Genomic DNA, 144,179 nt, shown 5'->3' with positions numbered 1-144,179 from the left:
GAAATGGTCCAACCAGCTGGGAATAAAACTGGATACTTGCTGCCATGGGCATTTGCACCCATGTGGTAGTCTTTTTGAGTATATTAAAATCTATTCATTTTGTCATATTTTGTCCAAAACTATATTGCTCTTATCAAATGACAACCTTTTTCCATTTTTCATTTTGCCAACTGCTCTCCTCATGATTTTTAAATCAAACACCATTGTTGAAACTATTTTTTGATATCATTAAAGCAATTCAAAGGCATTCGCTGTAATTTCCTCTCCACGTTGAAGGTTTGACTGTTAGTGGCAGAGTGCGCCTCTCCTGTGCGGGACTGGAACTACATCTTCACACACGAGATTCTCGGGGAGTGACGTGTGTACATACTGAAGGTGATGTAGAGTTTAGCGGAGTACCAGTTCTTTTTGGGTTTGGGCTGTTTTGGGCTCTGGTCAGATTTGGTTGTGGTTATTTTCAAAATGAATTTATTAAGAAGTGACTATCTTTTTCTCTCTCTCTCTCTCTCTCTGTCTCTCTGTCCCATTGTCTGTATTCATGTGTACCTTGTGTTGCAGGTAGATAAGCAATGTCCACTAGAAAGAGGGAAGACAGACAGATTATATGTGTTGCACAGCTCTCAGACACAAAACTTTTCCTTTTGTGTCTCTTTGTGGTGGTTTTACAGCTCACCTTTTTGTGGTTGTCTAACATTTCTTTCTTGTTATTGTGAGTCTCTTCGTGGTTGTTTGAAGTCATTTTACGTGACTTTGCAGTTTCCATTTTTTCGTATTTGTTTATAATTCTCATAGTCAAAGTCTGTTTTTAGTCATTTTGAGTCTCCATCCAGTCATTTTGAGTCTCCATCCAGTCATTTGGAATCTCAAGTCAATTGACTTGCCAACAAGAAATGTTAAATGTATTTTTATACAGAGGCTCTGGCCTAGGGACCTCCTGACCCTTTTGGCTCATGGGCCTGCACCTGGTAGGCCCATCTAGGTTAAGAACCTTAGTGTTTAATAGACTCTGACCTAAGTTTGAACAGTTCTGTAAAAGAAACAACAAAAACAGCATGAGCATGTGACTCAGAGGTCGGTGGTTCCATCCCCGGCTCCTATGGGTCAGCATGTCGAAGTGTCCTTGGGCAAGACACTGAACACCAACAAGAACCGTCTCCTCCAACATAGAGTCCTCCTGTATGAATGATGTGTGAGTGGGTGAATGAGGATGTGATGTAAATTGCTTTGAGTAGTTGAAATTACTAGAAAGGAGCTGTATAAATACAGATACAGAACTTATTCATGGTTCATTCATCTCCATCAAAACTGATTATTGTAATGGATTCCTGACAAGACTTCATGAAAAGACCATCAGGAGCCTACAACTTATTCAAATTCTGCCAAAAGAGTTCTATCCAAAACCATGTCTCACATGACTCCAAGTCTCCATTATAGTGCTATAGTCTCATAGTTGGCTGCAATTTGCATGGTGATGTTGCTAGTAAGCATGTTAGAGGAATGACTTATTGGCCAATACAAGCCACTTCCGTCCCAATATACATTGTCATTGCCAAGTAAGTTATTTTTTTAATACAAGCTTTTGATATGCAAGTACACTAAAAGTAAAACCCAGTCATAGTTACTACCAGTAACTGCAGATGTTGTCAAATCAGCCAGGACTGAAATCTTATATAACAGCAAAGATTGCCTCCAGACATATTTTGAGACACTTAAAAATAGTCTGCTTGTTTTTTTTTATTGCCTCATTGCAAATACTTCGGATTATATCTACTCATTCTCCCCTGATGAAAACTCCCAAATCTATGAGTATGAAATCAAATTGTGTAATTTAAACCGTTCGAGCACTCGACCATGTCACTAAGCACTGGGGGCTTCCAATATTAACATCAAAATTTTTTTGTATATTGAACCATGATTGGCTCCAATCCACTTGTGATGTCACAAAACATTGTGACATCAGCACATGTTAAACTGAGATTTCATTTTCAGCAGATGAATATGAAAGTTTTTAATGATTTTATATGTCCTTAGCGTATTCAAAAACATGACACAAAGAAAAAAAAACAATAAAGTGACCAAAGTGATGTTTCAAGGTTGTCATGTTGTTACTGCTGTTGTTTTACATGGCATGCAGTGATACGATCTTTCAGGTTTCATAATTCAAAGATCTGTATTCCTGTTTGGCACCTGTTTGTTTATGTGTCTGTTAGTTTAAATATTTGTGAATAAATATTTGCATGCATGTGTGTGTGTGTGTGTGCGTGTGTGTGTGTGCGGCACGCTTGTGCTCATGCGCGCATGTGTGCGTGCACATGTGCAGGCATGTCTCTTCCTTGCTAGGTCAACAGTAGATTGCATAACAGCTGCTGGTGGCTGTGGTTTGCACTACAATGTGTTACATAAGACAATTTGATGTTCAGAGTTATAATCCGGGCTGTGCTGCCTGAACACTCCCCATCTGGGATTTCCAGCCTGTTCTTGTCCTGAGCTCTGCGCTCGCCTCCCCTCAGAGCCGTTTCACTCAAACACTACTCCACACATAAAGGTCAGAATGTCCCCTTTGAGCAGCACTTTGATCCGTGACAGGGTGTCTCAGAAACTGATGGCTGGCTAGTTTGGTTTAATCCAAATGAAAAAAGAAAAAATTATGAAATAAATGAATCATGAGCTGTTGGCTTGTTGTTGGTCCATGATTTTGGTCCAGACTAAAATACCTCAACTGTTACATAGATTGCTGTGAATTGATTGCTAGTTTCGTGCAGACACTCAAACCCCTTTGACCTTGCCCATAGCCCTATCAGCTGGTCAAATTCTATCCCGCGAACATCTGCTGAATGCATTGGGACAGACTTTTGTGCAGACTTGTATGATGCCCACATGATACATTCTCACGATCAGTATCATTATCCTTTATCCAAATGTCAACGTCATTATGGTGCTATATGAAAAATATAGTGCCATAATGACGTTGACATTTGCAGTTCAGAGTGAAATGTGTCTTCTTAGATCAGATATTTTGTGACAGTTAAAACTGACGTTCATGTCAATTGTAAACCTATGACATTTTTTCTAACACTATTATCAGGTCCAAATTACAATGTGTCCAATACTGTGGATAAAAACGAATCAACCTCTGTTGCACTTTGTATTCAGTGGTAATTAGCAAATGTTAGTATGTTAGCATTAGCAAAAGAATGATCAGAATATATATATATACTAAACATCAGCACATTCAAAGCCTGCTTTTAAGGCCTGCTTAAAAAGATGACAATAATTCTGAGGGCTATACATACACATACAGCTCTGTATTGTCATGGATACTATCTGTTTGCCTTGTGTGCATAAATACAGTGATAGTGCATCTGGCATCTCAGTGTGAAATATGTTATATATATACATATATATATATATATATATATTATATTATTATTTTTTGTTTAGATTTTTGGAGAGAGATTAATTATCCCACTAAGCAATTTTCTACATTCCCCGTACCACCACCACTGGTGGTACTGATGTTTCCTTCACCTTGTTGGCAGATACTGTGTTTGTTGTGTTGGAGAATATAGCTTGGTACTTCCATTTTAAGAAGAACAACATGATCCTCCATCAGCTCTGACAATTGTGACAGTTCATTCAGAATGGGAATGTGTTAGCATCATCCTGTGTGAGTGTAGTGCAGTGTTGGAATGGCAAACCCAGAAGTCCCAACAGGTAAAATGAGGCAAATAAAAATAAACTCAAAATATACTACAGGTATCTTTTGAGAGGATGTCACAGTGAATATCTACCAACAACATTCTGACAATCACCCAGCCTGCTGCTGCACACTGTGGGAGGTGGTGTGTGTGTGTGCGTGTGTGTGTTTGTGTGTGTGTGTGTGTGTGCAAGTCACCTGCTGCCAGGTGAACTCATTAGGATTTTTAGGTCACTGACAGAGAGGATGATCGTATTTTGGCCCTCATCCGCAGTGCGGTTCTGTATGCGGAGTGGAGGATACATCACTTGACATAAACAAAGCGCCCACTTGTGTGAAAGTCCACATCCATCTCCTTGGTCTTGGAGATGTTCAGTAGGAGGCCGTTCTACTCATTCCAGTCACAAAAGGCTCTCACTAGGTCCCTGTACTCCCCTTCCTGTCCCTTTGCCACAATAGCTGTGTTGTCAGAATATTTCTGGAGGACTCTGCAGGACTCAGAGTAACATGTCATAAACATATTGATGTGTATCAGGTGAACAGGAACGAAGCCGGGCCTCCTAAGGTCAGTCACATGACTGACAATGGTGACAGTCTGAGTGAGGTTGAAATAGATCAGTTGAAGACGATGGCTGTTTTTGGAATGGCATACTAACAAAACATTCATATGTGAAGTCAAATTGAATATGGAGTGTTTCAATGTGACGACAACCTGCCTGTGTTCAAACCTCTGGTACACGGGCAACCAGCATTCTCCTGCACATTGAAGAGATGGTCTGATGAGTTTTAACACAGCTGTGTGGCAGGACTTTGTGATCGTCATGGGAAGGACATCGACAGTGTTTTTGTACAGTGTTTTTCCAACAACAAGCCATGGATTAATCCTGACATAAAGCCTCTCCTTAAGGAGAAAAAGAGGACCTTTAGGTCAGGAAATAAGGAGGGGCTAAAGGCTGTGCAGAAGGGGCTGAGGAGGAAGATCAAGGAGGGAAAACATCTACATCTACAGAAGGAAGAAGATGGAGGATCAGCTGCAGGAAGAAGATGGAGGATTGGCTGCAGCAGAATAACATGAGTGGAGTTTGGAGAGGCCTGAAAACCATCTCTGGCCACAAGAAACCAATCGCTCAGGCTGCAAAAAAACAAAATTGAGCAAATGACCTGAATTCATTATTCATCAGATTCGATCGGTCATCTGCTCTTTACCTGACCCAGTCAGCCCTGATGCAGCCCCCCTTGTCTGCACCTCCAATACAATGCTCCACACCCTCCCCCGCATTCACCCACTTTCCTCAGATGCATGGCTTACAGCCACCACCTATATACTCCAGCTCACAGCCCCCCTGCTCCAACATGTTCCTCACAACAAGTGACAAACCAGCTCAGGAAGATGAAGATGAGGAAGGCTGCTGCCACCTTTGTTTGGTTGCCCCCTCGACCCAGTGGAGGTGGTGGGAGAGAGGAGGATGATGGCAAAGCTAAGATCCATGGTCCGGAATGACACTCTGACAGCACTGGAGAGCTCCTTCAGTGACAGATTGCTCCACCCTAAGTGTGCGAAGGAGCGATATCACAGGTCCTTCCTTCCGGCAGATGTCAGTCTCTACAACCAGCATTGCTCCGAGCAGTCCACATATGCACCAAAACTGTACATTTTTTTTATATCTCCTCTCGTTAATATTGCTGTCCAGTAGTTTGTTTTTCATTGTTTATTCTACTTTGCTACCCAATTTTGCTGCTGTAACGCTGTGAATTTCCCCACTAAGGGACTAATAAAGGAGTATCTTGTCTTGTTTTGTGTACATGAGAAATTCCTTGATCGGGGGGGTCGCTGCAGGTATTTGTCTTTCTCATTATTGATGTGTTCACTCACCACAACAAACCCCCCTATCCATGGATGCAGACCCACAGATATAATAGCAATGCGTGCATCACTACTGCAGAGTGAATGTGAAGCAGGAGCTACTCAGGACCTTAAGGTTCAGGTAAGAGGAAAAACTCACAGACATAATGCACTGCAGGAAACATATTTAACACTAAAGTATTTGATAATTAGTCTATAGTTAACAATGGACATTGTGCTGGTAATGGCATACTTAATTGTTAATTAAGTAGGCAGTATGCAGTCCATACTGTTTGAGTAGATAGTAGGCAGTATGTTACTATGCCAATATAAACACAGCCAATTACAGAGGTGGGAAGGCACGCAAAGACAGGAAGTAAAATAATGAGAAACGAGAGTAGTTGAGCCAACTACAAAATGAAAATGAAACATAACTAGGGATGTCAAAATCAAAGAGACGACATTCTTAAATGTCCTTGTTGTGGAATGTCTTAGGAGAGTTTCTATTTGAACCCAACTAAGTAGGAGTAGGTAACAGAAGCAAGTCACCACAGGTACGTGCAAATTAGTCAATTAGTTACTACAGCAAAGTTGTTAGCAGTCAGTTGCTTATTTACACAATCCAAATGATAAATGTACCATTCACTCTGTTTTAGCTGTGTTTTTGATCTCCATCAACTCATGGGGGAAATATCTGCCACTCGAGCTACTAAATGCTCCACTATGTTCACACCAGCTAGTCGTTAACTGTAGCTGTCCAGATTTACAGACCTGGTAGCTCAACAATGAGCTGAATGTCTCTACAAAGCTCTGAAAAGTTAAAAGGGGCTACAGATTCTGGTGATAATTCTTTATGGCGTGACCTTTTTCACACTGTCGTGTTGTTTTCACATTGTCAATTGATAGTGTTAGACGAATATAGCTGCTTTATAGCAATGAAACAAAAACAGTTAAAGGAGTTGATACTCCAGTGCAAGTTGACCTCGCAATGATCCAATGACATAAGTTATTTTTTCAGTATACCTCATGACAATTTAAACACTGTTGGCAGAGAAAATCACTCTCCAACCAACTGAAAGTCAGAGTTTATCCATCATTTTACGATACAAAGTATAATGTAAGCCGAAGTGTTTATCATCTCATCAGAGCTTTTAAACACAGAGTCATATTCCTTTTCCATTCAGATTACAAAGCTCCTTAGTTTGCCATTTTTAGTGCTTACCAGCCTCCTGCTGTGCCGGCTTGGTGCCCTGCATCCTGCATCCATCTTATCACGGATTAAAAAGCCTCTGCTATGGTGTAGTCATCAACAGCTCCAATCAACAGATGTTGAAAGCATAAAGCAAAGGCAAAAGGTCAAGACCAATATATGTTGTGTGTGGTTAGTCGTGTTTGACGTGCATTCACATGTTTCATGTGCACACAGTGTGCGTTGATCAGCACTGGAGTATGAAGGTGGTTTTTTGTAAAAATGTTTAGTTTTATGTTTTATGCAAAAAGGTCACAGATAGTGATACTAGGGAGGGCAGTGTCGAACACTTAGTCCACCACTGTGCTGAGCCATATCAGCAATATAGATTGGTATTGGTATAGAAATTCATTGTCCCTAATGACTTTAGTGATCCTCTGATTCCTCACCAAGGACCAGTGACAGGTCAACATTTTCAATTATTCTGTGAAATATTACATATTACAAATATTACATTACAGTGATTAGCACGAAATTTGGTAGATGTCCAAAATTTTTATCTTTATTCTTGTACATTCTCTTATTTATTTATTTTTTTCTGTACATTTTTACATTACATTTTTGTATATTGGTATTTATTTTTATTTAACTTTCCCTTTTCTTTCACTGTTTTTTCTGAATGGAGCTGGGCTTGTATGTGTGAATTTCTCCTTTGGGGGATAAATAAAGGGCATCTTGAATTTTGAATCTGTTGTGCGGAACTAGACCGGCTGAACCCACAATGCAGATACAGAACAACTGGGTGGTTGGGAGACAGATGGGTTTATTAACACCAATGGATAGGAGCAAGGATGGGGAAAAGGGGCTAGCAGGAAGCAGGACCAGGGTGGGGACCGGGGAAGACAACCAGGTGGAACAGGGAGCAGGACCAGGACGGAGACCGTGGGAGACAGGCTGGAGGAGCAGGGAGCAGGATCTGGACGGAGACCTGGGAGAGCAGACGGGAGAGGGAGACAAAAGGGACAAAAGGAAGGGCAGGGGAGACAGAAACGAACAGGATCCTAACAGAATCTTGAATATTTCCTTCGGGATGAATTATGATAATGTTGGTGATCATCTTACTTTCATCCAGCAGCATCACCAGGTCATACTTTTATTTGTCCAATAGTAGTAGTAACCAAATAAAAACCTTAAGAACTAATGTCATTCCCATCAGTCTCAGCTGTACTTAATTTGTGGCCATTATCAAATGATGTTAACTCTTTAAAGCCTGAACCATGAAATAATTGCCAGAAAATTCTACGTTTTTGAAACTGGAGTGTTTATTGAACGTTCTGACAAATTACAAAAAAAAAAAAAAGAATTTAAAATTTAAAAAGTTTTCATTTGTATCATTTTTGCTACATCCAGCAAAATATCACACTGATGATGCAGAGGTGTATGTATCAAATATGATACACTAGGCGTTAAAGGGTTAACATATGTTAACATACTAAACTAAGATGGTGGACATGATAAACATACCTGCTAAACATCAACATTTTAACATTGCCATCGTTGAGCATTCAGAACAGAGCACTGTATCCTAATGGTAAAATCTGGGACTGCTATTTATTGGGAATGGGAATTGCCTTTGCAGCCAGCCCAGTAGATTAGAAAGAAACAAGGAAAGTTGAGAAAGGCTCAACTTGATACAAAAGCCCTCTGATGCAATGTGTGCAAGGGACAACCACTGGGGTGTTGGATTAGAACAGCTTCAACAACACATAGTGAGAGGTAAATAAATCACTCAATCAATCTTTATTGATATAGCACAAATTCATTGGTCAGTCAGTGCTAACATAACATATGCGATGCTGCTCATGTGGGGATTCTTGAATCCTTAATGTTGAATCCCTGAATCGTTGGGTCTCTCTTTAATTAAAGAGTTTGGTCTAGACCTGCTCTTTATGGAAAGAGTCTTGAGATAACGCTGTTATGAATTGGCGCTTTATAAATAAAGATTGATTGATTGACATAACATAGTACTGACAATAGGAATATGACTAATAATGATCAACATGATAACAATGAAAAACATGACAGGAGCGCAGTGCTCTAGTGGGGTAGTACGGTACTATGAGCTCTTTAAGATATGATGGAGCCTGACCATTAAGAACCTTGCAGGTGAGGAGAAGGATTTTAAACTCTATTCTAGATTTTACTGGAAGCCAAAGAAGAGAAGCCAGTGAGGGGAAGTAAGATCTCTTCTCTTAGTTCTCATCAGAACACCAGTAGCAGCATTATGGACCAGTTGGAGAGTCTTTAAGGACTTATTGGGGCCTGATAGTAAAGAGTTCATAGACAAGATGGGCCTGATTGCTGTTGGACGCTACTCTACTACAATGCAATCCACAAAAGTAAGTGAAGGAGCTTCTTATTAGTATATTAGCATATTGTACTGGGCAGGAATTATACCCTAACCAAATGGCCAGTGTCGTGGATGCCCCGGGGAGTAATGCCCCTTCTAAAATTAACTACATGGCCAACTTGGGAGTTTAAAGGGAGTTGAGTATTTCCTCATTTAAAACTACATGTGATAAACTAACTACATAATAAATAAACAAACCGGTGTCCGTATCATCATGCTGGACATCAACAGTAGTGCGAAATTCCCACTCCACAAATATATGTTTAATGTTAGTGTAAATATTAATAGCTAGTTGGTTAGCTAACAACATTTAATGTTACTGTCTAGTGTAAGTAGTATTATCATCAGGATTTGCTTAGGACTTGGAGAACCTGTTGTGGAAAATCAGAGGAATCAGCCAGACACCAACTTCACAAAGCACTGCAATTTCAATATCAATTCCAAAGTTCTGATCCACTTCAGGGGCTTTTATACTTTAATACTCCATCATTTACTCAGTGTGTGTGTGTATTGCAGTGGGCGTGTTCACTTGGTGTGTGTGTATGGTTATTCTGGTGAGTTGTATGCATGTGACATCCTGTTATTCCAATTTGTGTGTGTAGCATTCCAGTAACAGTGTGTGCATGTCCTTCTGGTGCTGCAGAGTGTTCTGCTCCTAACCCAGGTTATCTTGCCCTGTAGAGTGCAGAGTGTTGCAGTGTCACCCTAAAAACCCACCCAGGTTCTGGCTGCGGTCCGGTTCGGCTCCGTCCTCAGCGCGGTTGTAAAACCCACCGGGAATGGCTGATTGGTTGACTTGTCCAGATTTTGTTGATTAGGTCATTTTCACTTTCATATTGTGTCTATTTAAAGGTGTTTTTACTGCTTCGTTGCAGCTTAAGTCAAAATGAATGGATGTTTTTCACATCCAAGATGAACCCCTCGTTGGACATGGTGTGGTCGGACACAAACCCTTTGACTGATGCTACTGATTGTTAAATAATATTGATGTGATGGTGGAACATAGTATTGAAAGTCTGCAGGGTGGATTCTCTTTGCCGTTTGTTTGCCTGACTTCCTGCCCGCTTCATCTGCTCTGTGCTTCTCATATCATGTCATATAGAACTGATGCGTATCTTTAGTGGAGCGGAGCACTGAGACGCTTCTGGGCCATATAACATCAATAAATGCCTGTTTCTATTATCTTCACTGCCATCTTGAATGTACTTCTTTTACAACTAGAAACAGTTATAGTATACAGCTTGAGTCTATTATCACAAACATACCAGGGAACAAACATTGTATCCTATAATATAAACCAAAAGAAAAAATTAAAACCAAAAGAAGTGTTTCATTATATTTCGATTTCTTTATTATTTCAAAATTGTAATTACATTTTTTTTATTGAGTGTTTCATTGATAATTACCATTTTAATATGTTGTAATCTTGAATAATATATAATGTCTTCCACTTTCAGCTGAATGTTTTTGTAATTATGTTCATATTGTTGAATGTTTTTCAATCCACTGACTCCTATTTGTTGACTGTATTCTGTTTTGCCTTTTATACAATATAATATCACTTATTGTCATTGCACCAATGGTTTTAGCCTTGGTAGCCTACATTTTGAATCGTGATTGCCCAAAAACGACTTAATCCCTGGCGTACACAGGTAGTATGGCTTGTGTCTTATTTGTGTTATTCATGGGTTTTATGGTTGATAGGCTGTGTTGGGAGTGCACACTGATTTCGTTTTTAAATGTAGGTTATTGTTCAGCTTTGGAAAAAGACTCATTTAGTGGTTAGACTTTTCAGTTCATAAGAGGATCAAGACAGTTTTGTTCACTCCAAACAAGGGTTTGGATTGGTTTGGATTAGGAGTAAGTTTTCCTTTCATCCCGCTGTGTAAATGCTTTTGTCATGTTGTCTTCCTGCATAGCAACATGGCTTGAGCACCTACAATTGGTGCTTGCATGCTGTAAATATTATGGAGCCCTGGTTAAAGGTGTTGATGATATATTCACAGAAACTGCAATTAATACTGGTCACCTAAAGCTCCTCATCTAGGCAGCTCATATTTCAATCAATCAATCAATCAATCTTTATTTATATAGCGGCAATTCATAACAACATTATCTCAAGACGCTTTCCATAAAGAGCAGGTCTTTAATTAAGAGACCAATTAAGAGAACAATTCAGGAAGTCAAGAATTCCCACATGAAGGATTTTAAACTCTATTCTAGATTTTACTGGAAGCCAGTGAAGCCAGTACAGGAGAAATATGGTCTCTTCTCTTAGTTCTTGTCAGAACACGAGCAGCAGCGTTCTGGACTAGCTGGAGAGTCTTCAAGGACTTATTGGGACTAATTTTTCTGTATCATCTATAGACAAGATGGGACTGATTTTAGCAATATTACATAGATAGAATCAAGACAGTCTTGGAAATCTGTTTTATGTGAGAGTATCATAACTTTTGTTAGAGCTTGTTTTCTGTAATAATCCAAAATCCAATGGAAACATCCTCCAGGAAAGAAGTACATTACATAACTGTGCAGGTGATTTCAAAATACATCTTTTTAGAATATCTAATACATATTTAAGGATTTCAACATAAATTGAAACCTTTTTGTATTGATCAAAATGTGATCAGCATGCTAAAGTGCCCACAATGACAATGCTGATATTTAGCATATATAATGATTTTAAGCATAAACAGAAGTATTAGACAATCATCTCTGGACAGATTCACAAGACTCCTTAAACACCACCTGTTCACCACAGCCTACAACCGCTGTATAAATTCGCTGTACAAACTCTTCAAACTATTATTATTATCATCATCATCATCATCATTATTATTATCACATTGATAGTTTGACCTGATGATAGTGCAAGGTGAAAAGTTAAAAGATCTCAAAAGTCACCCTGTGTGTCATTGCGCTTATTATTATACACTTCATCATAATGAAATAATGTGTCACCCAGTGGCAACAGTATGGTGTTTCTTAATGTGTTTATTGACTTATTTGGTTCAAAGGTATGAGCTATATCAGCCAATAACAATAATGTCACTGTACTACAGTCTGGGAAATAATTTAACTGTTCATTTTCGTTTCCCTTCCAAATAAGTTTGACTGCTAAAGGTTTCTATCCTTGAAATGATGTGACCACTGACTTGGTGAGCCATCATTATAATATAAGATCCAAGATTTGATAAACCAGAATTATCCTTTAAAGCTAAATTATTTAATATTTGCTGACAAGCAGGTGACAAATAAAAGATAAAGGCACCTCATTTTCCTAAATTCTCTTGAGTCTCTCTCTCTTAGCTGCCTATTTCCACCAGCTAGTCTTTAACTGTGTCTGCTGTTTGGCGCGTCACCAGGTTGCTTTCTAGTTATTTTTCGGCTCTCTTTCATGATGTGGTGTACCTCAGTCAGTGAACTTGCTTTAATGATGACATTGTATTCCACACTACATTTTAACTGTTTCCAACCCACATATATTCTACAGTGGCACTGAATGTACTTTAAATGTATTACACGCTCTCAGGTGTGGACTGTGTGATTGTTTTGTGTCTGCATTATTGCTCGGCTGCTTTGAGACCACAATCTAAATAAACTGCAAACTGGACAAGATCAGCCGTGACGGGTATTAACAGTGACAAGAAGCTGATGCTGTTTTTCTTTTACTACAGCAGCAGCAGGTTTCTGCAGGTCAAACTCCCATCATCCAAAAAGAAAAAGAGAAAGTGCTCACTGCTTACTGACCTCTGTGACCAGTTGTCACAGTCACTGCACATTTGCAAAAATATGAGGGATTTTATTGAAACAGAAACAGAAACACTGTCCTGCAATTGTAGGTGTCAAACCAGCGAAATGTACTTTTTTACTTGCTTGGACAGGTAGAGAACATTTAACAACATTTAACATTCAGTTTGACTTAAATTATCTGAAACAGCAATGACAATCAGTGGCTCCTTGCTATTACTGGTTACTTTTTATACAGTATGTACAGCAGCGCAATGGGAATGATTTACATTATATACAACGTGTGCAGCTTGAATGTATAGTAGTGCAATGTACAAATTACAGACAATTTATATACAGTGGTGATAAATATTTGAGGTATGTATGTATAGACAGTACAGTTCAGTCCAGGGGTGGGTGTGTGTGGGGATGGAGGATGGGGGGTTGCGTGTGTGTGTGTGTATGGGTGGGGGGGCATCTGGAGGCAGAATCCAGCAGGGAGACAGCAGATGGAGAGAAACAGTTCCTAAACCTGGTGGTTTTAGTCCGGAGGCTCCTGTAGCGTCTCCCAGAGGGCAGGAGGGCAAACAGCGTGTGTGCTGGGTGGCAGAAGTCCTTACTGATGTTTTTTGCTCTCTTGATACAACGCTTCCTGTAGATGTCCTCAATAGCTGGAAGCGAGGCGCCTTCCGGTCCGAGACAGAGCAATTCCCATACCAGACTGTGATGCAGTTAGTTAGGATGCTCCCGATGGTGCAGCAGTAGAAGTTCACCAGGATGTCTGAAGAAAGGTGGTCTTCAGAGTCCTCAGGAAAAAGAGGCGCTGGTGAGCCAATCACTGTGGTGTCATCCGCAAACTTAATGGTGGTGTTGCAGGTCTGCAGTCGTGAGTGAAGAGGGGGTAGAGGAACAGACTCATCACACAGCCTTGTGGTACGCCGGTGTTTAGGGTGAGGGTAGAGGAGCGGTGGTGGTCTGACCGGACATGTTGGGGTCTGTTGGTCAGGAAGCCCAGCAACCAGTTGCAGATGGATGCACTGATGCCCAGGTCTGTGAGTTTGGTGATTAACTTGGAGGGGATGACAGTGCTAAATGCTGAACTGAAGTGTATGAACAGCATTCTGGCGTATGTATCGACATTGTCCAGGTGTGAGAGGACAGAGTGGAACACTATGGAGACTGCAGCTTCTGTGCTCCTGTAGTCGTTGAAACAAGTTGGAGTGGAGTGTTTTGGTACTGGCACAATGGAAGTGGTCTTGAAGCAGTTTCCATAACTTTGTAACCTTACTAGTGCTGTGTCTGTGCTATGGTGTGCTCTAAAACCTGACTGAAAATCTTGCCCTTTAACACCCACATAAAACATATTTCTAGAACTGCCTTTTTCCATCTATGTAATATTGCTAAAATCAGGCCCATCTTGTCTATGAATGATGCAGAAAAATTAGTACACGCATTTGTCACTTCCAGGTTGGACTATTGCAACTCCTTATTATCAGGCTGCCCCAATAAGTCCTTAAAGACTCTCCAGCTGGTCCAGAACGCTGCTGCTCCTGTTCTGACGAGAACTAAGAGAAGAGACCATCTTTCTCCTGTACTGGCTTCTCTTCTTTGGCTTCCAGTAAAATCTAGAATAGAGTTTAAAATCCTTCTCCTCACCTACAAGGTTCTTAAGGGTCAGTCTCCATCATATCTTAGAGAGCTCATAGTACCGTACTACCCCACTAGAGCACTGTGCTCCCAGGCTGCAGGCCTACTGGTGGTTCCTAAAGTCCTCTAAAGTAGTGATGGAGCCAGAGCTTTCAGCTATCAGGCTCCTCTCCTGTGGAACCTCCTTCCAGTCTGGGTTTGGGGGGCAGACACCCTCTCTACATTTAAGAGTAGACTAAAAACCTTCCTTAGTGATAAAGCCTATAGTTTAGGGCTGGATCAGGCCTTGGACCAGCCCCTAGTTATGGTGCTATAGGCTCAGACTCCCATGATGCACTGGGCTCCTCTCTCCTCCTCTTCCTCTCCATCCTGATGCTTCATGTCTCTTTAATGTCTGTTACTAACTTGCTATCTTCCCCGGAGCCTTTCTGTGCTTTTCTCATCTCTCAGGTCCCTGTGGATCCTGGTCCTGGTTCTCCTGCTGTGGTCCTCTGGTTCCTGTGGATCCTGGTCCTGGTTCTCCTGCTGTGGTTCTCTGGCTTCATGAGTCACTGCTGAGGATCGTCAGCCACCAACACTTTTTACTGATATTAGTCCTGTTATCATTATTCATATATTAACTATTGTCATGTTTTTCAATATTACCATATTGCTAACATCATATTCCTACAGTCAGTGCTATAGTTGCTGTTTCCACCCAACATGGACCCTGACAGAAAGCCGCCCCCCTCTGAGCCTGGTTCTGTTCCAGGTTTCTTCCTGTTAAAGGGGAGTTCTTCTTGCCACTGTTTCCTAATATAATATCTGATGCTGCTCATGTGGGGATTCTTGAATCCTTAATATTGAATTCCTGAATCATTGGGTCTCTCTCTAATTAAAGAGTTTGGTCAAGACCTGCTCTTTATTCCATAAAGAGCAGGTCTAGACCAAACTCTTTTTAAGAGTCTTGAGATAACACTGTTATGAATTATAAATAAAGATTGATTGATTGATTGATGTGATTTAAGTGTTAGTAAAACATTACAGAAACAGAGATGTTCTGTCAGAGATGTTATGCTAGAAACAGCATTCAGGTCTTCACATTGTTTTCATGAATATTCTATATTCTATATCTCTCTGCACAGCACATGTCTCTGTTCCAGAATTAGCATCTCTCAGCAGACAATCTTTCTGGGTTCATGTGTAGATGATGCTGATGGAGGCTTGTTATAGAAGTGATCCACCATGATGCTATTTATTTGCTTTGTCCTTCTCTTATTGTGCAGGTGTGAGGGTCACAGTGTGAGCCTGCATTGTTCCCATTACTGCAGCTCTGCAAAAAGCAAAAATGGACGTGAAAGCAGGGTGGAGGAGGCTGGTGCTTGATATGAAAATGTTAATGAATTGCAGGTGGATGTAGCGTTCTCTCTTCCTCTCCATCTGTGTGTATGATTGCATGTGACCTGCCAAACAGAATGGTGAAAAAGAATCCAATCTGACCAGCCTACAGTGTGGGAATAAAAGATACTAAATGATATTTGATATAAATCTAAGGTCAGAATGACCCAACCAAACACCTCTTCAAGTGTATAGATTTGGTTTGTAGCATGTAACTGTTGTTTTTCAGGTTTCTTGAAACCTGGCAGCTCCCATGATGCACTGGGCTCCTCTCTCCTCCTCTTCCTCTCCATCCTGATGCTTCATGTCTCTTTAATGTCTGTTACTAACTTGGTATCTTCCCCGGAGCCTTTCTGTGCTTTTCTCATCTCTCTGGTTCCTGTGGATCCTGGTCCTGGTTCTCCTGCTGTGGTTCTGTGGTCCCTGTGGATCCTGGTCCTGGTCCTGCTGATGTGGTTCTCTGGCTTCATGAATCACTGCTGCGGATCGTCGGCCACTCGTCATGTTTTTCACTGTTACCATAATGCTAATTTATTAGTCACACTCCTATTGTCAGTGCTATAGTCGCTGTTAGTATGTTGGTTGCTGTTTGTGCTCTCTGTCTCTCTCTCTCTCTCTCTCTCTCTCTCTGTCTCTCTCTCTCTCTCTCTCTCTCGGTCCAACCTCCACCCAACATGGACCCAGACAGAAAGCCCCCCGCCCCTCTGAGCCTGGTTCTGTTCCAGGTTTCTTCCTGTTAAAGGGGAGTTCTTCCTGCCACTGTTTCCTAATATAATATCTGATGCTGCTCATGTGGGGATTCTCTCTCTAATTAAAGAGTTTGGTCTAGACCTGCTCTTTATGGGAAGAGTCTTGAGATAACGCTGTTATGAATTGGCGCTCTATAAATAAAGATTGATTGGTAGATTGAATCCCCACCCTCCTGCTGCTTCTCCTGCACACTCCCACCAATGTCACCCCTGCATTGTTTATCTACCGATCAGCTGCCAGCCTGCTCATTGCCACCACACACCTGTTGCTGGTTTACTCATTAGTCCTTCAGTATTCATGCCAGTTAGTTTGCTTTAATTCTTTGCCAGATCCTAGTTTGCGCTCCTGCTTGCCTCATATCCTGCTAGTTTGTTTGTATTGTTTGTTAGATATTCGACCTGTGCCTGTTACCTGACTTGTCTCCCTGCCTGACAGTTTTGTACGTCTGTCTGGTTGTCTGGTTGTCTGCCCTGTGATTCTGTGTTTGGGTCTTGTGAATTGTGACAGATGTAGCTAGTTTCATTGATTACAGTGGAAGTGTACACTGTTGGAAATTTTGGCAGCACGGTTGACATTAAGTTACTGTAAAATTAACATTATCATACTGTCAATAAAATATAGTTTTTTACTGTTAATGCAAGATGCAATATGAACTGTTTTTTGAGTACTTTCATAATATTTTACAGTTAACTGACTTGAAATACATCATATAGCTATAGTCTCTTACCGTCCTACACTCTACGGATTGTTTTTGATAAACTATTTAGTTTGAATTTTGTCACACATTTTAATAAACCTATATTATTAAAATGCCTGTTGTTTTACTGAATTAATACACAGGATTGGTCACATTACATACATTTGTGAAGACACTTCTGTTGTGAAAAAGGCTATAATAGACCCTTATTGGTTGTAACCAAAATCTCTGTCCAAAGCTGGCTTAGCCCAGAATGTAAACCATAACAATGGTAAACCATTATTCCCAGGCAAGGGCAGTTAGTGAATGGCTTATAGCTCACATGAAGACACCAGCTCTTGGTAGCCCTGTGAATGTGTGTGAGAGAGAGAGATACGAGTTCCAAAATAACTTTAATTGCAATTTTTCACATACAAAATCAGGTGTCCCTTATTAATTATAAGGTAGATCACGAAACATAAAAATTAAACCCTCAGCCAGCCAGACGTGTGTGTAGTTTCATAAAAGGAACACAAAAACACAGAGAGAATGACAGGACAAATACCAGTTGCGAAAATAAGAGATGCCATGGGTAATAATGTTTTAAAGAATAAAAGATAATATCAGAGTGAGAGGGTGGAGGATATATTCAGACCTTCAACTCTGTAAAGGAGAGAGAAGATGAGAAAAAGAGGCCTAGTTTGAGAGGTAGAAAGAGGAATGGGAAAAGTTAAGAACTTAACAGTGACTATAGAATTTTAGCCAAGCAAGACAATTTGATTATTGTCAAATTGTATTGCCAATAGTTATTTGGATCAATCCTGTCCCCATACATATGCAGGAGGATGACATGAGCAGTTTTGCAGACTACTAGAAAAGCCTTAATAAGTACATTGAAAGTGACAGTATCCAGAATAAATTGAGAGACATGATCTGAAGTAGGTAAATAGAATAGAAATAGAAAGAATATATGGCCAGCTACTGTAAAATGTCTATTAAAGGCAGAACATATCTCATTATACTCAGGTACTAATCATCAGACTTGACATGAGTAGATAGAGAGGCAGCATTATTACTATTATTGGATTTTACTGCTCACAAATTTAGCAGGATTTGAATATGAGCCAGACACCAAGTTCAAATAATAATAGGATTAGCCTTACTCGCAAGGAATGTGCATTTATTTCTAATCTTTCTAAATGAATCCCAGTGAGATGACTCTTTATAGTGCATCTAGCAAGAGAACAAACTTTCTTGCCATAAATAAGGTAGAACACCAAGGGAAAACCATAGACTCTGATCTAAAGTTGCATGCGTGCATGATTCAGGAACATATTTGTCAAAAAGTATACAGCCGATTCAATATCAGGGATTCCAAATATAGGATGAATATCATAGAGATAATTTAGAAAAAACAGTACTTAACATTTCTTACATTTCTCTTCTTCTATAATTCATGATTAGGTTCTCTTCAAGTGTCTGTTCCCAATATGAGCAATAGTGATCACTAATTCTTAAGGAGAAAACAGCACTCCCAAAACCCACTCTGCCAGATAGACATCGCATCAACTTCAGATTACAAAAAAAGTTATTATTAGACCCAATATTCATCTTAAGGGCAATAAATTTGAAACATCTAAGCATTGCAATAGTATGTAAATTAGAAACAGAAAACAATATTTATCATAGATGCACACCCCACCACTCATTCCAATCCTGTCAATTCTAAAACATTCATAGGTCATTCGAGGCCACCTCAGAATCATTAATACTATTTTTAAGTCATGTTTCTGAAAGATCCAAAATATCTGGATCAGGCCTCAAGTGATCAAGTTTTCTGATGCTGGAGTAGACTTTTCATGTTCCAGTGGCTCAATTCTAAGTCTTTCTGGTCTTAAACATATATGAATTATTTAGACAGAATGGAGTAGACTTTGGTAGGCATGTGAACAAAGGAAGCAGAATCACAGGCAGTAACTGCAGAATAGAAGTCGAGAGACGCACGAGGCACAGCGTCAGGTATATGAGGGGGGTCAGAGACAAGACAACAATGTGAAGCTATTTTCAGATGTAGTAGCTGTCAGGCCAAGCAATGCTTATATAATCAATACAGTCTGGAGTCAGCTGCTTTACCACCACTCCATTTGGGTGAATACCATCCTTTTAGTACAGGTTATCTCTGGGCCAGAATGAATCAAGGATTGCAAGAATTTGTGCAATTACTTCAGATAATTTAAATCCAAAGAAATAAAAGGAGATACCTCCAGGAAGTCTGAGAAAGAATCTCAGGCTGACTATTGTGGCATCCCCCATCTTAGATGGCTAGGATTCTGCGTTGATTTCTAGTTACTGTCACTGCATTAGCAGCGGTTGCAGACCTCTTACTGTGGGAGAGGATAATAGGGCAGATGCAGGCTGAGAGGACGGAGGTGCAGAAGGGGTCATGTGCTAGGCTCAGGGGCAGAGCAATCAACCTGAGGACACTTGTAGGAAGGACATTTCAACATTGATGATGTGAATTGGTCGCTAACGCTAGCTGTAAGAGGAGAAGACTTGGCCAGAGGAGCAATGGAGTACTTTATTTATAGAATCACCTACTCAGCTCAACTCAACTACTAATCAGCTACTAGAAAGTCTTCTCTTTGACTCTACCACTGTTGTAAGGCTGCTAGAAAGTTCAGGGCCAACATCTGGTCTCACCAACTCCTGCATTGAGTCAGTTTGCAAGGCATCTAATGTGAAGCACAGCAGGTGCTCTGGTGGCACTGAGATACGCAATACTTGTTTTCATCCAACGTGTTCTTAATTTAGACAGTAGATTTTCATTTGTTTGGTATTGTTTTTCACCATACTTGAGGCAGCACACTTGACAATGGGATGGCAATGTCTGTTATTTTATGCCAAGTCAAGCAGACCATCTAGAGGAGAATGTGTCATTTTACCTATAGATCTAAGTAATGTGGAACTGTGATACCATAATATGATGGTGTCATATAACAAATCACAAAGAAAACAGATTTATGGATATGGTCGATACATCTTACACACGTTTACTTTCTTAGCAAGGCTCTGTGTTAAACAGATCAACCAAAATTTTGACATCAAACAGTATCAAAGTATCTATCAAATATGTATGCGTTCGACCAGGAAGGAGAGTGATGGATCCAAAAGCAAACCGGACTACCCTCTCATTTCTTTTCCTGATTATTTGGACACTACCCTTAATGTTTGTCTTTCCACTTTTCCATAACTGCTGTTTGATGAATCTTATTACTGCAGACCTGAATGTCTGACAGGCATGTTGGTGTATCTGTACTTATTATATAAGAATATTGTTGTCCTTAATTACAATATCGTATTTATACTTATGAATACCATATTTTCACTTATATCGACTTATTTCAGACATTTGTGATTGGAGGTTAGGTATACTCTCTCATCTCTTTCATCTGCAGTAATGGAACTACCTGAGAAAAGAACCTGAAGCTATGGAGATCAGCCTTGTACTGCACGTCAAATTAACACCAGAGGGACTAACACTAACACAGCATGTACCGGACACTAACCACTAATCCACTCCATCTCCCAAATGAAGAGAACACAAGTATTTTTCTGTAAACCTGGTTGGATATTTCTTCCTGCTCTTATTCGTCTTATTCATCACTTTTACAACAGAGCACCTCAATAGGCTGATGCAAAATCATATTGCAAGAATCCATTGCAGGAGACACAGAAATACTCTTTTCTGTCTCAGTCATGAAAAATGCCATGCTGTAGATTGTAGCTTGGCAGATATGTTATGAGTAGAATCCCAAAGCCTCCTACAGAAGCTTTTTAGTAAATGAAAGCCTAACACAAACTGCAGCAAAGCTCTATCTTTACATTAATTTTCTTCCTATTGAAAAAACCTCGCTGCTTTTACTATAGAGCAGAAAGAAACATTTCTCTGTGTGTTGAGAGAAACTTCTTCTTTAACAAAGTAAGGAGGTTGAGCGGCTTTGGATAAAATGACAAAGGAAATTATAGCTCCTCATCACAACTCTTGGGCTTCATTAAACCACACAGACTAATTAGGTCTAACAGAGTGGCCTTTCAGCTTCCACTGAACTCAGCCCAAATATAGAGAGCAAAGTCAGAGAGGTGACCTCTTGCTGTGATATGGGGAGAGGTTTTAGTCATAGCTCTCTGTTTTGGAAGTTAATAAATCCACATGGCTTGGATTCATGTTCAGCTGAGTACTGTTTGGCTGGCTCATGTACCCTCCCCCCAGGCCCCAGGCCTGAACAAAGCTCTCAGAACAGGAGTACTCACTCAGACTACTGAGTAGGTTATTGTCACCACAGGAAACACCAATATGAAATGTAGAAATATAAAAAAAAATCACATTCACACTTGCAATACAAAAGCAAGTTAAGATAAACTGCGTGTTTGGACTATGGAAGGAAATTGGAGCACTCAGAGAAATGTCACACCGACGTGGGGGGAACATGCAAACTGCAAAGGTGACAAATCACTCATAAACCCTTCTGCACAAGGTGTCACCAGAGTTGGCTTCCATAGGTTTAAGCCACCTGCTTCAGATGGTATCAGCCCATTAAATGGTCCATCAGCTGTTGTTATAAAAGGACAATGCTTTAGATGGAGCTAACTGCACATACCTGAAGGCTAGCAGGTGCATGTCATCTTATCATTTGTCATTATTATCAACTCTACTAAACCTTTGTTGTCATGGAAACAATAATAAGCATGTGATTAACTGTGTGCAGTTGTTTTAGGATAAGGCTCCAAAGCTACTTGGTTAGGCTTAAAAAACAACATGGTCTCAGTTCGAATAAGGTTTTGAAAAATGAAGTCAAGTTATGAACGTGACATAACTGAAGTCTGCATTCACTGTTGCCTTCACAGGAGACACAAACCCTGGTCTAGGTGAAAATCCTGTGTTTGGGTGTCCTCTTCAAACCCCTCATGCTATGTTACGTTCTTCCTTTGCTTTCGTCGCGTCACAATTACTACAGTCACTAGGCATCGCCGCATAAATATGAGTTGTCCTAGCTTACCAATATGTGAGGAAAGTCTATTGAGCCAATTAGGAGATAAATAAGTTTCCCCATTTTGTTTGAGTGCATGATATATTTCAGTCGAGACAGGTCTGGTTAACAATTAGCTAAAATTTTCACTGTTTTTCAATGACAACTGGTATCAAACATTTAATGGACTGAAAACACTCAAACTTGCTGGTTCAAGCTGGTTTTCTGCCAGCTGCAGCCCCTGCGGCAACACTGACCTGCACAGTTTATCAAAGTGTCATGGTCACCTAAAGCAATATGCTCTAGGAGTCCTGACAGTCCTGATTAACTGCAACAGAGAGACATCATTACAGCAAAAACACATGGGGCATTTCTGGGGTCTGGCTGCAGGGAGGAGATGCTGTGGGAAAATTAAAAGCATTGAACTTTGAGGTAAGAAATAACCTGTAACACCTGTGATCAATCTGTCTACATCCATCCATTCTTTATAACACTCATCCTTTAGGGTTACGGGGGGGGGGGGGGCTATTTATAATGTGCAAAATAATATTTTCAATATCATAACTAACGCCTCCTACAAAGTGCAGTGTATTTGCAGGCAGCCAACAATGATGTATATTAACCCATAAGACCCCAAAGAAGACACCTTTCTGGAAATTTCCCCATACAGCTTTATCCTTGAATTTAACTCAAGAAGTCCCAAAGTGAGTCTACATTGTAGGAACACTCTGTGGCAATCGCTTGGCTGGTTGTCAGCTTGAAGATGAGAAAAGTCTTATCAAGAGAGGCAGAGGATCTGTTGATGCCAGGGTGGAGAAAGAGGAAAACATGCTCAATGTCAAGTGGTTCAACAACAGATCTGTCACCCTGACCTCATCCCACTGTGCAGTTGAGCCTCAAGACAAAATTTGACACTGAAACAAATCAGACAAAACATTTGTAGAGGTCAGCAGGCCACACATTGTGAGCGAATATTCACATTCATGGGTGGGATAGACCTCCTTGAGGCATGTGTTGCAAGGTATGTATCACATGAGGTCACGGAGGTGGTACATCTACCTGTTCTGGCAAACCATCATGTTAGCTGTTGTTAATGCATGGTTGATCTACCGCTTGGACTGCAAACTACTTGGTGTCCAAAAGCCACTGAAACAAAGGAGCTTCCAGGCAGAGGTTGCCACTAGCCTGATTCTCTTGCACTCACAAAGGGGCTGTAAAACACTTCCCAACAACTCCTCACCTCCACCTCCACCAAAGAGAGTTCGTGTTGGAGTTCCAGATGATGTTCCCACTGACCAGGTTGCGCACTGGCCTGTGAAATGTGACAAACGTGGCCGTTGCAAATTCTGCAAAGTCAACGCAACCACCACCCTCTGCGAGAAGTGCGATGTGCATCTTTGCTTCACCGAGGAATGAAACTCCTTCAAATGTTATCATTGAGCCTAGGTCTAAATGCCAAAAGTCTTCACAGACATAACGAAAGATATCAGTGGTTCAAACTTGTTCTTGATAATACAAATGTTCTCATTCAGTTTCCAATCAGTGTAGACAACTGTTTTGTTGTACTATGTACATGTTTTCTGTAGCTCCGTTTTCTGTAGCTCCTTTAGTAACTTGCTTGGAAGACCTCCAACATGAGACGTTCCTATTTTTATCCTGTTACATTTTTGTTTGTAAAACAAATCTGAAAACAGGTTAAAAATAAATATTAAGTTGTGGTTTTGATATATTTTGCAAATAAAGAGATACATTTCTTTTATTAAGCAAAAAAAGCGTCATGCTGATTTATTTTAAACTAAACACATGATTATACCAGTAATGCCCAATGTGACATATATTTGCCATTTCAGATATTGGACAGCAGGGTTAGTATCTCAAAAATAAGTTTAGAAATGTTCTCCTTGTGGTCCATTTAGTCTATTTTATATCCCCCATAATTCTACTTAATGAAAGGAGTTCTTCTGGGTTAATGCTGTATATCAACGTATAATTTACAATGTGGCTAATTCATTGAAATTTGTATTGATTACACATGAGTTTTAAGTATTATCTAAACTAACAAGAAATGATTTTTGGCCACTTAAGTGCTGCACAACAATTTATGAGTACAACACTGACATTTCATCACCTAAGTTGATATTTTGAATGTTTTAGCAAACAGTTGCTTATTTTCAGAGTGAGGTGAAACTCACTGTGAGCTCCATAAAGTAGGTTCTGTAGGTTCATCACTACAAGGGACTCAGTTAACCTCATGTTCACAATGTTATATTCTAAAATATGAATCATAGCTGAGTTAACTAAAATCAGTTTAAAGGTAACTTAGAGGTAACTAACTTTTTTTTTTTCTAAGACTATATTAACATTGTAAAGCCTGAACCATGAAATAATTGCCAGAAAATTACATTTTTTAAAACTGGAGTGTTTATTGAACCTTTTGACACATTTAAAAAAAAAAAAGAAATATCAATTTGCATATACACCGATCAAGCATAACATTATGGCCACTGACAGTTGAAGTGAATAACACTGATTATCTTTTCATCATGGCACCTGTTAGTGGGTGAGCTATATTAGGCAACAAGGGAACATTTTGTTCTCAAAGTTGATGTGTTCGAAGCAGGAAAAATGGGCAAGCGTAAGGATCTGAGAAAGTTTAACAAGGGCCAAATTGTGATGGCTAGACGACTGGGTCAGAGCATCTCCAAAACTGCAGCTCTTGTGGGGTGTTCCCGGTCTGCAGTGGTCAGTATCTATCAAAAGTGGTCCAAGGAAGGAACAGTGGTGAACCGACGACAGGGTCATGGGCGGCCAATGCACGTGGGGAGCGAAGGCTGGCCCGTTTGGTCCAATCCAACAGACAAGCTGCTGTAGCTCAAATTGCTGAAGAAGTTAATGCTGGTTCTGACAGAAAGGTGTCAGAATACACAGTGCATTGCAGTTTGTTGCGTATGGGGTTGCATAGCCATAGACCAGTCAGGGTGCCCGTGCTGAACCCTGTCCACCGCTGAAAGCGCCAACAATGGGCACGTGAGCATCAGAACTGAACCACGGAGCAATGGAAGAAGGTGGTCTGGTCTGATGAATCACGTATTTTTTTACATTACGTGGATGGCCGAGTGCTTACCTGGGGAACACATGGCACCAGGATGCACTATGGGAAAAAGGCAAGCCGGTGGAGGCAGTGTGCGGCTTTGGCCAATGTTCTGCTGGGAAACCTTGGGTCCTGCTATCCATGTGGATGTTACTTTGACACGTACCACCTACCTAAGCATTGTTGCAGACCATGTACACCCTTTCATGGAAACGGTATTCCCTGATGGCTGTGGCCTCTTTCAGCAGGATAATCCGTCCTTCCACAAAGCTAAAGTGGTTCAGGAATGGTTTAAGGAGCACAACAACGAGTTTAAGGTGTTGACTTGGCCTCCAAATTCCCCAGATCTCAATCCAATGGAGCGTCTGTTTCTGCACCTATTCTATTCCATAGTTTTACTCGACTGATTGATATAGAAAATCTTTTCATTGTTGTTCGAGCTCTGCGAATCTTAAAATTTAGTGCACCCCTAAAATTATACACCCCTCTCTTTCATAAAACATCTCTTGAAAGTTACTTGTTAACAAATTATTCCTAAATTTATACATGAATTGTGTTGTTTGGAATTCCACCATGTCAAAAAATGTGATTATTTTAGACTTAGTGTGTGATGACATTATGAATTATTCTGATGGCTCTATTTTGCAGGATGAATAGTGGTTGCAGTGAACTTTTATATGTACATCCCCACACCTCTGTACAGTAACTTAAATAAGGTAAAGCCAGAGAACAGAACACGATGCGGCATGATTTCTTATCCAGGAAGTGCTTTGCTTTGGCCAGAACTGAAATGCCTCTAGATACTTTAATGTGGATATGTCTAATATGAGATTTCCAGCAAGTCCATCTATCATCTATTATCACACCAAGGAATTTAATTTCATGTACTCTTTCAATGTTTACACCTTCTATCTGTACCTGTGCTTGTTTGTTTGTTTTACTGTTACCAAATACCATAAATTTTGTTTTGCTCAAGTTTAGTGATAACTTATTATTGTCAAACCAATTTTTACCAATTTTGCCAAATTCTGAAGTAATAAAGTCTAAGAGTTGCTGTATATTCTCACCTGAACCAAAAATGTTTGTGCCATCAGCAAATAGGACGAATTTCAATATTTGTGATATTTTACATATGTCATCGATGTAAATAATGAATAGTTTAGGACCCAACACTGACCCCTGGGGGACTCATTTTCTCCCATCTTCACAAATTGTTTCCTGTTCTTTAAATAGCTTCTAATCCACTCTAATGCCAACTCCCTAATCCCATATAATTTCAATTTATTGATTAATATTTCATGATTTATTGTATCGAATGTTTTTTTTTAGATCAATACCCTAACTGCGTATTTCTTTTTATCTATGGAATTTGTGATTTCTTCAATGAGTTCAGTTAAAACTAGTGAACGTAAATTGTGTTTATCTATGAAATTGTTTAATCTGTTATTAAATAGTTTTTCTAGAATTTTTGAGAATTGTGGGAGAAAAGAAACAGGTCTGTAATTTGTGAAGTGGTGTTTGTCTCCAGTTCTATACAACAGAATAACTTTAGCTATTTTCATATTATCAGGAAATTGACCAGTCTGTAATGATAAGTTAAAGATGTGCGTTAGAGTTTTGGAAACCCCATCAATTACCTTTTTTTACTATTTGCATGTCCATTTCATTATAATCAGTGAATGTTTTGTTTTTGCATTTATTAACAATATCTATAATCTCCTTTTCTTCAACAGGTTTAAGAAACATTGGCTTTGAATTCATTTCTATAAGATGGTCATTAGATATCGCTGGTTCTGGGATCTTTTCTGCTAAGTTTGGTCCAATATTTACAAAAATGTATTAAATCTATTAACCACATCATCCATATTATTTATAATCTTATCATTTTTTTCTATGAAATACTGTGGGTAGTTAATCTGTCTAGAGTTATTTCTAATTATGCTGTTTAATATATTCCATATACTCTTAAAGTTATGTTTATTATTTTCCAGTAGTTTATTATAACATTCATTCTTACAATTTCTCATGATATTAGTTAACTCATTTTTATATTTCTTATATTTATTTTCTGCTTCTTTTGTTCTATGTTTTATGAATTCTCTGTATAGTGTATTTTTCTTTTTGCAGGCATTTTGCAATGCCTTCGACATCCACTGAGTATCTTTATGCCCTAGTTTTCTTCTGTATTGTTTAATATTTTAAATATTCTTAAAAATTCATCATATGCTTTATCAATATCATTTTCTTTATATATTAATTCCCAGTCTTGTGTTAATAAATCATGTTTAAGTGCAACCATAGACTCTTCTGATTTAACTCTTCTGTATTGTGGTATGTTGTCCTGCTTGTTTTTCACATAGTTGCTGTTATAAACTATAAAAACCAGAAGGTGGTCACTGATGTAGGTTACTAATAATCCTCCTACTGTATTGTTGTCTGTATCATTTTTAAAAATATTATCAATTAATGTTGCACGATGGGACATAATCCGGCTGGGTCTGGTGATTTGGGGATATAGACTAATACTATAGTGTGTTGATTAATTCCTCTGTCATTTTATGATTACTTGGATTTAGATCAATATTGAAGTCGCCACACGATTTTATGTTTTATTTTTGTGATATGTTCCTCCATCCAGTCTTTAAGTGTGTCTATATTAGACCCTGGTGTTCTATATATACAACTCACAATGACATTTTTCTTTTTACCATACATATTGTAAGACATTCAAGTACATCATCTACCACAGTTAACATTTCTTCCACCACCTTATAATTATAATCCATAGTCCACATACAGAGCTACACCACCACCCTTTTTATTATTTCTATTCATACAAATCAGTTCAAGTTCAAAATCCATGCCCCTTACAACGTTGATTGAAGTTTCAGATATTGCAATTATGCTGAAAGGCTGTGTGAACTGACTTAAGTAATCCTGAATGTAAGCTTCTGCTGTTGAAGTGGATTATAGAAATTTTATTTTCAGTTTTGAAGGTGCCGCTGTACTGTTGGTCCGTATAATAATGGCAGTCATTGCCGATGTTTAAAAAGAAGTTGTTTTTCTGTATCAATGTCATTTTCAGTGTCCTGTGGCTCGTGTTTAGTGTTTTGATAAGTAGATAATTCGAGACGATCTAGTTCAGCGATCCTAGTTAGTAAGTGATTCACTTCAGAATGAGTGTGAATTGTGTTTGTAGTCATATGGGAGTCTTGTGGTTCAGCATACTTGTTGTCGATAAGCTGTCTCATGGATATTTTGGTGTGCTGGTACATGGATAAATAATCAGTTTGTCGTGTCATAGATATCCCTCTCGCAGCTCTCAGTTCCGGCATCAGTTCTTTCCTCTTTCGCCTGACAGCGTCTGTGAAATCCTCATTGATGTGTATTTTTGATCCTTCGAGAGACTTGGTGTGTTGAAGTATGGCTTCTCTGTCCTTGTACCTCAGAAGTTTCACCACTATCCTCTGTCTCGTCCCAGGTTTCTCCCGGTGACTCGACTATCCCGTCGACTACCAGGTTGTTGCGCCTGGTCTGCCCCTCCAGATACTCCATCTTGTCTGTGATAGTAAGCAAACTGTCACAGACTTTGAAAATATCCGATTGCATTGTGTTGCAGCGTTCACCTTGTTTGATGTTTTCGGCTTTCAAATCGTCCACTTCCTTTTGTGTGAACTGCAGGCTGGTTTTGATTTCTTGTAAGTCCCTTGTTATTGCCTCCAATCTGGAGTTTGTAGAGTCCTTAATGATTTGTACGAATCCTTTTAAAATGTTCCTGCTGTTGTTGCAGTACAGCCAAGAGCATGTCCTTCTGCTGTTGCATTAGTTCAGTTACCTGAGTGAGTGACAAAAGCCTAAACTTTAACAAATTGAGGTTTGAAACTTGCTATTTCACAGCGAAAGTTCCTTTTGGTGTACAGTTTGAATTCCTGAATCGTTGGGTCTCTCTCTTCATTAAAGAGTTTGGTCTAGACCTGCTCTTCATGGAAAGAGTCTTGAGATAACGCTGTTATGAATTGCCGCTATATAAATAAAGATTGATTAAAGTTATGAAATCAAAGTGATTCATTTTAGCCGACATATACCAATAAACAGGGGATTGTGTTTCAATGTAGACTGAGATGAGGCCATGCTGAGCAGGAAGTCACTGGCAAATCATGTTCTAAACTTCATATTTCATTCCTTTTTTCAATGTACCTACAGATCCAGAAAAATATTTTAGTATTTGCTTTACATCTTAAAATGTGGTTGTAGTCCTTTATTTTAATGTAAATTATAGAAGGGAACATATAAGCCTGAAAAGTATCTGTCTCTAAATCTTATGAGTATGTTTCTGTTTTAAAATTCATGTTTTACACACACAACGATAAGTAGCTCTATTACTGCAGATAAAGTTCAACTAATTAAGCTCTCAGAAATGCCATCCAAGTGAAGTTGAGGTTGACTGCAGTTTAAGAACATATGGGAGATAAAGTGCATACTAGATCAGCTTTGTTTTTCAGTTAAGTGACTCTTTTACTGAGATAAAATGAAAAGCATAATGAAAAGATTTTTAATCTCAGTGGAGACAGCCTTAGGACAGTCATTTCTTACTAATCGTCACGCTACTACTGCTGTCACGGTAAATCACTATGGCAACTAGATATTGTCTCATCCAGAGGTGATATTGTTACATATCGTATTCATGATAAATGCTGTTGAATGCTGATGAAGGCATTCTATTCTATTCTATTGTCTGTCTTTGGTATGTCTCTCTTCTCTACAATACAAACAGACTGTATTATTATATCATCACCTGTATCAGTTATCTGCTGCATCTTTCTTTTCTATTTTATTAGAATTCTGAACAAAGTGTATAGTTGTCAAGCTATTTGATGCATTGATGGTGAAGAAGTCAAGAGGACTGCAAACATGAGGCCTGATGAAAGACACATGGATCATACTCTCTTGGTCATGTTTCCAGTTAGCTGTGTTCTTGCTGTTATTGTTTTTTGCGTCTCAGTGTATTTTGTCTTACACACAATGTCTATAATTCATGAGAAAAGTCATCGGTCTTCAAAGACCTTTGTCAGACAGACTTTGTCAGGTGTTTGAGGAAAGTCTTTGTAGTGAAATGCAGCAATACTTAATTTTCAACTGCAAGTATTGGCAGTGTTCTAGAGCCTTCGTTCATTGTGGTGGAGAGGCAGCTGAGCTGGAAGGCGGAGCTCTTGATTTACCAGTCGATCTACTTTCCAACCCTCACCTATGGTCATGAGCTCTGGGTAATGACCGAAAGAATGGGATTGCGTATACAAGCGGCTGAAATGAAGTTCCTCCGTAGGGTGTCTGGGCTCAGCCTTAGAGACAGGGTGAGGAGCTTGGACATCTGGGAGGGGCTCGGAGTAGAGCAGCTGCTCCTTCACATAGAAAGGAGCCAGTTGAAGTGGTTCGGGCATCTGGTCAGGATGCCTCCTGGGCACCTCCCTTTGGAGGTGTTCTGGGCATGTCCCTTTGGGAGGAGACCCTGGGGCAGACCCAGAACCCGCGGGAGGGATTACATCTCTCACCTGGCCTGGTAACACCTCGGGATCCCCCAGGAGGAGCAGGAAAGCGTTGCTCGGGAGAAGGGCGTCTGGAGTGCCTTGACCTGTTGCCACTGTGACCCAACCCCGGATAAGCAGAAGATAATGGATGGATGGATGGTTCAGTAAAGTGGGTCATCCACTAATCACAGGTTTGGCTCCTCCAGTCCACATGTTGAAGTGTCTTCGGGTCAGAAGGGTCAGACCAGCACCTGGCTGGAGTCTCCCGCTTAAAAGCGCTATACTGGCACACTGAAAGGAGTTTATTTCCCAAAATTACATCAGCTTTAAAGTCCCGGTACAAGTAGCTAAAGCTATATTATACTGAATGGGAAAGTTGTTGACTTGTCCTGCATTTACTAGTGGGGGAGCATTGGGCCATTTTCTCACTGAGTATCACGGCATAAGACTTGGAGGTGCTGTATTTAATCTCAATGACTTCACATGAAGCTATCATTGGCAGAAAACAGAGATGTAATCCAAAGATCATCAAACTTTTAGAAACCCATGAAAATCCAGGGCACAACATATATCATGAATGAAATAATTCATTAATGGCACATATAATGGAGATGGGGAGATGCTCATGTGGGGATTCTTGAATCCTTCATGTTGAATTCCTGAATCGTTGGGTCTCTCTCTAATTAAAGACTTTAGTCTTGACCTGCTCTTCATGGAAAGCATCTTGAGATAACGCTGTTATGATTTGATGCTATATAAATAAAGATTGATTGAATGATGCATCGATCCAGTCACCACGTTTTCCTCTCTTTAAAAGTCTTGTGTGTGCATCCCAGTGTTCTGACCGCTTGCTGATGGAGGAGAGCACTTGGGAACACTAAAGGCTATTCCCAAGAATATTATTAGAATATCTTATTTGGCAGATATTTCTGCAGTTTGTGCACAATGCTGCAGCCAAGCTTTCACCTAAAGCACTATCTAGCTCCAGCTCATACCTGACATGTACTTTCATGCTTTTGATATATTCAGCTCTTTATATTTAAAGTGTTTAATCTGTTCCTTCTGTTTCCCTGTACTGCTCTTTGATTTCTTTACAGTATTATATACACAAGATAGACTTGCCTGATAGCCTTCATTTGCATTGAAGGCAAAAGTAATCGTTTCAGCTTGATCATGCTTAATGTGTACCGCAGCAACACATTAAGCATATAGGTTAAGTGTTTGACAGCAGACTGTGAGTAGTAGCTGTTAATGTATCCTCTCTGTTCCATTATATTATATAATTCTAATGCAGTGTAACACCTATGGACAGCACATATGGCACTTTATATAAATTCTGCTTTGAACTGAGCTCCAGCTGACAGATGAATGTTGCATTTTTATTAACTGTAACCACAATCTTTGCAACCATCTTCGCCAATGAAATCACTTCATTTCAAACATATTTGCATAAAGTGGTAACAGACAATAGCAGCTTTCCTGCTAAAAGCTCTTCTCTAACTTACAAACACGAACACACATCTCGTCCTGCATCACAGCTTGTCGAATGAGCCACCACACAAACATTCGTGGGGAAAAGTGCCCTGCTAACATCAGATTGTAGGTTACATCAGCTGCTCACATGCAGGACATGAAACAGTATGTAAATATACCTATAAATGTCACTTTGGTCCCTTTGGGTGGTGCTGGGGCTCTTTCTCTTCAGAAATAACAATAATCCGTTGTCTGCCCATGCAGACTTGTAAGATACAGCGCAAGTTTGTTTACTTCGCCATGGATCCCCCTGCTGGGACCTGCCAGCTGCTGTCAATCAAACCCAGACAGCAATACGCCCCTCCAGCTGCTGTCAATCAAACATACGCACAGACACATGACTTCAGCCTCTGAGGGTAAAAGGAAAATCTCCTTTTAATAATAAAAAATGACAAAATGTTATTTCAATTGGACTTTAAATATATCACAGCTCACATACAGATATTGTAGACAGCCAGAATTTTAAAAACGCTGACAATGGGCAAAGCAAATGATGCCATCTAACTTAATCTGGGACTTTGCAGACTTTTCCAGTCATTTCAAACACTCTTGTCTGGTTTAAGGCTTGGACGGTAACGAGGACATATAGAGTCAGAGTCTTCGCTGCATGTGAGTCTGGTGAGACATGATGGTATTCGAGTTTTGTAATAGAACCATATCACTATTATTAACTCTATTTAATATAGCTGTTTTACTATCACTTACTTGCATGTGAGGCTACCAAATCATTGCCAAACAAGATTAAGCTGTTATACAGATACAGCTGAGTAGTAAACATGGCGAATAAAATGAAATGTCTCAAAAGCTAAGAGGAGAAATTATTTCATCACACCAAGACGGCAATGGTTATAAGAAGACTTCCAAAATACTTTGTAAGAGACAGAATTGTCAGCATCATACACACGTTTAAAAGGTACAACAGCAAACCTTCGTGGGCATAGAGGAAAGAAGAATCAAATGTTCTGAGCTGAGGAAATCCCCATATACCTGACAGAGAGTTGCCGGAGGACCTGATGGGAGCTGAAAGTTTGTAAGAAAAGCCACAAAGCAAGTGTAACATTTAAGTCTTAAATGGGGCAAAACTAACTTTCAAGTGTTTTTTGAAGAAATTTGTAACAAACCATACTGTTTTAAATTAGCATAGTGTAATAAAACTAAGAGTAGGAGGATCTCATTTAATACTACCATTAAAAACATTAGTCAAGTAATATTGTATATGGTGATGTTGTGTGTGTCACCAAACTGTCACCTTCTCATCCTGAGCATGAAGAAGTCTGACTTTAGTTCCAGGTTTTTATGTTCAGTGTTAAAGCTGAGAATATTAGAATCTGTGACACATGGTTTTATCGTTCTTGTTAAATAGGATAACATCACCTGCACATTATCTAATGTTGATCGGATTAACAATCAATCAATCAATCAGTCTTTATTTATAGAGCGCCAATTCACAACAGCGTTATCTCAAGACTCTTTCCATAAAGAGCAGGTCTAGACCAAACTCTTTAATTAGAGAGAGACCCAACGATTCAGGAATTCAACATTAAGGATTCAAGAATCCCCACATGAGCAGCATCAGATATTATATTGAGCAACAGTGGCAGGAAGAACTCCCCTTTAACAGGAAGAAACCTGGAACCGAACCAGGCTCAATGTGGGCGGCTTCTGTCAGGGTCCGATTAGCCATGTATTTAGTCCTTTTTTCATACTGAACTCACTACAAGAGACAATATGTATCTCATTTGGGGGATTTTGTTCTTGGCTGCCAAACAACATTGCATTAACACCACTATTCTCTGCAAAAGGGCAGCTGATGGAAGTGGTTCAACTCATTTCTGGCGATTCTCCACCATCCCTGAGCTGAGAGGACAAAACAGGATTGTTGGAAGTAAGTAGACACCCGTGGAGTCAGCTGCATCAGGAAACATGTCCGCTGATACATGTACAAAGAAGCTAATGGGATGCACAGAACATTTTCACTGATGGACACGCTGTACAACTGCAACTAATACCATTATGCCTCTGCTCCATTTAGGTGGGCCAGGATACCATGACAGTGAACCAGCACATACAATAATAGAGTCCTGGCAGTGGAACATCTGAATGGAATAATGGAACAAGAAGATCCAGAAATAACTGAGTGAAACAAGTGAATAGTTCTCTTATACACAGAGACAGAGAAACTGCTCAAGTGAGAACCCAAAGTTGCAGTTTTAAAACAGCATTTATGAAAAGAAAATATTTTCGGTAGAGCTCACAGCGGCCTGTAAGCATCGTCAATAATAAACCAGACTTTAACAAGGCTTTTTGTTCTTGACATGCCAAAGCGACGGAATGTAAGAATGTGGATGGCCTTGGACTTTACCATGTGACAAAACTTGGAACTAGATGTTTCATTTTTCATTGGCATCCAGATGACACTTGCACCACAGTAACACTAAATGAATAAGTATGTAAAGTTTATCACAGAACAAAGCTTTACATACGCACACATACATACACAGCATACTGTGTGTACGCGTGCACACACACACACACAAAATTTAAAATTTTACACTTCTAGTTTTGTCCATAACAACAACATAGTTCAGAAAAACATTGTTCTCCCAGTGGGGACACCGTGGGCCCCGTACTGTGGGTGTTCTCCCAGGTCTCTGGGATAGGGGTGGGGAGGGAGTTGAGGGGAGGGTATTTACATTACTGAACCCAGGGGCCTGTTGTCTTATATTCTGTCAATGCTCTTGCAAAATGAAAGTGTCTGACTGAATATAAAATCAAAATAATGTGTTTATAGTGTCTTATTTTTTGCCTCTTGGGGTTCTGAAACACATTGGTTACCTGAAACGTATAATGCCTTAATGAAATGCTATCATCCTGAACATGCCGGACAGGCTTTGTAACTTAGTGTACAAAGATTTTTATTCTTTATAATTTGAGCACATAAATTAGTAGAAGATTATTGCTACAGTGAACCTCTTTGAAGGATGTCAAAGTGATGCATTTAAATTAGACTGTCCATGGCATGAAACTTTGTCACTATTTATTTTGAACTGCATTCACAATAGTACATTATTTTAGTCAACTGAGAGCAGCCAAAGACTCTCAGTTAATGGAATAACATCCAATTTAGCATCACAAATGGAATAACATCCAATTTAGCATCACAAATAGCAATGTAAAATGGTCTCCATATATTTCAACTACTCAAAGCGCTTTTCCATCACTTCCTCATTCACCCACTCGCACATCATTCATTCAGGAGGAGTCTAAGTTCACACACTGAAGCTGCTCCAGGAGCAAGTTGGGGTTCAGTGTCTTGCCCAAGGACACTTGGACATGACCCACTCTACCTCTGAGCCACAGCCGCCCACCATTGATTCTGAGCTTTGTTGTAGAAATGATTAAACCAGTGTGAAGGCGTACCCTGCATGTCCACTACATGCTTGAGTATGCAGTGGTTGACGATATCAAAAGCAGCTAAGAGGTCCATCAAAATGAAAATGTCATGATTTCCAGAATCTGAAGATGGCAGGTAGTCACTCATTACCCTTAGGAGCTGACTCAGCACTGTTGTGCATCCTAAAACCTGATTTGTCCAAAATGTTGTGTTGATCCAAAAAAGGGACAAATTGTGAGAAGACTACTTTTTCCAGAGCGTTCTATGGAAAGAGTCATATTTTTCAGATATTGGGATTTTAGAAGTTGAGTGACATCAGACTGTGGCTTAGTTTTTTCATTAAAGGTTGGATGACACACTGTGTGTCAAAGACTGTAACATATTCTGTCTAATATGAATGACTGTTAGTTAATGTAACTGTTTGTAAAATGTGCAGTCCTCCCTGCACAGACATTTTGTCCAGCTCCACAGTAACCCAGAACTAAATCTATTAACCGTATGAGAATAGCTGCAGTAGGCACTGGGAGCTTGGCAGCTAAATTAACCAGAAGGGTTCATCCCTTTTTAATATGAAGATGCCAGACCAAAGTTTTTACATAATTCATTCTATCCCATCGTAGTGTTGGCGACAAGCCAGATCATGCCGTGGCTGATTGAGGGGAAGCAGCGCCTAGTGACTGGCAGGGAAATCCAGGATAAGCTGTATTTCAGTGAGGCTGCACAGTGGGTGCTAGCTGAGTGGGTGATGTAGGAAATCGGATGTTGACTCAGTGATTGTTAAGTGAGTCATCGATGTTGGGAAGCAGCTGCAGACAGTGCTGCAGGTGGAGCTTCTGCTGTGCCGCCATATGTGAGTTTGTGTTGTACGGGAAATACACAAAATACACACATACATATTTATTTACAGCACCCAAATATACCCAGGAAGTAATTACAATGTGTATTTTTGGAATTTGCATCTAGGGGAATGTAAGCAGCAGCAACAGGATGATGATGATAAAATGGTCATCTTCACATTAAAAGTTGGACATCTGGGAAACACTGCCCATCGACTTTGCATTTGTGCATCAAGGACCACTGCATGCAAAGTTGTACAAATACTGAAGTCCAAAAACGATGCCTGCAAGTAAGGTTTGGGGGCATGTGCCCCCCAGAAATGTTGCTACATACAATTCACGGACAATACCTTTTAATACAGAACAATACGATTCAATATATATAAAATATGAAGGCTCTAACCCTTTCAGTAGATTGCAATTCATAAACTTTGCAAAACTTATCACTTAAAGTTTTCACTTAACACTGAAAACACAGCGTATTAGTCAGTGTTTACTAATGACACATATTAGAGACAATATGAAAAAGATTTTAAAACTAATTTTGGTCAGATTTTCATGTGTTCCGGTGGTAGAGCAATAACCATGCTGTGTTATGGTAAAATAATAGTAGTTACATAAAACAGCATTTCAAAGATTTCTCATTAATGTAACACGTGCTGCAGCCGAGTCATGTGGACTCGAGTAGAGGTGGAGTGTCATGACAGTAACTTCAATGAAACATGATATCACTGAAAACAGGACGTAATAAGTGTCAGACTGTAAACTAGTAGCTTTAGGAAGCTCTAGGCTACACATTTAAATATTTTTCAAAGTGCCATGACGGGTACACAGAGGTACTTTTTTGCAGTAGACGACAGCAGCGATTGTCATTTAGGGGCAAAGGACTCCACTCTCTGCACCTCTTGATCTCCTCGCTGGCCGGGAGCGATGTGGTGTGCTGTGACAGTCACATGAGAAGTCCTTATTGGAACTGGAAAGCTCTTGTTGCTCTCTACTTGGTGTCTTAGCTCTTACTTCTTATTGCTTACACACACTGTTGCCCATAAAGTTGGAATAATTGTTCAATACCCCCAATGTTGTCAAAGCCTGAATCCACAGTTTGCAAAGGTTCATAGTGGTTTAAGTTTCACTGTGATATGTTTGGAAGAGTTTGATCAATAAAGACATACACTTTATTTATCAAGAATGAATCACATTGTCATGTGAGGTAAAAAAACATTTTATTCCAACTTTATGGTCAACAGTGTACTACGGATTATAGGGCCACAATAAGTGCTGTGTGTGTGTGTAAGAGTGTGTATGTATGTGTGTGGGAGGGGTTTTAGATTTCAAGAATAAAGTTGTAATGTTATGACAATAAATTTGACCATAAAACTCGCAATATTCCATCCGTCCATTTTTTTAAATCACAAGAGTAAAAAAAGTATAATTTTGAGGAAAAACAGGTCTATTTTGAGTCAAACATGTCAACAACCAAGAACATATGGAACATCACATCAGTCAACGGGTGGCGTGAAGTCGACCTCTACCAGCCATTTGCTCCTCTTCTGTCTTCTGATAGATAATAACATGATAATGTGATGCTGAAGTTGAAGATGAACTAACTAATGAAGTAAAATAATGACTTTAGTCCAATAACAGTCCAACTTTACACATGTGGCCTTCAGTTTTTTTTCAAATAGCCTGCTGACAGAATGAAAGAAGAACTGTGTGGGGTTCAGTTTTCGTAGTAAAAACAAGATCTCTCCCTCCTTCTCTCTCTCTCTCTCTCTCTCTCTCTCTCTCCATCTTGGTGATGTCCAGCATCTTTGCCTCATCACAGTGAAGTTCTATTAAACAGACTACAACCTGAGACCTCGGTGACCTGAGCGGTGGGTATAGGCAGTGGTTAGTGAAACGTGATTCCTATGATGGAGCTTTTTATTTACAAGAGGGAGGAATAATCTGCCTCTCTTGTTGTGTCATGCGAGGCTGAAAATAATCCGCGCGCGCGGGCGCGTGTGTGTGTTTTCCCTTTCAGGGTTTGTAGCTACAGATGTTCAGCCTCTCACTCTATCCTCTCTCTCTCTCTCTCCCCTCTTCCTCCCTCCCTCCCTCCCTCCCTGGTGTGATCAGCCAGTGTACACTACAGGCTTGCGCACAGACACGTCCCTCTCCTGCAGCCCGATGCCATGACCGAGGACGCATCCCTCCTCTGCTGAGCACCATGCGCTGCCGGCTGAGCCCTGCTGGAATGAACCGACTGAAAGGAGCTTTCAAGAGACTCACCTGTGGATTTGCGCCTTCAGGATGCCTTATATGACCAAACCTCTGATTTTACTTCTGTGTCTGGTCGTTACCGGTGAATGCCGTAAGCACGGCCACCGGGTGCGGAGATGGACCGGTACTGTGGAGACCCAAAAGCATGGCACGTAAGTGGAAATACTGAGGAGAGGGGGGGTGGTGGAGGGGAGCAAGATATGCACATTTATGCCAGAAAATCTCAGATATCCTGTAGAATACTTTCAACGGAACTGTCATTGTCACAGTCTGTCGGTTCATGTGGACATTGTATGGCTGGGGGCTTTGGAATAATGGCTCTAAGATGATTGAGAGAAGTGGATCTCCTGTTATGTTGTTTAGTTATGTAAAACATTTTTAAAAATCCATGGAAAAAGATGGAATGTATGCTTTATCTAAATTCTATAAGCCGTGGAGTCTGTTTGAAATACAACTTTCTCTCCAACTTGTTTTAATTTTCTCAGTATTATTTTAGTCATAAAGTAATAATTGTATTTACTGGTGTGATGAAACGTGACAGTTGGAGTCTGAACTTAGAGCTCTGCATAAATGAGGTGTGGCCAGAAGTGGATCTCTGCATTTCACTGGATAATAATGAATATTAAGACATTTATTGATCAACTTATCATAAAAAAGGAGTGGAAATCATAAAAAAAAAGGTTGAAATGATACAAATTAGAGCTGTATTTTCTAATAAGAAATGGACTGCTGTTAAATTACTGCAAAGTGCTCTACCAAACACTCACCCACACACATTCATACACTGAAGGTGGTGAAGCTGTCTGCAAGGCACTGAGCTGCTCATCGGTAGGAGTTCAGAAGGACACTTCTCTTCAAAAGGATATCTGTCATTTGCTCAAATGCCTAAAACAACCAGCGTTTATGTTATAAAGACCTCTAGTGGCAGTGTGAATAATGACTGATGTCAGCAGCAAAGCCGGAAGTAGTAGAGTGGTGATGAGCCTCAAACCCTTGGAGGTAATGCTCTTACTATAACGTTGTTCTTCCTCCCCAACAGTTAGCTTTGGTTTGTCCCAACAATGACCACCTTTAGCTACAACTACAATCTTTCCCCTAAATCCTTCAGCAAGTAGGGTTTTTATAGGAAATATCGTTTCGTTGTAAATCGTAATGGTCACTGACAAAAAACACCGTCCTTTTTTTGAAAGCCAGTGCCTCACAACCTATTCTGCTGCTATTTGTTGGTTTCCGGGGATTTGTGATAGTACTTGGAGAATCACAGCCCTCCCAAAAGTCAGAAAACATGGAGGTCTTCAGGGTTAGGTGTAGGCACCCAGTGCACTTTAGCTAAGGTAGGGGAAAGGTGTAACACATTGTGTCTGATGCTCCAAGTCACTGTGGACACACAGTCCTTTCCGTACTTTGGCCAAATGCTGCCATGGCATAATCTAAAAAAAAAATTAATACATTCTGTAGTCACTACAAACATATATTGTACTTGGATAACATCAGAGGAAAATAATTCAGATTTGTTGTCACTGAACATGTTTTACTTTTACTTTGAAAAGATGCAAATCAAAAACACACTTGTTAAGCAAGCAGAGCATGTAGCAGTGACTCACTCACTCACATTTGTTTGGACCGGAGGAACCCGAACCATAAAACCTGATGTTAAGTCGTTCTCACTATTCTAGATGTCAGAGTCTGATGCAGAAAACACGCTGCATTCCAATATACATGAAATGCCAAATGGACACGAGGGCAGAAAGGGCAATACATTTACCTCCTCTATTCTGCTCACTGGAAAAGGAAATGGAAAACATTTGTCGGTTTAACACAGCATGTGTTCTAAACAGCTCCACCATGATCAGTATTAGATCAACACCATACCAATGATAATTATCACAGCATGACATTCAATTCAACCAAGGACACATACATTCTCTGAAGGCGCTGCTTCAATTACAAGGTTGATCTGAGATACATTTTCATTTTGTCTACCTTAATATCATGATTTATTTCATTGTAAGTTCTCAGCTGCTGACATCTTATGTGTGGTCTTTTGGGAGTTTGGAATGCACACTTTGACTCTGGTCTATAATACACTAGAACACTTGAGTAGGAGAAAAAAATAGGTTGCAAAAAGGATCTATTTGCAGTGCTTGTTCTCCATTGTCACAGCAGATTGAAACAGTATTCTCCAGTGTTGGCGCAGTGCTTTTTATCTCTTCCAAACCACCATCCAATCCTAGTCTTTCAGTTCAATACCCTCTGACTGTGAATGTCATCTTCCCCCAGCTCCTTGGCGAAGAAACCTCCAGATGTGACCAAGTCTCGCAAAATGAAGACAGAGCATCTGCTCAAAGTAGATGATCATGACTTCACCATGAGGCCTGCATTTGGAGGTATGTTCCCGACATTTTTATGGATTCATTTTGTATGTATGCAGGCATTTATTCATGACAAACACACACTGACACAGGTTCAAGGTCTACTTTTTAGAGAGGATTTCATATAAAAGGACATCAGAAAATGCCTTGAATTCCAGGGCTGAGAGAGAATGTTACAAGTGACACTGTTAACGCTGTGCTACATTACTGAGAAATTTTTCTTTAAAACATCAATTTTATAAGCACATGCATGAAGGAGCGCAGCACTTGCCTCACAGCAAGAAGGTTCCAGGTTCAAATTCAGCTTTGAACACGGGATCTTTCTGTGTGGAGTTTGCATGTTCTCCCCGTGCTTGCGTGGGTTTTCTCCAGGTACTCCAGCTTCCTGCCACAGTACAAAGAGCTTGAGAGCTTGAGTGGTTGTCTGTCTCTGTGTGCTGGCCCTGTGATTGGCTGGCGACCAGTCAAGGGTGTACCCCACCTCTCGCCCAAAGTCAGGGATAAGCGGTATAGATAATGGATGGATGGTATAGATAATGGATGGATGGGTGCACGTCGGAAGCAGCAGTGACACCAGAAAAAGTGGTTATGACTCTGAATGTGTTGTTATTTTATTTTGATGATGTTCATTTATTTCAACATCACAACTTACAAACTTGTTATTCATTTTTTTTTAATTATATTTTCATTTTCTGTACTATCTTCATATAATTAAGTACAATTCTCTTATTACCCACGTAATAGAAAACACAGACTACATCAACAAAAAAAACACACTTTATTTTAATTTGATTACACAATAAATTATGTGATAACATTTTGTCAGACCTGACAAATTTCCTCCAATGCCGCAGAAGTCATTATGCTCACTGAGTAGGGTTTGGGGAAGTGGGTAATCCTCCTAATGACAAGTAAATGGACCTTTCTCTACAAAAACTGGTTGAGTGCTCCTTTAACCCTGTATTGGATGTGATGTCTGGACCTGCATGAAGACAGGGATGGAGGAAACAGGCAAGTATTTGGGTGATGAAAAACGACTTGCATGTCAGCACTTCTGTCTGCCCTCATGTCTCATAACTGATTGGTCTTTGGTGTCCACAGCCTCTGATATGTAAGGCTCTTTGATGTTATACCAATTTAAAGTACCCATCCCTTTCCTTGGAATCATCTCAAAGCGTGAAGCATCTCTGGCCTAGACCGTCCACATTAATCCTCCTCGTCACCAGGTTGTGAGTGCAATTAGCAGGCTTGTTTTTTGTTCTACGTGATCATGAGAAATACTAGATCTAAAGCTTTTTTTCAGATTGACGGTGTCACTAATCTCCTGTTCTTGGTTTTTAAAATGAATTTCTCAGTGTGGCAGATGCTCAAGCATTAAGGAGTTGTTCTCCAATTTATAAAGCTTTTGAAATATCCCACTGGTGACGCTTTGTGTGTCTGTCTAAGGAGTGCAAGTTCACAAGCTGTTTCATGGACTTGGTTTCAAGTTGCATGTCTTCAGAAGAGTTCAGAAAGTAGCTCAAGGCAAGGCCTTTGTTGATATGCGTAGAAGTGCCTGCCCCCTTGTATCTCCTTTGAGCAATCAAGTGAAACTGGTAGGATCTGCTCAAAACTTGACCTAACTTTCATCATGATATCTGGATACAAAGACAAACCCACATCTCTGAAATCGGGTGGGCAAGGAATATCTCTTTTTCTGACTCTTCTCTCTCTGAAGTTGGACCTCGTTAGGAGCAGAAGATTAAGTCACCGCTAAGTGAGGTCGCCTCTCGCCTGTTAGAGCGATTGTTGCTTCGGAGAAAAGACAGAGCACAACAGGAGGTCACAGTGGAAATGGGACTAAAAATAGCTTGGGTACTGGCACAAAGTCCCAGCAGAGGATAGGCAGCTCTAGTATAAAGCATTACGCTAGCATTAGTATAAAGAGTCTCGTATTCCACTCCGTTTCCCTACAAAGGGCTGCCCCCTCCAGATGTGTTTAAACCCTTAGCTTTTTATAGTGAATAATACTTCAACATAGTTTTCCCACCAAAACACATCAGTAAGCTACTGGTTTAGCGACATCAGACTGACAGAGGCTGAAAACTGAAAATGCTCCTCGTGTCTCAACGTATTCAGAGCACAAAGAGCAGATGGGACACACACACACACACACACACACACACACACACACACACACGCACACGATAAAGTCCTATTCATCAAAGTTATAACTGAGAAGAACTCACTGGGACAAGTTTAGATAAGTATTTAAAGGAAGAATAAAGAAAGACGACAACAATGCTGGTTGAAATGTCTGTAAATTATAGTTTCAAGTAAGTTCCTGTAGGTTGTTAATAAGGCAGTGTATTTTGAGTGAGTAATGGATCGTGGGAGGAGAGAGAGTTCTGCAGTTATTTGGGGGGGGGGGGGGGGAGAGAGCTTGGGCTTAAACTTCAGAGTGTCACCAAGGGGAGATATCTTCTTATAATAACATTAGCAGCATTTTCTGGCTTCAGAGATCTAAATGAAAACAAATCCTGTACAAACATTTTATCATTTCATTCATTTTAGATGATGATAGACACTGTTCAAACTCAAGAGATGAAATGAGTTTTCTTGATGCTAAAAAAACCTGCGTAGGCCTACTTTTCCAGAAAACTGATCAGGAATCAATAAGGGAATTGATAAAGAATTGACTTGATTAGCAAAATCGCTGATGGAATCGGCATCAATAAAATCTGATCCCATTCCTAGACAGTGATGATGAATATCTCCATCCTCTCAGCCCACCTTAGGCCTAGAGTGGGCTTAAAGGGGCTCTCAAGTAATATGGTGTCGTACTTCCATCTTTGTGGAACTCTCATGATTCACATATATGTCAAAAATAGTCCAAATCAACATGGTGGAGTCTAAGAAATCCTGACTTTTAGTCCGTAATACGTCTGATGAGACTGTTACATATGGTACATGGCCGTGCACATACGCGTTCAAAACGATCTGGATCAGATGCTGCATGTCCTTGAGTGGACAGAAGGGGGTGAGTGTGGCTAACGTGTGGGGTGTATTATTGCTCTTAATCCCCAGTAAAATAACACATTAAGCTTGTTGTTAATCCATGCTAAAGGGAAAGAGAGAGAAAGCCCATCGGCCAGATCATTTGATGTATGGGCTTGGAGTGAGTCATGCTATGATCTGTTAACTGTATACCGAAGCCACTGTGTGCTTTTCAGAAGATGTGGTGGCTTAGCAGTGTTGAGGATTTACTAGAGGTCAAAAGTCAAAGGTGGGGGTGTTTCATGCAGCCTATTACTTTAATATATGCTCCACCCAGTCCTCAATGGCACACTGCTGTATTCAGTGGAAGTAGTTCCATCTTAGAGTGAGAAACATCTCAGTAACACAGAATGTGTGAAACTCACAAACTGTTTTAGACCTTCTAGTGACTACCTTCTTTCATTTTATATGAATAGTGGAATATTAACAAAGAATTAGACGACTACAGATGACTAGCCTCTTTTAGCAGCACAAGTGCAAACTGCTAGGTCTTGGACTACATACACTACTCACAAAAAGTTAGGGATATTCGACTTTCAGGTGAAATATATGGAAAATGTAAAAAGTGAATGCTACAGTGATATTATATCATGAAAGTAGGGCATTTAAGTATCAGCATGCAATGGTAATTTTATTCATCTTAAACAATTTATTGAAAGAAAATCTAACAACAGTGGTAGGTATACCACAACAAAACATTTTCAGTGTCTCAATAAATTGGGATGTGGCCAAAGGACGTCCACTCCTCTCCTTTCTGTGACTCTTCCAGTCTCTCTGTATCACTGTTACAACCTCCTGATGACACTCTGTGACCCTCTAAGCTCAGTGAACACCTCCGTCTGAGGACTTCCTGTTTGAAGCCTCCAGTGTTGAGGTGCTGCTGATCAACTGTTAGGTGTCGTCTTGGTCTCATGATGTCAGAATGTGAACAGCACGATGAGGAGGACTGTTTAAATACCAATTCTAACTGAAGCAGGAAATGTATTGGTGGATTCATGGATTAAACCTGTTGTGAATGTTGCTGTTAAGCTTCTTGTTAGAGAACAGCAACTTGGGCAAAAAGTACTGAAACACTGAACAGTTGGACATGTGCATTCAAAGGTTTAGAGAAGGTCACATTAAGTTCACCTGGAAAGGTTAGAATGCATTTAAGGTTCATCCTGAAATTTCACCTGAAAGCCGAATATCCCTAACTTTTTGTGAGTAATGTAATAGATCAGCCAGCCATATCACAGGTATCATAGCTCTAGAATATCACATTATGTGACTATAATGTATTGATTAAGATGTAGTAGGAATTGATACACGATGGTTAGTATGACAGGAGTGTTGATCAAGTATGTAACCTATCAATAAGCATGAAATAAAGGAACCAAAATATAACCGAATATCACGTTTTATACTCTGTTTTAAATGTACAATCTTTTACACTTTGTTTAAAAGATGCAGTAAGAGGAAACCCGAATCTGATGGTATAAATTGGAGTAAACACTTTGTATTAGAAAATGCAATAAGAAGAGACCAGGAACGTCATGGTGTGAGCTGAAGTGAAGGTGTTGTCTAAAAAGTGTTAAGGAGAAGTTGGAACCTAATAGTGTCTGGAGATGGTGCTATAGGATGATGGAAAATTAACAGCTGCCATGTGGAAGCTCACAAGGAAGAACAAAGTGATCAAGTGACAAACTGCTCCTTATAGAAGGTGGTATCATTTAATTGGTTGGGGACAGATGCTAGGGGGGGGCAGGCAGATGCAGATTTTTGGGTTATAAAAGATGGAACCTTGCATTGAACTTTAAGAATCCATCTGATTAATATATAGATCAGTGTAGACGGATTCAAAATCTACCAAAAAAAAATGTATTCATGCTGATTTAAACATATTTTCTGGTTGAAGAGTTTTATTTATTCATTTTTTTAATATTTGAAGAATTATTCTGTTACTGCTTCCGACTTGTTTCCAGTCTTAGTTTGCCCTCGTTTATAAAATGTGGCAGCGGAGTGACTTTGCTCCACAAACAGACACAGCCCAGTGTATAACACACATTTTCTCCCAAAATAATAACTGCTGGCAGCTTTGTGCTGCCTCATTTGAATGAATCTCCCACATGTTGGCGTCTCCCCTCCCACCTGCACACTGTGTCGTGCACCACATTACCACACGGACAAGAAAAATGAATTTCAAGGTCAGGAAAATACCGAACTTGTCCTTCCCCCTTGCTGTTCTGGTGGCCACACCAGATACTGACTGGTTTTCTGACACCCCCAACAAAGCAAAACTGCACATTTCAGAGTGGCCTTATATTGTGGCCAGCCTAAGGCCCACCTGTGCAGTAATCGTGCCGTCTAATCAGCATCTTGGTATGCCACACCTGTGAGGTGGGATGGATTATCTGTGCTCAGTAACACAGATTTAGACAGATTTGTGAACAATATTTGAGAGAAGTGGGTTTTTTTTTGTATGTAGAAAATGTTTTAGATGAAAAATGGGAGCAAAAACAAAAGTGTTGCGTTTATATTTCTGTTCAGTATATTTCCTAACCCCTCTACATGCGTGAAGGACTGTGCACTAAACGTCTGTTTAGATGCTGAACTGCATTTAATTGCCTAACTTCTTGTATTCAAGCGTGCTATAAAGGTGAATCTAATCTAAACTGTCTGCTGCCTGATCTTGTCCTTGTGCCAAGAAAATCAGTGTGATTTTATTTGTATCATTATTATTATTATCATTATTATTACTTTTGTGTTTGAAGTTTATTCTTATTCTTTTGGAGCTGTGTGTAACAAAAAGCAATTTCCCCCTGGGGATTATTAAAGGAATTCTGATTCTGATTCTGATTCTGATTTGAAAGGAGTCAGTCATAATGACAAATCTGCAAAGAATTAGCAACGTTACAGTTCTACTGAGCTCTGCAAAGCTTTTTAGCCTTTTTTTTAGCTCATTGTTTTGGTTTTACCTCTCACAACACCACTCTCAGCAACCTAATTTGGAGCAAAATAGTCTGAACACTATCTGCCCAGCACTGAACACCAGCAAAGTTAGCAACTAGACGGTGAACATAGTGGAGCATTTAGCTCAAGAGGCAAAACAAGACTGACTGTAAGACTTCACTGCAAAGCCAGAAACAGCAATACTAATGCTGCTTCATGTCTGCTGGATGTGTGAACGGGCAACTGTCTGTTGAGAAATTTGGTGTAGTCCTGATGTCACCTCAGGACTGGCTGCTGTTTCATTAGCTGCTGTACCTCAGCGCTCAGATAGATCCTAAGTAAACCCATAAGAAGAACGAACGACATGTGCATCATGTCATGATAACTGTTGGTTTCAACCTTATCTGTGACATCCATCAACTCATCTTTTTGCCTAATTAGCTGTAAACTCTGCTCTCTACAAATAATGTCCATTCTTCAGCCCTGCTGGGCTTGTGGAGAGTGGTGTTGTTTAAGTTTGCCTTGCCTATCAACATATATAGAGAGTGAGACACATGACATACATTTGTCTAACACGTTTCTTAAGCACATTGTCCAGGATTCACAGGGGTATTGAAAATTGAATATTATATTAATAATTATGTTGTCAGTAGTGAATAATCACCTGAAATTAGGAATCATTGTGTTTTCATTAGTTTTCGGATGAGTCCTTTATATCTACATTGGCAGCGGATCCTCTTTTACAGAGTCCGCCATGTTGCACCACCATGTTTCTATAGTAGCCTTATGTAGAAGTGGCAGCTTGACTTTGGTGGCGTGAATGCACTGGCTGGAAGATGAAGCGGAAATCTGGGATTTATTTTTTTCCACAAACAAATGGACAATAAATAAATAAATGACAAATTTGAGAACCCAAAGTTCGGCAAATGGAATTCACACTTCTTATTTAACACAAGAAGAAGCCCCACAGGTGAATCCTCAACAGCCACCGTAGCTTCTCCCATATCCTTGGAAAGGGAGGGTGAGGCGAGGGTAATTCTTTACACTGGACCACGAACTTCCATCGATGCATCACTGGAATGCACAGAAAGCCATAGCAAATATTATATTGTATTTGACTCTTTAACACTCACATTACAAATGAAATGATTGAATTTCATCCCCCGCAATAACATGGCATGACATCCACTAAACATCAGGGCTGTGACTGCCGCTGCCATAGTTTGATGTCAGAACTGTGGAGATACAATTAGAAGATTGTATCAAGCTTACTACATCAAAGGAAACCATGATGATCCATTGATTTAAGCTCACTATTGCTTCATTTTTTCAAATCAAATTACATGCTGTCACTTTTTAATCTGTGCATGGCTAAATGATTTATGCATTGGCATGAGAAAAAGGTTCATCTCATTAGATGTCATGAACAGCAGAAATGTGTCATTTGCTTTATCCCAGAGCACTAAAGCGACATGCCATCCCTGCGTGTCATCTGCGAGAGGACATGAGCCCAGGGCAACGTCCACAATTTTTGTTTCCTTTTTTTTGTAGCTAAAGCTTTAAGCAGTGCTCACTGATGGATGGGTCAGTAGCACCCAGATACCATCTGGAGATGTCGGCTTAATTTGAGGTGACTGGAGTATAGCTTTAGCCGCTAGCTTCACCCAGTGTAATTCAGCTTGACCGGCATTGTTAGCCTAGCCTAAGTCTGTCTAGCTGCATGGCAGGCCCCACTCCAGCAGTGATGAGCAGATTAAGCTGGCAGTGGTTCCTCCTGCTTACAGCTTAGATTAGCACAGGCATCAATCTGTTACGCCATCAGACAGCTGTTACCCTGCAAATGACACTTTGTCCCAGCTGAAGAACAGAGACATAAATGAGAAGAGGTCCAAAACTGGCTGTAAAAGTGCATCCAGTGTTGGTGAATATCTGGTGAATGGTGATGGTGAATATTTTCCTATATTAACAGAAAATTCAGCTTTTTATCAGCTTGGGCGTCACTCATACTGACAAATGACTATGAGTATTCAGTGTGTATCCTCATGTATTTGTACTGAAGACACTAGACACAAAAATGTCCCTGGACATGTCTGTTTATTTAATTTAGTTTTTGAAAATTTCATTGATGTTCCTGCAAATTTGATTTATGTCCCTGGCGTGTGAGAATAACACCCAGACCGACAAATGCAAATGCTTGTGCAGTAAAGCTCAAAGAGAATTTTCACCAACTCTGCAGTTCCTCTCAGCTTTAGGGAGCCTCTATGATCAGAATCTTTTAGCTCATTGTTTTGTTTTTATGGTGTAAAAGCTCTGATAAATCCTCTGTACACTAAAACAGACAGTTCGAGAGCAGCTGGTGAACATAATGAAACATTTAGCGGCTGAAAAGTCAGACATTTCCCTCATGAGCCGTAAAACACAGTGCAGTGCGTCAGCTGTTGTTAACACACTCAGGAGATAAACAAGCATGGATGTATGAAGGGGAATGCAGAGGAAGAAAAGAAAGATAAATATATGAATGCAGCCTCAAGTAGTTTGCTGCAAATAAAGTGTTTTACTTGTTGCATAGACTGAAGAGCCTGCATTTGTTAGAAAATAGGCAACTTCGTGATAACAGCTTTAGCGTATGTCAATGTTGTATTTCTAATATGTCTCACAGCCTGCAAATGGCAAAATAAATAGTAGTAGTAGTTCTGCTTGGTGCTGTTCTGAAGCCTTGAGTTTTTTTGAGGCCAGAAATTACCCTTGGTTTTATTTTTCCTACCTGTATTCCGCAATGGCTCCCTTCTGATTGGTTAGGTTTAGGCGTGATCAGCAACCAAGGACACTTCGACATGATTAGAGGAAGTGAGGATTGAACCACCAAGCCTTTCACTCTACCTCTGAGCCACAGCTGCAGCGTCAACCTGAGAACTCAGTGTAATGCAACTTGAGAAATAACATGCAAATAGACAAAATACGATCAAATTAAGAACACATCTTCATTAATTTGACAACACATGCTCAGCATTTAGAGAACATGCTGCTGTCAACAGCTTTGACACCCGTGTTGTTACTACAGTTTGTGACTCGTGAAGTAATTGAGTTCAGGTCCATGTATCATTCATATTCAATCAGTTATTTAATTCAATCTGGAACTTTTTTTTTGTGGAAAAAGACTGAAAAATAAGTGTTAATCAAAGATAATTACCAGGTACATCAGCGACAGACACACTGTGGCCCCTTATTAAATAGGTGTGATGAGAGATAAATAGCATTTCCTACAGGTTACCCATTTCCTGCGTTAAATCTTTCATCCTCAACAACATATATCATTAACTGTGGGAGTGAAAATAATTGCTGTATGACTTGATGAGACTTGATCAGCAGCAACTAACCCTAGGTGTCTTCGTCGGTTCTATTTGTGACACTAAATCTGCTCAGAAATCGTGAAAATCAAATAAAAGAATTCTACTTTTTCAGCCGCCACTTTTCATGCATGTGGAGAGCAGAAGCAGCAGAAGTCAGAAGTCCACAACATCAACATGAACAAATGATAGCAGAATGACCAGTAACTTCATGAGGGGCCGAGGCCATGCCATGTCCAATACTAACATCGTCAGTGCTTTTCTAAATGTTAGAAACGCTGTGCACGTGTAGTCAAATGAATGAAAATATTTTCTTAATTTATTCTTTTGTTTTTTTTTATTTTTCTTAAGTTCCAGTGTGTTGAGCTCTCAGGGCCACCATACGAATCAAGTCAGCATTATAAAATAAAAAACGCAACATACAGTGGCTACTTCAAGCATGGCCAGCATTCTGTACATCAGTGACACCAAAACAACAGCATGTGTTGCATTTTGCACTGCTGTGGTGGTTACCGGCATGGTTTCAGGCTTGAAAACAACAACTCAATTCATTTATTACAGTTAGTTCTTCTTTTTTTTTTTGATCTTTTGGCTGGACAGTATGCTGCTCTCGTCTGCTAAAATGAGGGTGTGGCTGTGCCTGTTGCAGGGTGTCGACGACTGCTGCTTGTACGTCTTGATCTTCAGTATTTTGACCTTATAGCCAAAGCTAGTACAGTTGAATGTACAGTTGCTAGTACAGTGCACACTAGCCCAGACTTACATTTTGAATTTAATTCAAAATTCAAGACCTGCTGTCACTTTGAGATTGATTTATAGGTCTTTAATTCAACTAAACAACTAAATCTAAGTTATTCATGTTTTCTGTCACTTTTTATTGCTTGTTTACATCAGTGACATTTGAGAACATGCAGGAAAGCAGGCCTGTGAGCTCCAGATTGATCAATGACAAACACAAAATTGTTTGTTGCCGTCGTGAATGTGCTCGGTCTAATAAACCAAGGCCAAGTGTCACGACTGTTAGCATCTCTGAACATTTATTGAACAAACAATTTTTCATACATATGCAGTGGCACAACTAAACAGCCTTGATAACATCCTTGTCTGTTTGCTTGGCTGTGTGGAAAACACCAAATAACAGAGTAGGAGGAAACAGAAATGTATTTGTATGAACAGCCAGAAAAGAACATTCAACAACGTGTAAACATTGAAACCCCTGATCAGTAACCCTATAACACTGCTTTGAGGCAAAGTCACAGAACCCCACTCAGAAATATGGCAGTTTAATTTCCTTCTCCTCTGGTCTGTAGCCAGTAAATCACAATAGTTATTGTCTTCTGGAAAATTGGACATACAGGTTACATTTCAAATTTCAGTTCCTCCAGCCTATTCAAGTGTTCAAGTGAAATCGATGTCTACAATGTGCTCTATATGTCTATTGGAATCTTCTGTCAATGGTATGATGGTTCAAAAAGTGACATAGCAGCATTCTGAGTGGGCCAAGTTGTGCGCAAGAGTCAACCTTTTCTCTCTCAAGTACACACACCATGTCTTCATCTCTGTCCTTGTCTCAGTCCTCTGTCCTGACATTTGTGCCACCATAATGCATAAAGTTGCCTGTTTGCACGTTGGCACAGATTCACATGGTGGATTAGCTCACATTTCTGTGGGTCTGGCAGTGTGGCACCGCTAACACTTGTTCATGGCTGGATGTCAGATTGAGTGGGTCACACTGTCTTCACAAAATGTTCAGGAAATTATTCAGTGAAAATCAACACTATCATTGAAATGTCTCTAAAGTGACTGACAGCTGCCTCACTGTTTTATTTTTAGCCAAAAACATAGATAGATAGATCATCAAAGGGCCTGAGGAAAAATAACAGGCTCTGTCCCTTTTTGTAGAAGGCATCTGTATTCAGGGACCAGTCCAGTTCGTATTTGTAGGATTGCACCACCTATCCTTTCCTTGAATGTTGACTGGATGAAGTGGGGGCTTAGACCTGCGAAAGTCTACGACCATCTCCTTGGTCTTGGAGGTGTTCCGTAGGAGGTCCCAGAGACATATTTCCACATCCCGCCGAACTGTGGTTTTCCTGTCAGGTAATCCAGGAAGTGAAGGAGGGACCCCCCCCCCCCCCATCTTTTCGAGCTTGTCTCTAAGCATAGAAGGTTGTATGGTGTTGAAAGCACTCAAAAACTCAAAGAGCATAATCTTCACATAACCACATGGCTCATCCAAGTGATGCTCAGCCCGGTGAAGCATGTAGAGGTCAGCATCTTCCACCCCCCCACCCCACCCCCCATATTTTCCTGGTGCCTGAACTGTAGCGGGCCGAGTGCATCTCATCTTCACGCTGTGGTCTCAGGAGGCTGAGAAGCAGCAGTCTAGCTCGGTTGGCCGAGACATGGTGTTTTCCACAGAACCGGAACCCTCCCTGTCTGCAGGTTCAGGTTGAGGATCCTCTGGAGAGGCTCTGCCATTTGGGCTGCAAACACTTTAAGCAGTCTTTGGACATACACCATCCAGCTGCTTTTTCTGGATGCAACCTCTCAAGCTCCACCCTCAGCTCGGTGAGGTAGGAGAAGCAGCTACAGTGTTGGCATGTCAAACCTATTGTACAACTGCTTTAACTCATTGGCCCTGTAATCATCACCTGCTGCTGTCTGAGTGTCCTTCTGCTTGAAGCCAGTGGTAGTCCTCATACGCCTCCACGCTTCTTTGGTGTTGTTGTGCTGCAGCTTTCTCTCCACTTTCCTTTTGTAGACATCCTTGGCCTGCTTTAGACTCCTCTTTGGCTTTGTTGCACTTGCTTGTGCTTCTCCTAGCTTCCATCCCTAAAGGCCTCCTTTTTCTTGTTGAGGAGTGTCTTAATGTCACTGGTGAGCCAGGATTTATCATTATTAGAAAACAGCGTACAGTCCTTGCTGGTACAACTGTGTCCCTACAGAAGTTAATGTAGTCTGTGAGAAACTCTCTGGCCTCTGGTGTCCACTTCCTGAATGTGCGGGTGGTTGCAGGCTCCCTAAGTACACAGGACTTGCAGGAAAACTTCAAAAGGACCAGGTTGTGATCTGATCCTCCAAGTGGAGGAAGGGCTGAAGTAGTGATTCCTCCTTTACATTTACATAAAGCAGATCAATTGTCCTTTCCCTTGTGGGACAGTCAACATACTGTGTAAAGCCACTCAGAGGGAGGTGAGGCTGACATGATTAAAATCTGCTGATATCACAATGAATGCATCAGGGTGCTTGGTCTGTATCCTCCACCAACAGTGGATGATGTCACACAGGGCTCAGCTCATGGTTGAATGTTGACAACAATGGTGACGATGGGAGAAAACTCCCTTGGTACATAGTAAGGTCTGAGACCGACTGTCAGCTGTTCAACAGCCTGACAGCAGGTCTTCTCCTTTACAGTGATGTGACCAGGGTTGCACCATCTGTTGTTCACAAACAAAATCAGTCCTCCACCTTTGTTCTTTCCGCTCCCTCTGGCGTCTTCTCGTACCACTGTGAAGCCGGGTAGATCCACTCAGGAGTCAGGGATGCTATCATTCAATCAGCTCTCCATAAAACACATTACACTGCACCCACGGAGCTTCCAGGTTCTTCACAAATGCTCGTCGTACTTATTAGACAGAGAATTGACATTTCCCAAAATAATCAATGGTAAAGCCGTCTTATATCTCCTTCTCCTAGCTGCTAATTTAGCCTTAAGCTTAGCACCAGCTCTATGCCCATGGTACGGCTTCTTCAGCTCAGCCGGGATGGGGTGGTATATATCAGTTTCCTGAGCCCCAAAGCTATGATTGCTATCCAGCTAATGGATATGCTCACACACAAACTACTGAAACGTATGTCATTTATGAAATCAAGACAGAATCATGACAGGTGGCAGTTAAAAATAGTTAAATATCTTTTGTCATGAATGTTTCATGAATTTATGTGGAGTGCTTCTCACCAGCAGTGTTATGTGTGTAAAAATGTGTGTGTAAACAAAGCAAACAAGATAACCAGCTAACAAATAATGCAGTTGATGAAATGATGAAGGTGAATGTAGTTTTTTGCAGAATGCATGTGGGCGCTGTGATTACAGTTGTCGTCTCCACTTTACTCATTGATTTGATGACATTTAAGAAAATCATTTAAGAGAAACTGCAATTACATGCATGCATAAAGAAATCCTCCACATTGAATAAACAGTGAGTGGTTATTATTAAAGATGTCTTTGAATTAGTGATCAAATCACTTTCTGTACTTTTAGCGTTTAATGTCTTTAAAATACATGATCCATGATCAGTTCCTCTGGATGAAATTAAAAAATGTTCTTTATTTGATAAAAGTATCCAACCACCTGTTAAAAGGCATCAGAATACAGGAAACAACATTGTCCCACCCACATTTTCAATGCTTCCTACAACCAAGGGCCACTGTGAGAGCAGGAAACCATGTTTGTCTAATGTGACAAGTGCAACACACTTGATGCCATTGTTCCAGTAAGTGAAGAATAATCCCAAATACAGTTTGTTTGAAGAGCTTTGGTGACTCTAATCTGGCATTCAGTGTCTCTGTTAATCTCTTTGGATTAAAAACTGTATAGATAAGTGATGCAAAGTGGTTCAAAACGCTTTTAAATCTTGCCTCTACTTTAGCTTAATCTATGTAGTGTGTGCATGCTGGTGATATGTGAGAGGGCCACGCGTAATGTTGTTATCTTTATGTAGAGGTCAGAGTGATGGCAAAGAGGTAAGAAACATTAACAAGAATCCAGTTACAGTAAAGCACACTGAGATGTAGTAAATAGAACACCGGTGCCTCCTATAGATACAGTTCAGGTACTGTAAAAGAAGGAGGTAACGTATAAGACCTGTGTACGAACATAACCCTGCAATAAAATATATTATAGAAACACTTGCTACCTCCGACTTTAAGGCCATGACTGACTCTCCCAACCGCTTCATGCTCAGCTGCACCCCAACGCATGAGGAAAGTCAAGGTCCAACAGAACCGCATTGTCTGCAAAAAGCAGAGATGCAATTCTGAGGTCTCCAAACCGGTAAATTCTCACCTCGGCTGCGTCATGAATATCACAAACAGGATCGGTGACAACACTCTCTGAGAACATGCTTGACTTTTTGCCGAGAATGTGGACACATGGCTCGTAGCAACGAACTCGGTACCCCATATTCTCGCAGTACCCGCCACAGGATTTGCCAAGGGACATGGTCATCGGCCTTCTCAAAGTCCAAAAAGCACATGTAGACTGGATGGGTGAACTCCCATGATCCCTCCAGCAACCCAAAGGTAAAGAGCTGGTCCACTGTTTCATGAAAAGGACAGAATCTGCAGTGTTCCTCTTGAATCTGAGGTTCGACAATTGGATGGAGCCTCCTTTCCAGCACCCTGACGTAGACTTTCTCGGGGAGTATGATACCCTGATAATTGGAGCACAACCTTTCGGTCCCCTTTTTTTGAAAATGGGGACCACCACCCCGGTCTGCCAATCCACAGGTACTGTCCCCAACCTCCATGTGACATTGACAAGGCATATTAACCACAACAGCCAAACACTGTCCAGAGCCTTCAGCATCTCAGGGCGAATCTCATCCACCCCTGACACCTTGCCACTGAGGAGAGTCTTAACTACCTCGAAAAGGGAGCTCAGCCGGAATGTGAAGTTCTCGATTTACCAGTCAATCTACGTTTAAACCCTTACCTATGGACCATACTGTACATTGCTGCAGCCCCTCTATTCAACCACTATTTGATCACTCTGTTTAGGTCTTGTCCTCAGAAAGCAAAGCCAATTTTCTGCCCTGTATGATTACATACAAAGTAAATATAAACATTAAACTAACGTTAGCTATGCAATCAACTTAACCTAGGCTGTTGCTGTTAGCCATGAGCAAAATGTTTTTCACTGCCTAGCTAGTGGGCTAATGGCAAACATCAGTGTAGCTAATGCTAACGGCAGATTAGTGCAGGTTAAAATATATTCCTAGCTAAAAGAAAGACATGGCAGTCATGTTATATAACTTGCCAACACACAATATATGGTGTGTACCTTGTATTACAAGAACAATCTTAAACCCGATTTATAAATGAATAAATAAACAAATAAATGAATAAATGACACCACCTGGCTAAACTTTTTTTTATAGTTTTCTCAGATGGAGAAAAAGTTATGTAGAAAAAGGATGACTGGTGTTTTTTTGACACCACTTGACCTACATTGTACCTTTGAGACTGCTTCCTTCCTGCTACGGTAAGCGTCATTTCCGGCTATCGGAGCTTCTGTATACTGTGCTATCAACAGCGTCTTCACATTTCTTTATCTGTACTGGATCTATTGTCATGCTTTACTGTCCTAATCACCAGTTGTACACTTAAATCTAAAACCTCCACGCATAGGTCTCACTTCCCTGTGGTGAATGTCCCACTATTTCTGTCGATTTTACACCCAGATCACCAGCTAGCTTAAAAAGCTAAAACAACGATAGCTTCTCTTTCTCCCTCTCAGTCTCCTGCTCAGTGTGCCACATGTTTAGTTATTCCTCGGCCTCCTTTAGTGAAACTGGCACCTGTAATAAGTGTAGTTTATTTGCTGTACTGGAGGCGAGGCTTAGTGAGTTGGAGACACGGTTCCGCACCATGGAGCATAAGTCAGTAGCTGTAGCTAGCCAGCCCCCAGTAGCCGGTGCGGGCCGACCTAGCTTAGCTCCTACTCCCCCTGCGGTTCCCGCGCAGCTGGGAAACCAGGGCAGCTGGGTGACTGTCCGGAAGAAACATAGCCCAAAGGAGAAGCCCACGGTGCACCACCACCTTCACGTCTCCAACCGTTTCTCCCCACTCAGCGACACAACCGCTGAGAAACAGACTCATTGGAAGCTCCATAGTCAGGAACCTGAAGCTAGCAGCACCAGCAAACATAGTGAAGTGCAACCCGTGGGCCAGAGCGGGCGACACAGAATCCAATTTAAAACTGCTGGCGAAGGCTAATCATACATTTGGTAAGATTGTAATTCACGTCGGTGTTAATGACACCCGATTACGCCAAACGGAGGTCACTAAAATTAATGTGGAGTCGGTGTGTAACTTTGCTAAAACAATGTCGGACTCCGTAGTTTTCTCTGGTCCCCTGCCCAACCTGACCAGTGATGACATGTACAGCCGCATGTCATCATTTAACTGCTGGCTGTCGAGGTGGTGCCCAGCTAACAATGTGGGCTTCATAGACAATTGGCAGTCTTTCTGGGGAAAACCTGGTCTCATTAGAAGAGACGGCATCCATCCCACTTTGGACGGAGCTGCGCTCTTATCTAGAAATATGGCGAAGTTTAAACCTGACAATCCAGAGTCGAGACCAGGAGGCAGAGCTGCAGTCTTACACACTTCTCTGCTCCTCCATTAGAACAGTCACCCACCCAACATCCCATAGAGACTGTGTCTGTCCCCCGACCACTCAGACCATTTAGATCTATTAAGTCCAACAGGAGAGGAGTTCAGCATAAACATTTAATCCGAGTTAATACCACTGGCACTATGAAACAGTGAAACAGCTAAACTTCAAATCTGCCTTAAGGACATAAAGTCCTGGATGAGCAGCAACTCTCTGCTGCTAAATGGCCCCAGACACCTCAGAGACACCTTTTCTACCAACATAACTGCTCTGGATGGCTTTAATCTGGCCTCCAGCTCCACTGTGAGGAATCTGGGAGTCTTATTTGATCAGGATTTTTGCTTTAACTCCCACATGAAACAGATTTCTAGAACTGCCTTTTTCCATCTACGTAATATTGCTAAAATCAGGTCCATCATATCCACTGATGATGCAGAAAAATTAGTACACGTATTTGTCACTTCTAGGTTGGACTATTGTAACTCCTTATTATCAGGCTGCCTCAATAAGTCCTTAAAGACTCTCCAGCTGGTCCAGAACGCTGCTGCTCCTGTTCTGATGAGAACTAAAAGAAGAGACCACATTTCTCCTGTACTGGCTTCTCTTCACTGGCTTCCAGTAAAATCTAGAATAGAGTTTAAAATCCTTCTCCTCACCTACAAGGTTCTTAAGGGTCAGGCTCCATCATATCTTAAAGAGCTCATAGTACCGTACTACCCCACTAGAGCACTGTGCTCCCAGACTGCAGGCCTACTGGTGGTTCCCAAAGTCTCCAAAAGTAGTGCAGTCTCCTCTTCCTCTCCATCATTATGTCTCATGTCAGCCAAATGTCTGCCACTAACTTGCTATCTTCCCCGGAGCCTTTCTGTGCTTTCTCATCTCTCTGGTTCCTGTGGATCCTGGTCCTGGTCCTGGTCCTGCTGATGTGGTTCTCTGAATCACTGCTGCGGATCATCGGACACTCGTCATGTTTTTCAATAATATCATACTGCTAATCTTTTAGTCACACTCCTATTGTTAGTGCTATAGTCACTGCTAGTACGTTGGTTGCTGTTTGTGTTGTCTCTCTCTCTCTCTCTCTGTCTCTCTCTCTCTCTCTCTGTCCAACCTCCACCCAACGCAGACCCCTACAGAAGCCGCCCACATTGAGCCTGGGTCTGTTCTGGGTCTCTCTCTAATTAAAGAGTTTGTTATGTAAAGTGTCTTGAGATAACGCTATTGTGAATTGGCGCTATATAAATAAAGATTGATTGATTGATTGATTTTTGTGCTTGGTTGCAAACAGCCCGAATTGTGGTGCACTGTGAGTAGCCGCATTGTGATGTTGGCAGCACAGTTACCAGCACACCACAGTTCAGACTGTTTGCAGCAAATGTTCTCCTTCACACAGCTCAGAAAGGTGCAGTAGAACCTAGAGTTTAGGAATTCAAAGTGCAAAACCTAGCAAATGTCAAAGATACGCATGTACTCCTGAACTGATGCTCCTTTGGTCTTGGAGACTGCTTGAAACACCTCCTCTGGCTCATTGCTTCATCACTGTAGACTTTCTGGAGCATTTCAAGGTCTCTATTGCAAATTTCCTGAGTTTGGCACAAAATGTGATGTGTGCAAGCACATGTGGTTACAATGCATATAACGCAGGTGCTGATGTAAATCAGCTGAAGTAATTTTGATGTTTCCTTATGAATGTCGTTGATTCCACCTGCTACATGCACATTGCTGTGCTGCACTCCATTCTTTCACAACAGGAACAGTCTGGAATGTTTTTGATTGCACCTCACAATCTCCTACATACAGTGTTAACGGTTGGTATCGTTTGCAAAATATTAAAGGAAACATTTCGACTGCTGTTTATAATGTATCATCTCCATATGGTCATTATCCATAAGGTGACATACTGATAAACGTACTGATGGTTGTGTGTGCCATCCACCTGTTAGCTGCAGTCAAGCTATGGTTGAAAGAAACTTGATGTCTAAAAATTGAGACAGACAACTGGTAAAATGTATCTCATTAATCAGCTGAGCAGCACTACATGCTGTTACATTATAGTGTACTGTCACATTTTCTCATGGTATATATTTATTTGGCAGGTCCTGCAATCCCTGTTGGAGTGGACGTTCAGGTGGAGAGCTTGGACAGCATTTCTGAGGTTGATATGGTAAGAAAATGCATGTCACACTATGAGATAAAAAGTAAAAAGCAACAATTACAACATGCTTTACAAAAGGCAAATACAAAACAATAAAAAAAATTTAAACAAACAGCAAAAATGAAAAAATAAAAAAGCAAACAATGAAAAAGAAATTCGAAAAAAAAGTATAGAAATTAGTTTTTGATAGCAATTTAAAAGAAATCAAAGTTGCCGGACCAGCAGGAAGACTGTTCCAAAGGTCTGAACAGTAAAAGTGCAGCCTCCTTTTGTTTTAAGTAGATCCAGGGACTGTAAGCAACATTTTGTTGTGAGATCTGCGCTTGCATACAGAAAATAGGGGCATAAAAATTCACCGATGTATGTGGGACCTTGTAGTAAATGGTGTAACTACACTGATTGTGTGGTGGGTTCTGAGTTGGCCTACAACCAATACTGTGCCTGAACACATCCTGTGTAGACACAGGTGGAGCAGTGAAGCTGCCGATGCTACTCTGATAATGTGCTACTTTCACTACACATGGTTCCTGCCTGAGGATCTTTGTGTGAAAGGAAAATCTTGTTTCTTGGTTTTTCTGAGGAGTTGTGAGCTGCTGCAATTTGTAGCCTGTGAATTTGTCAAGGGTGGTTGATGCAAGATGGCTGGGGATATGACCCAAAGGCAGATTACTGGGAATCAACATGAATCAACATGAACAACATGAGAATCTTCCAGGGGCCAGAAGGAAGTGAATAAAGAAATGTGGAGGTATTTGTGAAAGATCTACTACACAAGGTGTTCAAATTACCACCAGAATTAGACATTAAGATCGACAGAGTGCATTGCTCACGTTTGTCTAAAAGTAAAGATCTGACAACCCCCCCCCCCCCCCCCCCCAAGATCAATCAAGATTTCTGGATGCATCAGTGAAAGGCCTGGTTATTCCACAAGCATGGAGTCAGGGACAGGTCTTCTTCCACAGTGGTAGGTAGTGAAGGACCTGGGAGTTGAGGTGTGCTGTGGAGAACGGGAGCTCATTGAGGAGGAGTTAGAGAAAGGATGGAGGAGCACCATGAAGAGGAAGAGGGACACGGTGTTGTCAGCATCGGATATCAAGGCCTTTCTACAAGGGGAAGATTAGGTATAAATGCCAAGGCAACTTAAAAAGCCCAAAGTGGTTGAACATTAGGAGTGGACTCTGTATTGCATATAGTAACGGTAACACATGGACAGTGAACACGCACATAATGTGGCTGTTATTCACAGTATGTAACTACAACTAATTGTTCTTACTAGTAGATATTTTTAAGCACAACAGCTGTAAGTTCTGACAGATGTCGTTCTCTCAGGCTCCGTACGAGCGGATTACACTGATTTAGACCTTTTTTACATGTTAATGTGAATCAGACATGGCTAGAGTCCTGTGGCTGATTGGAAATATGGAAGTTCATTTCTATGTCATTAATGTTGCTAATATTCTTATGTTTTTCCTGACGTGTGTTTGTGCAGTTTTATCGCTTTGCAGGCAGCATGATATACTCAACCCAGTTAAAAGGAAAAACATTCTGGGGCAATTGAAGAAACTGCAACGTTCTGTAGCTCTAATTCAGGAAAATCTGAAATAGAACTCTTAAAACTAAAGAGAGAATGGGTAGACCAGGTCTATAGAATAGAAGAGAAACTGGCGTGCCGCCATCTTGATCTCATCATTGTCTATGGGTGTCACATGGGAAAAGGAAAAAAAGAGGGGTAGCTATCATATTTAATAAACCAATATACTACAACAATAAGAAAACCTTCCAGGATACAGAGGGACACTATGTTATGGTGATAGGAACAATTGCAGGAATAAAAATAACTATTTTAGTACGATTGACAAACAGTGCCATCCTTGCCCAAGTTCACATTCATGTCCCAGGTACATGGAAGTTACACGAGGATAGACTACTATTTCATATCGAAAAAAGATATTCATAGAATTAATGAAAGCATAATTGAACTACAATTTCAGATCATAGTCCTGTTACTATGAAAATTAATTAGACAAGTGTTTTAACTATTGGAGACTGAAACCCCTCAAAATGAATAAATTGATGTGAAGAAGCATCTAAATTAGTAGAATCAACCAGAGAAGAAGAAATTAGTGAGACTATTGCTAAATTAAAGAACAACAAATCACCAGGAGTAGATGGGTTTGCTGGAGAATACTACAAAGTCTTTGTGAATGAACTCTCCCCTGTACTATGCAAATTATATAATCATTTATTCAATTTAGGAGACCCCCCCAAAGTCATGGTCGGAAGCTATCATCACAGTTATGCATGAAGTGGGGAAGGACCCCCTACAATGTACTAGCTATCGCCCCATAAGCCTTTTTAATGTGTTGAATATAAAATGTTAACTTAGATCCTAGCAACCAGAATACAAAATTGTGTAAAGAAATTAATAAAACCAGATCAGACTGGATTTATTTCACGTCGCCAAGGGACAAGTAATGTAAGAAGAGCTTTAAACCTGCAATCAATAGTGGCAAAAGACAAACCTGCAATGCTTCTCAGCGTAGATGCTGTGAAGGCATTTGACAGGGTTGATTGGTAATTTCTCAAACAAGCACTACTAGAAATGGGTTTTGGAGAAACGTTTGCGAAGTGGATTAATTTTGGTCTATATGCCAAAATATATAGATTCAAAGAATAGCAGATGAAGGAGGATCAATTCACAAAATCGCTCTCTTTGCAGATGACATTTTGCTTTTTATAAAACACCCACTTACTTGTATTCCAGTACTTATGCAATGCTTGGATAAATACAGGGTGATCTCGGGATATAAAATATAATGATAATAGGGAATTGGCCTATACAATTAAAAGATGTTTCCTTCCGTTGGATCAGACAGGGATATCTAGGAGTTATCCTCAGGCTTAGTACTGCAGAACAATGCTCTCCAACTAAAAAGCATGTCTCTCATATTTATATGAATATCATGGAAATTGTCTCCATGGAGTTTGACCTGTGGGGGCAGCATGGTGGTACGGTGGTTAGCACTGTTGCCTCACAGCAAGAATCCCGGTTTGAACCTGGGGTTTTTCTGTGTGAAGTTTGCATGTTCTCCCCATGCTAGCGTGGGTTCTCTCCGGCTTCCTCCCACAATCCAAAGACAGGCACATTAGGTTAATTGGTGACCTTGGTAACTTGGTAATTGGTAACTGTAGAGCCGATGATACCTGGGAACAGGTCGGTAGATGGGTGGGGCAGTCAGGTGATGGGAATAGGGAGGACTTAAAGGCCTGGGACGGTGGAAATGTGGCTCTAGAGGAGAGACAGAAGCAGACTGTAACAGAATTGTTTTCTGAATGAATGCCTGTTAAAATGTGTTCAATAGTTCAACAATACAATACAATGTCCATGTGCCATCTCCCAGAACAATTAAGTGTAAAACTATCTAGAGATATGATGGTGAAGGCATTTCAGTAAATTTCATTTTTTCAAATGAAATTTTTCAAACTGGCTTTTTGATGGTCTCCAGCTACTTAGATTCCTTTGTCTCTTCCTACATTTGGTTTCTTAGCCTGGTAATACTGTGTGTTTGGTTGGTTTGCAGCATGTTTGTGGACATTTATTGGTCTTAGCAGATGGTCCTTACAGATCATTTTAACATTTACTTCAACAACTCCAACAACTTCATTGTTTTTATTTTACACTGCACATAGTTACTAGAGGAGAGCTAACACAGTAATCATAAACTTGTATAGACGAATGGAAACCAACAGATGCCAAGGATATACATACTCCATTTCTCAGGTATGACATCTCTGGTCAGATCACATTTGGTCTGATATGAGCAGTAGCTTATGGTGGTCAAAGTTAGAATGTAGATAATAATAATAATAATAAATAATAGAATAATAGACAGAAAGATATCGCTCCATGACTAAAACTACAGCATCAGTTTGCCCACTCTCTTGACTACATGTAACAGGACTTGACAAAACATTAAAACCAGCACTCCTGGACACTCCTCCTGTTGTTTCCTACATGTGATTCCTCTCCACTTTCTGTCAGTCCAGTTGCCCGATGAAGCACTCACACACAAACAATCTGGGAAATTGAAGGATATTTAATGTGCTGCTTTCCCACAGCTGCCATTCTTGGCCACAGTGACTGCTGTTAAGCAAAAGTTACATTTTCCCACTTTCCCATTTCCCCCCCGGCATATTACTGTGTGTGGGCAGGGTATCATGGCAAGAAGGATTTCATCAAATCATCCAGAGATTATATATGATCACTCAAAGTGGCTGTGACTTCAAAATATTTTGTTTTTTCTTTCGTTGGGTCTTTAAGTCATTGGTTGTGACAAAATGATTAAAAATGCGACGTTTTAGGGATTTAGACTGCGGAACGTCATGATCAGCATGTTACCTTCAAACATGGATGGCATTGTATGGTGGTGAATCTCCTCTGCACTCTGTCTCATACGCGGCCCTTTTAATTCCACCAGGACTTCACCATGACTCTGTACCTGAGGCACTACTGGAAGGACGAGCGCCTGTCGTTCACCAGCAGCACCAACAAGAGCATGACGTTTGATGGTCGCCTAGTGAAGAAGATCTGGGTCCCAGATGTCTTCTTTGTCCACTCGAAGAGGTCCTTCATCCATGACACCACCACTGACAACATCATGCTGCGCGTCTTTCCTGACGGACATGTCCTCTACAGCTTGAGGTCTGTAAGCATTTCAGCATCCAACTTATTGACATGTATTTTCAGATCTGACTCACATGATTTCTGCTGTGTAGTGGAACTTTTTAAAGTAAATTCCTTTGCAGCAGAAATATTTCAGTATAGCTTTTTCACAGCAGACATTTTAACCTGACATTTTAATAGCAGGAGAAGCACAGGTGTCATTTTTAACACGAACAATTACTCAGTTCCAAGAGGTGTTACAGACAGCCATGTCAGTGAGCAAATACCAATGTGAAATATATAACTTTAAATCTTTTTTGTTGTAATTTCTCTACAATAATTGTAACTGTAATTTCATTCATTTATGTACTGTCACAGTTACATTATCATTGCATGGTAATGGAGTTTAAGTGCAGATTGATATCTGCACTGCATTACCTTACAACAGTGATGCTCCAGTGAACTATTATTAATAAGTATTATTAATAGTATTTTCAAATGTAGCATTTCAGAAAATAGTAGCTATTGTTTGCAGCATAATAAACTGTGATACTAAATTTGTAGTAAGTGGACTAAACCGATATGATCCAATGAATATATAAAAATTTCATTGTGAAAGTCCATCTTCATTTTTAGGATTTATTGTCTGTTGAATATTGAGATGTGTGCTGATGAGCTGCTGACTGTCGCTATTCAAAAAATAAAAAAGAAACACTTTGTGCTTGTCAATTCTTGCCACTGAAATAGTTTCATTTGAAAACAATCTTGACTATGAATGCAGTGTTTAGCTCAGAATGAAGGCTCTGTTTTCATGCTGGCATAGATCAAGTGCAGCGACCTTGTGCTTGAAGAATGGAAATTTCCAGAGCAACACAAAGATGCTAAGATGCAAAACGTCAGTGGCATGGTAATAGTTATTTATTCATTATGCTGTTTTTCTTCAGCCGGTGAAGGCACACACATATATAGAGACAAAATCTCCTTTATGTATGCTTTGAGGACCTGTTTTACTGAAGTGTAACATCTTCCCTTAGACACATTTATATCTGTATGTTTAGATACTGTCAGAATTAGATTCTATGGTACTTTTGATTTATTCATCCTGCAAACGGTAGCAGGCTCTTTGGTTTATACAGTAAAAAATGATACTCCTACAAAGTGAAACAATGAAGACTTTCAAGAATAAAGTCAAAATGTAGTTGGTTTATTAAGTCAAGTTGTCAGAAGGTCCATATGTTTGTGTGAGGGTGAGTGTCTGAGGTGGACTGTATTTTTAACTGATAGCTGTATCATAGCGATAATGTAAAGCCTACTTCTTTGACTTTCTTATCAGCACTTGTGTTTCATTTTCAAAATGCAAAAAAAACCCCAGTCTTTATCCTCTCATGTTTTTTTTCCTTTTTCTTTAGCACCAGATTCTAGTTGAATTCCCCTCTTATTCCATGATGGACATGATGAGGAGAATAAAGTAGTCTGTATGTCACTGTTTAAGCTCATCTCCACATCTCTCAACCCATGACGTGGAAACTTTCATCCACTTCTCAGTCTGACAGTGCAGAGACAGACAGGACATGTGGGGAGGAAGAGGGGTATGACATGTCCACAGTCCAAACTGAACGGACCAGTGGTACCAGTAGGCTACTAGTTCATTTCAGTAGATTAGATTAGATAGACTTTATTGATCCCCCATAGGGGGAAATTTACATATTACAGCAGCAGCAGAGATAGGCAGTAATAGAGGGAAAATAAATAAAAATACAATAAACAACAGTAGAAAAATAAGCAACAGTAAATAAATATATATAAATTGTAATGAGAATAAATAAATATTTACATTATGAACATAACTGTACAGTATGAGCAATGAGCACCTCTATACAGTACATACCAACGTGTAAACTCACTTGGATCAGGAATATTTGTAGTTTAGAGATTAAATGATCATTTGTTCTGGAGAAAAGATTTATAAAAACAGAATAAGCTTCAATTCATACATTGTAACAGGACATTATATGCATGGATTACAATGTAAATAGTTTATTATAACTACTGTAACTATTATTTATTGGATGGAAGTTTTTCTCACATTCTGTTTCAGACTTCTTATTTTTTCTGAATAGCGGATTGGACAAAGAGGATGTGGGAAAGAGAACTACAAGAAAGATGATTTTAGGAGAAAGAGGATTTTAGGCAGAGATGATGACACTGTCAGAAAGCCAGCAGAGTAAGAAGATTCATTTAGACATCATGTGAATTTAAAAATTCAGTAGGATATTTTTGGACGTGGTATCTGGTCTCTCAGATAAGATAGATACCAGATAGAACTTAAATGATCCTAGTACATTCTACAGTACAGTATAGAGAGAGAGAGAGAGAGAGAGACCACAGCAGTCAAGATCCAACCATATTTTCTCCTTCACTGACTGAACAGACAAACCACAGGAATAAACTGCTAAAATACTGTCATGTCAATCACAATAAAAACAGTTCCATTGCAGAAGCAGACACCAATGTCAATGAATGCTACTGTCCATGTAATTAAGTGTGTATATATATATTATAATGTCACTTCAGTTAGATTATGTATACGTTATGTTGAATGTTATATTACATAAATTAAATTACACTGACTTTTCTTTTCACACAAAAATGAAACCCCAGTCTCCTCTATTGTTACTTGTGGCTATGTTCGTCCTTAGCTGTGAACGTTATCCCCCCCTGCTGCTTCTGCACCATCATAGACACTGACACAGGATCCTCTAGCGGACTGCTTCACCTTCAGCTCACATGTGCTGATAAGCTTACAGTGTTTTGCCTCTTGAGTCAGGGCACAGAAAAGTGTTAACTATCAAAAGATCTTACTCTAATCTCACTCTCTGCTGTGGGGGGTCTGTGACGCTAATGTATGCATGCAGCACCACGTCCCGACAGTACGTCCGACTGTTCTCACCATGTGTCCCGTGTTGTTCCTGTCGTTGAACAGAGTGACGGTGACAGCAGCCTGTAACATGGACTTCAGCCGCTTCCCGCTGGATTCTCAGACCTGCTCCCTGGAGCTGGAGAGCTGTGAGTAAATTAGTCATTTATGGTTGTAAACATCATGGTGGTCATATTCCTAGCCAGTCTAGAACAAAATTAGATAGTAGATGTACTAAATTATCAGAGATCACGTGGTTTGACATCAGTTCAGGGTGAGAAGACTGCTTGAGATATCCAACAGTTATCAAGAAAGTTGAGATGGGTAGTGAAGGCAGGGACGGACTGGGAACCTGAACCTTTTGACTCTGATCGAGGTCTGCCTTGATTTTAGCCTCTTAAAATGATCAAAAATTGCGGTGCCACTGGTTCAGTCTAAATGTCCACTGCAGAAAGACTATCCTATAAATTAATATATTTTTATAATATGTCCATGTTGACCAGATAGAGATATAGCATAACATAACTGTATACATGGCTAAACAATGGTTTAACCTTGTTAATGTCTTGGTTCTGATTTGCTTTAATGATCATTGAGTTTGATTATTGTGAAGTGTTGTAGTTTACTGTGCAGCCATAAAGTTAGTTTGCTCACACAGACAGAGTCTACAGACTAACCATCCTCTCCTAATCATCATTTGGGTTCTCCCACCTCTTATGGTCCTCTATCTCACATTCCTCCACATGTACACACCCCTCACACACACACACACACACACTCCCTATTGTTTGTTAGCTAGTCACATTTAGGTAGATTGTTTATGATTGATTTTGCAATGTTTTAATAAATGTTTTAATCCACATGCTGTCTTCTTTAATATTGTAAGAGTGAATACTGCCAACCTCTACTCTGTCAAGAACTCTGAAATCCTTCAGCTAGCTGTCAATGTGGTAATTTTGGTTTTAATTATTAATCATAATACCAAATTGATAACTTTGTTATTTTATGAGACTGAATTAATTAAACTGGTTATCTTTTTCCTCGTTTATTGAGGTGGTGCCCCAATCGAGGTGGACTTTACACAAAGTCCCATTAGTTAAAATAATTATTAATTATCTCTGATAGTTATTAATTATTTCTGATAGCCAAATTGCCCCATACAAGGTACCAAATCCCAAGACACCTCATTGATGATTTTTTTAATAGAGCTATACTTGAAAGGTGTTATGGCACAGATGGTCCACAGACACATACTCACTACAGAGAGGGTGTGATATATATGGATATAAAACACTATCAATCCATCCATTGTCTATCCCAGCTGACACTGGGTGAGAGGCAGGTTACACCCTGGACTGGTCGCCAGCCAATCACAGGGCCGACACACCGAGACAGACAACCACTCACGCTCACACTCACACCTACGGGCAATTTAGAGTCACCAATTAACTTAATCTGCATGTCTTTGGAGTGTGGGAGGAAGCCGGAGTCCCCATATAAAACACTAATGCAGATTATGTTGTGACTCATGGGATAACCACCCTCTTAGGTTATTGTTTAGAATTGCCACCCATATGAAACAGCTATGGCTCCTACTGGCTTTACTAAACAGACCAAAGAGACGTCAAGTTATTAATATTACCCTAACATTTTACCACTGAGCAGCTGATTCTAGAAGTGTACAATGAACGTGTTAATGACAAGAAGACCAAAGACAGGTCCTACATATTAAGTTCAGGCAAAATTGAAAAACAAAAATGACTGTCTGCAATGTAAATGAACAATTATGAGATTATCTTCATGATTGAAAGCATGATTTGATCTCTTGGAGCTATGATAAGCAAATTTCTACCAGAATCTTTTGTTTGTTTGATTCATTCTAGGCAGGCACTGCTTTCTTACGCTCATTACTTTGAATACAAATCCGTATTGGTGTTAAATAGAAAGCAGATTGCTGTTTTCACTGACATTGCATCTACGAAAAATTATTATTATTATTATTAAAAATGATTCAAGATAAGATCATAGCACAGACAGAGGAGACGAAACACTTTAAGAAGCAGAGATCAATGATGAGAGCAATGAATCATACAGCAAAGTACAATGAAATTCCGTTTGACCTCTCCCATATAACATACCAACAAGACAATAAATAGAAATATAAGAATATAAAAATAGGAAAAAGAAATATATATATATACACATACATACATACACACACACACACACACACACACACATATATATATATATATATGCATACATACATACATACATACATACACACTACTCACAAAAAGTTAGGGATATTCAGCTTTCAGGTGAAATTTCAGGATGAACCTAAAATGCATTCTAACCTTTCCAGGTGAACTTAATGTGACCTTCTCTAAACCTTTGAATGCACATGTCCAACTGTTCAGTGTTTCAGTACTTTTTGCACAAGTTGCTGTTCTCTAACAAGAAGCTTAACAGCAACATTCACAACAGGTTTGATCCATGAATCCACCAATACATTTCCTGCTTCAGTTAGAATTGGTATTTAAACAGTCCTCCTCATCATGCTGTTCACATTCTGACATCATGAGACCAAGACGACACCTAACAGTTGATCAACAGCACCTCGCCATTGCGAGGCTTCAAACAGGAAGTCCTCAGACGGAAGCTTTCACTGAGCTTAGAGGGTCACAGAGTGTCATCAGGAGGTTGTAACAGTGATACAGAGACTGGAAGAGTCACAGAAAGGAGAGGAGTGGACGTCCTTTGGCCACATCCCAATTTATTGAGACACCGAAAATTTTTTGTTGTGGTATACCTACCACTGTTGTTAGAATTTCTTCAAATACATTGTTTAAGATGAAGAAACTACCATTGCATGCTTCTACTTAAATGCCCTACTTTCATGATATAATATCACTGTAGCATTCACTTTTTACATTTTCCATATATTTCACCTGAAAGTCGAATATCCCTAACTTTTTGTGAGTAGTGTATATATATACACATACACAAGTAACAAAAATTGGTAGCAGTATTTACAGTATGTACAGACTAGTGCAATGGCAGCATTTGAAAAAGTGAAAGAGTCAATATAGTGATTAATGATGTGAGTATGAAGTTAGGTTCTGCAAATGTAGGACTCAAAACCAAAAACCCATGCAGTCCTGGCAGCACTAAAGAGAGCCCAGTCTGAAACCAGAAGAAGATCCTCCATGTCGACAACCACGTCGGCATCTCCAATGCTAGACTGACCCTTGATGCCGCACAGCACCGTAACTTCATCAGTCAGGAGTGCTTGGACTCAAGATTTGCCCTTGACAGGCCTCTCCCTGCATCAAAACCCAAATCCCAACACAGAGGTATGGAGGGAGGCCTTGTAGTGTTGGACTCCACGTTGCTGGCTATGATAACAAGAGACCTCATGTCCATCAGACCTGCCCATCAACAAAGCCGTGTCCATAGTCTGCCCACACCTGCCTGCAGAGATGCATGGACAAGTTCACTGACTGGAAAGTGAATGAACTGGTCCAGCATGAGCTCCGTGCTCCCAGAGAAACCGTCCCCACTGAGAAGGACCTCACAACCAACAGTGCGTCCACTGGCGTTCACCATCAATGACAATGAGGTTGCCCTGCTCCTGGAGGGACTGGAGGAGGGGCCACAGCGGAGGTTGCCAAGCTTGCTGATGAACTTGCCACCGGACCAGCATTTGATTAGCCAATGGAGCAGCATTTCCTATTAACCACAAACTCAGACCAACCTGACACTTCCTGCACTTACTGCAACTGCAACGAGTTGTTGTGATGTTCCACTCGCTAAACTAAATATTCTCTGCTAACATCAACCAATGTGATGATGCTTATGTATGTGTAAAGTGTACCATTTTATGAGAAGTAGAGTGGGTCATCCATCCAATGCAAATTTAGTACGTCAACTTTTACTTTATTTAAGTTTTGAGTTTGCCTTATTTCTATTTTATTTATTTACTTAACTTTATTTTATTCATTACCTTTATTTTTTATTTATATTCTTTTCGTGCTACAGCTGTACTGCCTGGTGTCTGTCTGCTGCTATAATTTTTTGTCATTGTCGCACTGCCTGCTCCATGTGCCTTTTAATTGCCCCCTGGGGACAAAAAAAGTTTTTTTGAATTTGAATCAATCAGAGGATTGACAGTTTGATCCCTGGCTCCTCCGGCCCATGTGTCCAAGTCTCTGGACAGAGAAGCTGAACCCCAAACTGCTCAGAGTGTGAATGTGTGAACAGTCTCCTCCACGATGAGATTCCTGTATGAATGGGTGAATGTCGTGTTCAAGCGTTGTGAGTGTTCAAAAAGACTAGAAAGACCGTTCATCATTTAGACCGAGCGAGAGGAGCTACAGTCTCTGCCTTTTTAAATTCTTTATTTTTGAGGCTTCAGTAATATTCCCATCAAAAGCTGGGGGGCTATTTCACAAAGCATCCCCACACAGTTAAGATTATACTTTCACCCTTATGCTTTAAGACTCATCTGTGAACTGTGTGCAGCTTCAAAACACCAACACTGCTGGGAAGACATTTGGGGATTTGTAAAGATGTAAGCTATTCACAAAGCCTCTTAACCTCTTAAGACCCAAGCTCTTGTTTGATATGCATTTTTTATTTCTCCTTGCTATTTGGGTTAACCCTAACCCTAACCCTGATAAGTATAAAACCTAAGCATCATCTTTTTACATGGTGTAGTTTTAGAGAAAAATTATGTCCACATATGTGGACAATCGGTCTTAATTTCCAGAAAACACAATAAACCTAACCCTAACCCTTGCGCAAAACTCTTTATTTCCACCCTGAACATAGCAGTTTGTTTCCCTGACTGCTTTTGCATGTATTTATAACACATACAAAACATTTTGAAAATCACGGTGCAAAAAAACAATATGAAATATCAACAATTTTGCCCACATACATGTCCATACGGCCCCAGCTAAGCAGAATTAACTACTATGGTAATATAACCCAAAATGTGATGTCCAGGCATGTGTACGCCAGGTCTTTAGAGGTTAAAGCTCCTACGGTAAAAAAAAAAACAGTGGGAGGATGGACTTCCAGAAAGTTTAATGGGTTTCTTAGTAGATGGCTGGAGAAAGTGCAAGAACCTATTAATCAGACTGTTTGTGATATTAATCGCAGCTGTGTTCATATATCGTTCAAAACATCAGCTTTACAACATTATGCCCAACATCATGCCCATTCTTTACAGCCTTACGTCTCAGTTTATACAACATATCACATCACAAGACAAAAACCCACAACCCCAGGGACAAAGCAGAACAAGACAGGACACACAGCATACAATAACAAACATGTGATAAAGGTATTAAATATTAATAAACACAAACACTAACTCTTCAAATAGTACTCTATCGAGATCAGCCATCTTTAATCCTTCATCAACTGAAACTTCAACAAAACGACCAGACCCTTTAGATCATTGTGCCCCGTCGTTGTCCACGTGTCCCACTCAAGCAAACCAAGAACAGAACATAAACAAAAGAACTTTTTTGTACTCATTCCTTGTGATACCTCTCCCCACAAGAATTCAAAAATGAGTTCATTTGTTAATGTACATACACTACTCACAAAAAGTTAGGGATATTCGACTTTCAGGTGAAATATATGGAAAATGTAAAAAGTTAATGCTACAGTGATATTATATCATGAAAGTAGGGCATTTAAGTAGAAGCATGCAATGGTAATTTGTTCATCTTAAACAGTTTATTGAAAGAAAATCTAACAACAGTGGAGGGTATACCACAACAAAAAATGTTCAGTGTCTCAATAAATTGGGATGTGGCCAAAGGACGTCCACTCCTCTCCTTTCTGTGACTCTTCCAGTCACTCTGTATCACTGTTACAACCTCCTGATGACACTCTGTGACCCTCTAAGCTCAGTGAACACCTCCGTCTGAGGACTTCCTGTTTGAAGCCTCCAGTGTTGAGGTGCTGCTGATCAACTGTTAGGTGTCGTCTTGGTCTCATGATGTCAGAATGTGAACAGCATGATGAGGAGGACTGTTTAAATACCAATTCTGACTGAAGCAGGAAATGTATTGATGGATTCATGGATCAAACCTGTTGTGAATGTTGCTGTTAAGCTTCTTGTTAGAGAACAGCAACTTGTGCAAAAAGTACTGAAACACTGAACAGTTGGACATGTGCATTCAAAAGTTTAGAGAAGGTCACATTAAGTTCACCTGGAAAGGTTAGAATGCATTTTAGGTTCATCCTGAAATTTCACCTGGAAGCTGAATATCCCTAACTTTTTGGGAGTAGTGTATATATTTCTATTGCAGTATATGTACGCATTCTATCTTACAGTTCACTTCATTTCCACTGGAGGTGCACATTGCACCGGCACAGACATCAGTAATGGTTACAGATGATTTCCTCTGCATTGTTCTATTAAAGGAAACACATGTGCATTAGCAGCAGTGGAACATTAGTAAACAGCCATATTAACATGCAACTGAATCATTTATAATTCAAAATGATTGTGACTAAATTATTCTGCCAAACTGACAACTTGTCCATTGCTTTGGTTATTTTCAGATGCCTGCATAACTAATGACGCTCCCATCAGCCTCAGCTCTACTTTGTCTTTTACACTAGTTAGCAAATGTCAGTATGCTACACTATGCTTATAGAATACAGAATGTCTTAGAGTTATCATTTAAAGGCAGAATTTCAGCTTCATGCAGTATAGTATAAATGTGGGATTATAGATTGTGCTCTCTGTTCATCCTGAATTAAAGTCAGTGTCACCAGTTAGCGCTGCCACAATTCTTCCACTACTTGCTGCCATTTTCTTCCACTGCAGTTCCACGCTGCGGGTTGTTCTTTTCCCTGCCTCAGACTGCTGCTTTGCCATTGAAAGCTGTGCCTTTGTCGTGGGAAGAAGTGTCCAGAGATCAGTTCCCATCGACCTCTGTTCACACATAAATAACAACCATAGATAACTTTGCTAAATAACGACTTCTGCTTATCTTGAGCGTGTTTTTGTTTTTAAACTGTAATGTCGCTTTCGGTTGTAGTCTTCAGCCACCATTATGTTGAAGTGTAATGATAATGAGTGATGAGATGACTGAGCCCATGAAAAGCTTTGACTGGGCTGTGATGTTTTGCAGATGCCTACACTGATGAAGACCTAATGCTGTACTGGAAGAGCGGAGACGAGTCCCTTAGCACTGATGATCGCATCTCCTTATCACAGTTCCTCATCCAGAAGTTCCACACCACGTCTCGCTTGGCTTTCTACAGCAGCACGGGTACACACACACACACACACACACACACACACACACACACATGCACACGGGATTAACTAAGGAAACAAGAGCTTCGAGGTGTTTGGACTAAATAATTGTTGACATTGTTCTTGCGCACAGCATCATGCTATTATTTGAATGACAACTGTTTTGTCCAGATGAATCCTGTCTGCTGTCAGTTCAGCCTACAGTACAGGCCTACAGTCACTGAACATTAATACTGACCACTGTGACCTGATGACCTTCCTCTTGCCTCACCTTCAGGATAAATGTAATATTCTTAGCTCCACTGCTGGCAAGGCTCTAAGGAGGATGTTTACAGAGGATCTGAGGCCCTGATGTAGCACCGTCAAATTGAGTTTGAGTCAAGTGAAAAATCCCTGCAGACTTATTATTATTATTAGTAGTAATAGTAGTAGTAGTAGTAGTGACAAATATTAGTAGAAGATGTACCTAATGTCAATTTATATTACAATGCAAAATGTGTTTTAAACAGCCAGCATCTAAAACTCAGATTAAGTGAGGCTGTGCAAATTTAAATCCAAATGAATTCCCAGCTAAACAGAAAAATTCCACTGATGCAGTAGGGTCAGTAAATATGAACAGTTGGGCCACTACACGAAAAACATGTAGAGCCAACAATCAGTCAACTAGTTTGATGAAATTGATTTGAATTTGCAAGATATTTAAACTGCATTCACGTTATTTTCATGATCCCTTCAGCTACTGCAGAGAAACACTTTGATTTTCCTGTAAATGTAACAAAGTCCGGTAGATTAGTAGTAACATTATGTTAAGATTGTGGGATTTATATTACACTGGCACATGCAATTAAAGACATGATGCAATAATAGTAAGATAAGATTCATATAGAAAGCACGTTTCGAAACTTTAGTTGTGACCCAAAAGTGTGTCACACTAAGCGTAAAAATAAAGAAATATTAAAGGTACAGCATGAATGAATACAAATAAACCCAAAAGACTCTCAGTGCCACCTGACAACATGACTTTATTAGCATAGACATAACATAAAATGTCAAATATAACACAGCACATCAACAACAACAACGTCTGTACAATATGTGATTGATCTGGCACGTGGAATCGATATCATGATGACAAAACAATCTTAATATGTCAATAAGCAATTAACAAATGACACCTCATGGAACCAGTTTCTACTCTGGTGTCTCTTGCTGTGTTTGCAGGCTGGTACAATCGTCTCTACATCAACTTTACGTTGCGACGCCACATCTTCTTCTTCCTGCTGCAGACCTACTTTCCCGCCACACTTATGGTGATGCTTTCATGGGTCTCGTTCTGGATCGACCGCAGGGCTGTGCCAGCCAGAGTTTCCCTGGGTAAAAAAAAACATTCGTGTCAAATGTCCTTTGAAGAGATTGTGTGTGCCTGAGGGAATTCTGTCTGTGTGAAATGATGAAAGCCGGCTCTGACATGGCTGCAGCATTTGGGAACACACACATGCATGTGTGAGCACACAAAGCTCCCACATTCTACCCTCTCAATGTTCTTTTGAATTATTTTCTGTATTGGGGCTGTTGCTGTTCTTGTCAGATAGGCATCTGTTACCCCCCCCCCCACACTCCCTGTTTAAAGGACAGCTCCACTACTTTTTTTCATTGCATGTACATATACCCAAGTGACTGAGTTACTGTCTAATCAAATGAGAAAAAAAAACTGATCACAAAAGCATATGAACCTGGAAATCATTTTATTCCACCCACAGAATTGTTTTATGGAGATTTCCACAGGAACAGCATGGCACCAAAAAAAAGTTTCAGTTCTTTGGTTTCGCCTCATGAAAGAGATGGAGTTCCACCTCTGTATATCATAATTCATCAAACCTAAATATTATCTCCCTCTGAATATATCAGTGCAGTCTGTCCCATTTCAAATGAATTTATCTTGCAGTTGTTTTGATGCAGTTGTGTAATGTCACAATCTGGCTTTTCTTGAACATTTAATCTATTTCCTGCTTACGTATCGAAAGTTTCCAAAAGCTGAAACTGCTCAGAAAACAAATTGGAAAGTTAAATGTACCAAGACATCTTCTGCGTTATGATACAATCTTGTGGTGTTTTATGGGGATGCCTTTTATTTAGTCAGTCTGACTTGTACACTGAACAAGGGCTTCTATGTAGAGCACAAAGAGCAGCTGCAGCATTCACAACCTTGTCTTGTGCCTTGTTCTAATCTAATAGTGTCCCTCCCCCATGGGAATAACAGAGATAGCAGCCTCTCTCCGTGATGGTGGGATTTTCCCATGTGTTAAAGCTGCATCGTGTCTGGAGAAGACTTGTATCATTAGGAAGAAAAACCCCCCAGGTGACTTTTGCGTTTAGCCTCGAAAATGCAATATTCAGCTCTTCCTCCATTATTTCAGCTGTTGATTTTATATTAGGGTGTTCTGACAGGATCGGTGAACCAAAGATTTGTCCAATCCATTGTTCATCTTCCAAATGCAGCTGTGTTTACAGTCATTTATTATAATATTGAAAAGTCCTTTTTATTCTAAGTTGCTTATATGAAAGAGTTTTAGAACCTAATTCTGTAAATTGAGCCATCCTGTGGTTGGTTTTGTAGTTTCCTGGCTTTACCATCTCAGGGGAACACTTCTGAACCAGCACGAAAACAACAGGATTTCAGTCCGTTGGGCTTGAAGCCCTAATGACAGCACCCTTAGTGTGTTGGACCTGACTCCCTGTAGTCTTTTATGTTGTCCCCATGTGCTGTAATGTCAGTTTACAGAAATACTCAAAGGGATATTTTGCCAATTTGAACAGGCTTTGAATCAATACAAGGTGGTATGTTTATGCAAATGAACAGTGACAAATGAGTTTTGACGCTTCATTGCTTTCCAGATAAGTTCATCAAGATTATTAAAGGAGCAGTGATGTGTCTTTAGCTAATTTTAGCTCAGTGTGAATCACCTGTGTGTGATTAAGTACATTTCCTCATGTACTGTACTTAAGTACAATGTTGACTTCATTCTACCTCACCTGAGTATTTTGTGTCCTACTAAACATTTAGTGTGCTACATTCATTTGATGGCTGCTAGCAGTAGTATACAAAGTAGTGCCTATTTGTATTGTGCATTTCTACACTGTCCTGTTTACCTTTTCTTCTACCACTGACACCTTCTCACCTGCAAATCTTCAAACCCACGCTGACTGAGAGCCTTACAGGGTGTTATTTACTGCAGGTCTGTTGGACCACATTGCATCACAGCATATAAGTGGTCATGTTATTGCTTTCACCCCTTATAAGTTAGCTACCCAACACTGGGTCAGCCTACGATACCGTGAAGTTAAAAACAGACAAACTGATTTTCGAGCTGCTGTTTGCTGTAGCTGACGTGGGATGTTGTGTATGTTGTGTCCAGGCATCACTACAGTGCTGACCATGTCCACCATTATCACTGGAGTGAATGCGTCTATGCCCCGTGTGTCCTACATCAAGGCGGTTGACATTTACCTCTGGGTCAGCTTCGTCTTTGTCTTCTTGTCTGTGTTGGAGTACGCTGCCGTCAACTACCTGTCCACCGTCCAGGACCGCCGGGAGCGCAAGATGAGGGAACGGGCACGATCCCAGGTTTGTTTCTCCTGTATGCTGTTTGGTGCTGAGAAAACTCCAAACTACAAACCTTGTTACATATGTTAGCTTCAGAATGACTGGAAGATACAATAGCTTTTCGAATTTTACCAGTAGATCGAATGGTCTGCAAACAAACTACAAAGGCTGTAACACGGCCCGTCAAAGCACGTCCGCTGAGTGCTTGTTTTTTCCCAGAGGGAGGCTCAGATTGTCTGACAACATTACAGAGGGGATGTCTACATAGATGGACCTGTAAGATCTTTAACCAGGAGCAGCTATATTGCTTTCCCTGCCTTGATTGGTCAGTTTGTGTTATTGACTGGAGTCTCTGCTTTTTTTTTTTTCTTCAAATGGCCAATGTCACCCAGTCACCTCCAGAAATCTTTAGAATAAGTAAAAAAAAAAAAAACTTTCTACTTTCACCTCCTCTGGTCTCTAAAGATCGTTAAAATGAGTGAAATACTGGATTCTCTCACCTCCTCGGGTATCTAAATGTCCTTAGAATAAGCTAAAGCCAATGGCACCATGGCCACAATGAGGCTATAACCTGTGATTAGGGTCGCAAGTAGTTGTTGTTTTATTTTAAGGGGTCACAAGTTAAAAAAAAGTGAAGACCCTCTGGTGTAAAGCTTTGGAATACACGGCTGATGATATTTTCTATTTTTCTTGTATTTAAAAAACAAACCCAACTACCAATGCGGTTCACTTGGACTTCATTCCACCCACTGTCCTGTTGCAGGAGTTACAGGAGATGGTGTAAAGCCATTCTTGCAGTCCCTTTCAGGCTGCAATCTTCATTATGTATAACTCTTGGATCGAACATACTGGACATTTTGCTATTATTCCACTGCTTTACAGATGTTTTTCCGGCTACCATCCCGTGGGACAGATCCACGCACCATTGTAACCAGTGCAGCCATCCAAACAGGCCACATTCAAACTTGCACTTTATGAGTGCATTATGCAAATACTTGCAAGCAAAGGAATCATTTCACTGTCTAAATATGCTGGTATTATTGCCTGTACCTGTTGGGAATTCTTGCTGTTGCAGCAGCTTATTATTTAATTGCTAATTTTATTGTTAATTGTTATTGTGGTCATCAAACCCCACCAGTATCCTTAGCAGATTTTGGTAATCCATGCTAGTACCTTTTGTGTCCTTTTGTCTTTTGTCAGGCACAGGTTGCCTGACAATCTCAGTCAAACATTATGATGATTATATTGTTTCTATTTTCCCTGCCCAGTCACTGCCCTGCACCTGTGGAATCTCCCAGACACGAACCATGACCATGTTGGATGGCACCTACAGCGACGCCGACACCAACAGCCTGGCCGGATACACCCAGGAGCCCATAGTGGCAGAGGAGGAGCAAGAAGAGCTGCATGAGGTTCCAGAGAAACCTGAACACATGGTGGTCCATCTGTCTGTGAGCAGTGAGTCTACCACCACCAAGAAGAAAAAGAGCCTGCGTGCCCTCAACATCATTCAGAACACGCATGCAATCGACAAATACTCCCGGATGATTTTCCCTGGTTCGTATATCTTCTTCAACCTTATCTACTGGTCCGTCTACTGCTGAAAAACACTCCTGAGTGAGCACTGAGGCCAGTCCTACGTAGACAGTCTGAATGCTGCATCAAAATGGGACACTTCTGGACTAATTTGAAGAGTGCTGTTGTACTGTATGTCCCATGATGATGGATCAGTACGTTTAAGGACTTGGACAGTAACAGAGCCTGAAAAGATGAGCTAAGATTGATTGGAGCATTTGCTTTTTCTTTCCTCTCTCCTCCTGCAGCAATTTGAATGTTCATTAAGGTTCTAAACTAAAAGAATAACTATACAGTCATTTGAATAGTGTTTTAAACTGCGGACGCTAATCCTCTCAGTCTTTTGCAGCTTCATCAACTGTCGGCTGTTGTTCAAATGCACAGTTTGTTGAGAGAAAAAGTACATTTTTATATGCAACTCATAGCAGTGATAGATAGAATACGGTATGCTTTGAGTGCAGATGGCTCATCGGTCTCTGTATTTATATTCATTTGTTGTGATTGTCAGGCTGAGAATTACCATCACAAAGTTTATATGCCCATTTTTGTTTTATCATGACTTGTAAACAGGGTTGACTACATCATTTCTGGAGTCAAAGATAACAAACTTTGACCATATTTTAAACCTTTTTTCTCAAAAATGATGATTCACTGCTGGGAGAGTGTACAGCAATGTTAGCAGCTCCGCGAGGCTGTATTTAGTGGTGCTTTGAGCTAAAAGCTAATGTCAGCGTGCTTACATGTGCATAACAACGTGCTGCTGGTGTTTAGCAGGTAATGTTTACCGTGTTCACCATCTTAATTTAACACAGAAACATTTTGCTAGTACAGCTGATACTGATGGGATTAGTTGTGCTGCCATAAACAAGAGTGCTGAAAAAAAAGTGAAACTTTGACTTAAACATGGCATCAGATGAACACTCAGGATTACCAAAGTGATTACAATTGATTCTACGGAGAACATGAATGTATGCCCAAAAGTTCGTGGCAGTTCACCCAGTAGTTGTGGAGACATTCCGCTTAACTAACACTGAGCCAAAAAGGTCAGCCTGCTGGTGGCACTAGATGAAAAGTAAGAGGATCAACAACGTTATTATGGTTTATCCTCTAGAGACCCTGAATGTCTGTTCCAAATTCCATGGTAAATAATCCTCCAGTTATCAAGATATTTCACTTATGACCAAAAATGTCAACTTCACGGTGGTGGTAGAGGTACAACTTACACAACACTGACAAATGAAAATGTATTTCCATTCACTCCTGGAGTGTGACTATGAGGAGGTGGGTGCATCAAGATAAGCGGTTGTTGGTGCTAAATTCTCCAGTCAGGTGCCATTAAGCCATCAGAGGCAAAAAAAAAAATGGCTCAATGAGATTATAACTGAAAGAGCAAAAGCTCAAACAATGGAAACCATGAGGAAAACATCATGGGAATATTTTGTTTGTGTCATGTATTGATTTGATCTGATGTTTTCTGACTCTTCGGTGGAGACCAAGCCTCGGTGAACGTTTAAGTCGCATGCTTCATGTACACCAGGATTTAGCTGCTAAGTTTGTTTCCACTGCAGTTTGTCAAAACATTGCGGTGGCCAATCTCAATTTATGGTGCACTGTGTTAGAATATCGAAAAGGGGGACATTTTCTCCTGAGGTCAGTTTAGCCATTTGGTCTCCTGAGCAAACAAGATGACCAGAAGCCAGCTTAATAAAATGACCTCAGCTGCAAGCCCACTGACGAAAGCAGCTTCCATTTAATGCTATATCACAGCAAGTGATTTCTCTTGTCTTGACACTGGAAGCAGCTTTTTGTTCATGTTACACTTTCCAGGCGGAGCGTTGAGCTTCCCCGAACTTCTTTAGAAATGAATATGTCAGCTGACGTGTTATTTGTACTTCTCATCGTGTGCAAAACATGCTTACCCACTTGAAGTTGCTGTTTTGACTCCCTTTGATTGTGCATAGGTACTATTATATACACGAATCTCCTCTTGACTTCAAGAGCTACTTCTGAAGCTCTCCAAAGCTTCTAATCGTATTCTGGTAATTGATCTAAGCTTTCATTGTAGTTTTCAAGTTTTTGACTTATTTTCTCAAGATAAGTTTACCCTATGAACAGTGACTGAGGCAATGTGACCCGAGTCTCATTGAGAGTGTTTGCATATGACTAGATTTAATAAAGTGACTCTAAGTAAGCGGTGATGAACACAGTTCCTCAGAACACCAACATATGGTTGTCCCTCATTTGTGAGTTTATACTGGTGTGCACAGTGAGTGACGATGTTTTATAGGGAACCAGAGATCCTCCCCACCTCATAGTAAACGTGTGTTCCACTAACCTTAATTGCTAATGTAGGCCTCTAGCATTATATTGTAACCTCCTAAACTACAAGCAGTTGTGTGAAATTCTTTCAATTTCTAATTAAATTATGACTCGCTAAACATAAAAAAGACTTTTACGTTAATGTGCTTACAACTTATTCCTTTGGCCTCTCTCCATCCCAGGGTGAGGTGTGTGGTCACATGACCTAGTCTGGCGATGGTTTCCTGGAAACAAGGGGTGGTTCAACTTTCCCACAACTTCAATCATTCTCCCCTACTGGGGTTTCCTGCCCACGTGTATCTGCTGCTGCGCTGGTTGGAATCATTTACACATCAATTTGATAAAGTCAGAAAACCAATTCTTTTGTTTGCGTTCAGCTCGTAACACTTGTGTGATAAAAGATTGATGCTGACAAAATAATCCGTGTTCATCTCTGTTAGAATGATAAGGTGCTCAAGTATGACCAACCAGTGATGGATAATGATTTATGTAGTAACGTGGACAGAAGGCTCCAGCAGCATTTTTTAGCTTTCTGCAGCATGTCTGATGACAAAAACAGATAAAAAATATATTGTCTGGTCAAAGCTAGCGAAAGCTTCAAATGGGGGGCAGAGTGTACGGTGTACACAGTGTACAGTTCAGAGAACATGAGCTCAGAAAGTACAGTCAAGATGCTTTTAGCTAAACACGTCAGCATTTCAGAAAACACAAAATGTCTGAAAACACATCTCACAAAACATGTCTTACAAACGAAAAAAAAAAAAAAAAAAAAAGGTTGTCACCTCTGAGGGCGGTGTTGTTCATGTGTATCAGAAGAGAATTATTTTACATTCCATTTCAGGAGCCACTGACAGGCTCAGAGTGTTATTCTGAGTGTGTGACAGCATCATGGAAAAGGATCCCTACAGAGAGAGACCTGGAAGATCCTTTTGGTTTAACCACAAACAGCCGTTCTATCGCTCTCTGCACACACACACTCCAGACTGCACTGGCAAAAAAACTGCTGCCTCGATCGGTTCATTTGTGTCATTATGTGACTTTGGTGTCTTAAAGGGTTAGTGAGGATCCAACCCAATATTTCTGAACACACAATAAAACAGACAAACGAACCGACAGAGGCAGTGGTTGATCAGCTCCTGTGTTTTGCGAGGTAAAATCACTGTTTTATCAGCATTAAGGACAAAAAAAGATGGCAGCTACCTACCTCTAAGTGTCATGTTTTTGAAATGCTGCTGTGCTGTTCTGTAATTTTTAGGTGTCAATAAAAATGTATGTTTTATTTATTTCTTTCATCACTTTTCTAGATCTACTTACGCCCCAGCAGGATTAAGTAGGCCCCCAGCTGGCTGCTGTGAGACAATACTGCCTCAATGTGTCTGCCCCATGTTTTCTGATATTTTCTTTTGCATCTCAGGGCCACTGCGGTTCTACCAGAGTAACTAAAGTGATCAGTGACTTGTACATCTTTATATATTGTTGAGGCGCTCAAAAGTGTGAAATTATTCCTGTAAAAAATGAAGCCAATATCATGTACACAGTTCTTTTTAGACCCCAAAAGTCCTTTCAAATACAAAATATTATATATATATATCTATATATAGATATAGATATAAATATATAGATATAGATATAGATATAGATATAGATAGATAGATAGATAGATAGATAGATAGATACATAGATAGATAGATAGATAGATAGATAGATAGATAGATAGATAGATAGATAGATATATAGATAGATATATGGAAGCTTTGAAGTTCAATGAATGTCCAAAATGAGAAAATCCTGAACAGTAATCTTCCATAATATGGCCTTCAGATTTTGATATTTCTTTTGTATAAGTAGAAGTTTGGCCAGACGGTGGCATCAGAGCTGGATTACCCACAGGGCGGAATCTTCATACTGATAAATGCTCCTCTCCAGGCTGAGCACTTTGGAGGAAATAAATAGAGTAGCCCAATATTAGAATTAAATCGAAATTTCCAAATATATTTGCAGATTGGAAACGTGGGGTGAAAGTCCAGTTTGAATCTATGAAAGTGACAAGTGCAAGGATTAAATGAGGGATGTGACACACACACACACACACACACACACACACCTCAGCCACATATTCTACTAAATATGAAATGAAAGCTTCTCATTGTACAATCACAGGCTATAATTCAACAGTTCTGAATGGAATGAAGCCAACTGACAGCGGAGAGCCCAAAACAATAGTCGAACGCACCCACAACACAGTGTACAACACAGATACAACTATCAAATTTATTAAATATCTAGTAGAGCCAAATCAGTAAAAACCCTGCATATAGATGATCTATGAATGAATTCAGTATGTAAATGATATTATAGTATCATAGTCATAATAACAGTTTTGTAACTGTTGGGCTTCACTATACAGTGAATAGCACATGGTGAAGACCGCATGTTTCTTTTCTGTGTAGAACTATTGGGCTCCTTTCCCCAATGCCCCCAGTTTCACAGATAGGTGTGAAATCACCCCGCACCCAGCTCCACAGTCGCCATTGGCCGGAGGGGACACATGATTTTACGACCGCAGGCCCACAAAACCAGTTCACCCCCACTGAACTCTCTCTTTCTCATCGTCTCTCCTGAAGTGGAGAGACCACTTCTCTCTTTCTGATGTCTCTCCTCCTGCAGAGGAGAGACCAGCTCAACTCAGCTAAGCTCCGCCTCAGTGTGGTCTGTCCAGAGCAGCCACCTCCTTCATGGTAGCGACACAAGGTCCTGCCTGAAGTAAGCAGATCAGCGCCAGCAGGCACGACCCAGAGTCTGCCAGCTGATAACCAACAACAAGAGCACACCAGCAAGTTAGCACAGAGCTGCTAACTAACAGGAACAAGGGAGCGACCGGAGTCCTCCAGCCTGCAACCACACAGCAACGGACACGAACCACACCTTTCCTCCAGCAACAAGCTGAGAAAGCAGCACCCTCAAGGACACTTCTTCTACCCCTTTAAGGACTGGTAACAAACTCTAACTGGGCATAATTAGCATAGCATTACTGCATACATGGTTTACCCTTGTTAATGTATTGACTTGCTTTAATGTTCATTGAGTTTGATTATTGTGATGTGTTGCAGATTACTGTGCAGCCATTAAGTTTAGTTGATGTTAGCCTACAAACTAACCATCCTGTCTTAACCTGCACCTTTATCTCTCTCACACACACAGTCTGCAACAGGCCACTGAGAGACAAAGCTAAGCTAACAGCACTTAGCTTCCTTTGTCTCCTGTGCCCCACACCCCAGGGGGTCTGGCCATCACCATTTGGTCTCTCTCCCCCACCTTTGTGGGCCCATCTCACATTCCTCAGCCTTATCACACATGCACACACACACACACACACACACACACACACACACACACACACTCTTCATATTGTTTGTTAGTTTAGTCATAGAGATTTAGTTAGATTGTTTGATTGATTTTGTTTCTGTAACAGCAGATGTCTTTAATACCTACTCTGCTTCAGCTGTACTTACAACCAAAGTACAAGTCCTTCACCTTAACGAAAAACAAATGATGTCCCTGAATTTTTCTCTGTTTTAATAAATGTTTTAATACCTGCTGTCTCCTTTAATGTTGTACAAGGGTGAACACTGCCAACCTCTACACTGTCAAGAACTCCAAAATCCTTCAGATAGCTATCAATGTGGTAATTTTGGTAGTAATTATTAAATTAATTATAAAACATAATTCCAAATTGATAGTTTAGTATTTTTATGAGACTAAATCAATTAAAACGGCTGTCTTTTCCTCGTTTTTCGAGGTGGTGCCCCAATCGAGGTGGACTTTAATCAAAGTTCATTTATTTTAATAATTATTAATTATCTTTGATAATTATTAATTATTTCTGATAGCCAAATTGAACATTACCACTTGTCAAAGCACAACATAACATAATGATGCCACTTCTGCTGCGAAACACAGACAAAGAAACGTGATTGTTTCTAGAATCAAGGAGGAAATCATTCAAAGCGATGGCCTTAACAATAGTGTTGTTGAACTACCAAGGACACTGTCGTGTTGTCATGAGCAGAAATATTTAACAGGAAGTTAAGTGTCTGTTCAGTGAGGGAAAGCGTCTTTGCCTCCACAGAAACGATCGACACACTTTCGCTATCAAAAACTGACAAAAAACCGTGATTCAGCAGTGATTCATGAAGCCAGAGAACCACAGCAGGAGAACCAGGACCAAGATCCACAGGAACCAGAGAACCACAGCAGGAGAACCAGGACCAGGATCCACAGGAACCAGAGAACCACAGCAGGAGAACCAGGACCAGGATCCACAGGAACCTGAGAACCACAGCAGGAGAACCAGGACCAGGATCCACAGGAACCAGAGAACCACAGCAGGAGAACCAGAACCAGGATCCACAGGAACCAGAGAACCACAGCAGGAGAACCAGGACCAGGATCCACAGGAACCTGAGAGATGAGAGAAGCACAGAAAGGCTCCAGGGAAGATACCAAGTTAGTAACAGACATTAAAGAGACATGCAGCATCAGGATGGAGAGGAAGAGGAGGAGAGAGGAGCCCAGTGCATCATGGGAGTCCCCCGGCAGTCTGAGCCTATAGCAGCATAACTAGGGGCTGGTCCAAGGCCTGATCCAGCCCTAAACTATAGGCTTTATCACTAAGGAAGCTTTTTAGCGCAGTGCTCTAATGTATGTATGCATGTATATTACACACACACACACACACACACACACACACACACACACACACTATGACTATTTCACAACATTTTGTGACACTGTGTTGCAAACGGTGTGTACTTGTGTGGAGCCTGTCTAGACTTTTTGATGACTCAAAGTGCTGTAATATTTCACTCATGCAGTCACACACATGGCGGGAGCAGCTGATTGGTGGTTGACCCACTCTACCTTTGAGCTGCAGCTGCCCAGGAGAGGAGAGAGGCACGGGCTCAGCAGTATGTCAGGGAACATGAGGAGAGTGATGACATCACAAGGACGAATCATGAAGATGCTGCCTTTAGACAGGCAGTTTGGAGCTTCACAGTCACAGAATGTAGAGCTGTGATGATTTAGTATGATACAGTATGTTATTCTGAGGTGAGTGTCAATAACCGTTGATTTGAGTTCTTATTGCACCTTTCTGTTCCATATTTTTATAGAATTAAATCTCTACCTTTACTTTCACAACCAAGAAATGATGCACATGCTTTACTTACATCCTCACATGTGCAGTATGTAAATGTTTTCCTGTAACTCCAACACTGACTGTAACTGTTTCTCCTATCATGATTTTTGCCTGCTGTGCTTACTTTTTCCATGTTGTTGTTGAACCATAGACATTTGATCAATATCATGAACAACAATTTAACAAGACATTGTGTATATTGTATTTATTTGAAGCACTATGAGAATTTAATCTTGAATGATTAAATATGATTTACATACATGTACAACGCATACACTACTCACAAAAAGTTAGGGATATTTGACTTTCAGGTGAAATATATGGAAAATGTAAAAAGTGAATGCTACAGTGATATTATATCATGAAAGTAGGGCATTTAAGTAGAAGCATGCAATGGTCATTTCTTCATTTTAAACAATGTATTTGAAGAAAATCTAACAACAGTGGTGGGTATACCACAACAAAAAATTTCAGTGTCTCAATAAATTGGGATGTGGCCAAAGGACGTCCACTCCTCTCCTTTCTGTGACTCTTCCAGTCACTCTGTATCACTGTTACAACCTCCTGATGACACTCTGTGACCCTCTAAGCTCAGTGAACACCTCCGTCTGAGGACTTCCTGTTTGAAGCCTCCAGTGTTGAGGTGCTGCTGATCAATAGTTAGGTGTCGTCTTGGTCTCATGATGTCAGAATGTGAACAGCATGATGAGGAGGACTGTTTAAATACCAATTCTAACTGAAGCAGGAAATGTATTGGTGGATTCATGGATCAAACCTGTAGTGAATGTTGCTGTTAAGCTTCTTGTTAGAGAACAGCAACTTGTGCAAAAAGTACTGAAACACTGAACAGTTGGACATGTGCATTCAAAAGTTTAGAGAAGGTCACATTAAGTTCACCTGGAAAGGTTAGAATGCATTTTAGGTTCATCCTGAAATTTCACCTGAAAGCCGAATATCCCTAACTTTTTGGGAGTAGTGTATATACTATATGAAGCATATACATGTACAACTCAAACATTTCAGACTATGTCCACATAAAATGCACAAGTTTAGTACAATATAACCTACAAAGGGACTGAAGGAAAAGTTACGGGAGGACATGGTCACATTGCCGTGAAATAGTGGCAGAACATTCCCGCACCTTTGGGGCGTCTCATCTGATGCTGATGCCCTTCAGGACTCCCAGCATGCTGCTGTGCACACCATCAGCACCTCCATCCTCAGCATCAAAGATTCAAGATTCAAAGATTTGAAAGACTTTATTGTCACATGCTCAGCAGTTACATGATGAAATCACTGGCAGTGAAATTCTTGTGTCTCTGGTTCCCGGTGACACTGCTAACAGTATCAAGTAAGTAATATAAGGTATATACAACTAAAAAAATAATAAGAAAATAAAATAAAATGTACAGCTAAATAGATAAGAGATAAATAGAGGTGCAAAAGAGCATCAGAGCTGTAATTCCCACCTGCACCATGGAGGTAGTTTGTCAGGATAAAGGAGGCTCTGATGAGCCTGTCAGCTGTGTCAGGAGGGACTTGCAGCCAGGGTTGAAACACTCTCCAGCACTGGCTGAGAATACCAAAAATAATCTCAGCAATGTGTTGGGCTCCGGAGAGGCACTAGTTGAATACCCAGAGATCTTCTGGCAGGCGTCTCCCAGGACAGGAACAGAGCAGAAATATGAATAATATAATCTGGGAAAGCAGCACATTCAAGTGGGCGCATTCAAGTCCCAGAGAAGAGTTGGCAAAGATGCCTCCATCGCTGTTGCTGCTGGAACCTCCCACGTCAACAGCCAGACACCTGTAGTCTGGATCCACCATACAAAAGCCCATGTGATTATGCTAAACATGATTAACCCTTTAACCTTCTGCTCAACCATATGGTAGAGCACATTTTGACTCACTATATCTTATTGAAAACATGTTTTACTTACGACATCTCGACCGTTTGGTAGAGGCCAATATTTCAAAAAATGTGGTGTTTGTTCATAAAAAAACATAGATTTTTGTAATTAGTGCCCCAAGGAAATAAAATATATAAAGAATAATTTTTTCATTGCTTTTTTCTTGGTGAGGAGGTTAAAGGGTTAAGTCATGTTTAGCGACTAAAAGCTGCATTTGTGGGTTTCACAGATACTGCTGATGAGCGGGCACCTTCCGCCGTGCTGTTCTGTTTGTCATGCACTGTTTGCACTATTTGTGTTGAGCTAACTGCTAGATTTGAGCTACTCCCTAAGACGGGGCTCGTGAGCGAATTCCATTGCGTTGGTGTTTTTACAGTTTCGAAGAAATGAAGCGTATTTCAAAGGCACACCAGTGACTACATTCATGGTAAGATAAGATAAGATATTTAAGATAAGATATTTATTTATTGATCCCTCAGTGGGGAAACTTTGCTGTTACAGCAGCTCAAAGGGACAGACAAAAAGAATAAAAGCACGCAGTTAAGAATTAGAAAAATTAAATAGCAGAATATAATATAATATATACAGTGGTAAAAACCTATGTACACAAAAAAATGTAATTACAGAGACAACAACAACAGGGTGAAGTGAAGTGGGGTGAGAATTGTGGTGAATGGTGGTGATTTCTGTTCTGTGTTAGCTCTCTAAAGAAACTATTTGGGCTGGTAATGAATACATTTGTGATTGTGAGAACAGAGTAATCTGACTTTGTTGTACAACAGAAGTCAGCGTCTTCACCTGGGGTTCCCTCAGAGTCTTGGATAACAACCGTGTTGGTGTGTGTGTGTGTGTGTGTGTGTATTTGTATTTGTCCACATCCATTCAGTGAACGGTTCTCAAGTGGCAAAGCAATCATCCCACTCCAAACAGCCACTCACGCTGATTGGGCACGTTCCCCAACAACGCTGCATAGCTGGGGAGTCTCGGGGGGGGAGATGGGGGGAGAAGGGTTAGTCTTTGATTAATAAACTAAATGTAAGAAAACCTTTGTGCCAATAAGTTTCTTTTAACTTTAACTTTTTGATTTTATAGACTGAAATCATTTTTGACTTTCCTATCTAGCAATATCACAAACAAATACTAGTAATAATGATTTCCCTCTATATAGAGAGGTAGACGTAAAGGTATCAGCAGCAGATATGCAAACAGTCTTTTTGAAAATGCACTCATGTCGTGGCGCTTCCACATGAAGCAATGTTCTGCTCTTTTGTACGTTTGGTCGATGCACAGTTTACACTCTTGTGGTATCATGTGGTTCCCGGTCTGCTGCTACACTGCTAAAACACTAGTCCAGTAGATGTCAGTAGTAGATAGACCCTTGCATTTCAATGATCCCCCTTCTTGATTAGTCATTTGCCTGTCTACCACTGCCACCTCCTGGACTCTTTATTTACATACCAAGCTTAAAGTGGCACCCTAAGGCCTAATCCCTGAACTCTGACCTGGAAAGTCCCTGAGTACAAGAGGCTTCTGGGACTGGGAATGGTATGACTAGTAATGAGACAGTACTTTGCTTCAGTGACACGATTCTACAACAAGTTTACAATATCTTGTTTATGCACCTTGAGGAACATATGGTTCTGATGCTGGTGTAAGAGAACAGGGACCAGGTTCCTGTCATGTTCGGTCAATCCAAACAGATGTGATCCTGACAATTCACTTGTTGTTTTGTGTCTGTGAACATATCACGTTACCCCGATGACTCCAAACATATTGCATACAATTTGCAGGCTTGGGCCTTTTTATTGAACCTCTTTTATTTTCCTCAAAGCTGTGGTCCAGGGTCTCACCTCACAGTGCAATACAACCGTCAAGAAATAGCATCAACATTAACTCTTCTTGTGTACCTTGCGCTCCAAGATCCCTTGGTAACTCTCTGTTGAATAACAAACAACGTAGAAAACCTGTTGGATAGCTATCGCCGCTACCTTTTCTGCACTGTTTTTTCACCGTTTGAGGTTTGGCCAGCGCTCTTTTCATTACATCATGTGACGCACTGTTGTTCTGGCGCTGTTGGCACCATCCACTGCTCATCTGGATGAAGCAACTTAAATAATCAAGTAGTGGTGGCTGATGGAATCATTTTGCATTTTCTTTAGCAGAATTTCTCCAAATTTAGTGAAAACTTGCACATACATTTGGATGAAAACCTGGCAGGAGCGCAAGTCACTTTTACTCTGTCACCTTATGCACACCAAATTCCTGAATCTCTCACTGGTGCTTGGATTCATTAAGGCGTACCCCTTGGGACTAGAGCCTATTGCAGCCTGCTTCTACGAAGTGTTTCGTAGAAGCAGTTGAAGCAGTACATCTGATCTGATGGAGCTGCTGTATTTGCATGATTCTTGCAATCTATAGGGTTGCATCCATATGTGTTGAATGCATTTAACATCGCATTTAACCCCTGAGGCAACATGCAGGCGTCTGATTGGTGGAGCTTGTCGAGGCCGTACCAGACTTGGAAACACTCACAATGGGTTGTACGACCTGAAGGTGAGTCACGAGACACACCGAGACAATCTTCTTGGTAGCCTTGCTAGCGCCTGTCTGCTTGAACTGTGAGGACGATGGCTACTCACTCAATGTGAAAGTAAGCAGAACTCTCTCCCACAAAGAGAAATGCACAGTAAAGCTTATTAATCAGCTAGCCGACTGTCTTTATGCTTTAACGTCTGTTTTGTTTTGATAAAACAGACATTTCTGATCCTAATAATCAGTGCAGAGGATTTCAGTGAATGAAGCCCGGGATCAATTCTGAGGGACTAAACACACCCACTGATTCAAGCATGTGGAGCGCGCCCTGCAGTTTGAATGGGTGGGTGTGTCTCATGGCCAGCAGCTGCTCTGGATTTGTTCCTTCTTCTGGTTCAATCTGGTCTGCTGATGAGTTCAGGTGCTGCTGGAAACACCAAAATAACTTATGAGAGGAACTCTGTGTGAGTCGAGGAAAACTGGCCATTATGCATGCTTTTGAAAGGTAAACGTGCTCCATGACAGCCTTTTATGGTGTCATGGTAAGAGGCTCTGTCCTGTTTGAAGAGTGCATGTTCTCCTTGAGTTTGTTTTGGGAATCATTTTCTACGATGTTAGTGTTAATTTGCGTTGTTTCCAAAAAACCACATGAAAAATGTTCACAGATAACTGAAACGTCTCTACTTCCCCTTTTTGTCTTACTTATGCTTCTGATGTTTCTGTGGTGTGTTTTTGGAGGAAGCTTCTCTGATGGCTATTATTATTTACTTACTTTAACTGTTGCTCCTTTTAGGGACATTTCTTATTTCTTAAAAATATCCATCAATCCAGAATAACTGATAAGAAAATCGATTGATTTTTGAAATCTGATTTAAAACATAGGTTGCAGTATAACATGTGCTATATTGTAATTGTTGGAAAATACACAATGGTGCTACATATTTTCAATGTATTTTATTTATTTATCTTTTACACATTTTGTTCATGCTAAAATTGGATAAGAATATGACTTTTCATCCTATCTTGCAGTGTTGCAGTAATGGTGCAGCCTCAGTGTCCTGGTTTCATTCTTTAAGAGAGAGCTTGAAAATGAATGACCTCAGAATTATTATCAAGATGATCTTTAATTGCATTTGAAATGCCTTGTATTGTGTTTAGTCAATTTCTATGCAAGATACAATTTCCCAGTAAAATGAAAGTTTTGTTTAGTTGCTTAATATCTGAGGGCTGCGTTCCTTCAGGGAGGTAGTGTAGTTTACAAGGAGTCACTGAAGGCAGCATGACAGCCTGTCTGTTGACTCCTGTCCCGGCGGCCCGGGCTCCACTTCCTGCCTGCCATAACTTCACGGTCCACAACACGACAGGACGGCGTTCGCACCGGCTGCCCTCACACACCTGATGAACACGAAGCCGTAAGTGTTTTAGCCGCACTCGATAAATAAAGCTGCACCATTGCGCAGCTAGCGTAGTGTAATAGACGTAACGTTACCCCCACCTCCAAACACGCCAACTCCTGTGGTGCTTCCAGCAGCTCTACATTAGCTTACTTATTATGGGCTGCGGAGGTCTACGTCCTGCTGTCTTACCGTAAACCAGTGTGTCCTCACGGTGAAGCTCAAAATTAGTATAGCATGTACACTGTGGGTCGTGAATTCCAACCCGAAGATGGACGTATTCTAACGTTGTGTAGTATATGCTGGGCACTCTACAAATATTCGTTTTTGAATTAAAAAAGGAGCTCAATAACAAAAAGAGTGACTATTTCTATAGTACTATTTCCGTGAGAGTGACACGGATTTAATATAGCTACTGTCACTTTAATGTACGAGCTGTCAGAGGGAGGGGGAGGGGCTTCACTCAGCTCCTCACTGACTGACTGACTGTCAGACAGACAGGGACACTGACAGAGAGACATGAAGACAGACAGGCTGTGAGGCAGACTGACTGACTGACAGGGACACTCACAGACAGACATGCAGGCAGATATCAGGGAGACAGGCAGACTGAATGACTGACTGACTGACAAGCAGAGAAACAGACTGATAGGCACACTGACAGACAGACAGACATGCAGGGAGACTGACAGACATACATGCAGGGAGATATCAGGGAGACAGACAGGCTGTGAGGCAGACTGACACATAGACAGACATACAGACAAACTGGGAGACAGCCATAGAGAAAAACTGACAGGCAGGGAGACATGCAGGGAGACAGACTGACAGGCAGACTGACTGACAGGCAGGGAGACAGACTGACTGACAGGCAGGGAGACAGTCAGACAGACAGGCAGGCAGGCAGGCAGGCAGGGAGAACGACAGGCAGGGAGACAGACAGACAAACTGGGAGACAGTCAGAGAGAAAGACAGGCAGGCAGGGAGACAGACAGACAAACTGGGAGACAGTCAGTCAGACAGACAGACAAACTGGGAGACAGCCTGACAGGCAGGCAGACAGACAAACTGGGAGACAGTCAGACAGACAGACAGACCGACTGACAGGCAGGGAGACAGTCAGGCAGACAGACAGACAAACTGGGAGACAGTCAGACAGACTGACAGACAGACTGACAGCAGTGGCAGATGCTCACAGACCACAGGCTGCTTGTCTCACATGGACAGGACTGTAGGCTATCATAGCCCATGTTACTGCAGTTAGTCTGTTCAAAGTAAAGAAGAGAAATAAAGTGGTTTACTGTTAGAGAAAGAGAAGTACAAGTTCTAAATGGCACCAGGCTGGTTGCTGTAGGTGCACCATAGCTGAGCTAACCCCTGCACCTTTATATACATTGATTAACACCAGTTTGAGCCTAAATTCTTAAAGAAAAGAATATAGCCAGTTCATGGGGCTACACTTAGTGGTCAGATAACTCTAACTAACAAACAATGATATAATTCTACTAAAAGTGAAATATAACTGCAGTCACGCTCTTCATAAGAACTGGCATGAGACATGTTCTTTTTGATAAGTATAAAGGATGTTTTTGTTAGCTTTCACTAAGGACAGGGAGTTCAAAGTATTACTAACTTTCAAGAGTCTGAGACAAAACAAGTCAATATAGGGTAGAAGGAATGTTGTGGTGGGGAGAAATGAGTCATTCCGGAAAATGGCCCATGTGTGTGTTTTCTGCCTTTTACTTTCCCTCTGAGAAATGATGTGGTGCCCCTCTGTTCACTTGCAGTGCCAGGACTCCTCCCTCCAGTGCGTTTTATTGCAGACTCTTGAAGACCTCTGTCAGTTATGTAATTGCAAGTTTTTCCTCCCAGCTGCATCTCCTGAGGGCACACAGGAGAGTGTGCACAATGCTGTACTGCTCTTAATGCAGATGACAGGATCCTGGAATCTTGTCATTGCCTTGTTCTTGAAAATGCACACAACAAGGCGGGGAACAAATCATTGAAATTTCTTCAGGAGGTGGAGTTATGGGCTGAAGTGCTTGTTCAAGTCATTTAAAGAGAGAGTTCAGATTATATGAAGTGTGAAGTACTTATCCATACTCAGTGTATTTCCTACCAGAGGTGGTGATCAGGACATCCCTAGTTTATAACACAGGCTTTCCATTACGAGTTTGTAAATAGGTTTTTCCTCTAAAATGAAATGAGCGGTGTGCCCCTTTTAACATTCGATGCCTACTAATATGGAGTCTGAATGCTGTTTCTCTTTGCAGACCAGGCACTGGACATGACGCAGCAGGAGCAGCAGGAGTTCACGGAGAGCCTGGAGGCAGCCCTCTCCTGGATGCGGGCCATCCAGGAGAGGCTGAAGGCGAATGACAACACCCAGGGGCCCCGGGATGCCCTGCAGGAGCGCCTTAGGGAGACAGAGGTTAGATATTTGACTTACTGTTTGACCCTTCACCTCCGACCCCTACTGCTACTTTAGCAGCAGTTTGGAGTCAGTAGATTCCAAAGTGGAGACAGCTGCAGTTTCTGGTCTTTGAGCATGGTACAGTACCTGAGGAGCCTTTTCATTATGAGGGTTGTTTTTTTTAGATATCTTTATGATCAGGTTTTTTAGTAATTTCTTATAACATAATAAACACCCACACATTGCACCATCATGGATCATGATGTATATCAAATATTTCTTAAAATTTCTTAAAAATAAAAAACATAAACATGTAAAAAAATAGAATTAAAAATGAAATAAGTAATAATTATAATATAAAAAAGAAGTAAATAAAATACAAATGAATAAAAATAGATATAGATAAGTACATACAGTGCCCAATAGATAAATACACTTGTAAGCAGGTCTTATGTTCTCCTCTGTCATCATGGCCATGTATGGTTGAAGTCATTCTCTTTACCCTTGGTGATATAAGTCAGTCGTTCTAGTCCAATGCAGCTCGACAGTTCCTTTATCCACATTCCCAATGAAGGAGCGTCCGTACTTTTCCAACAAAGTGCAACAGCTCTCCTGGCCTGGAGAAGTCCACAGTCCAATATTTGTGTCTGGTTTGATGCATATGGAAAGTCCTTTGGGTATATTCCTAATATGCACAGGTGAGCACTTAGGGGTACATTTTAATTTTAACATTTTACATTTCCATAAACAATGACATAAGGTGCTTTTCTCATTTAAACATTTAGAACAGGTACCTGGGATATTAGCTGTCATGTGATGGAGCATGACAGGAGTTATGTACACTCTCATCAACCATTTATACTGCAGTAGTTTAAACCTTGTGTTTATTGTTTGTTTCTGAGCCTTTAAACAAGCTTCATTCCAGTCTTCCTCATTAATGTCCTCCTGCATGTCCATTTTCCAAGTATTCAGCTTATCTATTGTTGTTTCAGTGCTACGTGCAACAAATAAATTATAATATTTAGAAACAGACTTTACCTCCTATGTCGGCAATTGTTATTTCCTCCAGTTCTGATAAGGGTGGTGGACGCATTATTTGTTTATTTTTTGATAGCATGTAGAGATGTGAAGTAATAAAAGGAAGTGTTTGAAAGTATTATGGTAGAACTGTCATTTTTATTAAATGTATTCGTCCGATCATTGATATGGCCAATGTAGACCATCAATCCAGTATTTGAGTTGTTCTTTCTATCAGTGGGTCATAGTTTGCTGAGAGTGTTGTTTAGTTCAGGAGTAACTTTAACGCCAAGATATTTGAAACCTTCACTGGTTGTCATAAATGGAGTATTTACTTTGAGGTTGTGTCTTTCTTCTTTATTAAGAAACATTAACACGTGATTTTGTGTTGTTCATTTTATATCCAGAAAACTCTCTGAAACGTGAACGTTTATCTAATTAATTAAATTGGGAATACTATTTTTTAAATTTGTCAGGAAAAGTACGATATCATATGATATTTCTGTGTGAGCTCGTACAGCCATAGCTAGAGGTTTGATTGCTAGTGTAAATAACAACGGCGATAAGGGACAACCCTGTCGAGTAGATCTTTGTAAATTAAAGGGCTTTGATATTGTATTATTAGTCAGGATCTCAACATTTGGATCCATTTCATATCTGGGGAGTACTTTAAAGAGATAGCCCCATTCTATTCTGTCGAATGCTTGGGAAGCATCCGCTGATAACTTTGCTGTATCCTCTGCATTGCGCTTCTCATGGAGTATGTTCAGGACTCTTCTAATGTTATGGTATCCCTGTCTTTTTTGTATGAAGCCTTGCTGGTCATCATGTATCAGCTGAGAGAGATACTTTTCTAGTCTTTTTGAAAGTGCTTTACAGAGTATTTCTGTGTCACATCCCATTAAGCTAATAGGTCTGTAGGATGGGCATTCGGTCGGGGGTTTGTTTGGTTTCAATATGAGGGTTATTAGAGCTAATCTTAGTGAATCTGGAAGGGTTCCTTTGATAAAAGATTCTCTGAACATATCGAGAAGAGGTTTAACAAGTTGCCTTTGGAATGTTTTATAAATCTCTACTGGTAGTCCATCAGGACGTGGAGCTTTACCACTATTGATGTCTCCGCCAGCTGCACAAAGTTCTGTTATTGTTAATGGGCTCTCCAATGCATTTTTCTCTTCCTCTGATATTGTCTGGAATTGTAATTGGTCAAGGAACATAGTTAATTCTTCTCCTTTTTCTGTATATTCTGACTTAATCAGCATCTCATAGAAGTTGCGGAAACTATTGTTTATCTCCTGTGGGTCTGTAGTCAGGTTGCCAGTTGTTGATTTTATACTATTAATTGCTCTTTCTGCTTGTATTTTCTTTACTCTCCAGGCTAATAATTTACCAGCTTTCTCTCCTTGGTCATAATGTGCCTGTTTGGTCCGTATTTGGCTCTCGTGATTGATAGATTACGCAATTTAACAGGATTTTAATCATTGTATATTTCAGTCTCAGCTCTTTTAATTTCATTTTCTAACGTTCGCAATACCTGGTTAAGCTGTTTGGTTTTGGAACTTGTATTGCTAATAATTTCTCTCCTTGTATAGGCTTTAAATGCTTCCCATCTGATGCCTGCCGTGGTTTCATCTGTATTTACTTCAGAATATTTATCAATACATTTTTCTACAAATCTAACGAAGGTTGGGTCTTTTAAAAATTGAATTTGTAATCTCCGTCTTGAAAAATGCTTAATCCTACCCAAATTAATCTCCATAGATGCTGTTGCGTGATCGCTGATTACAATACTACTGTACCAACATTTTTTAACTTGGTTTAGTAATTCTCAAAAAATTAGATTAAAAAGTAATCGATGCGTGAATGGGTTTTATATGAGCATGAATAGCAAGATTATCTCTGTCGTTAGAGTTTTGTGTCCCCCAAATTTCTATCAATCTTAGGTCTTTCATGTAATTTATCAGTGTTTTCTTGGTTCGCATGTGTGTTGTATCTGTTTGGGTTGATCTGTCCAGTCCCGGGTCGAGGGTACAGTTAACATCTCCTCCAACAATGTTAAGTCCCTCCAAGGTAGATACAGTAAGAAATAGTTCTTCAAAAAAGGACATTATGATGGGCTGTACGTTGTAAAGTGTATAAATGCCGTGTGATTGTGGTGCAAGCTACCATTTAAATGAGCAAATTGTGAGTGTAGAGAAAGAGATGTACATCTACTTAAATGACATCAGCTTTGTGCCATGAGTTACTGCATGTCTTGCTATGGAGAATTTATCACTTGACTGTGAAAATATGATACATTTCCATACTGTGATAACACCATATGATATTATAGTAACATTTATCAAATCTCAGTATTTTTACATTCAGTTTCTCAAAGATAATAATGGGGAATGTCTACAACAAAACATTGATATTTGTTTTAATAAATAATTTAAAAAAAGAATATTTTCACTGCTTTACCTTTCCATCATACAGCCCTTTTAACAGGGAACTGAAGCCATCTCTGTCTTTTCTTGCATCAAAGCCACCAGACCATTGATTAAAAACAATAATTTGTGTGTGTGTTTGTGTATGTACACACATATATTTTCTATATACTTTTTATATAGAAATGTACATACACTACTCAAGTTAGGGAAAGTTAGGGATATTCGACTTTCGGGTGAAATTTATGGAAAATGTAAAAAGTTCATGCAACAGTGATATTATATCATGAAAGTAGGGCATTTAAGTAGAAGCATGCAATGGTGATTTGTTCATCTCAAACAATTTATCAAAACAAAAGCTAACAACAGTGGTGGGTGTACCACAACAAAAAAATTCACTGTCTCAATAACTTGTCATGAGTCCTTGAGCATCAATTACAGCTCGACGTCTCGTGCTGTTCACAAGTCGACTTATTGTCTGCTGAGGCATGGCATCCCACTCTTCTTGAAGGGCTGCCCTCAGGTCATTGAGGTTCTGGGGTGCGGGGTTACGAACCTCTACACGACGACTCAGCTGATCCCATAGGTTTTCTATGGGATTCAGGTCTGGAGAAAGTGCAGGCCACTCCATTTGAGGTACCCCAGCCTCCAGCAGCCGTTCCCTGATGAAGCGACCTCGATGAGCTGGAGCAGTGTCGTCCATGAAGACGAAATTAGGCTTGTGTTGCTCATGCAGAGGCACAATGACTGGTTTAATGATGTTATTCAGGTAGTGTCACAGTACCATTCACAAGGTGTAGGGCAGTTCTATTGACTAGACACACCTGCCCACACGGTAACACCACCACCTCCAAAGGTTCGTCTGGTGACAGCAGTGACTGATGCATAGCGCTCTCCTTGACGTCTCCAACAGCATTGGTGGCCACCATTTGTGCTCAATGTGAATCCACTTTCATCAGAGAACAGCACTGAGGCCCACTGGTCCCCATGCAAGACGGTGACACCTGTGCCTGGTGGTGTGGTCTGGTACCCTTGCAGGTCGTCTAGCACGCAGACCATGCTGATGTAAGCGGTTTCGAATGGTCTGACGTGACACTCTGGTGCCTCTCACCTCCCTTAAACGTGCCTGGAGTTGAGTGGCATTCACCATCCGGTTCCGTAGCATGGGATGTGGCCAAAGGACGTCCACTTCTATGCCTTTCTGTGACTCTTCCAGTCTCTCTGTGTCTCTGTTGCAACCTGCTGATGACACTCTGTGACACTCTAAGCTCAGTGGACACTTCCCTCTTGTTAGGTGTCGTCTTGGTCTCATGATGTCAGAATGTGAACAGCATGATGAGGAGGACTGTTTAAATACACATTGTCATTGAACCAGAACATTTAGTGGTCGATTCATGGATCAGACGTTGTTTTTGTGGTTAGTCACCTTGTTAGAGAACAGCATGTTGTGCAATAAGTACTGAAACATTAAACAGTTGGACATGTGCATTCAAAAGTTCAGTTTCAAAACTTCTTCCTGTAAAGGTTGTAGTGCATTTTAGGTGCATTCTGAAAACGTTTTGTGAGTAGTGTATATAATTTACAGTTACACTATGTTTACATTTACATGGACTAAAATGCTCCCTGTGCCCTGCTGAATGTGTAGAAAATCCATCAGTCGGAGCATGAAGGTCGTGTGAAGATGGAAATGGCGCTGGTGGCAGCAGAGAGCCTTTTGCAGAGTGAAGAGGAAGAGCTTAGGAACCACACCCACGCTAAGCTCAAAGACCTGAAAAGCCTGTGGGAGGAGACCTGCACCTACATCATCCACTGTCACAGGTACGTCTCTACTCACTCAGACTCAGCTCGGTCACTTTTGGGCGTACAGTGTGTAGTGATTTGTAGTGTTTGGAGTGTGGACTGGTTTGTTTGCCATGAGCAGCTGCATTCACAGTTTGGCCATTAAGCTCTGTGTCAAATAGCCTTGGATGTGTGTTTTCTTCTAATTGTCCCACACCTGAACCATCAAAGATACCAAAAAGCCACATGCGCATACAGCATTGATTATTAAAAGCTGTATTTGTATCAAATAGTGTGTGGGCTACACTATTTGACTGAATTGAGGGGTTTCTCTAATTATTGTCTACATCATTGTGGGATGTTCTTTCCATTTTACTGCCTCAACTTTATGGTGCAAATGAAAACTTAACCAAACTACAAAAATAGTGGCTTTTTCTTTGAGTTAAAGATAAGATGTAGTCACTATTGTGGTGTTGCTTACAGGTCATAATGTTAGCGATAGCAGTCCAAAGATATTCAGGTGACAATGAAATAAAACCAAGGAAAGCAACAAGTCCTTACACTCAACATTTTTCTTGATAATTGACTTAAAAATGAATTAGCCAGTTGACCAGTTGATTAGTTCTTCAAGCACTGTGTCACATCTGAAAGTTGCAGAGGGAGGTGAAATGGGCTGGAGTATACCCTTAGAATAACTATAGATTATGGTTCATTATAAGCAGTTAACTGTATACTTTCAAAACAACTACATTGCTGAGTGTAGCACAGTATGCCATAGATAGTGAGTCACATTGGATAACATCAGCATGTGAGCCAATTACAGGGGCCGAGTGTGTTATCAGGCACTTATCACAGTGCTATGGTGACACATTTTATTTGCACAGTATCTGAGGTTAAATGACAAATAGCTGGTGGCTGTAAGAATTAAATAATCTTTAGGATGACTGTTCAATTGTACTAAAACATATTCATATGAACCCAGTTAGAACATGTACTTGTGTAACCTGTAGTTAACCAGACCCAAACTGTGCCGTTGTTCTTCATATGTTTCACCAGTCGGATCGAGTGGGTGTGGCTCCACTGGAGCGAGTATTTGAAGGCCTATGAGGAGTTTGAACTGTGGCTGACGAGGCAACAGCGCTGCCTGGATGTTGGGGTGGAGCTGCAGCTGGGTGTGAAGGAGAAGCTTTGGCAGGTGGACCAGCAGAGGGTGGTGCTCAGTGACATCCACGGCCAGGCGGTGCTGCTGGAGAGGCTGCTGGATGAGGCTGCTGCTCTGCACAACAGAACCCAGGACCCCAGTGTGGAGCCCCAGGCCCAGGAGAGGCTGCAGGAGGACTACAATGATGTCAGAGACAGAGCTGAGGTGAATTGAATATTCATGCGGTCAGACTTTACTGCACTGTGCCACTGCAGTTACATACTTACACACAGGTATGCATGCTCACAGCCATGCATTTGGTGTGTGAGAAATGTGGCTGCACAGGTCATCGTGTCTTTAGGGACCTCGTGATCCTGTAGGTTTTTATTTGTAACCCAACATATCAAACATTGAATTTGTAGTCTACAGACTTGATAATACATAATAAGGTCATCCTGTTTCAAACATCAGCCAGCTCATGCATGAGTCAGGCCTCAGGACTGAATATGAGGGTTCATTATATCCATTGAAATGTACGTTGCATCCAGACAGATTTTGTTATCTGCATATGAATGCGCATCCTGTAGGCAAGGGACAAGATCGGAAGTGTTCTGGTTTCAATTTGTAGTCTGCTTGTAGTCTGCAATCTTGGAACCCATCGGCTATCATCTGATGATGCCTTAGATTAATTTAGGCAAAATATCTTGCGCATGGAAGAGGAGGTCTAGGCCTGATGTGCCTGAAAATACTAATCACAACATCACAGTAATGTCTTCAGATTGGCTGCTTTGTCCGATCAACAGTCTAAAAATGCTCACATTGGAGAAGCTGTGTCATGCTGCATAAGGTGTCCACAGTGTTGTAATGTTGCATAATGACTCATAATGCTCCCCTGTGGAGGCTTTGACAGCCTGTGACAGCTCTGCTCATGCTAATGCAATAGTACATGCCACAGGCTCGTTGTTTATGTAGAAGCACATGCAGATCAGCCGGTAGGATGTGTCTAGAATAATTCATTTGCTTTGAAGGCACACGAAGATAAGGAAGTGGAAAACTAAACAAACAAACAAACAAACAAATGGAAATGGCCATGAAATGAAAGCATGTAAATACTCTCGAGTAAATAGAAGAAGGCTTTTGTTGGAATAAGGATCAGTTTCTTACTGTGCAAGAGAAGCACAGAGTTTGAGAAACACATGCGTTTGCAACAGCAGTGGTTTTGTTAGGCTCTCACCTTTCCAATACACACACACCTACACATGTCTGTAGTTGATTAGGTTTAAGGGTATGTTTTTGTAAATGATCAAAGGAGCTAGGAATTGTGGCCATGTGGTCAAAAGGCAGAAATGTTTTCCAAGGACGTGATGCTGTGTGGGAGGCTTTCTGGATGGCTGCATCTAAAGCATGTTGGTGGGATTTGCATTGTATTTGATGTCAGATGACATTTTGAATTGAAGTAAACACGCAGTATGTGCCCACAAATCAGTGATCCCTTGAATTACATGAAGAGTGAGGATTTTGAACTCAAACTCATGCTTCAGTCTTTATTTGAGCAAATCTCTCCACCACACAACTGTACATAATTTGATTTTAATGAAAAGTGTGCGGATATTTATTCTGTGCATCCATAATCAGATCCAGATCCGCAGCAAAGAGAGCAAAAGGTTCACCGAATGATTTGCATTCAGTGAAAAGACTGTTTAGATTAGCACGAACAGATACATCGTAGCTGCTTTTCTCCTTTATGAATCACACATCGATGCTACCCCCCTCTTCCCTTTTCAGACAGCTCTTTCAAGTGTCAGTCAGATTTAACCACACACTCACAAAAGTCTTAACCTACATTATGCATTCACTTGAACACATTCGTCTGCTGGCAAAACTGCACTTTTGACTGCAAATGTCAAAAGTTGTGATTTAAATAATGCTGTATTTTAAGGGGATAATGTTTCCTAAAAACACACCCTCTCTGTGAACTTGACTTTTTTTTTGTGCTCTGTATTCTTGTTTAAAATTAAAATGTCTCATGGAGCTATTAGGTGAAGTAACAGATAACAGAATGGCACAGGAGAATAAGAATTCACATTCACGGCTAGGCTATCCGCTCAGATACCCAAATGTGAAGTGTGAAGTGTCGTGTGCTGAAAGATCTTGATTCATTTGAACAGTGTGATGCTAAAAATTACCACGAGGTGTGTCTCCTGCTGTGTTAGGAACGTCTGTCGCTGCTTCAGAAGATTGCTGAGGAGCACCAGACGTACCAAGGCTGCGTTCAGAGGTTCCAGTCCTGGCTGCTGTCAAAAACCAAGGAGCTAACTGATCTGATGGAGAGGGGGGATACCGCCGAGAACAAGCTCAAAGCCTTACAAGTGAGACTCCCTAAAAGTGAATTAGGAAGCAGCTGTTTGATGTCACCATGTTAACAGTCTCAAAACCTGCCACTGTTATTTTCAGCAGTGGAAAAAAGGAAGAATATTTTATTTGGAGTTTGAATAAATATCAGCTGTGTCTCTCCAAGGCTCTAAATGTGCCAGTCAAAGCATAGCATAATGATATAAATATAATTATACACTTAAATATGTCTATATAATTATCCTGATGTTAAATGGTGCCACTTCAGCAAAACATCAAGAGAGCAGACATGGAAGAATTCAATTAGTGTGGTGTAGTAGTGTGGCTCAAAGGAAATGGAAAGCATATATAACACAGTATGCAGTATGCAATGCACAAGCAATACAATTGCAGTTTGCAGATTTATCCTAATTCTGTCTGTAACCATGACGTCACGGTTCCTAGATGAGATGATGTATGTCTTCCTTTGAGTGTGATACCACCAACCATACTAGTGTCTGGAGTGTGCCACTAAAATAAATCCACACTTTTTCAATGTTAAATAAAAATCCTGAATGAATTGACCACTCAGGAAAATCATATTTTTAAAAACAGGGATGTATATTTTGATTCGAATAGCATTTAATTGATAATTTTTTTTAAATGAACTATTCGCAAGGAAGCATATGCAATATTGCATATTATGTACAATAACAACATAATAGCAATACTAGAGTTTGCTTAAATGTAACAAATGGGTTGTATTTAAAAGCGTTTTTTACTGTTTACAGTAAAACAACCCTTCCAGTTTCTGGCAGATTTTTAATTTGAACAGTATTTATGTTTAACCAGAAAGCGAGAGCAGTGGAGTGGTGAGTACAACATGTTGTTTGTGATTAGGCTACAAGTGCTGTAGAAATGAAAGTGATTTGAACACAACAGACAGACATTATACTGAATTTACCATGTGAGCTACTATATGTCAGGTAATTCCACTTCTTACTATTATTAATCTGGTCTTTATTAGCAACTACCGGTATTTTTGTAAGAATTTCAGTAGTCACAAATATTTCATGAGAATTGCTTGAAACCAAGTTGTGGTGTATTTTTTCTAACTTAACTTAACCTATTTTCCTGTGCCCCTGTGTCAGGCCCTAGACGACAGTGTGGCTAGCGAGGAGAAGACCCTGCAGCATATCGAGAGCGTGGCTGAGGCGGTGAGGGGCAACACCTCTCCCGCGGGGGCAGAGGTGGTGGTGGAGGAGGCTGAGGAGTTGAGGCTGGGCTGGCAGAGGCTGAGGCAGGGCCTGTGTGAGGCCGAGGAGGGCCTGCGCTCCAGCTTGGACTCCCACAGCCAGTATATGGCCAGGTGCCAGAGGCTGGGAGAAGACATTGGCCGCCTCAGGATGCTGCTGCACGGGCTAGACCAGGAACTGGAGGAGGGTCACGAGGCAGGGGACCGCACTGACCGCACCGAGGAGCAGATGGTGGGCCAGTGGAGGAAATACACGGTAGGGCTTTTTTTTTTTCACTTATTTACAGTGTTCTTTTGATAGTATTGTAATAGTGGTATTTTAGTTTAGTGGAAGTGTGGTCTAGATGCAGGAATTGTGGTTATTGTGGTCCTGGATGGACATGACTTAACTTGAAAGTGTGGCTAAAATCCAAAGAACAGGCCATCATTTCTCTGGAGTGCTGCTCAGCAGCATTTCACTCCGTGCTGACACTGGTGGCCAGGGCCTGTACTGCCTGTGCAGCGACTCCTCTTGCCACTAGTTTTATTAGGATTTGCTGCGATATCTTGATACATATTTTGATGTGGATTGAAAATCTTTGTAGACAGAGAGCTGTTGGCTGTCAAGTACCACAGAATGAAACTGTACTGCTCGTCTCGGTAGGGTTGAGCTGTATCAAGTGTGCTTGATCTAGCCAACTGTTGTGAAGGGCTTTTTCTTGACCAGGGAAAAGATTCTTCTGTCATCCATCACCCTTGTTTTCCGTGGTCTTCCAGGTGTTGCTGAGCTCACCAGTGTGTTCTTTCTTTTTAAGAACGTACCAAACCGTTGATTTTGCCACACCTAATGTCTTTTGTATCTGCTTCTTGTGAATGACATAATGAGGGAATAACACACACCTGGCCATGGAACAGCTGAGCAGCCAATTGTCCAGTTACTTTTGGTCCCTTAAAAAGGTGGAGGACACATATAAAATGTGTTGTAATTCCTACACCGTTCACCTGATTTGGATGTAAACACCCTCACATTAAAGCAGAAAGTGTGCCCTTAAAGCACATCTTGATTGTTTCATTTCAAATCCATTGTGGTGGTGTACAGAGCCCAAATGCTGAAAATTGTGTCAATGTCCAAATATTTATGGACCTGACTGTAGAAGCAACAGGAAATGATGGGAGTGAGAGACATGCAAGTCTGTTTATTTTATCCATTACCAAAACTGATCATGCAGCCTCAAAACTGTGCCAGTTGCTGAACTGATACAGTTTTCCGATACCCTTCAAAACCTTTTTATTGAAAAAGGCTAATGTTCTTACATGAAAGCTTTGCAAATGTTATCTTTATAAAATACAATTTATACCAAATTTAGTACTTCACAATTTTTGATACAAAGTGCTACAGACACATTTTGGTCGGTAGCAGTAAAGGATTGAGGTTTCATACCCAGCCGTGGGTTTGAATCTTTTTTGCTCCAGCATTGCCAATTTCACTCCACTCCTTCTCAGCATACCAAAATATTTTGTACTACATCTGACCTCCCCCATCACTTCTCTCCTTCTAACTATCCATTGTTCTCCATGGTTGAACACATTTATTATGATTTTCTTTTTCCTTTGTCATTTTGATGCTTTTCTCTTAAAGCCTGATTTACATCCCCTGACAGAATAACTCTTTACTGGAATGTTTTAGAGTATATTTTTACAATCATACACCTCACATGCCTGATAGACTGAAAACAGAATCCTGCAGCCCTGTCAATGAAGCACTTCCACCGAATCCACTGAATGCCTCAGAGAGGGGTGGTGGTGATTATTATTTCTATCTGGGTGTCTCACATTGTCACAGACAAGTTTCATCCACCTCTTTGTCTGGCAATTCACCACTGGCTGTGGACTAAAAAGCAGTCTCTTACCATTGTGTAGTAGAAGAGTAGAGAGTTCTGCCTCTATAGACTTCAGCTTCCATGAATTTTCTACACAAATATTTACATCAAGTGACGGATAACGGGCAGAATCAGCAGGAGACTGTTCACAGAGAAGCTTACAGAGGAAGAGGAGTTCTGTACTTGTGGACCTGTGGAGCTGCTTCTGTGGAGTGTGACTGGAATGCCAAATAAAATGGTGGACTCATCTGTCAGTTGTCTGCTGCAATCTAGAAAGGCTGTCACCTCACTGTGATACAATCTGTTTTCACTTTTAGTTTAAGAAGTAAAATAGATTGTAAACAACTCCAGTTTATCTGCATTGCAGAAAGCTGAAATATTTTACTACTCAGAATTTGCATTGACAGGAAATGGAAAGAACTGCCAAACATGTAAAAGCATGCCCCACTAATGACCTTAACCTTTAAGAAAATACACTTGTATGCCCTGATGTGTTTATTAATTCATGAGTGAATTTCTAGACAGACGCCATCCAAAACTTTTTGGCCACAGTAAATAGTAAAAAGAAGTGCTCACATCTCTGCGTCGATTGCTCGATATATACTTTGATTATTTATGCCATATATTAGGATACTCAAACAGTCCACTTACCAAATTTTAACATTATCACAAGTCCACAAAGGATGGGTTAAATGAATGATGTGAAGTCCTAAAAGCTCCAGAGCTATGTACACAGAAAGTATTTCAGTCTTAATGGAAGATGTGACATGTTCATTGTCTAATCAACTCTATAAGGTACACACAGAAAGGCCCAATGGCAGATCTAAGGATTCATTAGTAGTGGGTTGTCTACCTAATGTTCAGCACTTAATGATTGGATGCTGTCCTTATAATCTCACAAGGGAGTTTGCATAGGTCGCTTTTACAGCTATGTACATTCCATCGTGTCCTGCTGACACCCACCAAGCCCTGGAAAACCTGTGTGGAGTAATGAGCAGTGACCTGATCAAACCTTCATCACTTCCTCCTTCTCAGACTCACAGGACCCATTTAATTTTGTTAACAGGCCAAACAGGTCATAGGCCATCGCCCTTGCCCTCCATGCTGCCCTCCCTCTCCTGGACCAGAGACACATGTGTGAATGCTGTTCATATATAGTTCAGATATTCAACACCATTGTGCCCTACACGCTCGTCAAGGTCAAAGACTTGGGGCTCAACACATCCCTGTGTGACTGGATCATTAACTTCCTGATGGGCAGACCCCAGCCCTCTCCTGTAGTCCCTGTTCACACACAACTGTCCGGCGACCCACGGCTCCAACACCCATCATGAAGTTTCTCTCGCCAAAGGCAAAGTCTGCAACATTGGAGAAACTAGCAAGAGTAGCTACATTTTGAAACTATTCAACCGAAAATATCCCATCCCCTACCTTCAGGCCTCCAGAGACTGAAAGGTGAAAGGTCGAAGCTCATAATAACGAGAGCGGGTAAAATGATTGAAGACTGGAGAAAACTGCATGAATGCGGAATAATACTGTTCAAATATCAAAATCAAAACAGTGCAGAACACAGGATATACTGTATCAGAAATTCCCATTTCTCCAACTTTGAATCACAACTAGGAAATATTTATGGGCCAAATAATATGACATCCTTTGGGTTTGCTGCTGTTGGAGCTTAAGCTTACTTTGCTTGTGTTCCACATTTTTGTCTTGCAGGGTGTGAGGAATACTTTGGCAGGGGAGGAGTCCCAAGTGGAACTTCTCAAGGCTCAGCTCAAGGAGCTCTTCAGGTTCTCAGAGGACTCGCGACATCTTTCTGATGATGTCCTGGCTGTTGTCAAAGAACATCAGAGGTTTGTGACAGCAAGCGTACCACTGTTTCAAAACCTTCAAAGTCAACACATTGTAGCCCACATGATACCTGCATATAATTCTTGTTAAAACTTACTTACAGTACCAAATGTTTGGATTTGCATTCTCATTTCTTGGCTTTCATAAAATTACTTTGACTGTCTAACTTTAGAACATGAGATGCAAACGTTTGACTTATCTCATGGACTTTGTTGATAGCATAAACAAATTAATTGCAAGGCAAATTAATCTCTATAGCATATTTAGCATATTCAGTTAGCAAGACAATTTACTGCTACTGCAAGACAGAAAGGCATTAAGACAAGATATTAAAGAAACACGAGGCAATATAAAAATAAACAAACAGGATTTAAAATGATTAAAGCAAAGTAGAATAGATGCAGAGGATTAAAGCATAAATTAGCTAAAATAGAATAAGTATAATAAAAAAATAAACAAAAATTACAGTGTAGCCACATATATGATATGAGTATGAGTAAGAAGTCCCAAATTTAGTTTAATAGAGTGCAGTGGCAAACAGAACACTCTTAAGCCCAAATTTAAAAGAATTTGATTTAAAAATATTTGAGCAGGCTTTTTTTCTTTTGTTGCTCCATGGGTGGAGCAGCTGATCAGAAATGTGTTTTTTTCCAGTGCTTTATAAACCAGCAGTAGTATATAAAGGTAATTTCACACACAGGAAGCCAGTGTACAGATCGGAAAATCAAACACAATCATTTCAGTTTTATCTTTCTTAAACTGTAGCACATTGTGGCACATTCAACCATTGATTTATTCAGTGCACTTACTCAGAGCCTACATGGGACTATATTCAATTGGACATTAACTCTGTGCATTGTCTGCATAATTATGCTAAAATATTTTGTTGTACCCTATAATCTGTGCTAGTGGAAGCATGTAGATGTGGAACAGAAGAGGCCTGAGAGTGGAGCCTTGGAGGACTCCAAATGTCAAAACAATCGTTTTAGGGCCACTAATGTGTTAAACTGTTGAAAAACAGCGTTGTTATGACTTTACATAAAATGTAAGGCTAACATTGTTCTTTAGTGAGTTGTCAGTGGCTTAATAAATACAGGGTCCGACATAACCCAAGGCCACTAAAAGTTTATGCAGGGCAAGTTGATTGGCCACTACGGGTCAGTGACAGCCAATCAGAGTCTGCAACGTTTTAGAACATGTCATCATCATCATCATGTCAAATCTATTGGCAGCTGCACTGCTGTATATATTATGTTTGTATAAAAAATAACCAAACTTATGGAATTATAGAAAAAAAGAGTTGATTTTGTTTCTTTGGCTGCAGGGCCAGTGAAAATATACAAGGGGCCAGTGAAACTCAGATCTACTGGTTAATTGGGCCAGTGGGGAAAAATGTCACATTGGACTCTGAACTATAGTTTTCAGGGCCCGTAGGTAAGAGCATCAGGGTAAAGAAGTGAATATTTATAGAATTTCTGATGCAATGCTGTTAAAACATTTATTTTTTAAAAGACTGTAGGTAGAATGGCAGGAGGAGGATTTCAGATGTCCTCCAAGGTTAAGTAGTTGATTGTGTCATCTTGAAATTGTGTCATACTAGTTGAATTAGTTGATGTAAGGACAGTGTGGACCTTAAAACTAATAAGATCATTCCAATGCTCTGCTAATTCATTCATTGAAGAAGCATAAGAAGCGAAAAAAGAACACAGAGCAGAAGCTGAAAATGTGTGTGTCTTGGGCTGTATGGTGAATAATTATCGACCCATCTGCCACAAGAACACAGAGCAAAAGAAGAAATGTGTGTGTGTCATCACACATACGCTTCTCCTTTTTTTGTGCTCTCATGTCGGTCACTCCCTTCAATCCAGTGTTAGTCTCCCACTAGTGGAGTATTCGTGCATAACAAATAAGTGAAAATAATGGATTAAGACGACTTTTCACCGTATAAATGTAACACAAGTGATTGGTTGGTTGATTGGTTGGTAAATATGCTCCTGTCTAACCAATCCCCATAGAAATTACATCAGTCATAGTATGATGTAAATAAGCTAATGACCATTAGGGGACTGTATATCAGCATGTAAAGTAAGATCAGCAGCAGACTCAGAACAGCCCATAACATAAATGGTGATACGTTCTGCATAGAAAGGAATAGAGCTTGTCGCTACTGCTTTTTTCTGCCATGATCTCAACAATAGCAACAGAGAAAGCTGCTTAAGTGTTGTTTCTTCAGGAACACAGCCCAGTGTCTGCATGGGCTGACTCGGTCCTCATCTGTGGAAATACGCATATACACGGGTAAAAGCAAGTCATTCATGAGCCGAAAGCTGTTCAATTACTGTTTATATACCTGAATATTGAAACCTAAGTTGAGCAACTCCATCTGCTGATGAAGATGTGAGACGGAGTTAAGAGAACTTTATGTCAAACTCCTTTTTCCAAAGTCAAGAAAACTTAAATGCTCTTACTGAATTGAAAGACTAGTTGAAACTGAAGGGGAATAATCATTTTCAAATCATTGTTAAATATGTCATCGCTAAATATACGGTTTCATATCTAAACGTCTGTGTTAGGAGAATAGATTATTTTAGGGAAAAAAATGACCAGAAAAAAATCATCCAGACTTTCATATCAACAGTTTATAATTACGTTTTGAATCACGTGAAATAAGTGTTTGTTAGTTTTTACTTTGACGTAATTCGAATAGAAAAGGTCTTGCATAGTCATACATACAAGGTAATTAAACTTTGCAAGGTGTTCAATAACTTTTGTGTGACTTTGAATGAAACAAAGATTGAATGGAAGATTAAATCTTCCCTGTGGAGCTTTTGACAGCTGTAAAGCTATGTTTAGTCGAGTAGATCCTCTTATTATTTGTGTATTCCATTCTCCAGACTGGATGGTAATCATGACCCCATTATCCTGCTAGCGGTCCCTGGGGCACCATTGAGAAGCTGAGCCCTTAAGGTTTCACCCTCAGTGTGCACAGTGAGAAGTTTTTCTGTGTTGGACTACTGCAGGCCCCAGGTTTGCTGGGTAGCAATGTGATTCTTTTATGCGCATTGAGTGAACATACTATCAGTAGGCTATCGTCTCAAAACTAGATGCGCTGTCTGACTTCAAGGTCAGTTAAACCAGGACCAATGTGAAGTCTTTATCACATATCTTGTCTGTTGATATTGTGCGTCAGTACTCATATTCCTAAACAAACTTACAATCAGTCAAACTAAACGCTGCAAAAGAACAGAGGGCAGTAACTCACCTTGCCCTGCTGGTGATCCAGCCTGCCATTAACTGTTAATGCATATTGACATGTAGTGGCAGTTTAGTGGCACCTGTAAATATAATTATGCAACAATGACGAGAAGATCGCAAGCCACTGCACGCAAAGACGCTTTCAAACTCAAAAAAAGGTTTTGCAGATATTCATGAGGTAGGAAATGTATGTATGTAATCAACCAATCATATCAAGTAATCAAGTATTCTACATGTCTTAATTCTGTTTGCCTGCAGCAGGTCATCCTACTTAGCTTTTAGTGCTATTTCAGAGATTTGTGGGGCTTAATGGTGTGCTCCAGTTTTGGATATTTAAAACTCAGACATGAGTTAGCTATTTTGAGCTGTTTGCTCCCTTTGCTGGGAGGTAGTGACGATTCCAGCTGTATTTTGGTGAAAAAGCCTAAAACTCACATGAAGACAAATGAGACAGCTTCATGATTTGCTCTGTGACGAACAACAAACCATTAAGTATCCCATTTGTGAATTTTATGGCTTTAACACCCTTATTATGTGCCCTAACCCTTTTTGCCCTTGATGCTAGTAAATCGAGTAAACCCTATATTAAATGCGTCCATTATTTCCGAATAGTTTCCCGGTTAGTTTGTTGAGTTTCCTGGAAAGAATTATGTGATTTGTTGGTAATTGTAAGGAAAATTAAGACAAAATTGTGAGACCTTCAGAGAGATTATTATTTTAGTTTTTGGATTTGTTAGTTATAAATTTGTGCAGGGTTTAAAAGCAGCTGTTGAATTTCAGAGAAACTTCCGATAAAGAACAGCTCCATTTAAACCCAAATAAATTCATCATTGAAAACTTAGGTGCAATGTATGCCTGCCTGTAGATATGTTTCAGATTGTTGATGTTCAGCTGACCTGCTGTGCTTTATGAGTAAAATACTGTAGTTTATTATAGTTTAATCATCACAGTATAACACCAAGTCAGTTAAACTGAAGGGATATCAATCTGTCCAGTTAGGAAATAGAAGTGATTGTGAATCAGTTTCACCTGTTTTGGTGCAAATGAAAGAGACAACAGGTGCTCTGGAGAGGAAACAGCAAGACAGCCCCCAAAAAGGGAATGGTTCACAGGTGGTGGCCTCAGACTCTCTCCGTGTCCTTCCTGGCTGATTCTTCTCTAGTCTTGTGTTTTGCTAGAGTCCTTGTCACTACTGGTAGCATGAGGTGGTACCTGCAGCCCATTCAGGTTGCACAGGCAGTCCAAAGGTAGTCAAATGTGTTTTTGCTAAATGTAGCTGGGCTTGGATGTTTTTCTTTGTAAGAAAAGGCTTCCGCCTTGCCAGCCTACCCCACAGCCCAGACATATGAAGAATACGGGAGGTTGTTGTCACATGTACTACGCAGCCAGTACTTGCCAGAAATTCGTGCAGCTCCTTGAATCTTGCTGTAGGCCTCTTGGCAGCCTCCCTGTCAATCAATTTTGGAGGGACGTCCAGTCCTTGGTAATGTAACTGTTGCGCCATATTTTCTCCACTTGATGATGACTTGATGAGTCTTCACTGTGTTCCATGGTATATCTAATGCCTTGGAAATTATCACATTAGCCACATCCCCAGTTATAAGAGGGTGTGCACACTTATGCAACCACATTATTTCAGTTTTTTATTTTTACTTCCCCCCTAAATGATTTCAGTTTGTTTTTCAATTGAGTTGTACAGGTTATACATCACATTAAAGGTGAAATGATTTATCGTGGTCTCACACAAACCTGTCATTTTAACAGGGGTGTGTAGACTTTTTATATCCACTGTACATACAGCATGATAGGATGACTGTTGAGTTGATCTAAATACTTTCTAATACAGTTTCAGCAAAAACTGAACATTATAACCGTCGTGAACAAGGGTTATTTGTGGGGCTGTTGTATTAGACTGTGTTAGTTTAGCTAGGTGTACCTATTTAACTATCTATCTATACATCTATACCGCCTTGTAGGTCATTTTTGAAATGTTCTTGTAAATGCTTGAAAATGCCCTGTGTGCTCATGTTACAGTGTGAAATGCAGAGTGACAAGGCTGTGTTCAGAGTCGGAGTCAGGGCTGAGACACATTCTCCAGGATCCACTGCTGGTCTACGCCCAGTGGAGCCACATGGTCTCTCAGGTTCTGGAGGCTTCTGCTGAGGTTACTGACTTCTCCCACATCGCTATGTTGGTCCAAAACATGGAGGTAAAACTCACACGCAGACACATTTTTACGATAACAATGTATCAAATGACGATGTGGAATGTGAGTGAATTGCTCGTAGTGATGAAGCCACAGAGAACTGGCACCTGAATCTGCAGCTCCCAACAGCTGTACAGATCTGTATAGCAACTTACAGCTCAACTCAACTGTTAGGTTCACCGTCACTGCTCTCAATGTGTACTTTCTTGGCTGCAGCAGGCAGCTATTTTCAGCAAATATGCTCAAAAAACCCACTGAACACCGCTTGTTCAGCAGCAGACAGCAGACAGACACAGTTAGTGATTAGCTGGTGAACACAGTGGAGCATTTAAGTCATTCATTGGACAGTACCGGTGATGTCATCCTGCATCATGAGGGCTACATGGGCCTGTGGGGGAAAGACTAATTCCAGTGGCTGCTGCTCTTTACTGATCCTAATGTGTTTATTTATCTTCTCAAATGCCATAAAGAGTTCATGAGTATATATAGCATAGCCAACGGATTATACAATAAAAACTGTAGCTGGACCTCGTATGGCATAAGTAGTGATGATGAAAAAGAAGAATCTTGTATACTAATACAACAGGTGGCCACTATGTTTCACCCATGTTTCCATGAGCAACAACACCTCTGTTTCACTCTCTGCACTCACATGCTGACGTGTATGAGTTTCCATGGTTACCAAATAATCTTGTATAATTCACTTGATTTGACAGTTCATAATTAACAGATGAATCTAACAATAGTTTTGCCTTTGAATTCCTGCTAAAATCTTTTATCTACTTGATAATCCTGTGGTTGCTCAGGTTTGCTTTCACAACACAACACACTTTTCAAGCTTTCAGTTATTTGGCCCACACCAGAGTTTGACATCTTTCATACCAGGCTGATGGCAGGGAGTCAAACAGGCAAATGCGGCAGAGTTGGTAGCAGGGTAGGGGTGAAAGCAGCCTTAGGAAACATTCAGTTACTTTCTATAGCACAGAATAGAAGCTGGGATCCTTATTACAAATCAAACATCATTCCACTGTAACTCGAAACCTCCTAAATAAAGCAGAATAAAAGATGCCAGTTGTTGCAGTGCATCTTTGATTTTCTGACATTTCATTCAGGTATCAGTGGTGGTGGGCCTAATTTACACATTACTAGTTGGGTTTTTAGCCATGCAGTCATCATACATGGCCACATACATGACGCTTGTTTAAATGCTGGAACAGATGATGCAGCTTGTGCTGCAGCTACAGTAGCGAGGCACATTCTGCGCAACACATGACTCTGGGCTTAGACTAGAAGATGCTGGACAAAGTATGTCTAGACAGCTGACACACTGCTGCTCTTTGACACTAAAGTTGCCTCTTTCTCTTTGGTGTTTGGTTGTGCCGAGGCCATTTTCACACTGTAGTACTGCCAAACAAGCGTGCTTGTGACATTTTCCAAGTTGTTTTCTTCATCTACTTTCACTCACATACAGTATGTCATGCAGGGACTAGGGCAGCATGTTTCTGTGAAGCCCAAAGGGCCAGGTGCCCCCCCCCCCCCCCCCCCCCAGTTGGTTTGATTGTGTAGAATAATTTTTTTATTTCTGCTTTTATGATTTGTAGATTGTGTCTATTACATTCTGATGTTGGTTTGTTAGGTTTATATAATATAATATATAATAGTATATTTTATTGCCGGTTAGCTTCCTCTCTCACTCTGCTGTTACCCCTTCACATAAAACAATGTTCACATTGTCACTTAATGCATTGCTGGGAGTGTATTCACAAGTCAAGGGAAAGGTAACTAGACACGAATTTACATCCTCCTAAAAAAAGATCAGACAGACTTATATCCCTCGAATATCAAGTCTGCAGTAAAATACGTTTCAAAGGCAAAGCTTTTGTAAGAGTTACATCACTGTGGCAGCACTGTTTTAAAAGAAAAAGAAAAAAACAGTCAAATTCTGTATGAGGTTCTCTGTGACATTTTTGAGTTGAACTTAATGGAAGTGATGCATGGGTAACTGGATTTGATTTTAAAACGGTGCTGTTTCACGTAAATATTTGCACTAATATATTTTTTGTCTGCAGTGTGGAGCATGAAAAAAGTATTAAAACTACAGACTTCATGTGTCCTCCTGTCCTCCTTCATGTCAGCGTCTGCTGAAGAACAGTGTCCAGCTGCAGGAGCGTTTCAGTCTGCTGCAGGTGAAGGGGGACCTGCTGGACTCTGTGTTCGGCCCTGACAGATCTGGTGGCCTGCAGGACGAGCTGAGTGCCGCCGTCAGGAACAGAGAGCTGCTGCACACTCAGCTGCTGCAGAGGAAGAGCAGACTACAGGTACCAACATGTTACTGTCATTCATTTGGTTTAACTGCATTTTAAATCTGACAGTGGGTGATCCCAACCTAGTAGAAATCTGTGAACACATATCCCCTTGGCAAGAAGAAGATAGCTGGTTTTCATTAAAATTTTTGAAGCAGTGGATACTTGCTTGAGGAGAAATCGACTTTTGAAATTCTAGGAATAGAAAGCATCCTGTAAAAATGAACTGTACTGCTACAAGCATGGTTCTTGACCTTGAAATTCTTCAAACTCGTGGTATCTTGTCAGACTTCTCACAGCTCCCTGTGTGGCCACACAAGGCTTTATTCAAACTGTTTCACATATGCAGTCGTACTCCCCAACACCTGTAATCGCACATTCCATTTCACATCCTACAAAGGCCTTCAGAGGATGTGGACCGCCATTTTTAACTGATGACCACAGGTTTTCCCATGTTGCTCTCACAGTTGTCAACTGTCATTTGGGACAGCCCAGAATCACACACTCCATGACACTCTGACAAAAAGACTAGCATGTCAGAAGTGTTTTGCCTTCTGCTGGTCTGTCATGTATGTCAGACCTGTCACGGCAAGATTTTAGTACTTTATGATTCTTGACTCAACGAAATCTGATCCCCACATCAGAAATACAGCTATAGGAATGTTTATCCGTCTCTTTTTTAGAGCTATTTATTTATTTTTTTAATGTTGTTTCAGTACCCTTCTTTAGTAGTCACGGTTGCCTCACAGTTTGAAGTCAATATTTCTCACAAGGTATCAGTGAAAGATACAAGTAGATGTAAATGTATAACAGAAGAGTTTTAAGCCAATAGACTAAATTCAATTCATTCAAAGAACTTTATTTATCCATTAGGAACTTCATTTGTGCAGAACATCGGTGTGTGTACAGTTTACATACCAGCAGCACACCACAACATACCACATACACACCAGCACATATCACATACACACCAGCAGCAGGTAAATAAAGCTTGCTAAGAACAATACTAACAGAAGTAGGTAATAACATTAAAAGAGTGTGTTTAAAAATGAGATGAGTGATTTGCAGACAAGTTAAAAGAAAGCACAGTATTAAAAATGTGGGTGTGTATATAGGAGGTGAAGCACGCATGCTCATAATGACATCATGCTTATTATAAGCTCTGTAAATCAAACTCATCAACTGAAGAGATGCGAAATAGCACTACCCTTTAGTGCCTTGTGCAGACCTCATTCCATTATGGAGGAGGTGAAAACAAAGGGACCTACGCTGGCTTCAACATACAGTTTATTCCAGACTGACTGACTGTATATTAACACCTTAAATGACATTTTCCCCACTCGCAGGGCTTAATCTCAAGAACCAAGGACTTTGGTGATGCCTATGAGTCGATTCGTTCCAAGCTATCTGGTCTGCAGGACCGACTGGTGGCAGCTGATGGCCTCCAGCCTGACATCCTGGCTAAGAAAAGCCAGTCAGACCAGTTCAGGGTGAGTTTAATTCCAGGCTGCCCAGAATCAGCCCAAATTCCTGCTGTAAAGATATTCTATGTGTACCTATCATAGTGTTGGCTCTTTCAGATTAAGCGCATCATTTCATGCAATTTCTGCAAAGTTACAGTAGGTAACTGCAGAAGAAAGGTTAGAAAATAAAAATCTTTATCATATTCAAGAAAGACACTAGAGCTTGATGGAATGATGCTTACGCAGTTGGATACTTTAAGCACTAACATGAACAATGCAGTGTTTTTGATTAACTACATTATAGTTACTATATAAAATGTACTTTTATAGCGCTGATTTGTTAACGCATGCTGTAGTGTTGTCAAAGTGATTGATTTGTTCATAATAAAAGACTGTCTTACAGTATCATACTAAATATTGTCATATCGAGTATCTAAAGATTAGATATTTAGTTTTGAATTTGATTATAATTCAGTTGACTGTGTGTCTTGTGTGTCCTCAGGTGATCCAGAAGGACCTGGAGGACTGTGAAGCCCACATCACAGCACTGGAGACTCTGGTCTCATCCAGTCAGAGGAACAGGACCCAGTTTGAGAGGCTGTATGCCGACTGGAAACATCTGTACAAGGCAGTAAGGGTAAGACAGGAGAGTGGTTTAAATGGATGAAGCTCATGATCATTTCAGATGAAGCCTCCACCTAGTTAAAGCTGAACTAATCCGTTTTTCTGTATTTCCAGTGGATAAAAGACGGTGTGTATTTAGGGGTTGCTTATTAGCAGTTCCTCATAGCCCATTCTGAGCTTCATACTGTCTTTTGGCTCAGTGTTTTGCTTTTACTCACTGCAACTGTATTCCTGTTACATTTTCACACTCAAGATGCAACAGTTGAATGGAAACAACTAATGGAGAAACTGCGTCCTCAGTTGGGTCGTGTTGTTTATTTATTGGCACCACAAAAATATACAGGTGTCCAGTTTTCCCTTGTATTTGTAGCTCCGACCAGCAGCTACAGTAGCAGAAGTTGCTGTGTCAGTTTGTCTGGCAACAAATCGCAGTGCACGTGCCACTCCACAGGTGTGATGAATACACAGATACACAGATGTGTCCATAATGGCTCAGTGGGTAAAACACAGGAGTTGAAATGGCAGAGATCCAGGATGTTTGATGGCCTTCCCCGATTTTCTTAGTCTCTCTCCAAAATAAATTGTCCTTGGTCAGAGCAAGAACACAATGTATAATATAGGACTGAATTTAGTTCAAGAGATAATAAAAACATCAATACTCCCACATCTGCATCTGCTTATTTAATAGCAACCACACCACACACACAACCACACTGGACAGGGATGCTTAAATCCCACTCGGAGCATACTAATTTAAGCACAGTTCGTACCACTGAATTGAAAATATCACATGACATTGTTGATCAGCTAGAAAAAGCAGTGTTTCTAAAAGTGTGTGAAAATTCCCGCGAGCTTGTCTGTCCAGTTTGTGCACACTATCGCCACAAAGCCTCCACTTTGCCTGTGAGAACTGACCAAAACGTGATTCTGGCTGGGGCATACTGCCAGCATGATCGAGTAAGCTATTGGTGGCTCCATATGAAACAACATGGCACAACATCACTCTGATCAGACTAAACATGCACACAGTGAGTAGCTGCTGATCTTTCTCTTTTGTTCTCAGGTGAAGGTCCGTGAGAGTGAGGAGAGCATTGCAGACCATGAGAGCTTCCACGACAGTCTGCTCAACATAGAGAAGTGGCTGATGATCATGAAGCAGAAGCTGGAGTCCTTCCACAGCCCCTCAGGAAAGTGGAGCATTGAGGGTCGCCAGCAAGAAGCTGAGGTGTGTCTGTGTGTGTGTGTCTGTGTGTGCGTTAATGTGTGTTCTTGCACTTCTGCGCTCACGATCAGCTGTTTTTAGATGACAACTAGTCTAACATTAGGATTTGGGAGGGATCGTGTTATATTGTACATATAAATGGAGATTTGTTGAGTTGTCAGAAAGGTTCCCTCAGGTTGAGCATTTGTTTTAATTACCACCTCCAACCAGCTTTCATCAGATAGTGATATAGATCATATGAGATGAATCAGTTTTTCAGACAGAGAAAAAACCTGTATGAAGCGGAGCCAGAAGTTCAAGTGGAGCCGCCGCCCTGTGGGCTCATTACCTGCAGGGGCTGTTAAAGGGGTCAGTGCAAATGATTCAGTATTCAATATGATGCAGTATATCAATGGGGCAATTAGTTGTGCAGCAGTGGGAGCAAAACATAAAATACATGTACACTTGAAAAACACAGCGAATAAATACTAAACGACCAATGATAATAATATATAATGATAATAGTTATGTCGCAATATACATTTATGCAATTTTCATTTCCTTTGAATTGAAATCAATTTGGAGCCACTTGGAGCAGTGGAATGCTTGTCAGTCATGTGCGTTGTAAGCACATGGGATTTACTGGGCTCTTAAACCTCTGTTATGGTCCTATAAGTAATCTTCATGCAAATATATTCAAAAAGGAATTTCATGATACAGACGTCCAGTGTGTTCGTCTCTACAGTCAGTCTGTTTGCCCTCATTTTGAATGAGGAGCCCCGGGGAAGGTTTTTGCTTTGCTTGTAGCGCAGACATGTAGACCTGCAGGTGTCTGGGTTCATGATGGATAAACTCATCAATTCATTGACCTTAAGTGACCATAAATGATGGCCCCAGTCATGAATTTTAATGGGAATAGCTAGAAGACCTTTATAATTATAGAGTTCATTATATCACCGACCTCCCTGTCAATCTCATCACCAACATGGGTTCAGATTCTTCACCTCGGCATTTCATTAACTCACAGCATTGTTATCAAATACCAATATCAAATACATCTAGCAGTGTGCAAAACAGTTTCTTTTCTTGACATATCCTTTAACTAACTAACACTCAGCCTGAAACAGACAGGGGAGACCAGAGAGGAGAAATCCATTCCAAAAAATAACACCGTTGGTTCAGTGTGTTTGTTGCATTAAACAGCCGTACAGAGGAATATGCACGCTTCGCCACAGACAGGAAATGATGTGTTGTGCGATGTGTGTGAAAGAAACCAGACAGTAAGTAGGTGAGTGTTGCAAAGCTTCATTCAACAATCCATGGCGTTTTGGTCCTCCTTGTTTCTCTGGTCTAAAGCAGCACATCTGGCCAGTTTCTGACAGGATGTTACTGAAAGTATGTGATTTAACCCTTGAACCACACTGATGCAGTTTTAGCAGCCCTTTTCCTCTGAGTCATGAGTCAGTCAAACCAGAACTGGCAGTAGTGTCCACTAGCTGGCAGCTAGACAGTTCATTTAGGTTTTTTCTCTGAAATGTGAAAGAGGCTCACTTAAAACAGGGAATGGTGTTCAGTTTGGTGTTATAATAAGATAAATAAAAACATATAGATTTTAATTGTGTAGACAAATTATGCAGACTGAAAACGGTATGAAGCCTTGCAAAAAGTTTTATGTTTTAGACTGAAAACAGCAACTTCTTCCCTTAAAATGCTGCTGATCCTGAGTGTGTAAATCATGTGAAGGTCAAAGCCTTTTTTAAACTTGATGGTTGCATTAGAGAAAAGCAGCATTGGTTGGTGTAGGGTGGCGCTGAAATCTTACCATTTTACATATTGTGCTTGGAAAATCTGTTTTTGCTTTAATCCCTGGACAAATAACGTACAGTATCTGGAACGGCTGTGGCTCAGAGGTAGACAGGGTCGTCCAGCAATCGGAAGGTCACTGGTTTGATCCCCAGCCCTATGAGTCAGCATGTCGAAGTGTCCTTGGGCAGTGGAAATGACTAGAAAGGCGCTATACAAAATACAGACTGTGACTGATTACTGAAAATAAGTAATAATGTGTTAGTTTTGATGAAACACCTGTACGATAATGCACACTGCACATTCATGACTGACTGTTGGTCCTTTGACCTCTGACCTTTGGTCTCCTCTCTCTGACCACCATGAACTGTCTGGTCTACGTTCCTTGTCCAACCATCCACAGAGAGCACTGGGAGAGTTTCCAGAGAAGGAGCTTCAGCTGCAGCAGATGGAGGTCCAGGGTCAGGGTGTTTTGGAGAGGACTTCAGAGGAGGGACAAGTCCACATTCTGCGAGACATAAAACGCCTACGAGAGTCCTGGTTGGCCCTGTACAACATGAGTCTCAATCTTCACAGGTACAGGAAAAAATAAAGAAAATTGGATGTTTGTGCAGCACAGTGGCCTCACAGCGAGAAGGTTCCAGGTTGGGACATGGGGTCTTTCTGTGTGCAGTTTGCATGTTCTCCCTGTGCTTGTGTGGGTTTTCACAAATCCAAAGACGTGCAGGTTAATTGGTGACACTTAATTGCCCATAGGTGTGAGCTTGAGTGGTTGTGCGCGCTTTTCCACTAGTACCTACTCGGCTCGACTCAACTCGACACGCTTTGGTTGGTTTTCCATTACAATTGAGTACCACCTCAACGTGGGTGGGGTCGTCATGGCAAGGCGGGCCGAAACTCCTCTGACGTCATTTGTATGCGACACAATACACAACACAACTAAGAACTCGTTGGACCACGGTGTTAGTTTACGTGCAGCCATTTCCATGTTTCACTTTTCGCTAAATGATAGAAACACCTGGTCGCTGTTGCAAAAATGGCAGGCTTGATTTTTGTGAACGAGTCGCTCTCATGACTCATCCAGTGACATCACTCCCTGGCCGATCAGTGGCCTGCAGTATGTTGACGTAGCTCGACTCAGGCCGCTTGGAACCCCGGCCGAGGAGGTACTAAAACAGTACCTGGTACCAGGTACTATCGCTAGTGGAAAACCAAAAAGACCGAGCCGAGTAGGTACTAGTGGAAAAGCGCCATATGTGTCGGCCCTGTGATTGGCTGGTGACCAGTCCAGGGTGACCCCGCCTCTCGCCCAAAGTCAGCTGGGATTGGGTCCAGCTCCCCCGCGACCCTGACGGATAAGTGGTATAGACAATGGATGGATGTTTGGTTTACTATGTTGCAACAGTCAGCAAGACTTTCTCAAAAGTCCTCTTAGCTCAGTTTCACTGGCCACCCGGACTCCTTGTCTACACCCCTGTAAACACCCCTGTCTACCCCACCTCTCACCAATGTCTATCGATGACGGGCAAGTTACTTGAGAACTGTTATCAATGACTCATTACACATTGGTCACATGTTTTGAACACGTGTAGAAATAGACAACAAGACACAACAAGGCAGCCTGACAGTTTGGAGGGTTTTACTGACCATTCAGCAGTATGTTGGCTTTGCCTCTGTGGCTGCACGAAGCTCTCCAGAGGACTTGACCTGAGCTGCGGGGTTCACCCTTTCAGCCCTAAACAAATGCATTTGACTCCTGAATGCAGGCATACACTTTGAGAACATCAGCAAGTCAGCTAAGAACACGCAATGTTTAGATAGTACCAGGAGTCGCATTTTTCCTTTTTTGGTAGAAGCTAGGTGTCTTCCCATGCTTTAGTCCAAGCTAACGCATCCCAGACCAGTCTCTCCACTCTGCCACTCTAGAACCAAACTGATGTTAATCCACCATCTAATTCCCACCATGGCACAGACCAAGTCAACACAAATGTCAAAGTAACTGAGCATTACTAGGACTTGGGACTGGAAGTTAATTACTGAATTTCAAATTGTAATCCCCCTACAGTACTTGTTACTAAATAGAACTGAACAGTAATCACATTACTGCAACACGTTACAAAGTGATTCATTACTGCCCAACATGAATGATTTCTATGTGAAACGACAGATGCATTTTGTTGAAAATGACAGATGCTTTACATTAATGCATGTCATCAAGTAACCAAGAGTGCTTTCATACCATGTCACTAAGGCTTGATCAAAATATTATATTACAAGGTCCAGTTACTCGGTTTTTATGAAGCTTTCAGTCACATTTCAAGTGAGATTCTCTCAAATTTCTCATTAGAGCTGCTGTATCTAAGGTCAGGAATATACATTTGAGCTTATTGGAGTGTTAAGATGTCGTTGTAGGACAGAATATAAAGGTATGCACAACAAAAGCTATATAGAAACGCTTCTCTGACCAAGTTTATTGCTGCACAGATGAAAAAACTGGATGGAGGGAAGAGTAGTCAGAAGAACATTGCCTCTTTGTTGCTAAAGTACATTTTCAAATTGCAATCCCTTATACCACTGGTTACTGAAAAGAACTAAGTAATCACAATACTGTAACTCGCTACTAAGTGATTCATAAATGTGTTGTGATGCATTAGAGTGTGAAAACACTTAACCTCTTTGTTTCTTTCTCTCCCAGGCTTCTGAACAGCTCCACAGAGCAAAATGAGTCTGACTTATGGACGACTGGAAGCCTGTCTGTAGACACATCCCTAACAACAGAGCTCAGTCTGGGGGAGGGGGGGAGTCAGGTCAGGGAAGGAGGCTCCAGGAGCCAGAGAGGCCAGCTACAAGGCAGGTCAGCAGAGGTGTATGGAGCCTTGGCTAGCTCTGGGCCTGGAAGAGGAGAAAGCCTGGAGGGAGAGGCAGGAGAGGGGGTGATGACAAGGCAGTGTGGGTGGATCCAGGGCCATGGTGAAGGTAACCTCATTCTGGCCGGACAGGACAATGAACATCTCAGTGTATGTCCACCAACGACAGGCACGGACAGTGTAGACTCCTCTGGTTGGAGTGTTCACAGCAGAGCAGGCCAGAAAGTCTCTACTGCCGATGGAAGCCTTGACAGTGATAAGTCCTCAGCAGGTAATAGCAGCACCTTGGCACGAGACAGGGGGGGGGCAGCATTTACCACAAAGGTCAGCTACGGTGAGGGAGGAAGAATGAGCTCTGGAGAAGGCAGCGTGGAGGCAAGGGAAGGCCTGAGCCCAGGAGGAGGAGCGTTCATGTTGTTCAGGAGGGACCCAGCCATACAACCATCAACAACACCAACGCAACACACAATGGTATCTTTGTCTGTAGTTCCTTCCCCTTGGTTAACTTTGTAGAGAACTGGGCTGAGCCAGTAGTTTTCTCTGTAAATGTATTTTCACACCTTACTTAGAGAAACACACAGTTAATCTGTAACTCCACACAGAAATAGAGGACTATTCTGGATAATTTGACAGTATTCTAAGGATACGTTATAGCTTTCATCCCTTAATGTAGTACAACATACTGCAGCACCCAGGAGTATTAAAAGACCTCACTAGAACCGCATTTCTGAATTACAAAAATACGCAAGAGAACTAAATCAAGCTGCTGAAAGTATTAAAGAAATGATCTTTGGGACATTTCCAGCATAGTTCATTGTCTGTACTCATAATTCAATGGGAGGGATTTGGTTCCCCATGTCAGAGGTGGGGAAACATCCAACATCCAGTCATGCAAAATTGACTGGCAAGGCTCAGTCACAGATCGCCTGTCTGCCTGGCCAGTACAGTGCAGAAAATCTCTGCTCACACTGCACAAATCAGCTAACAGCTAACCCAATATGTTTGCTTACACTGAGCATATACCCGGAACACTGTCAGTTTAGCCTTTTGAATATTACAGTCAAGTGAATTCTAGTAAGACAAATGCAGAAAGGAAAAAAAAAAAGAAAACTATGGAGCCACAGCTACTTAATAGGTGCATCTTTCTAACTAAGTATATGTTTATATGTTTTCACTCTTCCCCAATGGCTCCTAGTCTTTGACTTTACCTCCCTTGTACAGTTCTACTGACATTTCTGCTCTGCTCTGATGGTTGTTACTGTAGTCTTTTGCAGCTAGCTAAAGGGTAGAATTAGTTAAATCGAAACAGGATGAAGTGCGCTCAGAATTTACCATTCATTCCAGTGATGGAAGCAGCCGCCTGGGCATCTTGGGATGTTTACTCTGCCATCTTTCCAATTTTAGTTGCAGACCATTGGTGAGCTGTGAATGGCTGTAATCACCGTCGCACCCATTTTGCACTTGTCTGGCTGAAGAATTGGTCTAGAAATGAAGTCATATTGACTGGAAAACAAAGAAGCCCAGACGTTTGATGACAGATGACTGTCATCAAACCTTTCTTGAACGGCCTTTCTTACTGATTTTGATAACAGTCCACACATCAGCCACACTCCACACTCAAAAAGGGCACAGAAATGCTGACTTGTTGAAAGTCCTGGAGTGTGCTCTTCAAGAATTTTTGTGTTCTTTGTGGTTTTACAGGTGGGCACTGAACAGTTCTTATCCAGGAGGAGGGAGTTTGAGGCCTGGCTGTCCAAGCAGAGTGAACTCCTGTCAGGGGTCCGCAGCGCCAAGGGAGCAACAATCAGTACTAAAGAGCTCAAGATCCAACAAGACACCCTCAAGGTAATATCTGTTCATGCTTTTTTCTACAGTCCAGTCTGTAGTTGCACCTGTAATGTGTACCTGTCATTAGACTGTACTGTTTTCACCAGCTCTGGGAGCCGTAACCTGCTTTACAACATGGAACAGACATGACACTTCATTAAGTCATGACTTAAGAAGCTGGCTGTTGGCATAGGAGGTGTAGGTACATGCTGGCAGCCAGGGTGCTACAGGCTATACATATTCATTCACAACTGTTCGTAGATGGTAAACTTTCTCTTTATTTTTAGGCCATTAAACAGCTGTAGCTGTCAGTAGCAATATGTGTGTTACATCTATAGCTTCCAATGCACTGTCCCCAGTTAAAGTTGGCTAACATAGCATGGGTACCTGCATTAGTTATTCAAATCTTCTGACACAGCTGCAGAGTCCACAGTTATTCTTCTTTTTTGCACTTTGTACACACTTACTAGCTTTTCCTGACACATTCCAAGTTTATATGGGAGATAGTATAGTATGCAGTATGTCAGACTTCTTTACTTTAAGCAACTCTTCAGACCTCCCTCTGGATAATCGAAAAAAATCAGGGCCAATATTTATGAAGCCCATCAGAATCACTCCAAGGAGGTTGCAGGTTGATCCTCCAACATTGGCCCAGTGGCGTGGGATAGTGAAAGAAATCTACTGTATGGAGAGACTTACTTTTGCTTTAAGACTTGAGTTAGAGAAATGTACTGAACAATGGGGAAAAATGGATTATGTATGCACTCTGTTTAGAATAGTATGACATGATGTATGGAGAAAAATGTGTTGAGATTTTAAATGTAACCCCCATGATGACCTCATGTTCTTTGTTTTTATATTTCAAATAATTGAAAAAAAAAAAAAAGTTAAAAATAAAAAAAAGAATCACTCCAAGGAATTCCACTGACCGTGAACCGAGGACTCGAACACTCCTACACCCAGAAAAGGACTTGAGAATGCGAAGCCTCCCACACTGACCTTCTGTTCAAGAGCAAAACAACTGCTAGGATAGTGTGACACCATGACGATGTGCTGTTGTGTTTTGTCAGGACTGTGCAGCTCTGCTATTATATTATGGATGTGCATTTCAAGCAAAAATACAATTCCATAGTCATCGTCATCAACTATCTAACTTTCTACCATTGCCTTTCTTGCTGAAACATGCATTACTTGTGCCCATCCCTGTAATATATCAGCACAGACGGGGTGCTTTCCTAAGATAACAAAGCTGATAAAATGCTTTTACTCCTGGTCCTAAGAGTATGACCAACAATGCATCGCTTTGAGAATTTATGGCCAGTTATGAGCGATTTCCTACTCTGAGGTGCTTGATGAATGTTTCTTTATGCTTGAGAGAAGAGTTCTCCTGCTATGATCTGTCATACCAGGAGGTACCAGGAGGTGTGACAGTCCGTCTTCAATCCCTAGATGTATTCAGCCCTATTAACTTAATATATATAACTTAACATCAAGCTAAAAAGCACTCACACTGACTTTTGTTGTTAAAAATGTCACTTTTGTAGTTGCTTGTCATTTCTGAAGTGGAAAAAAGCAGACATACAGCATACTCTGTGCTATGTGCTGCTGCAGGCTCTGAGGGCAGAAGTGGCCTGGGGTCAAGAGCAGTTCCAGCTGTTGCTTCAGGAGAGTCGGACCATTGAGACTGGCTCTGGACCAGCAGAAGATTCGAGTCTGGAGGAACTTCGCTATCGCTGGATGCTCCACAAGTCCAAACTGAAGGATGTGGGTAACATCAGGTCCAGGAGCAGTGCAAAGGTAAGAAGAGAGCTGACCCTTAATCATTATAGAATCAGAACTGCCTGCATTCATTTCACACACAATTCCTTTGTAATAGATGTAAACTGCAACTTCACTGGTGGGTGGAAGCATTACAAACTCAAGATGGTAATTCTAGTTAGATTATATAACAGGCTATTTTTATGTATGAAGTCTTAGTTCAGAAACATAAAACAAGGTTTGTGATGTGATGATTCTCATAAGTTTAATAAATTTGAGTATTTAAATGATTGTTTTTGCCTCTAAAAACTTAAGACTAATGTAGATATTGTAGTGTGTTTATGAGTTTGGGTCCCTGGTAATCCCTGGTTTCCTGTATGTAATTGACAGGTTACAGTTTTTAACAGTGGCAGACCGTGCATTTCACACCTAGGCCTTCAGTAGTGCTCCGTCTGAATCAATCCACCCCTCAATAATTATTTTATGGTTAGAAAAACCATCTTATGATGCAGAAATACAGTATAAAGAGCCGTTGCATCGCAGATAGATAACTCCTGTAGCCACAATAAATGCCTTTATTGAATAAACAAACCAGGGGTGAACAAGTCTCCTTCTACTGCAGCTACAGCCGCCACACACATAAAAAGCATCAATAATAACCTCATAAACTTGCAATATTATTTAGGAAAATGACAACATTTTACTCACCAAAAATTGGGATTATTTGTAAACAAAATCCATCCTCCTCTCTTTCCTCAAAAACAGTTCAATTACTCTGTCGTACAGATTATCCGTGCGCTTCAGTTCCATCAAGAAGTCCTTTTCTATCCAATCAACGGGTCTGAATACGGTGACGTTGCCGTACGCCTGCTAGAGGGCCCTGGTGACACCAACTCAAAATCTGATTGGTTGAAGCAACAGTTTCATGGACATTTATTTTGTGTTAGAGGGCCTGCAGAACGGATTGTGAAGGCCTTCGGGCAGACTTCTTTGACTTTGATCCTGCCTGGCAACAAATGATGGCTGAAATGTGATTGGTTAAATGCTTTAATATGAAAATACATGTCTGGAAGCAGCACAACCACCGGAGAAGCTATGAAAGGAAGCGGACAGACCATTTGGAATTATTTAATAAGTATCCATGGACAAAATGTAATTAACATCAGTTCGTGATTCAGATATCTTTTTTAGGCCAGCAGAGAAGGCCTTGTAGGCCCTGACAGCCCACCACTGGTTTTACATGTTACTGACAGAGAAACAAATCTTTAATGTTGAGCACAGAAACGATCTATAGTTGCTGATGTATGCCAGAGTCCTGCATTAACTGCTGTCTTCAGTGCTGTGATGTGATTCCCTAAGTGCACTGCTTTCTTCACCACTTGGTGGCAGTGTAACATCACTTGGGGTACTGCTCGCACAGTTAAGATCCCCTGTCCCTCATCTGTTAAATAGCTGTTCTTCTGTAGACTTACCAGAGCAGACTAGACTGTTCCTGAGGAATGATTACTGGCACCTTGTTCTCCAGATGTGGTGGATGCAGCTAAGGACAACCCACTGGGCCACACTAAACTTCAGTTCGTCAGTGTGGTTTTGCATGAGTCAGTAGTCAGGTAGAGATCCAGTGTGGTTTGACTTTAGTATGGTAATACAGTGCACAAGCGTTGTGTGTGTGGCTCCTGCTGAGTTGTGGATTGATTCAAATATGTTCTGTCTTTGCAGAGAGTCCTAACCAAACGAGAGGAGCCAGCCATCGCAGCAAAGGTGCACAAGGTAACAGCTATGTAACTATTTAGGATTCAGACAAAAACAGTCAACATAACTGGACTGACCATTATGGTCGGTGTCAGTATTACTTTGCTTAATGCTGAGATTAGGATAATTTAGGATGATGAATCGCACACCACAGGGGAAGAGAATGGAAAATATTAAATTGGTGAAAACTTTCACATGAATTGTCGATAAATATACTGATTTCATAATCTCTCTCATAAGTTTTTTCCTGCCATGAAAACACTGCATTTGTAGGGTTATTTTTCATTATATTCATATATGTTTGTGCATTTGGTTAAATATAGACACCATATTTTAGTTACCAGTACTCTAAAAACCTTGCACAGACAGCAGCATGTATTTGATAATTGCAGAAGACCCTTTTAATGGTATAGCTCAAAGATGTTCATATGCAGTTATAGAATATAGACCTGAGAACCGCACCAATACAACAGGACCCTTCCTGACCCACTTTGTCTGATGTTAATGGTGTGTGTGAATGTTAGTCATCCACTGACGAGCCAGTTGGCACGTGGCATTGTAGCGTTAGAGCACTGTGAGTGGTCAGAAAGACGAGTACAGTCCATTCACCATTTATAGGATTAAGCTTGTCAACACATGTGGGTTGACTCAGCCAACAGTGCAAACCTAAAGATCTTCCACAGTGATCCTTCCTGCTCTAATCTATTGATTTTTCACCTAACCTGTTGTGCTAAGTGCTTATTGCTTCCTTTTGTTTTGTTGGTGTTTTTTTTTTTTTTGCACAGCACACATTAAACATATTAGAGGAGTTTTAGAGGTGGAAGTTCTGCAGATGAGGTCTTTCCTTTGCCTCTTAAGCTGTGGTGCCCATCGCTGTTGAGCCGAAACATCCAATTTTCCTATTTACTACAAGGGAACTAGAAACATAACATGCACTCTACCTGTGTAGTGGAGGATTGGGGGGGGAAATGTCTGAGTGTGTCTCCTGTTTGCGCTGCACAGAGCCAAGCACCTGCCCTGACCACCCAGGTCTGGCATCAAATCGAGCATAACAACCCAACCCCCTAGCAATATTCATTTAGTAAGCAGTGGGTGGTGAGCACATTAAAGAATGCCCCCCACCCCCTCCACCCTGTTGACCCCTCAGACACCCTAGCTGAAACAGCCCTCCAAACATTCCTGACTCTTTTCACACGGTCTTTAGAGGCGGAGGGTCCTGCTCTTGCTTGCTCTTGCTTCTGTAAGCCTTTATCTTCATGAGAGGGGGGGGGGGGGTGATTGTTTTATTGACTGGGTTTGTTGAGTCACCTCCTTTTTTTTTTTTTCTTCTCTTGTCCCATGAAGCAAAAGCAGCCACCACTGAGCAGCTACTAGCTGCCCTTTACCTCCTGCTAACCTCTGACTTCTCCACAATAGCTGATGTGCTGGAAGAAGTCTCTTCGAGTCTTTTAAAGCGCGACGTAGTGTTTCTTCATTTTGGAATAAGGGGCATCGCTCTCTGCATGGCAGCTCTTGGTTTAAAGTAGCTGACAGAACAGAGGACATCCTGTCTGCTTTGCTACTGTTGGGCTCCGTGTGTCTAAGCAGTCAAACTCTCTGATGGGTCGACAGGTTTATCAGCCCTGTTCACTTTTTTTACCTACAGTATACTACAATTGTCAGAATACTAATCTAAAAGTAATGACTTTACACTGAGAAGTTACACAAGAGTCAAATAGACATTGATGGAGAAAGAAGAGTTGTGCTACAGCTGTGCTTGCAGCTGGTTTGAGTTTGATGAGCACACTAGTTATACATTATGTTTATAGAAGTTAGTTACTTTTCAGTTCTTCTTAAGCGATTCAGCAACCATCGGTGTCAACAGTCACACGACCCTGAGGAGATGTGTTTACCAGAACTCATAGTTACAGTACATGCCCATATTTTGACCTGAACCACAATGTAAAAGATACTGAACAGGTGTTTCACATTAAAAGTCCCCCAGCGAGGACACAATCCCTCCTTTTTCCTGCTGGGCTCTGACTGTGACACATCTGTACGTCATGCTGAGCTTCACTGACGGTACAGTGTACATTATTGTGACTCCCCATCAGTGTTGGTTTTTAAGGTAGATAAAAAAACAACCTTGAACACGGCAGTGTCAATGAGCACTATGATTCTACGTGCTTCTCTTTCATTACATGAACTGCTGTACAGTAAGCTGAGGTGGTGTGTGCTGATTCTGATAAACACACTGTGCTTAGCCCAGTGAGTGTTTGTCATATGGGGGCGTGATTAGCTATTTTCACTTCCTGCACCGTCAGTCATTAACCTTTCCACACACTCCAACACACAACACTGTGTATGCCTCCCTCTCCCTCTGTCCACAGCAGAGCAGCCAGCAGACTCTGCTCCTATTTGAAGTGTTCAGTTTGGATTTTAATCACGTTCATGTTTCTTTTCTGTGGCTACCAGTAAAACATGGCTACAAGTCCAAAGGGTTAGGTGTTGATGACAGACACATATCCGGACATCTGGAGCTCCGTCAAATGATTCATATAATAATTGCAGCCTGTTTGACGTAGCGAGAGGTTTTCCTGCAAACTGCTTTGAAGACTTTACAGTGACACACTAATACCTTTTCAGGTGTCCTTTCACTGAAATATGTGCACGCAAAGAAATGACAAGCTTTTTAAAACGCTGAATTAGGTTACAAGATTTAACAGAACGTAAAACCTTTTGAAGCTTTCATGCCGTAAATGCATACACATGGCTGAGAAGATAAAAGCAGATACAAATTCAAACCGATGTGATCCTTAGTGACTCTGTAGTGTCTTATCATAGGAGGCTCGTGTCCTTCTTGTGTCACGACCTGTGTGCATGACCCACATGTTAACAGACAGACTGTGTAGCCTTACTGTAGGGGTTTTACTCTTAACCCTTTAACCTCCTCACCAAGAAAAAAAGCAATGAAAAAATGTATTCTTTATATATTTCATTTCCTTGGGGCACTAATTACAAAAATCAATGTTTTTTATGAACAGACCCCACATTTTTTGAAATATTGGCCTCTACCAAACGGTTGAGATGTCGTAAGTAAAACATGTTTTCAATAAGATATAGTGAGTCAAAATGTGCTCTACCATATGGTTGAGCGGAAGGTTAAAGGGTTAATGTCCTGGTGTTATGCTGTGGAGCATTGAGGAGATCATTTAAGACAAACATGGTTCCAGACCGTCATGTTCCATCGTACTGAGGGCAGTGTAATGAACTGTAGCCAGTGACAGATGCTGGGCCTCAGTGAATTCCACCTTCACAGGCAACTGTTTTCTTCTCTATCAAATTATTTCCAGCGAGGTTGGGTGAGTATGAAGTGAACATGATTCACAGAGTAGCACATGTGGGAGAAAGAGTGTCGAGGCCGGAGCTGACTCAGTTTACTGTGGTACATGATGCTCCTGAGCGCGTGGGTGGGGTGCTTCTGCTCTCATCTCTTGTGCTTACCGAGCTGTCCGTGTAAATCTGCTAGTGCTAGTGTGATGTTTTTAAACATCTTCCCCATGTGCAGTTGCAAAATCATCGCTTTTTTTTTTTTTTTTTCTCGTTCATCTTGAATATCACAGATATTGACAAGCAGAGACACTCCATAAATTCTGCTAAATCTACAGCAGCAGTCCTAAAAAGCAGCAGAGGCACACATGGACGTGCTCTGTCTGAAGATTGTGAAGGGAAACAAGAAATGTTACTTTCTAAGTCTTTTTAGTTTCGTCAATAAGATTTCTAACACTACCTGATGTTACTTGCCTGTAATAAAGCACATGTTCCCAAGCATCATGTATTATTTGCTTGTGATAATCACATTTACATGTCATTACTTTATTCCAACAAGGAGGGTTTTATGAAAGGACGATATTATATACTTAAAAAGGAGATACATAATCTCCTTTTCTATTAGCACATTAGTCATTTACACAGTTTGGACTTCTTTGATTGATAAAACCTTCACTGCGTGTGTGTGTGTGTGTGTGTGTGTGTGTGTGTGTGTCTGTGTTGTCCACTATCCCTGTGTTGCAGAAGCCCGGCCTGCTGCAGCGGGTGTGTCGGCTGGCTCTTCCTCTGTGGCTGCTCCTCTTGGCTCTGCTGCTCCTGGCCTTCCTGCTGCCTCTCATGGACGAGGGCAGCAGCTGCTCCCTCTCCAACAACTTCGCCCGATCCTTCAACATCATGCTCCGTTACGAAGGACCACCGCCCACGTAGAGGCTCCTCTGGACGGCGCGGGATAATAATCTCTGTAATCTCTCATCTTTTCATTCTGCTCCTACGTCCTCAAACGTCTACTCCATGGAACCTCACATCCAGTTCTCCTCTGCAGCCCAGACATCATCATCTGTTAACTTCACGTGAAACTACACACATCCCAAGCTCAAGCGAAGAATTTCAAAGTACTATGACCAGACCATAGACGCTTTAACATCTGTAAACCAAAGTCATCTTTCACTTCCATGCCTTCCTGACAGTTTGAATATGGTAGTCAGCATTTATCTCTTTGTTTCAGCCCGTTGCTGCCACGACAGCATCGACAGTATTGAGGACACCCTCCATGTGTTCCAGTGGTCCGGCTTAGACCACAGACACTCCACGCATCAGCTAATGTTGTGCTGTCGATATGTAGCAACGCTAGTTTTCAAAGAAGTACATCTTTACTGTAAATTGCCGTGTTTAAACTTTTTAAAGATTTTTAAGTTTAAAAAAAAAAGAAAGTGTGAGTTCACACGTCACCAGGATGGTCTGTGCTCATACTGAGAGCATGCTGGCTAAGGATTCCTTCCTTCTAACCTGACTGTGATCAGTGAGAGAGACCTGAGCAGGGAAATGGTGTATTTTCATTGTCATAATGCTACCTTTGATCATTTTGCTGATTTAATGCGACAACATAGCCCCACATATCCGCTTCAGTCTTCAGTCCGTTTGAGCTGGTGACTCAGTGTTCATGGGCTTGTGGGGAACGTTGTTCTTTAAAGACCGCTCAAAGCAGGAATAGTATTGGTTCATCATCATTACATTGTTTTTTTAAAATGTATTTTCCATAGATTCAGGCTTTAGGAAGGCAACTCATTCCAAATAAGTCAGAGAGAGAAGAAGCTCAAAGCGTCACACAACAAAATGCCCCAGAACCTGTTGGGTTTTCAGCTGTTAAACAGTGGTTGATGCTGCTCAGACTGTGGACACACAGATATGAGCGTAACAATGAAGTCAGAGCAGGACACATGAAGAATCATAAGCACATAGAATGGGCTCTTTACTCTCACGATGTTGCCCACACGATAAGTGGACTAGTCGCTAGTCAGAACAAGAAATCCTAGGCCGTTAAACCAAGAAATATTTCATGTGTAATGCCAGTTAACTGCTACTGTAAGGTGTTATGCAGCTGCTACTAGCAGCTCACCGTGCCAATGCTTGGTTGTCAAGAGGACGCCTTATAAAATCATACCGTGTGTAAACGACAACAACGCAGTGTGTAAGCTGTGTCAGAATAACGTGGTGTATAACCACGGGGCCGCAGCAGTGTGTTAGGACCCCCCCCACCACCGTCCTGAAGACGCTGGGGACCTGCTCAGTCTGAAATGATGGCGAAGCTCATCACGGCTACAGCTTCACAAGATATCCACAGATGTGGACGAGTCAGCCAGGCTACATTTATCATCAAGGAAATGAGTCATTAGGAACACCCCTAGCTGACTGATGATGATTAGAGAAAGTTACTGACGGTTATCCAATAAAGATGCGTGTGTGGGGGGGGTGCACTCGTCTTATGTAGCTGTTCTTGCTCCGGTGGTTTAACACAGTACCTCATGGGAACCACATCCATTGCTCTGAATTAGAATTGGGAAGGACAGGGTTTGCAGAATGTACTGTTGAAGAACCAAAAATCCTTTTTATGTTGATTCTGTTTTTGACTTGAATGTTTGACAGCACAAACTCAAAGTTCTTTTTTGCATGTAAGCTTTAGACTTTAAAAACTTTATTTCATGCTAGTTCGTGGTTTTTCCACTTGAAGTCTATGCATGTGTCAGTAGGGGAAAAGCAGCTCTCCTTTGTTCTTTCTGTGTGCTTGTGTTTTTAACTTGTACGACCGTCTCCTGAGAGGTGTTGAGCCACATTTCTGGAGGTGATTTCTTTGGCTTGAACACCATGATTTGTGTTTTTCACAGCCTAAACCACCAGTTGAAACAATTAGAAAGCCGCGTACCGCAGACCCCTGACATTTTCTTGGACCACAACTCCTGAATTATAAACATTGGCAATCACTTTTTTTGAGTCCTGCGTTCTCCACCTTTTCACACCACACCACTACAGCCAGACAAACTCGACAAACCCTCACGTACGCAGTTACTTTCCCTTTTTTGGCTGGGTTGGTGTGTTTCATTGACTCGTCATTTTTGCCATGGTAACAATGACCAAATCAAGTGAATCTGTTAACTGCCTGAGTCTTTGTTGGCTGCAACCTCACAAGCACTCCATCATGTTCCTAGTTCAATGTTAGATTCAGCATTGTTTTAGAATAAAAGAGGTCAGGTGAGGACGCCTGAGCTCTTCAAAGTTAATGATCTAAGTTGGCAGTAAGATTGCCAAAAATCACTCCCACAAAAAAATGGAAGTCTCACTGCAGAGATGACCGGCAGCCCCCCCCCCCAAAGTTGTGGCCCAAACAGGAAGAGGGGCTGTTATTTCCACACACTTTAGGCTGTGACAGGCACATTGTCACAGGAAAATAGCTTTTGTTTTTGCTGGCTGATGAACCATCCGTTACATTTAGCTACAAGATGTTACAATCATGCCCTTTCAGTCATCACTGTTCCAAAGATGGAACTTTGCTCAAGTGAGAACTAACACATTCTTCACACGACTTCAGACGCAGCCCACATATAGAGTTCTAAACATGCTGGAGGTCCGTCATCCGCTCGCTCGCTCGCTGTGTCTCTGCTGCCTCGCCGAGCGACGAGCTAACAGTGGCTTCAGATTTGTTGCCATGGCAACCCTGCTCTAAGGCAGTTTGCATTTGATGAAGTAGGCAAACAGCCGTCTGACCTTTTATCAACTATTTCACCACCTGTGATGTCATAGCAGAAAAATGTAATAATGTGGCAAATGATTTCTGTGGCAGCAGGAAGTGAACTGTCCTGTCAGCTTACTGGGAAGCCTCTGGTGCCAAGTCATGTCACGGACATAGCATGGCCATTAAAATACTTCCTTAACTAGAAGGCAGGTGCCTGTGGAAGGTTTCTATCCAGTGGCTCAAACATTTCATCCTGGCCAACGCTGTTAACACTGGTTTCTAAGGTTTCTGGAAACAAACATAAAGGTGGAGGTGAAGAAAACACATCTGGTGCCACACAGCGTTGGTGTGTGTGGATTCTGAAATCCTCCTCAGAACACAAAACATTCACATTTCTAGGAAACGTGGAGCCAATAGCACTCTTTTTGTTTCCACCCTGCTGGTGTTTTATGGCAAACCACTGCTTATTTTGAAAAGGGCTTGAGTGTAGATGTGCTTGCACGTAGCATGACACACTACCGAAGACATTCAGCTCTCGTAGCCTTAAAGCTTTATGTATCCCACCCAGTTAATCAGCTGTTCTCGTTGCCATAACCAACTGTATAACTGTTATCCAACCATGTTAAATATAAGGTTCAGTGCCGTCGTGTGTGCTACTGCTTCAGTGTATACGGATTGAGTACTTACTGTGGAGTCCATGCTGCTTATTGCACTGGTATTCTATTATGCATGTGTCCCTTTAGGGAAGCCTATGCAATGCCTGGCTCAAATCCTACATTACTGTGTGTCCATTGATATCTTATGCAACATATGAATTGACTTGAATCTCCTGATTCACAACTACTCCTTTCCATACTGAGAGTAAAAGCTGCCAGAGCGTGTTTAAGCATTTCTTGCCTAAATGTTTGCTCTCAGATCGAGGTATTGATGCACATATTGAATGAGCAGGTAACGATGGAAGACTGAGAGCTTTTTTTGTATAGGATACAATTCTATTTTATTGATGTTTTGAAATAGTAGAAATGCGTCTTATTGTGCAAGAGAGCTTGTATTTAACCAACGTTTTTTTAAATTCTGATAAAATAAAAATGCTATTTAGATACTCTGTGCTTGAATTTACTGTTTGTGTGCCTTGTTTCAAGACTGAGAGACACACTAACTCACTGTTGATGTCATTCGATGGTGTTTTTATGGGAAATACTGACTGAGAAAAAACAATATTAATATCAAAATATATAATACACTATAAAAGTGGACACATTGTACAATGGCACACTAGGTGTGTGTGTGTGTGTGTGTGTGTGTGTGTTTTATCTGTGGTGATGTAATTGACGCTCCATGGTGCTTTTATTGTGGTGGAGTAGGAAAAGCATGTAGAAGAGCATTCAGACCATCCCGGGACTGAAACTCTCCCCTGAGTGCAATCTGAAGACGTTCTATTAGAACAGTTAGCACCAGCTGGAGTCACGTGGCCAACATGTATTGGCCTGATATAAATCAGGAAGCAGATACACTTTTACAAAGCCCTGATTTCCTTTATGTGGAATCTGCTGTATCCTGTTACTACCTCCTGCTACTACAGTCCACTTTCTCCAGAGACATCAACACGGTTTCATATTCTGATTTACATGCCTGTGTGTGTGTGTGTGTTTGTATGAGTGCTCTCTCCAAGTGTGTTGCCGAGTGTGTGTGTGTGTGTGTGTGTGTGTGTGTGCTTCCATTCTGTTTGTGTGCAGCCTCCTACGCTGCTCTCACCTCACTCCCCAGCCAGCCTGTCGAGCTGTGCTGCAATCTGGAGCTCACACTCTGCCAAATACATGGAGCACAAACACCAGAGCAGCCCTCCTGCAAAAAAGGTTTCATTCCTCATCAGTCTGCAGAGATTCTTTCTAAGTCTGACTGAAACTGCGTGGACAGGGAAGGGTGGTCGTAATCAAAAAATAATAATACAGAGACTAAAGGCAAACATTGGAGGCAAAAAAACTAAAAAACCCTAAAATAGTGTTTTGTGGTTTTTTTTTTTTTGGTCACGGGACCACATTGGCTTCACTTGGCAAGGTTGGATCGACGTCATCACACCACAGACGTTAGCGCTCGCCATGTTTTCTGCAGTGGATGACCTCAAATTATACTTTGTAACTGGATTTAGTGAAAAGGAAGTACCCAGAATCACCCCGTTAAGGTGGTCAGGGTTTACCGCTGGAATCTGATTAGTTAATCCTCAATAATCATCATCTTATTCTCACAGATTTACCACTTATTTAATATCAGTCATAGTTTTCTTAGAATCTTACAATGAGTTTTTTCTTAGAATATTACCCTCTAATCCCAGTTCTGTACTTTCTCTCTTAAGTAAAGAGTTTGGTCTAGACCTGCTCTTTATGGAAAGCACCTTGAGAAAACATGGTTATGAATTGGCGCTATATAAATAAAGATTGATTGATTGATTGAATAGGGCTGCATGGTGGTGTGGTGGTTAGCACTGCTGCCTCACAGCAAGAAGGTTCCAGGTTTAAATCCAATCTTTCTGTGTGGAGTTTGCATGTTCTCTCCAGGAACTCATGCAGGTTACATGGTGACTTTAAACTGATCTCATTCTTCCTCCTCCAGAGATACCGCTGATCAACAGACCTGAAAAGTTCCAGTTTTGTTTCATCACTCCTCAGAACAGAATCCCCAAACTTCTGTGGCTTATTCATATGGTTTCAAGCTTATTGGAGCCGACTCTTGTGCTTTTGCGTCAGTAGAGGTGAACGTCTTGGAGTTCAGTCATGGAGGCCTTCAGTGTTTAGTATGCACCTTACTGTAGGAACTGAAACCTCAGTGCCTGCTGCCACCAAGTCCTGCTGCAGGTCTTTTGCAGTCACTCCAGGGTTTTTGGTCACCTGCCTCCTCAGAAATCTAGGTGCATCAGGTATGCTTGAGACAACACCTGATTTACAAATGAGTGCTCTTCTGAGGGGTTCTATTCAGGGGGTTGAATCATTTTGAGGATGCAGTAGTCATTAAAAGTGTCATTTTGTGTTGAGTTTGGAGAAACCACCTGTAATATTAATATTTCAATTGTTCTTGAGTTGTTCAGTGAACACAGCTGAGAGTTTGTCAACTTTGCTAATACATCTAATTTGCTATGGGGGTTGAATAATTTTGAGTGCAACTATATCACTGCAACCTCTTCAAGGAGTCCTGGAACCTGAAAGATCCCTGGAGCTTCTTCAATGAGCCATGGATTTTCTTGGAAATCCTTTGGATCGTTCTCTGAAATACACAAGCACTCTGAAATACTGCTGGAACTCCTCCACCAACAGCAACCAAAATAATAACAGCAACTACAGTACTGACAATAGGAATGTGACTAATAGTTAGCACTATGGTAACATGAATAATAATAACACGACTAATATTGGTATGTTGTGTGGCTCAGAGGTAGAGCGGGTCATCCCTCAACCTGAGTCAACATGTCGAAGTGTCCTTGGGCGAGACACTGAACCCCAACCTGCTCCTGAAGCAGCTTCAGTGTGTGAAAGAACAGTCTCCAACTTAGATTCCTCCTGAATGAATGATGGGTGAATGAGGATGTGATGGAAAAGTGCTTTGAGTGGTTGAAATGACCAGAAAGGAGATTTACAGATACAGACAGCAGGAGGACCAGGACCAGGATCCACAGGAGCCAGAGAACCACAGCAGGAGAGCCAGGACCAGGATCCACAGGAACAAGAGAACCACAGCAGGAGAACCAGGACCAGGATCCACAGGAGCCAGAGAACCACAGCAGGAGAGCCAGGACCGGGATCCACAGGAACCAGAGAACCACAGCAGGAGAACCAGGACCAGGATCCACAGGAATCTGAGAACCACAGCAGGAGAACCAGGACCAGGATCCACAGGAACCAGAGGACCACAGCAGGAGAACCAGGACCAGGATTCCAGGGGAACCAGAGGACCACAGCAGGAGAACCAGGACCAGGATCCACAGGAACCAGAGGACCACAGCAGGAGAACCAGGACCAGGATTCCAGGGGAACCAGAGGACCACAGCAGGAGAACCAGGACCAGGATCCACAGGAGCCAGAGAACCACAGCAGGAGAACCAGGACCAGGATCCACAGGAACCAGAGGACCACAGCAGGAGAACCAGGACCAGGATCCACAGGAACCAGAGAACCACAGCAAGAGAACCAGGACCAGGATCCACAGGAACCAGAGAACCACAGCAGGAGAACCAGGACCAGGATCCACAGGAACCAGAGGACCACAGCAGGAGAACCAGGACCAGGATCCACAGGAATCTGAGAACCACACTCACCATAGTGATAAAATGTCTAACATGGAGCTAAATACTCATATATTCGCGTATTCGTGTCGTTTGCTTCACGTCCATTGCTGTTGTCACTCACAGAACAGGATGAAGAAGCACAGACAACAGGAACAGGCAGCCGTCACTGTGGGCCATGTTTAGTGACTGAAAGAGGCATTCAGGGACAGCAGTGATTATCTGAGCAGTGTTGGGCGAGGAGCTGTGGAGGCTTAGCACTCACGCTGATTTGTAGAAGCCTGTTGGAGTGACATTGATTAGTCAGAGAGCTTTCAGAAGCCTCGGTGCTGCAGACAGCAGAACAATGCTTGGCAGTCAGAACCATTCTGAAGGATTACAAGAACAGTGCTGTTGACTCATAGAAAAGAAAAAAAAAATCACTATTGAAGTGTCATTACAAGTAAAAGTATTCTTGAGTAAGACATCATTTTTTAGCTTCTTCACTGATTTTCACAACAAAGTACAAAAACGTAAGGAGCAGACAAAGAGACACTTGTGGTCATAAAAAGTGAGGAAAATGGAATGTGTTGCCAAACGGTTGATTTAATTTCTTCGAGCCTGCATTGAGACTGAAAACACACAAAGGGCGGTGTTGATCCATGAGTTTAGAGAGTTATTGTACACTATTATACATGACTGCAGCTGTTTTCAAAGAAAACGTTCAACTAAAGCAACTATACATTACCTACAGACACAGACTGAGCCCAGCAGGTGAAGATCAGAGTGTTGGACTTATGATGATCAGTTGGTCAGAAACACAACTTCAAATGAATGATAATGTTGCTTGTTAACATGTTCCCCATATCATCTTAAAAAACGGATATGTCAATTTTGTCTTCGCAACTTGTCTCTATTGCCAAAACAGTCAGTTAGTGCTGTATGATTTCAGTGTATCTGAATCTTTACATGTATCTAGCACGATGTGTTGCTGGATGATGATGCTAAACTTGCAGCACTGGACCGCTCTGCAGCGGGGCCCGTGCAGTGGTCTCATTGAAATGAATGAGAAGGCTGCATTTCTTTTTTTTTACTTCTTAGTGCTAATGTTTGTCCCAGCACAGCCCCAGTAAGCCGTGACACTGGAGTTACGCTTAAACATGACACGTGAGTCATTGTGTGAAGTACGTTGAGTTTCAACAAGTCCACAACCTGTAAAACAACAGAGAGACACCACGTCAGCGGGACATCATTAGGCTGTACCCTCCATAACTGTTACGAATCACTGTTTTATGATGCGACACCATTATGGTTGTTAAGGTTTAGTCAGGTTGAAATGAGTTTTTTGGGGAAAGATCCTGATTTTGAAGTTAAATTAAGCACTTCCGTAGCAATTATGGAAACGTTTGGGTTAAACTGAAAACTTCATTAAGGTTAGGAGTAGTCCATTCATCCTTTCATTCATCCATCAGCTCTATCTTACAACCACTAGAGGGCTTCGTCACTTGAACGTAGCCCTACGTCAACACTCATTTTAGGCCTTGTTGTATATAATTCTCTCAGTGTCCACACAGAACGCACCATTGTTTCATATATCAATCACTTAATTGGTTGCAGCATAAATCTAGAGGGCAGTGTCACAGGGTTCAGTACATTTTAATTGTCCTTCCTATTTGAAACTATATTCACTCAGGTATATGCAAAATCCCCTTCTGGTTCCCAGAATTTTAAAGCGAGATGCAGGTCATTCAAATACGAAGCTCCATATGACTGGAATAGCTTTCCTCTTTTTCTTCTATCTTTCAGCTGCCTTATTACATCTTTATTTTCTAATCTTAAAACAACCTTTTTATGGCTTTAATTTGTGTGCACTTGTAAGAGTGTAAACTCCTCCTTATGCTGATGATGCCACAGTATACTTAACTGAGAGTGTCACAAACAGAATTCTTTTACGTTACATCATAACATTTGATCTTGGTTTCACTAGTCCTGCCAGTTGTAAACAAGTAAAAATGTACTATAACCACATTATTTCTAAATGATCATTATTGTTGATTTCTAAGGTAGTTCTGATTAGTTTTATTTTCTCCCAAGTTTAGACGTTGACACTCTGAGTATGCTGTAATGCTCACTGAAAT

General features: G+C 40.9%; 2 protein-coding genes and 2 pseudogenes across 2 annotated transcripts; all 4 read left to right on the top strand.

Moving 5' to 3' along the window:
• Nucleotides 1–38,960: 38,960 nt before the first annotated feature.
• gabrr2a (gamma-aminobutyric acid type A receptor subunit rho2a) lies at nucleotides 38,961–80,296 on the top strand. The gene is given in 10 exon segments (XM_070841993.1): nucleotides 38,961–39,012; nucleotides 39,015–39,138; nucleotides 41,267–41,373; nucleotides 60,162–60,229; nucleotides 64,699–64,922; nucleotides 67,867–67,949; nucleotides 74,961–75,101; nucleotides 76,310–76,462; nucleotides 78,505–78,713; nucleotides 79,961–80,296. Coding segments are annotated over 10 exon segments (1,497 nt in total).
• LOC139211883 (uncharacterized) lies at nucleotides 56,147–58,002 on the top strand (annotated as a pseudogene).
• LOC139211882 (proteasome subunit alpha type-1 pseudogene) lies at nucleotides 70,910–71,514 on the top strand (annotated as a pseudogene).
• A 13,238-nt stretch (nucleotides 80,297–93,534) lies between the features above and the next one.
• syne3 (spectrin repeat containing, nuclear envelope family member 3) lies at nucleotides 93,535–135,101 on the top strand. Its single transcript, XM_070842225.1, has 18 exons — nucleotides 93,535–93,637; nucleotides 95,893–96,050; nucleotides 101,121–101,293; nucleotides 102,311–102,620; nucleotides 104,609–104,764; nucleotides 105,878–106,237; nucleotides 109,560–109,696; nucleotides 114,984–115,158; nucleotides 117,291–117,473; nucleotides 118,805–118,948; nucleotides 119,424–119,558; nucleotides 120,609–120,770; nucleotides 122,953–123,125; nucleotides 125,245–125,887; nucleotides 127,118–127,261; nucleotides 128,855–129,040; nucleotides 130,721–130,771; nucleotides 134,807–135,101. Exons 2-18 carry the CDS (start codon nucleotides 95,907–95,909, stop codon nucleotides 134,987–134,989), a joined length of 3,459 nt encoding a protein of 1,152 aa, XP_070698326.1. The 5' UTR covers nucleotides 93,535–93,637; nucleotides 95,893–95,906; the 3' UTR covers nucleotides 134,990–135,101.
• Nucleotides 135,102–144,179: the final 9,078 nt, after the last annotated feature.

Source organism: Pempheris klunzingeri, chromosome 13, assembly GCF_042242105.1.
Source record: "Pempheris klunzingeri isolate RE-2024b chromosome 13, fPemKlu1.hap1, whole genome shotgun sequence".
Lineage (NCBI taxonomy): Eukaryota > Metazoa > Chordata > Actinopteri > Acropomatiformes > Pempheridae > Pempheris > Pempheris klunzingeri.
This window is presented reverse-complemented; position numbering and strand designations above follow the sequence as displayed.

Bases quoted from the DNA above. Each gene is read 5' to 3' on its own strand.
- syne3 (XM_070842225.1), top strand. From the start codon at position 95,907: ATGACGCAGCAGGAGCAGCAGGAGTTCACGGAGAGCCTGGAGGCAGCC. The intron at 117,474-118,804 runs GTACCAACATGT...CCCCACTCGCAG, and splicing joins AGAGGAAGAGCAGACTACAG to GGCTTAATCTCAAGAACCAA. The intron at 123,126-125,244 runs GTACAGGAAAAA...TTTCTCTCCCAG, and splicing joins ATGAGTCTCAATCTTCACAG to GCTTCTGAACAGCTCCACAG.